This window comes from Lagenorhynchus albirostris, chromosome X (assembly GCF_949774975.1).
Source record: "Lagenorhynchus albirostris chromosome X, mLagAlb1.1, whole genome shotgun sequence".
Classification (NCBI taxonomy): Eukaryota; Metazoa; Chordata; class Mammalia; order Artiodactyla; family Delphinidae; genus Lagenorhynchus; species Lagenorhynchus albirostris.
In genome coordinates, this window is record NC_083116.1 from 31,888,796 (window position 1) to 32,032,974 (window position 144,179).

The following is a 144,179-nucleotide window of genomic DNA, read 5'->3' on the forward strand; positions in this document are numbered from 1 at the left end:
TATGTGTGTGTGTGTGTATTACTGAATCACTTGCTGTATACCTGAATCATTGTAAATCAACTATACTTCAATTTTTAAATATTAAATTATTAAAAATTTATGCCAGATATAAGGATTAAAAAAAGTGAGAATATTAAAAGCAGCAATGGAAAAGCAACAAATAACATAAAAGGGAACTCCCATAAGGCTGTCAGCTGATTTTTCAGCAGGAACTCAGCAGGCCAGAAGGGAGTGTCATGATATACTTAAAGTGATGAAAGGGAAAAACCTACGACCAAGAATACTCATCCAGCAAGGCTCTCATTCAGATTTGATGAAGAAATCAAAAGCTTTACAGATAAGCAAAAGCTAAAAGAATTCAGCACCACCAAACCAGCTTTACAGTAAATGTTAAAGGAATTGTCTAGGTGAAAAAGAAAAGGCCATAACTAGAAACAAGAAAATTACAAAATGGAAAAGTTCACTGGTAAAGGCAAACATACAGTAAAGGCAGGAAATCATGCACACAAAAACCTAGTATGGAGGATAAAAGACAAAAGTAGTAAAATCATCTGTATCCACAATAAGCAGTTAAGGGATACACAAAACAATTAGATGTATGATTGTATTGTATTTTACATACAATTAGGTGTCTGTAAAATATGATGTCAAAAACAGTCATCATGAGGGGAGGAGAGTACAAATGCAGGGTATCTAAAATGCATTTGAAATCAAGAGCTCAGCAGCTTAAAACAATAATATTAATATGTATTTATAGACTGCTATAGAAAAACCTCATGGTAATTGTAAACCAAAAATCTATAATAGACGTACATGCAAAAAAGAAAAATGAATCCAAACGTAATACTAAAGATAGTTATCAGATCACCAGAGAACAAAAGAAGAAAGGGGGAAAAAAGACCTATAAAGACAAATCCAAAATAATTAACAAAATGGCAATAGGAACATACATATTGATAATTACCTTACATGTAAACGCCGACCAAAGACTGGCTGACTGGATATTAAAAACAAGACCCGTATATATGCTGCCTATAAGAGACTCACTTATCTAGAGACACAGATCTCACTTATCTAGACTCACAGATCTAGAGACACATACATTCTGAAAATGAGGGGATAGAAAAAGTTATTCCACGCAAATGGAAACCAATTAAGTAAGTACTTGCAAGTATACATTTTGTGTGTACCTAAACCCGGCTGGGGTATTAGTCAGAGGTTATCTGGTGCTCCTTTTACTTCTGTTTGGGAGACTCTAGTATAGTACTCAATTTAAAGTTGTTCTTTTGCATGGATAAAATCACTGTTGAAAACTGTGTGATGGGTAGATGGGCTGTTGGTAAGATTAACTCTTCTAGGTGTCACCCCGGAGTCGTTTCAGCTCTTTCACATGTCTCAGTTTCTCTCCCCAGCAGCCTAAAACCACCATGGGCACTCAGTGTCTTCCAATTGAGCAAAATCTTCCCAGTGTCTTTCAACTGGAGAATCCCTAAGTATCTTTCAACTGAGCAAAATTTTAGTATCTTTCAACTGATAAATCTGGTTCCTTTTTAATGCACCACCAAATAAAACTCAGGATCATCAACCAAGATGGGTGATCCAAAACCAAGAGAGAGTCACCCAAATTTGTGTGGACTTGCTGGGGAGGAGGACGGGCACGAGGTGCCCTTGCTGGTACCAAGGCTCCAGATCCTCCTAGAATTCAGGCAAAGGAGAGATGTCTGCTCTGGGTTCTCTCGTGGTCACCAAAACTGTCAACTGACATAAAAAATGCAGAACATGAAAGCTGTGAGTTTCAATTTTATTCAGGGATTTACTGAGGACTAGAGCCCAGGAGACAGCCTTTCAGATAGCTCTTAGGAACTGCTGTGAAGTGGTAGGGGGGCCACCAGGATATATATGAATTTCGGGTGCTGGGGAATACATGTAGTCAAGTATATATCTTGGTAAAAGATTACCACTAATCACAAAAACAGATCTCTCAAGTTAATGATTTTGGTGCTAATCTATGTATGGAAAGATGCAAGAATCTGGGGTCATTAAAATTCTTCCTGAGATATGCGTCTTAACTATCTAGGGGCCCATATATCCAAAACACAGATACTTCATCCTGTTTTTCATCCTGAATTCCTTTCAGGGTATGCTGAATGTCAGGGTCTGCAGCAGCTAATGACTTGATCCTTGTAGAATTGGATGTGGGGAAACATTCTTTGTTTTACAATACATACACATACATACACAATACATAGACATACATACACATACAGACAGATGCAAGCAGAGATCTTAGAGCTTTTGTTTAAAAATGTTTAGCCATGAGAAATGTATGATCATGTAAAATTCACTAGTTCATGAAAGAACAGTTGGATTGAAATTGTGTTTCCCGCAGATGGAATAAGTTAAGTTTACCTGCTCAGATGGCTAAAGCTTTTTACTAGTACTCAATATTTGTGAAGAAGACTTTTTTAAAAAATAAATTTTATTTATTTATTTATTGGCTGCACCGGGTCTTCGTTGCGGTGCTTGGGCTTCTCGTTGTGGGGGCTTCTCTTGTTGCGGAGCACGGGCTCTAGTAGTTATAGCATGTGGGCTCAGTAGTCGTGGCTCGCAGGCTCTAGAGCGCAGGCTCAGTAGCTGTGGCACACGGGCTTCGTTGCTCCATGGCATGAGGGATCTTCTCGGACCAGGGCTCTAACCCGTGTCCCCTGCATTAGCAGGCGGATTCTTAACCATTGTGCCACCAGGGAAATCCCTCAAGTACACTTCTTAAATGAATGATCTTGTCTAATTGGAATGTACCACACAGTGACCACTGTGATTCTAGATGGTCTTAGTAAGATTTTGCCATTTTTGTAGATATTGACAGCTTCTGGGACCACAGTTCTTAGACACAGAATTAGCAGGTGTGCCACAAGGTGGTGTGCTTAATTCTTTGAAACTTGAGGATCCCATTTCTTTAGCTAAGTCTTGGGTATCTCAGAGCGAAATTAATACCTAAGAGGAATGTGCCAGTGGGTTGGGGATTTTGTGGTGTTTTACAGCATGCCTGTTTGCATAGAACGCTTCTTTGTTTTTTTTTGTTTTTTTGCGGTACGTGGGCCTCTCACTGTTGTGGCCTCTCCCCTTGCAGAGCACAGGCTCCGGACGCGCAGGCTCAGCGGCCATGGCTCACGGGCCCAGCCGCTCCGTGGCATGTGGGGTCTTCCCGGACCAGGGCACGAACCCATGTCCCCTGCATCGGCAGGCGGACTCTCAACCACTGCGCCGCCAGGGAAGCCCTAGAACTCTTCTTGATGTTGGCGGGTAAGGTTAGTTAGGTGGCAAGCACTCTAACGGCTTTTAAGTGCTTGACCTGTACCCACCAATTTTGTGGCTGTGGCTTCTGAGATTCCTGTTAGCAATAGATCTATTATTCCTTTCATGAGAAGATTTCTTTACAGTGGCAGACATCCTAATGGTTTTTAATAGTCTGACTTGTGCCTACTTAGATTTTGATGTGCCATTGGTCAAAACAGTCGAATTTCTTGTCTTAATTTGTTCCCCCAAGTCCCACTCTGGCTTATGCTGTGGACTTACCTTGAGGCTTTGTGACTCCCCTAACAGCTGCCATCTTGCTTTCTTAGGTTGAAGAGTACCCATTATTTTCCCCTGTCGAAATAATCCTCCCTAATTCAATGAGACTTACTGTTTCTGGCTGCCTGTGCCCAGTTCTTGAGACCTATAAGGACTTCCTGAAGGCAGCTTACCTTGTAGATGAAGCTGGCAACAAACTCAAATGTTGTGGTGCAGTAAGTCTCACCCAGAACAATCTGGAGTTTTTCACATCCTAATTTTCCACTCAGAAGGATGAGGACAAACAAACTTAAAGAGCTCAGAACACAAAATAAGCAGGGATAAACCCAAGAGAAGCTTACCAGAGATCCCGGAGAGTGGCTGAAGAGGCTGCAAACTAAAAGGGCTCTGTGGGTAACTTCACCTGTGTTTTGAAGCGGTTCACGGGATCTTCAGTAGCTGTCTTCAGGTCCCAACTCATTGCCAAAACCGTCAGTTGACAAAACAAAACAACTTAGTAATGAGCTTGATGTCCTTTATTTCCGGGAAAACAGTCCACGGATTGGGGGAGTACAATGCCTCACAAGTAGTGAAGCGCTCTTCCTGAGGGATTTTGGCAAGAGCGAGTTTTATAGAGTTGAAAGAGGCAGTGCCAAAACAGGGCATGATTGGCTACGAGGTCGGGGATTTCCTTATAAGGCTAGCAAGTCCTGTTTTCTAAGGTAAATTGCTAAAGCTGAGCTGGAGGATAGTGATTGGTGTATGATAAAATTCCTTGACAGGTGTTTCCTATAAGTGCTGGCTGATTTAGGTTTAGGTTTGTGATGTGGGCCTGGCCACCGGGGTGGGCTTCACTATATGGGTCCTGATATCTGAATCACCTTTATCAATAGGTACAGCAATAGTGTTTGCTGTAGCATAACTTCCCCTTTGGCTGGTTAAGAGGGAATCAAGGACTGCATGATTGTCCATAACAATCCTAACTAATGGGTTTAGACTAGTTTGTCTTTCGAAGCTGAACTTGTGTTACTTATGATTTTTGTTAGGGTCTAAGGCAAGTTTTGGGCCGTGTTTGTCAGTGATATTATCCCTAATGGGGGAATTGCCAGTTACATAGTATGCATGAAAACAGAGTTACTTATACCTTCTGGGAGTTTTGTTTTGTTTTGTATTTTGTTTGGTTTTTTTGCAGTACTCGAGCCTCTCACTGTTGTGGCCTCTCCCGTTGCGGAGCACAGGCTCCGGACGCACAGGCTCAGTGGCCATGGCTCACGGGCCCAGCCGCTCCGCGGCATGTGGGATCTTCCCGGATCTGGGCACGAACCTGTGTCCCCTGCATCGGCAGGCGGACTCTCAACCACTGTGCCACCAGGGAAGCCCCCTGTTTTGTTTTTTAATAAGCTTGGGTGCACTGCATTTTGAAGGTTTCTGGGTCGTATTTTTTCCAGAGAAACAGGATCCACAGGAGGGATGGTACCTCTAAATATGTAAAAGTGTCTCACAATTATCCTGAATACACAGGATAAATCAGTGTGTGGCAGATCGGTGTAAGCCTATCCACATAAAATGGAGTACTCTAGTTGGAAGTAAACTGTACTGGACGTATAAGTATCATTTATCACAACAGGGGTAAGCCAGTTTGGTGTCCTTCAAGGCAGACAAATTTTTGAGTGGAACTACATAGTTCAGCAAAGCAGGGTGTTTTCTGAAGAGGATGAACTGACTGTCGTGGTCAAGAAAGCCTCAACAATGTTGCCTACTCCTGATTGGCAGGTCTCGCTGATGGTATTATAATAACCTTAGCAAAAGCCTTCTGATAATGTGAGGTCAAGGTCCATTTTTATAAGGCTGAAGGTTGGGATTAATGATATGAGGGAAGCTTAAGTGCCAGAAGGGGCCTATAAAAGGGAATCTGTCTTCCGAGATGTTTAAAGGAAGTGATATTATATTAGTGTCAGCAGGGTCTGGTGGAGGATACTAGATCCAGCAATCAGTTAAATTCAGAGCAGCACCTATGACTGGGAAAAACATATAGGAGAGTTTTCTTTTCCCTGAAGTGGCAGAAGAGGGCAATAGGGGTTCAAAAATAGGATGAAGATAAGGGAGATCACATAGCGTTCTGGAGGGTGTAAAAGTGTCTTAATAGGTAATATTAGTAGAAGGGCAAAGGGACAGAAAAAGAATGTTGAAAAATGAGAAAATTAATCTCACTCTGTCATCTTGGGTGGAACCTATCCCCTTCCGAAGACAGCAGCTTTTGTTGTCTCAGGGAGAAGTTGCCCACTTCCGCTGTTAGCGGCTTCTGGAAGATTCCTAACAATCCTTAGTCTAAGGTCTTCTGATGAAATAGATGTCCAGTAGTGTGGGAGGAAGTGATGTATATCTTTTAAGTTAAACATTTTATATACTGAAAAAAAATCTAAGTATCAATACCTTGGAGTTTTACTGATATATCAGTTGTTAATAGTACCAACAAGAAAGTTTTCACTAAGGGTCAATGGAAGTTTTATTTCTGTTGCCTGTTTCAGAAGACCAAACCTCCAGGTGGCAGATCACACAGAGGATGTGGTCATAAAGTTGGAGATATTTTATGAATCTCCTGGAATATTCAGTCACATTAGCTTGTAATAGAGTAGAACCTGGGATTGGAAGTGAAATTCCCAAATGCATGAGGCAGTTTTTTATTAACATATAAGGAGGAAACTTGTGGGTCCTTGAGTGGTTTATCATCATCGGGCTAATGGCAGTACTTTGGGCCTGGGAAGTCTGAGGGTTTTTGAGAGCTTTAATAATTAAAATTTTAGAATTCTCTTAATTTTCTTTCTTTTTTTCTGAGTTTGAATATGGTATGTACAGAGGAATTTCTGAGTAAAATGTAATATTTTAAAGGATTTTAAAATGGCAATACCAGCAAAATGTGTGTCCCTGTTACTGGAGAGATACCTTGGGATTTCCCATATCAGAAGTGGGAAACCATTTCACTCAGCTCTCCAGCAAGCAGAGGCCTCAACCCACCCTAAGAATACACAACAATAACCAGAACACACTCATTGCCCATTTGGAGATGTTTAAGGGGACCTCGAGGCTCTGGTTCCTATTTCCTACCTTTACAGACTTTCAGGATTTGTGAGATTACAGGTAGGACATGTCTCAGCAATACCTCTTACCATTTCCCCACTACTGTTGGTTCAGTGCTGTGGCCAAACCATCTCTGCTATTAAGGGTGATACCATGAAGTGTTTTTGCTAAAATCTGTTTTTATCGTGGTTATCTTAGATAATGGCAAAGCATCTCGAGGTCTTTTAAGTCACCATTTATTTTATAGAGGTTCCTAGAGAGGTCAGGAAATCTTCTTCTAAACCATGAGGACATCATGGAATTAACCTAAAATCACGTATTTACTATCAGTATGAAATATCCTCCTTTATATTTTGTCAGTTAGTCTGAGCAAGGGCAATTAAGTTAGCTATCAGAACTGATTTAATTTCTATGAGAAGCTTATATTTCAAGGGGACATTTAAGTCCGTAATATCATACCCTATTTAGCAATTTTTTAGTTTTACTTTTCCTGTTTGAACCATTAACAAATACAACTAAATCATAGTTATTTAAGAGTCTCTAGAAGGTCTGTCCAGGGCATAGATAATCTCCTAAAAGGCATAAGCAACCATGGGGGTTTTCTGTTTCAGGTGAAGGAAGGAGCGTGACTTACAGCTTGCAAAGTGGATATGTTTTGGTTATTGGATCTAAGCAATAGGACTTTCATGAGTCCTATGTAACTGAGTCAGTACCTCAAGTGCCTGTCCAAAAATATTTTGAACAAAAAAGAAAAATGGTTTGTGAATCCAGAATCCTGGAAAAATGTTTGGAAGAGAGTCATTGCATCAAGCTGCAATACATTGAAATGTATTCAATCATTGAAAGATATAATTACCATATTTAATTATGCATAACTAACATAGGAAGATAAACTCTTAATTTGTTAAGTTTATCACTATTATTTTTACAGTTTGAACTTAATTAAAAGGTAGAAAAATTTATTCTTATTGTTCTTTCTTGTATAGAATTGAGAAGCAAATCTTCATATTCCTTAGTGGCCATTTCAGGAAATCCAAAGATAGTTTAGGCATAAAAGACATTTTAATAATTTTATTATTCTGAATTTGGAGCCTAGACTTGGGAGAGGCGAAATCAAGGCTACCTGTCAGAGGAGATAAGGTGTAAGTCATAAGTATCTAAAGACAAATATTTATAATCAACACTGTAAAACTACACTAGATTATACCAAGGCTAAAGCTGTATTGGGGGAAAAAAGACAGCAGCAGGGCCTCATATAAGCCAGTAGAGGAGGATGTTTGTTCATTTCTGAGATTTGGATGACATTCATATTTTGTCTGTGTTCAGACATGATTACACAGTGGTCTTGGTTTTGTCTCACTTCGTTACCATCATAGAGGGGCCTTGTCAGACGTTGGTGTGTGAATTTCTCTATGCTCACAGGAGAACAGGCTGAGCCTCGAGTGCTAGGCCAGCTTCCATATGCCAGGGGCTGTTTTCCTCTTTCTCATCAGCGACATAAGACTCTGAGAGGACTGTCTTATCTATATGTTAAGTGTCAGCTGTCAAGCCTTACAAGGAGCCCCTTCCGTGAAATCTGAGTGTAGCAGTTTTGAAATAAGATTTTGAAACCCGGGAGTAAGTATGGGTCAAATCTGGACCTCAAGAAGAAGCCTGCAGGGTCTTTAAAAACTCATCTGGGCCCCTTTATCTCCAGTCAAATTTGTAAGAAATAAATCAGCAGCTAAAGCATCACTTTGCATTGGGGATTTTGCTGACCACCACGACCCCAACCCACACACATTTTGTTTACTCCCATCCAAATTTACCACTTTGGACTTTGTGCTCCTGATACAAACTTTCATAGACATTTTACTTAGTGATAAGTGTTTACGTCCCAGATCCGCAACTATACAGCTCAAGCAAAACAACGTCTCTCATTCATCTTATTCAGGCCTTGGACAAAAGCCTGAAATTAAGCAGGTGCTCAATATTGTTTAATCGATTAGTGAATTATTAATGAAAAACATTTAAACAGAAGACTCAACATAAAATGTAACTTTGAAAACTTCTCTATCCACAGGAAGTATGTTGAGTAAAAAGCAACAAAAGAGGAAGACTGAAGTCCGAAGTTCTTCCCTGGGGACATTTCACAAAGTGGACAAAATCTGATCAATTCCTCAGGAGTTGCTGCCAAGTTCCTTTACCTGGTTTTTAATTTTTTTAAAAAAATTATTCATTTATTTTTGGCTGCACTGTGTCTTCGTTGCTGCGCGCGGGCTCTCTCCAGTTGTGGCGAGCGGGGTCTACTCTTCGTTGCCATGCATGGGCTTCTCATTGCAGGTGGCTTGTCTTGCTGCGGAGCACAGGCTCCAGGCGCGCAGGCTTCAGTAATTGTGGCTCGCGGGCTCAAGAGCGCAGGCTCAGTAGTTGTGGCGCACGGGCCTAGTTGCTCCATGGCATGTGGGATCCTCCCGGACCAGGGATAGAACCTGTGTCCCCTGCACTGGCAGGCGGACTCTCAGCCACTGCGCCAGCAGGGAAGCCCCAATGGTTTTGTTTAAAAACCTTTCACCAATACTATTTGTTTCCCAGCAAGTCGTTGTCATCTCCCATCTTGTTGATCCTTAAAATACACCTTCCCATGAAGTGTTTCTGGGAAGGTATATGAAGGACAGAGGACCACTTCCCATTAAATTCGAAATGATTTGTTTTTATCTTTAAGAACATTTAACAGGGGATCTACCCTCTTAACAAATTTTTGAAGATGACACGATTGTATATGTAGAAAATCCCAAAGAACTTACCCAAAAACTCAAAATAGAATGAAATACTTACATATAAACTTCAAAAACTGTACAGATTTTGTATACAAAGAAATTTAAAATGCTGATTAAAGAAATCAGAGAAGACCTAAATAAATAAAGAGATACACTATACTCATGGATTGTAAGAGTTATAATAAAGATGTCAGTTCTCCCCCAAATTGATCTATAGATTTCACACAATTCCCAGCAAAATTCCAGCAAAAAAAATTTTTGGTAGACATAGAAAAGCTTATTCTAAAATGTGTGTGGAGGGATTTCCCTGGCGATCCAGTGGCTAAGACCCTGCACTCCCAATGCAGGGGGCCTGGGTTCAATCTCCAGTCAGGGAACTATATCTCACATGCTGCAACTAAGAGTTTGCATGCCACAACTAAAGATCCCGTGTGCTGCAACTAGGACCCGGCATAGCCAAATAAATAGAGATTTAAAAAAATAAATAAAATGTGTGTAGAAAAGCAAAGGACCTAGGATGGCTAAAACAATTTTGAAAAAGAAAAATAAAAAATCACTAGACTTGATGTTAAGGCTTATTATGCAGCTATAGTCATAAAGACGATGTGGTATTTATTGGCAAAGGGCTATATACATAGATCAGTGGAAATTAATAGAGAACCCCCAGATAGACCCCAGGGTTAAGGATGAAGGCTGGTGGGTGTGGCTATTAAAGGGGTAGCACTAAGGAGCATTGATTGTGGTGGTTGTTCCATGACTCTACAAGATACAATTGCAGAGTTATATATATATACACATACACATACAAATGAGTGCATGTAAAACTAGTGAAATATGAATAAGCTCTATGGATTGTATCAATGCCAATTTCTTGGGTTTTTTTTTTTTTTACTCTTTTCCAGTTCCTGTTTTTTATTCTTTAAATTGCAGTAATAACTGACATATAACATTGTGTTTGTTTTAGGTGTACAGCCTAATGATTCAGCATTCGTATATATTACAAAATAATCACCACAATAAATCTAATTAACATTTGTCACCACACGTAGTTACAAATCTTTTTCTTGTGATGAGAACTTTTAGGATTTACTCTCTCAGCAATTTTCAAATATACAATACAGTGTTATTAACTGTAGTCACTGTGCTGTACATTACATCCCCAGGACATGTTTATTTTGTAACTGGAAGTTTGTACCTTTTGACCCCCTTTACCCATTTCATCCACCTGGTGTTTGATATTGTACTATATACACATACACCTCATTTTATTGCAATTCGCAGATAGTGCATTTTTTACAAATTGAGGGTTTGTGGCAACCCTGCATCAAGCAAGTCTATCAGCACCATTTGTCCAACAGCATTTACTCACTTCAGGTCTCTGTGTCACATTTTGGTAGTTCTCATAATATTTCAAACTGTTTCATTATTATTATATTTGTTATGATATCTGATCAATGATGTCACTACCGTGACTTGCTGAAGGCTCAGATGATGGTTAGCATTTTTTGGCAATAAAGTATTTTTTAATTAAGGTATGTACAGTTTTTTTTAGACATAATGCTGCTGCAAACTTAACTGACTACAGTATAGTGTAAACATAACTTTTATACATACTGGGAAACCAAAAAGTTCACTTTATTGCAGTGGTCTGGAACTGAACCCACAATCTCTCCAAGGTATGGCTTTATTGCTATATAGGACATTATTACTGGTGAAACTGGATGAAGGGTGCATGGGACCACTTGTTCACTTTTTGACACTTCCTCTTAACTTATAATCATTTCAAAATAAAAATTTTAAGTGACCCCTCCCCCAAAAAAGCCATGTCACTTATTCAACTGTACCCACCTAAAACAAATGCTACAAACTCATCATAAGCTCATTTATACCAGGTTTTGTAAATATTATTTTGTCTAAATGGCAAATAATTTTTTTTCCTTCTTTTCACAATCAAATTCAGATGTGGGTCATCCTACTACAAAACTGGTCTAAACTCTTAACAAATGTCAATGGCACAAAAGACGAAAAGAGCAACAGATTGTTCCTGTGTCTTACATTTTAAAGGCAGAACAGGGACTTGACAATCAAATGTAATGTGTAAATTTTTATTGTATCCTGGATTAAAAAGAACATCTTTAAAGATACTTTTGCATATAACAAACCCACAGGTATCATCATTCTCAGTGGTCAAAAGCTGAAAGCATTCCCTCTAAGGAACAAGGCAAGGATTCCATTGTCACCACTTTTATTCAACATAGCTTTGGAAGTCCTAGCCACGGCAATCAGAGAAGAAAAAGAAATAAAGGGAATCCAAATTGGAAAAGAAGAAGTAAAACTGTCACTGTTTGCAGATGACATGATACTATACAAAAGAAAATCCTAAAGATGCTACCAGAAAACTACTAGAGCTCATCAATTAATTCGGTAAAGTTGCAGGATACAAAATTAATACACAGAAATCTCTTGCATTCCTATACACTAACAATGAAAGATCAGAAAGAGAAATTAAGGAAACAATCCCATTTACCATCATATCAAAAAGAATAAAATACCTAGGAATAAACCTACCTAAGGTGGCAAAAGACCTGTAGTCTGAACAATATAAGATGCTGACGAAAGAAACCGAAGACCACACAAACAGATGGAAAGATATACTGTGTTCTTGGACTGGAAGAATCAATATTGTTAAAATGACTATACTACCCAAGGCAGTCTATAGATTCAATGCAATCCCTATGAAATTACCAACAGCATTTTTCACAGAACTGGAACATAAAATTTTTAAAATTTTGTATGGAAACAATAAAGATCTTGAGTAGCCAAAACAATCTTGAGAAAGAAGAACAGAGCTGGAGGATTCACACTCCCTGACTTCAGACTATACTACAAAGCTACAGTAATCAAAACAGTATGGTACTGGCACAAAAGCAGAAATATAGATTAACAGAACAGGACAGAAAGCCCAGAAATAAACTCACGCTATGAACCTAAAATTGCTCTAAAAATAAAGTCTACAGGAATTCCCTGGCTGTCCAGTAGTTAGGACTCCATGCTCTCACTGCTGAGGGCATGGGTTCAATCCCTGGTCAGGGAACTAAAATCCCACAAGCTGTATGGTGTGGCAAAAAAAAAAAAAAAAAAAAAAAAAGAAAGTCTACTAAAAAAGGCAATTCTTTGTTGGTTTCATTACTTTTTGAGAATCAGCATTTGCTTTTTATGTTCATTGGTTAATTATAGGTTTTAAGTTGGATATTTACCTCCTTTGCCCATTTTTCTAAAGGAACTTTCTCTTTCATAGATTTGTTAGTGCTTTGAATATATTAGTGATTTTAGCCCTTTATTTGGAGGAAAGAAGAAATGGTGTGTTCAGGCCAATTGCTTTATGTGAACACTTAACAGACCAAAGGTGCATTCCTACAGACTGTGGGCCTTGTACAGTGAACCACCCAAGAAACCAGCTCTTTTTTTGAATAAAGGACAAGATGGAGTAAGCCTTTTCTCTTGCTTCAAAGGCATTTCAAGGCATTTGGGACATAGTTACTTACAGAGAAGAACTTTTGTACTTGGAAGGAAACAATGTAGATAAGCATTGGAAATAAGGTAGAAGATAGGTCGTAAGATACAGTCATCCCATCTCATCAGTTACCCTGGCATATGTTTGCAGAAGACTTGTCTTTTATTTATTCGTAAAAGGTGTCCTTATATTAAGAAAATCCATGATATGGGCACCATAGACCAAATGTTTGGGTCTCCTCCAAAATTCATATATTGAAACCTAATCTCCCAGTGTATTAGGAGGTGGGGCCTTAAATTATAAGGGTGGAGTCATGAATGGGATTAGTGCCCTTATTAAAGAGCCTCCAGAGAGCTTCCTTGCCCCGCCACCATGTGAGGCTACAGCTAAAAGACAGCCATCTACGAACTAGGAAGTGGGCCTTCAGCAGACAGTGAATCTGCCAGTGCCTTGATCTTGGACTTCCAGACTGCCTAACTGTGAGAAATAAATTTCTGTTATTTATGTCACCCAGTCTATGAATGGACTAACATATGGGACTAAACTTTTTTCCTTGGTCATCTATATTTTACTTTATTATATTTATTTATTTATTGCAAAAGCAGAATTGTCACATTTATCATTCTTTCATTTTATGTCTCTGGGGTTTGTATCATACTAAGAGAGGTCTTTCTTATTCTTAAGACTATAAATACAAAATATTTTATAGTATCATCACCATGCACTTCCTCAAAGGACTACATTTCATATTACTCATTCACACAAAACCTTGAAATGGTACCATGAACAACAGGTTGTCAACTAGGGATGATTTTGCTCCCACCATGGAACATTTGGCCAGGTCTGGAGACATATTTTATCTACACACTGGGGGTGTGCTACTGACATCTGTGGGTAGAGGCCAGGGATAGAGCTAAACCCCTGCAATGCACAGGACAGCTCCCTCCCACCTCCAACAAAGAATTATCCAGCTCAAAATGTCCATATGGTGATGAGGTTGAGAAAACCTAACGTAAACCATCTCTCTTCCCTGGTTGTTCTGATACCCACTGTTTCGATCTTCTGTATAAAATCAAACATTGAAAAGAGTGAATGAGATGGAAAAGAAAGAAAAAGGGAGAAATTGGATAAGGAAATTTTGGTAATCTTACCCCACTGATCGTATCCTTAACTCAGTCAGCCCCTGTAATTCAGCTCCAAAAGCTTAAATTTAACAAACATCATTTTATAAAGTACACCAGAAAAAGAGTTAGAATATTGGAGGAAAAAACCTGGCAAACATTACTGGCATACTACTAAGGGACAGAAGCATGAAGAGACTAATTATTATGTAAATGCCTTTATTTGAACTAATACATTGCTACCAGATTACATCACTTTTCAGAGTTAGAGTAACATTGTGATCTTGAAAACTATAGCAAACAGCTTGACAAAGCAAGAGTACATTAAGTCCTACATATATGTTTATTTTTTAGTGACCACATCTCCTTGTCTTAGGTGTAAAATTAGAAAATTTATTATACACTTAGCATACTTGGCCTACCGTATCCTGCCTAAATTCTGAGCCCACTCTCTCCTCAAAAGTGTCATATTCAACAGCACTTTAAATCTAAAGAGAGAGTTTGATGATACAGGTTTTAAAACAAATAAGCATATATTGAACCAAGTGTTTTAAGACAAAATATGTCAATTGTTTACAGCTTCGGTGTGAGAGGGAAGATGGAAATTCAAGGTACATTTTTCTTCTACCTATAATGTATGTTTTTTACTTACTTGAAGACCCCTTAAAAAAGTAGCAAAATCAGCAGTCTTATTTAATGTAATCAAAATATTCTTAAATGTACAAAAAAGGATCATGTAGAAAGAATACTGTAAAAAGATACTGATTTTTAAGAATAAACGAATATGAAAAGCTTCTATTACATTCTACACAGCCAGTTACTTCTGTAAATTTTCAGTACTAGAGAGATAAGCGAAGGATACTCATATCCAAATACCCTCTGACCACAGTTCTTGAATAAGAACTAGCATACTGGATGAAAAGCAGAATTATTGTCTAATAATATTCATATCCAATCATCTAAGCAAGTCCCAGGAGGTGGACATTCTAAGAGGGAAACAGAAACAGAGAGAAATACGTACAGCAATGGGAAACGTCAAGGGCAGCGATCTAGGAGGAGCGAGTAAATGATTTGGCTATGAGCACATTTCAGGTGGGCATGACAAATCCACCTTGACTACAGGAAAGAGGAGTTGTTATTAAAACTCTTTCCCCTGAGGGCTCCCATGATGAGCTTAGTCTTGTTAAAAGTCCTTTAAATAACCAATGGTTCCTTAAGCCATGAGCACTTCACCTGGAAATTGCTGACCTGCTAATCATGCACTTGGGAGCAAGGTTGTTTTTATTCAAATTGGTTATTTTACACTCTCTTCATTCCCCTGCCCATCAAGCATGCAAACACAGTCATGACCATCTTGGGCTTTACTTCCACAAGGTCTTCCGGGAGAGCGTACACCCTGGCTCCAATTCTTCTAGCCATTGACACTGCGTACCTATTTTTGGAGGAAACAATAATTAAGGTGAAATTCTGGTCAGTCAAGGGCACAACATGAGACATGTATTTCCTCTTATATAATCATTTGTCTGGGACGCAAAACTTCTATAGTGAAAGTTCAAATCGGAATGATTTCATTTTTCGTTATTTTGTTTTCTGTTTTATTTTGTTTGCGAGGTCACTTATAAGTGACACCAGATTTTTAAGCTCTACTATTTTGGGCTGATAATATTTATTCACTCTTTTTCTACAATATAAAATGAGAAATAATTTTGGAGCACTGATTTGATATGAAAAAAATAGTTTTCTAGAATATATAATTACCCAGATTGATATTCTTGTTGAGCATGTAATAAGATAATAGTAACTCTCATGAGATCTTAGAGATTTGGGGTGGAAAAAATTATGCCAGACGCAAAATACAAGTTGGTAGATGCAGTGAATACTTCCAAATATTCAAGGGAGGGGAGAGAGCCTACATGGTACATGGCCAGAGTGGCCGAAGCAAGGAATGCAAAGTGTAGAGAAAGGAAGGGAGAAAAGAACATGACATGTCCAGCTGGGGAAATCTGCAAGAGCTTCCCTCAATTAATACACAAGGCATTTCTAGGTGTTCTGTAACAGGAATCTTTAAAGATGATCAAGCATCTGGAAAAAGAAGCCTCAGGAGTTCTCTATAAATTATGGATATTAAATCTTTATCATATTACGCTACAAATATTTTTTTGAGGGCAGAAATGACGTGCTTAACCACGAAGTTTTGCAGTAATGTTTCTTAGCTATCCTGTGAAGCCCAGCTGGGGGCTGATTTTCAGTGTGTACTGGGAAAGTTTTCATGGGTTACCCATGAAACCAGATCACAGTCTAGGTCTTTGGAGAAGGGAAGACAGGTGGAAAAGACCTCAATACTGTTGAAACACAGGAAACTTTCAAGGCACAGTTCCACCGGAGGGTTTAGCATCCTACCCACTTAAGGGACCAAGATAATAAACTCAACATACATAGTAAATTGGTCTATGCACAGTAAGAGAGACATCACTAGATAATGTGCGTTAAAAGAGTGCGACAGAAGAATACTCTTATCAAAGGCATGGTTATTCTTAGCTCATCTTTCACTTGTGAGTTTGCAGCTAAGTTGCATTAAAACATACATTATTTCTGTAATCTACTAAAGCAACGACTGACTGAGCACCTACCTACTAGGTCAGGTGCAACGCTAGGCTCTTACAGATTTTATACATTTCAAAATCTCCAAGGTAAGTATTATTATTATTATTATTTTTTGCGGTACGCGGGCCTCTCACTGTTGTGGCCTCTCCTGTTGCGGAGCACAGGCTCCAGATGCGCAGGCTCAGCATCCATGGCTCACGGGCCCAGCCGCTCCGCGGCATGTGGGATCTTCCCGGACTGGGGCACGAACTCATGTCCCCTGCATCGGCAGGCGGACTCTCAACCACTGCGCCACCAGGGAAGCCCTCCAAGGTAAGTATGATTGATCCCATTTTACTGATGAGGAATCTGAGGCTAGAAGAGGTTTCCCCCAGGTGACATCATTCTCAAGTGGCAGAACCTGAATGAGAATGCAGGTCTGCCTGACTATAACGCCTGTGCTCTTGCCAGGATATTATGCAGCATCCCTTACTTGGCATTATTGTGCTTGTCATCTTCCGTTAGATTGCCGCTCTTAACAAGGTCATAGTTTATGCAGCCTGGCTGGATGGCATCAATTAAATCCACAACTGCCAAACTGGAGCTGATCGTCTTGTCCTAGTGTAAAAGGACAATACATCTGAGAATTTCAATGTGTACAGATTAACGTGGATTACCTATATAAAGCTGCCAGAAACAAAGACCAGTGAATTAAAAAAGAATCACGCTTTGGCCCAACAATGATTCTCACTCACAAAGAAACCAAAAGCTAGCCTTCCAAATTATAGATACTTTCTAGAGCAAACAGTGTTTAATAGTCAAACATGGAATTCTTACCTTAAAACTCTGAATGGAAGTTGATTTTCCAGCTTCACTCAATGTTCTGTTCACCCAGCTTACAATGATGTCATCATTAGCTTTCTGACCGTCTCCAAGATCTTCCAGGACATTGAGGGTATATCTAAAAGAAGCAGAAGAAAAGGTCCTGATCTACTTCATGAGAAAAAATTCAATTAGAAAGATGCTTTATCTTTAATTTCTTCTCTTTAGGTTTAGATTTCATGGAAAGAGAGTTGCACTGTATGAAAAAAAAACAACCAACATTTCAAGTCGTAGTGGCTTGCCATTGAGCTGCCTTTTGCACTGGTGGGGGGAAGATTCTCAGTGCTTTAATGAGTAAGCCCAACAGTCTACTGCAGTCTCATTTTGTACTAGTCCAACCATAGTAAGGACTTAAAATAAGCTGTGCTTTGGCTGGTACCCAGTTATAATGAATGCTTTTCAGCATTACAGTTAAGAGATCTTTCTCAAATGTATACATGGGGTATTCATAATTTTTGCTATTTTTATTCACCGACACTAAATGAGGCTCAAGTCTGTCTGTCAGGCTTCCTATGCAAAAAGGGAAATAGTCACAGTTCTGCTGCCTCACTTTCAAGAAGCCAGCTCTCATTGGCCATCCAACATATATTCATTACTTAAACTCACTTCAGAGTCTAAACACAGAAATTTCAAAGATGTAGTCATCGATACATTTGCTTAAAAATAAGGACTAGATCACAGACTTGTATTATAGTGAAGCTTAAACAGCTAAAATTGTGTACCATACCTTCTCATCAGCTGCCAGACTAGAGCTAAAGTCAGGGTTTGGTTCCCATCATTCAGGTCTTGCCCTCCAATGCCAACCAGGGAGAATTTGGCAGGATGCTTCCCTAATTCAACAGCATAGTTGCAGTTTTCTAGCTGCAAACACACAAAAGCAAATGCTTAAAAGATTTTTCACTTGTTTAATCTGTATATGGACGTGTGCACAAAACTAAGACACAGTTCCTTTCCTGAAGAAGCTCAGAGCCAACGAGTTTCCCAAACAAAAGAAACAAATTGTGAATTAAAAGTCTGTAAGAAATACGTGCAGCAACCTAATTATCTACCTTTTTCATGTTGGCTCCAAGTTTCGGGTATGGAGGTTTATTCACCTTACTCCAGTCAACAGGAACTTTAATTCGTTCGTATAACTGTAAGATTACCAGGGCGTCTTGCAGGTCACTAATGATTTAAAAAGAATTTGATCAATGCTTTCAGACAGCTGGGCCTATGTTTCCTTAAAAACAATAACACTACACTGTCAAACAAGATATATAAAACCATAGATAATATCCAAGACTCCTATTTTTTTAATCAATCTGTGCTGAAAGTAGAGCTAACACCATCCAATTCTCTTAAAAATATTTATTGAGAGCTTATCGTTTGAAAAGTACTGTTCTAGAAGCTGGGCACATAGGACAAAAATCCCTGGCCTTTAAATCAGAGAGAGAGAGAGAGAGAGACAGAGAGAGAGAGAGACAGAGAGAGGGAAGAAACAAGTATATGGATAATATGATTTGGGGTGTATTTAATTGCTATGAAAAAAAAAAAAGAACGAGGTTAGGGGTTAGGTAGTGGTAGGTGGTGGTCAAGATCTGAATCAGTGGCTTGAATATAGCAAGGGAATAACGCATTAGATGTGGAAAAGAACATTCCGGGCTGACAGAACAGTGAGTACAAAGGCTTCAAGGCATCATGGATGGTCTGCTTAAGGCACCCTCTGGTCTCTGTTTCAAAATACAAATATCTGTTCCCTACGGTGTTAGAAAGACATTTATACATTCTTTCACTTAATGTTAATGATCATGTAAAGAAATAATCTGGGCTTTTGTGTATTTGGAAATGAAAATGGGAGTCACCACTCAACATTTTCCAATATAAGTAATATGCTACAAACTAACATTTAGGAAAGGTTTAGAGCTGTAATTATTTGTGCAGCGTCCATTCATGATGTTCATAACTGTTTACAATAGCAGTAGGAAGGCTTACGCATAGAGATGGTTTACATGGGGATTAACACCAAGAGAGTTCATCCAGTTACGGAAGGTTCTTTCTTCACGAGTTTCTCCTATTAAAAATATTCACAATGTTTATATATTCATTAAATACCTTGTATATGTGCATATAACATCAACCCACATATAAGATTATTTTATTTCTTCTTTACAGATCTAGAGCTTTTTCTCCATTGTGAGTCTCTAAGCAGCCTCTCTAAATACATTCTCTCTAGATACATGCTTCTTTTTTAAACTGGATGAATTTATTTTAAAAGTAAAGAATACAACCTTATTAATAACCAGTTAAGCAATTTAGAGGTGTATGAAGTTTTTAAAATCTCCTCCTCTGTCTAATCCTTCTCCAGTATCTCCCCAAATCCCCATACCTCTAAAGTAACTGATGTTATCAGTTTAGTTTTTATTTTAAAAATTTGCTAGGGTCATATCATATAAACCTCTATACTCATATTAATCTACATCTTCCCTCTACCCATTTAACAAATACTAAACTACATATATGTACTCCTTTTACATGCCTATATTAGAGCAACAAATTATTTGAAACTTCAAAAGCATAAAATTTAAAGATTTTATAGTAATGATAGTAGACATGCAATGAACTACTATTTACATTTGTTAATTTTTAAGTACTATACTTCATGCATATATAATCTGGCAAAGGTAAACTCTGCCTTTCCTGAACTTAAACGAATAATTACCATGCATTATTATTATTTTTTGAGTAGGTTAAGTGTGAAAGGAACTGGGGCCAGTTTCAGTTAGTCTGACTGGAAGAATGAAACATAAATATTGTAAATTTATAAATTTTGTGCAAATGTGTGTAAATTTTATGCATATAGGCATTTTTCTGGTGAGAGGTTTAAAAAGTGACCTAATTCTAAAATATTAAAATAAAACATTGGTTTACTAAGTGGCCTTAAACTAAGTGACCCTAGGCTAGCTTATTTTAAAAGTTCCCTTGTATCATTCCTTTCTATCAGCTGACACTTTTTACTCAGCCCTTGGGACTACTTCTAGCAGACGGTTGCTAAAGGGGATAAGGAAACTTATTAAAGTCAAGATTATGAATTTCTATGTATTTCTACTCTGTAGTAGCCTATGTAGCCTATGTATTTCCACTCTGTAGTCCCAAACATAATTTAAGAAACCTTTAGTTACCTTCTAATAGAGTCCAGTCAATATCCTGGTTCTCTGGCTTAGTTAGTGCCGGGTATTTATTAAACAGGTTAGCCACAAAGGCTAAGTTCAGTTTGGGGTTTCCACTGACGACATCAGCAGGGGTAACAAACTGTCTGCAACCTAATTTGTCTGCTTGTTGAAGCATGCTCTCGGCTCTCTTCAAATCATCTGTTTCCTGTTGAAGTAAAATAAGAAGACATTTTTTAAAAGACCATACTAAAAATGTAGAAATGTTTTCCTACAATGGTAGGCTGGGTATACAATTCTGTTTTCTCTTAGCCAATATATGGTACTTATTGTTTTGAATGCAAAAAAAAAACCCCAAAAAGTTGGCTGTGCTGGATATGCAGTACCTTGAAAATACCCTAGATGGCACCAGATCGTATATCTAAGGACAGAATACATTTAACTCAATAGAGATTACATCTCTCATGGCAAAATTCATCAAGAAAAAAGCAAAACCTGTTCAGATTTTTAAATTAAGCCCTAAAGAAGGTGTAAGGCTGAAAAAGATGATGGAATTATGAGAAAATATTTTAAAAATAATAATCAGGGATACCAGGTTCCGATAATTTTATTTCAAGTTTAAATTGCATATTTTAAATCGTTGTTTTTCTCTTCAACTATTTTTTGTTTGTTTTATTTTACTTTTCCACCCGGGAAGCAAAGTTGTCCATTTCTATAAAAAAAAATACTTACTTTCAACTAATTCCTAGGACTCCTAACTTTTCTTCTTCTCCATTTTGCCTTTTTTTTCTTCTGGAAAGATGCATGCTGATCTCTTGACTAACGTATGGTTTGGTGAAGATTTTTAAGTTATAGATCTGATGATTTCAGACCAATGTAAAAATAGTTTCCCAGGTGCTCACCATTCCCACCTCCCACCAATAAAACTTCCTCCTCCTGGAGCTGCAGGAGAAACAGTTGCTTTTGGATTATTCCTTTCTAGTGACCTGCCCTCCAGACTGTTCTTGGCAGCTACAACAGACATCTCCACCCCAGTCTACCCCAGGGCAAAAGTAGCTCTTCTGGAAAACAGTGTCATGTGAAAGGAAAAGGGATTTTATAACTAGGAGGAAAAAAGAGAGAAAGGGAACTTGAGGAATGTTACTTCTAAACCAACACGGTGCATGCAGATTGTATAGTTTGAGAGTCTTAACTCTGTCTTTAATGGGTGGTGGTATCTTTAGTTTTTTAATCTCCAGTGAGGTGCCGTGACTGTCTGGGACTCCAGAACAATGTGTATTTATTGTGTTACCCTTCTCTGTTACCATCTGCAGAGCAATCAGTAACCACGAGCAGATGGGCAATTGAGTGGGATTCAGCCTTTCTTCAGGACTCTCTGTGAGCCTAGTGACTTCCTCTCACAGAGCCTATTTTATTTCTTGTAACCTATCAGTTGTTACTTTAATGCCTCTGGTTTATGCTATTTACCATCTTTATTTTAAAATCCCTTATTCATTGATCATCTTGGCATTCCTAAACAAAAAGCATTGATAATATTGGAATAGAAGGAAGCTTTAAAATAGCCCAAAAATTTTAAAAATTCAAATAGTTAAATACATTGTAGAATAGTGAAACAAAAAATAATCAAATAAAAAATATACATATGCAAAAAAGAACTTCAGCCCATACCTCACATCATATTCAAAATTAACCCCAAACACACACACACACACACACACACACACACACACACACACACAAATGTATAAACCCAACACATACATCTAAAACCCAAATGTAAAACTAAATGTAAAACCCCGAACTATAAAACCTCTAGGAGAAAACATAAGGAGAAATGCTTGTGACCTTGTGTTAGGCTAAAAGTTTTTAGATACAACACCAAAAGCATGATTCGTAAGAGAAAAAAAAAACTAAATCTGACTTTGTCAAAATTAACAACGTCTGTTCTTTGAAAAACACCGGGACTAAATATCTGCAAATCACATATCCAATAAAGGACTTGTATTCAAAATATATAAAACACTCAAAACTTGACAAGAAGAAAACAAACAATGCAATTAAAATGGGTAAAGTGTTTAAACAAAGATATATGGATGGCAAATAACTATGTGAAAAGATGTTCAACATCACTTGTCATTAGGGAAATGCAAATTAAAATCACAATGAGACACCTCTACACCTGTTAAAATGATTCATGTTTAACCACACTAAGGTGTCAGTGAGCATGTGGACGTACTGGTACTTTCACGTCCTGCTGGCGGCAATGTGCGAAGGTACAACTACTTTGGAAAACAACTTGGCAGCTCCTTAAAAAAGTTAAACACACACATACCATACTACCCAGCCATTCTACTCCTAGGTATTTACCCAAGATAAATGAATGCGTATATGCATACAAAGACTTGTATATGAATGTTCAGAGCAGCTGTATTTGTAATAGCCCCAAACTGGAAACAATTCAAATGTTCATCAACAGGTGAATGGGTAACAAATTATAGTATATCCATTCACTGGACTATTATTCAGCAATAAAATAGGAATGAATTTATGATACATGCAACAACATGGATGAATCTCAAAATAATTATGCTGAGTGAAAGAAGCTAGATAAAAAATAAGAATACATACTGTATGATTCCATAAAATTCTCAAAAATTCAAACTAAACTTAAAGAAAGTAAATCAGTGGTTGCCTGGGATGGAGGAGTATGGGAGTATGGGGGCAGGGAGGAATTACAAAGGATCATGAGGAAACTTGATGTGGTGATGGATGGATATATATATATATATATATATATATATACACAGCTAAAGAAGATATAAGACTGAAAAAGATGAAGGACACTGAGAAACAAGGGGAAAAGCAAGAGGAAAGGCTCAGAGGTAAAATGAGTGTGTGTGTGGTGGGTACAGAGTAGTGGGAAATTGCACTGGTATAGCAGGGCCTTACATGATCAGCAGAACATTTCGGATTGAACTCTAGAGTCAACGGGGAAACCTTGAAGGATTCTGAGGAGGTAAGAGACAATGAAGGGAGTGCTTTAAGATCAACTAGGGAGGAGTGATAGAGACAGCTCCCTTAGTGCACAAGAGGGCCCCTTGTTCGTGCCAAGAGTGACCTGAACTGAAGAATTTCACAGTTAAAAACAGACAGAAATATAAGCACTACAAAGTCAGTTACAAATTCAGTTCTGATAAGGGCAGCATAAATGGTTTAGCCAGTGTAATCCACTCAATCCTACTGTGAAATATGCTAGAAATGTGGATTTTTAAAAACCAGTAGAATACATTCCACATCTAATGAGTACTAGCAACAACAGGATCCTAGAAAGTTGGGACTAAATAGTCTAGGCCAACTCTTTACTTCATGTATGAACAAAGTGAAATCCAATTTCGGGAAGGAACTTGTCCAAGGTCATTGAACAAATAAGTGATGTAATCAGGGAACATGTTCTGTGACAGTAATTCCCCAAACTGGATTTCAGGGAGCAGCAGTTTGTAAACATATTCACATTACTCTCAACACAGGAATATTACAGATGCATATATGAATATGTAGTCATTAAATCTATCACTGTGATTGTAATCCAAATACTTGGAAAACGTTAGTCTCTAGTGCTTATTTCCCCACACTTGCTTTGAATATTTTATGCCATCCATATGAACCAATGCCACCATAATTACAGAACTCACGAATAAACTGTTAACATAAATCAAAGCATCTTTCTGCCTCTGAATTACACCTACAGTAATAAATTTTAAAATAATGCTTAAAATTGTCAACACCACAACATGCAATTATAAAAATTCTTGTTATTTATAAGAAATTGACAACAACTTTGTAAGCTTGTAGAATTCAAAAGAACACCTATACTTACATTGAAACCTGACATGTTAATATCTATCCGTGGTTCACCTTCCTTTTGTCCTTTTGGTGCAATTTGATTGAGAAGATGAAAATAGGCTTTGGAATCCTACAAATGAATTGAAAATGTCAGTGAGATCACATTTATAAAGAATGAATGTATCCTATTGTCCCATGTTTGGAAGGATACTTGCATCGGATTTTGTGAGAATGTACGACACAAATCTCTATCTTCTAATTTAACAGCTCCTTTCCCCAGAAAAGTCCACTTTTCTGGCCTTAGGTCTGCCTTGAATATGGATGAACTGGATTTTGTCATGACTTTACAATTTATTGAAGTCATCAATACAATAATGCTAGTAAACACGTAACTAGTTCTGTACCTTCACTGAGTTACTGAAGTCAATAAGCTTGATAGATAAAACAAGCAAGAGAAAAAAGTAGGACAGGAGAAATCCAGGAAGCATAGGGAAAGAAAAAATAAACAGGTTACATCATTACAAAGCACAATATGTATATACCATAAGGTATGGAGAAGAGATTAGCTGTGTTAAAGATGTATTTAAATGACAAAAATTTTAAAACGAGTTAACACTTGAGGTGGTGAAATAACATTAAACCCTTAATTATCTGAATATATTTAACCAAACAAGCTTCTCTTTGTTTTAAGCCCCTGAACTCTTTCATCACTTGAACACTTTCACTTGGAATCCCAATACCTAAAACAAAATGGCATTGCTCATACGGGGTGTGCACTGGGTGCATGCAGGCTGTGTGGACACTGCACAGAACAAAACGTGAAAACCACTGTACCAAGCGCAAACACTTAGGAGGGTCTTCAACACACATGTCAAATTGTACCAGAGGACAGGAACTGGAGTGAAGATTCCTTAATCATGTTATATTTGAAGATCACCTTCCCAGCTATGACAGTTTTCTATTACTAGGCCTTGACAGTCCAGACAGATTATAAAGGAATGTTTCTTGTGGTAAACCCTACGGATTATGTGCATCCTAATCCCCTGGAGAAGTTGTTCAATATGGAGATTGCTGGATCCAACCTCAGACCTACCAAGCACAGATCTCTGGGAGCTGCCCGGAGAGCTGCATCTTAAATGAGCCACCCCAATAAGTTTGATACACTCGCCAGAAACGATTCTAAGATCGGGGAGAATCAGGTGAGTGAAAGCCACTTCAGAGCAATTCATGGAATGCAAACCCAGATCATACCATTAGTGGGCATAGGGGTTATCTCCTTCCAAGGAGTAGTGCATTACAGTTGCACTGCTTTCGCTTACAATTACCTACTAAAGGTGCAGAAACAATTCGTAATCTAACCCTATGTACTTGAGAAAGACAGGTAAAGAGCAGACCCCACAGAGTCTGTACTTACTACCCTGAAAAGGGGCTGTACAGGTGAAAATCTGAACTTGAACATACATTACCTAACAATCCTCTGCTTTTTAAAAATATTCAAAGCAGAATATTTTTTAAAAAATATTCATTTGTATATAAGATTCCCTTTTATACATTTAAATTATGTGCTCCGAACATAAAATACATTTATGAATGGTTTTTGGGAACATATCTAATGTGTAAAGCAAAATATAGCTGGCTAAGCATGTTGCATAAATTAAAAGAAGAGGTGGGGTCAGTTGGTTTTATAATTTTGGGGCCATCCTTAATTTTCACTGATGAAATCAGTAATGCAAATATATCCCATTACTTTCTCTCACCACTGAATAAACTGATGTGGTCGCAGACTATTTTCACAGCCCTATTGGCCAGTGACATCTGGTGAAGATCCTTGAGTTTGTTCCCTGTGTTCCAACATCCGGATTTTGGAGAGTCGAGTTGGTTAATGAGAATGCCAAGATATCTGCCCTGGTGATTTTGGCCCTGTCTCCCCGAGATGCCAGAGGCAACGTGTGGTAAATGAATGCTACCGATGTCTCCCGCCCTTGCGAGTTTTCCCTAGTGCTCGTGGTGAGCAGTGAGTGCCAAAATTCAACTCAACGCAAGAAATCTTTGTGGGTCTTTTATGTGCCAGGTGTTGTGTTAGAGGTGGGCTTTAGTAGGAGGGCGGTAATGCAAGGGCGGACGCTGAGGTAGGAGACACAGACATAAATAAAAGTATGTAACTACCCTCAAGAACTCAGTGCCTGAAGGAGGGAGCACATGACAGAAGGAGACAGGGAATCCTGAGGCCCTCTCTCTTCCAGGTCTTTACTAAAAGGTACACTGAGGCCTGGAAAAGGCAGTTAGCAACAGAAGAGTCATGACTGCCTGTCCTTTCGTACTCCATGTTGAACAGTAGGTAGAATAGAAAATGTTAGGACTATAATATAATACTTTTTACCCCTTTCCGCAAAATGAAAGCTAGACTTGGCGCTAGTGCTCCTTACTTGGCTCCATCTCTCTACTGAAATCTACCGTCAGGGCCAAGAGGCAACAAGGCTGGGTGATAAACTCATAGGAATGACCCCCTCCTTTAAGCTGGCATGAAATCTCCCGAGTCATTATATTCCCCCAAAGTGTCGATAACTGCACAGTTACCTTGATGTCAGCACTAAAATTGTTGATTTTCTGCCAGCCTGAGTTTTCCAAATGAAAGTTTGCCCATCTAAGCAGAAGCTCTTCTGGAGATAATTTCATAAGCTCCTCCAAGGTCTCACCGTCTCGAAGTAAAGCAGCCAAGGCTATAAGGAAAAAACCCACAACCAATATATTCCATGTAACAGTTATTACAAGTTTATTGAGTCTTTTGACACTCTATTAAGTAAGTAAGAGAGGTACTAAAAGTACTGTGACCTAGTGCCTGGTTTTCAGGTACTCACAGTCTAATAACAAAGATAAATAAAAGTAGATAATTATGATACAGATAGAAACATTGTATTATGAGAATACACAGCAAATATATATTATAACATATTCTTTATTATTCTTCACATTCCAAATACCAAATGTTCTAGCTTTTAAGTTGAACATTTTCACATTATGTCATATATTTACATAAATTGTTCTTAAATAATATTAAAATCAGAGACTTGGGGGAGTATGTTTAAAATTTTGGAGCCCTTTACTTAACCTTTTGATTAAACGAGTATACAAACCCTAAGGTATTTATATTTAAGTATAACTAATTAACTCTTGAAGTGTTAAACCTACTTTTAAAGGAATAGAATTCAATTTTACATTTTCTATAGCATCTAACATGTAAAGGCTGCTCAACAATTTTTTGTTGTTGAATTGAATGCCTAGAAGAAGCCAAGGGTTTTTTGATAAATATTCCCAGAGGTAAGAGGTAGAAGCTTGGGTGTCTGTACAGAGCACTGTCTAAATTCAAGCACTGTTTTATGAAGAAGTTGTGTAGTCCTTATGCAATAACTACCTCCCATAAGATAAAAGGAGATTTACATTGAACAAGACGGAAACTGCCTGACTTCCAAAGAGGTCTAAGCGATACCTCTAACAGGCAAATTTCATCTTTCATGGACTCTGCTTCATGCCATGTCACTCTGGCACTGAGGGATTTAAGCAAGGGCAGAGGTAACATTCCTACTTGTGCAGAAGCCTCTGCTCAGAAGAGGCCAGCAATTAGAAAAATTTTATTTGTTTAAATATAGGCCCCTTTGAGTGGATTGAAAGTGTAAGTGTAATAAAGTTTTGGATAAATGTGCAAAATAAGACTGTTGACAGGCATTGTGAGACCCTGAAATACTGAGAACCCCCAGTATATATTCTTCCCCCAAAGTAACTGAGGATTGATATGGTGATTTCCAGAAGAAAATGTGAATATTTGGAGTGATGCTTAATATTTTAAACTTCAAAAGGAGAAGATAATGTAGTACTTCCGAGCACCCCAGGACAATTGTATTGCATATGCTTATATATCCTAGAAGTCTATGATGTGATATCAAAACCTATCCTATAAGAATGATGCTTCTGCTAATTCAGGAAACATGAGACCACCAGGGGCAATTTAGAATAGTTTTGAAGAGGCCTAAATCTATGATAGAATAGAAAAGGTATGGAAAATAATAGGAGATGGTGTGCAGCAGTGGAGCTGAGGGTGGTGATGGGGTGGGGACTGTGTGGTCAGAGCAGAAAAGAATACATATTAAGTTTGGGGACTTTGGGCAAGTTCCTTAAACTCTCTGTGCTTTCGTGCCTTTATTGTACAATGAATTCTAAAGTGCCAGACAAATGTTAATTACTACTAAAGAAGAAAGTTATAATTAGGCTATTTTCCTGAATAACACTATAACATTACCTTATGTTTAATTCTAGTTATCATCTAATCACCTCAATTAAGTGAAAGCATGACAGTCTGCATGACTAGAAAAAAATAACCAATAAACGACTTTCAAAATTAGGACTGTGTTCCATTACCTTCATTCCTGCTTAATTCAATGTCAGCAAACAAACCGATCTTAATGATCTGCCAAAGCAGTCCCAAAACCAGATGAGGTTTCCCAGCCCGCAAATCTTCTGCACCAATATTCACAACGTGACACCCAATGGCAGAAGCAGAGTTCAGTGCCAAGTTCAAGTTTTCCTGCAAGACAGCCAATTTACAACACTTGCTTCTTAACCTTTCTGCGTTTTTGCAGTCTATTTCTCCCTTCACTGAAAATAACACTCAGCAAGGAAATTATGTCTTAATTTTACCCATACGTGATCCACAGAAAGCAATATCCAGGCTTTGGTGTTAAAAGCATAGCTAGGGTCTTCCCTGGTGGTCCAGTGGGTAAGACTCTGCGCTCCCAATGTAGGGGACCCGGGTTTGATCCCTGGTTGGGGAACTAGATCCCACATGCATGCCACAACTATGAGTCTGCATGCCACAACTAAGAAACCCACGTGCCACAACTAAACACGCCTCAATGAAGTTCCTACGTGCCGCAACTAAGACCTGGTGCCGCCTAAATAAATAAATATTAAAAAAAAAAGCATAGCTAAAACAAATCTAGCCTCATTGTTATTGTCTTTTTCAGATTTACAAGGGAAGTTAACTCGGTATTTTTATTTGGTCCCTTCTTAAGGACACTGACAGTAAAGGGAAAGGCTGAGTTACTAGAGTAAGGATATCCATATGGGTTAAGTGTCGTATTTCTAAAAATGCCTAAATGAGAGGTCTATTGAATACACCTGAGAGTTCTAGAAGTTCTCAATCTCCACATCCCGAGATGCTCTTGCCTGAGGGAATTTTGCTATCTAACAGTCTAATACTCACTAAATGGAAAATAAAAGCCCTTTGTTCTTTAAGCATGCTAATTAATTAAGAGCTTATTTCTGTATGTTTGAACACAAAATGCAATGAAAAGAACACAGAACTGCTTCGCAGTTAGACCTGGATTTGAACTTTACTTCCAGCAGCAACGTCAGTACAGCTCAGAAGCCTTTCTGAGTCTCAGTTTCTCTTTTCTATGAAATCTGGAAAACAAGCCTCAACTCAGACTTGTTATAAGAATTAAATGAGACGATGAAAAGTGCAGAGCCTATGGTCTGTAGAACAGGTCCTCAAACAGTAGTTTCATGGAAGGAGGGGAGAATGGTGCATACCTGAATGATGAAGGGTGTAAGTTTCTTCTTGTTGATTGCTCTCTCATCAATTGTATCAGGAACTGAAAGGTTGATCATTTTACTGAAACAAATTTTGAAATGAGTTGACTTATTTTAAAATAATCTTTAATATACACAAATACTGTAAGGCTTATTATAACATGTCTCTCATATAATCTGAAAAAAAATGCAACATATGACTTTTAACATGTTGATCTCAAAAAAACTATACATATAAAAATGCAAATAAAAAAGACCAAAGTATTTACAGTAGTTGAGTATTTCTAAGTTGGGCATTAGGGTATACTGTCTTATTTAATTTTTTGTAACTTCCACATTCTTTTAGAAGAATGAATTACTCGGATATTAAAAAAAACTTTATTGAATAAATATTAAAAACAGATAATATCGCACATTGAAACTGAATCTCTCTTCTAGATTACACAATGCACAATTAAAACGACCATTTATCTACAAAGAGGTAAAATTAGTTGAGCATGAGATTCTTTCATTCACCAAATACTTATTGAGTGCCTAGATGATGTACCAGGTACTATATTTGGTGCTGGAAATACAGTGATAATACAGAGAGAAAGAAAAGTTATCTTAATTAGGTTAGAATCTGACTTAGGAAGAATCTCATTTGGTAAAATTTGGAGTTAGACTCTAACATCTTAGATGTTTATAATACTGCCCTAAAACAAGTTATTCTGCATAGGGAAAACCATGCTTCTTTCCATGCAAAATTTAAATATTAAATAAATAGTACCATATGAGTCTCTATATTAAAACATATCAGGAATATCTCTTTACAGCCGATAAGTGGCAAGTAAGGGGATATTTCACATTTTTAAAATCAGCTTTTCAAACAACCAAAATGACCTTACTGAAAGAAAAAAGAATTTTATATATTGTACACTGTCATCAGAAATATACCCATTGCACTGTTCTAAGTGCTCTATATATAGCCACTTAAAGCTCACAACAGCCCTGTGAGGCAAGTACAATAATATGGGGACCATAATGGATGGATCCTGAAATGCAAAGTGATCAAGTACCTTTTATTTATTAAAAAAATTCTTCCCTATTATGGTTTATTACAGGATATTAAATATAGTTCCCTGTGCTATATGGTAGGACCTTATTGTTTATCTATTTTATATATAGTGTGTATCTGCTAATGCAAAACTCCTAATTTATCTCTTTCTCCCCCTTTCCCCTTTGGTAACCATAAGTTTATTTTCTATGTCTGTGAGTCTGTTTCTATTTTGTACATAAGTTCATTTGTATCATTTTTTTTAAGATTCCACATATAAGTGATATCATGTGGTATTTTACTTTCTCTGTCTGACTTACTTCACTCAGTATGACAATCTCTAGGTCCATCCATGTTGCTGCAAATGGCATAATTTCATTCTTTTTTATGGCTGAGTAGTACTCCATTGTGTATATGTACCACATCTTCTGTATCCATTCCTCTGTCGATGGACATTTAGGTTGCTTCCATGTCTTGGCTATTGTAAATAGTGCTGCTGTGAACATTGGGGTGCATGTATCTTTTTGACTTACTGTTTTCTCCAGACATATGCCCAGGAGTGGGACTGCTGGATCATATGGCAACTCTATTTTTAGTTTTTTAAGGAACCTCCATAGTATTTTCCATAGTGGATGCACCAATTTACATTCCCACCAACAGTGTAAGAAGGTTCAAAGGGGTCAGTATCTTGATTGCAGCTATTGATAAATAGCTACTGAGTGGCAGAGCCTGAATAGGAACCGGGCAGACTGATTATGGAGCATGCTCTTAACCACTGTACGCCACTGCCTCAAAAAAGAGTTGCGTTCACTGACAAACTGTTGATAATCTTATATCATTTCTGCCAAGACACTGTTGGGTCTGGGGCAGCAGGAGTGACAAATGCATTTTTCAGAAATAAGTAATTGGAGGGTGAAAAGTGACGAGTGGCCTGTTTTTCTCTTTTGGAACCTATGGTACTTGAGAATAAAGAGATGCTGACATAAAAAGTTCAACTAAGTTGTATTGTTTAGCTTACTCAGTGGTGAGAAGAAATTGGAAGCTGAGAGCTTCTCTAGGAAGAGGTCTCTGGTCTAAATGAGTGAGTTTTAGATTCACCTTTGGTGGTACTTTCACGGACAGGCCTAGAGATGAAATGGGCAGAACCTAGACAAATTTCAATTCTGGCTATTCCCCGAGATGAATCCGTCAAGCATCCAGAAACAACTATGTCAATTACATCGAAGACTATTTTTGGAAATCTCACCAAAGCACAATTCCATCACCAACAGCTTTGAACAGGTCATCGGTATTTGGGTTCATTGGTATGACATGTCGGCAATCTGGATCATTTTCCAAAGCTTTGTTTATCCAGTTAACGAAAGCATATTTTTCTTCCTCTAAAATTATGTGGAATAAGAAGACATTAGTTCATACTCTAGGTTAACTATTTGACTCTAAAGCCAGAAATAGTTGTTCAGGAGAGCTGTACGTTAATGTATCACAAGCCTGTTGTTATCCTCTTTGGAAACCCAGACAAGTGAATGCAACACAGTGGCTATTAGGAGCTATAAAATAAACAAAAAGAATAGAGCAGGGTTAACTGATCCTTAGAAGTTAGTTACAAAATTCTTTAGAAATTCTATTTATATTACTGTAGGGCTCTGCTGTAATAAAGCCTATCTGTGCACGTATTGTATCATGGCTCTTACAAGCTAACGAAGCCGTACAATAAATACCTGTAATGCCTTTATGGGAAGTATTAGTCCCAAGTCCAAATACAGGTCACAACGACTTCGACTGTATTCTTAATTAGGAGGCAATGTATTTCTAGAGCCCCTCCTTGACATTATAGCAGGCAACCTACTTAGTTCACTGTGTTCACCTAACACATGTGAAACTATTTACCTGAGTAAGAATGCTGTGTTCCTTCACTGGACAGCTCTGAAGTTCCTCCCAGAGCACAGATCCCTTCTTTCCTATTGATTGCTTTGCGGAAGGTTTTGGCAATATCGCTGCTTTTTACCTCTTGGAAAATCTAGTAACGAAAATATGTTGTTGATTCACAATTTTCAATCAGGTACAACCATAAGCATATTTATCTTCTCTTATACTGTGGTAACCTACATTTTCCCCCATAGGTGATGAGTGTTAAAAGATAAGGAAAACTAGGCTTGAGTTTTAAGATGCTAAACAAGTACTTCAATACTGCTACCAAAAATGAAGTGCCAGAGGTCAACTGCACACACCTGTCAAAAACATCAAGTGCCACATGCGCTGAATCCGTTTTAAGCCAAAGACTAGTGTTGTTCAAAGGCACAGGTAAATCTGTTAATTTTCTAGAACAAGGAAGGCTTTGTTCCTTTCCTGAAGAGAAAAGACTGAAGGATTCCCCCTTCTTTAAGCACGATTCATAGTGCAAAGAAAGATGAAAATTTTGGGACTTCCCTGGTGGCGCAGTGGTTAAGAATCCGCCTGCCAGTGCAGGGGACACGGGCTTGAGCCCTGCTCTGGGAAGATCCCACATGCCGCAGAGCAACTAAGCCCGTGTGCCACAACGACTGAGCCTGCGCCCTAGAGCCCACAAGCCACAACTACTGAGCCCGAGAGCCACAACTACTGAAGCCTGTGTGCCCAGAGCCCATGCTCCGCAACGAGAGAAGCCACTGCAATGAGAAGCCTGCGTACTGCAACGAAGAGTAGCCCCTGCTCGCTGCATCTAGAGAAAGCCTGTGCGCAGCAACTAAGACCCAATGCAGACAAAAAAAAAAAAAAAAAAGAATAAACCCAGAAAAGAGGCTTTTCAGTGATCAAGCTTCTCTTCACAATAAGGCACATGGCTAATGAAATTAACCTGCACATTCTAATTGTACAAAAGCAGGCTGTAACGAAACAAATTTCATACCCTACTCTAACCGCTTGACTGAATGACCGGACATTCCAAAGGTCTGCCTATACATGTCTGAAATACTGGAACTTACCTAATCTCCAATTTGTTCCTGAGCTACCAATGTGCATGGCTAAATTAGCCACTGCCAGAAAAACAAGAGCAAGATGTAGCATTTTCATAAAAACTTCTTTAAAACATGTTTAGAACACAATAGACTTATCGAAAGAAACTTACGGCCCTAATGGAAAAGTTGCTGAGCAAACAGAAGATAACCCAAAGGCCTTTAACATTACTGACAAGTACATACTCACAAACACACCTCAGGAGGGGTAGCCTATGTTTGAAGGTCATAGAACAGGGTCACCGTATTTAGCAGTTCAGGCTGTGTCTATGAGAGCAGGCATGAGTAGAAGCTGAAATCCAGCCCATGCTCCCCTAAGCAGGCCTGGTGTCTAGTGCAAGACTGTGGCAGGCAGAAAGAGGAGTGCCTTTTTACATTTAGTCTCTCCAGGAGAGCATCTTTTTGTAATTAATCAACTGAGACAGACTCTTTCTAACTGGTAGGAAAGTTGCTGTAGCCCCATCACAAAGTCATCTTTTCCTGTTACCGTCCTGAAATCCTGGCCTTCCTTGGACTTATAAACCCAATTTTATTTAGGAAAATAGTTAGTAAGCAGTAAGTTTTACAAAATCAAGCTTACTCAATTTCCATAGCTGTGATTTTGTGCTATACCTGTAATTTCAGAGGTAGACTCAGAATGTGTGCGTGCGCGTCTATGTCTGTATATGTATATAGACACACACACACTGACTACTCTAAATATTACACACAGCCAATGAAATCACTCTTCCTCCTCTCTGGCCATTATACTGACTCCTGTTAAGTATCCATAATGTGGAACTGACTCATGTACTCTGGGTAATTTCAAATTATTAAAATTATTTTTACTCACACTGATTCCACCTGTAATTTCATTTAATTTACCTTACCTTCCAAGCCAAGATTAGACAACAAAATGGTTACTTGGGAATGTAGCAATCTTAACTGTGATGCATTCTGTTCCCACAGCTCCCTCTTTGATAACTATACGTGTCTGCTCAGTGGAAAAACAATATTTACTATTCTACCTCATTCTGAACTTTACTTCATTTAGTATAACACTGTGTAGTAAATTAAAATATAAAATGTGTGCTTCTCCTGACTGAGATACCATAAATCACTGGAACGACAAAAATCTCCAAAATGTGATTGCCTCGAAGCTACTACCCTCAGAATGACATATGAAAAGTTACTTTTCTTATCACGACTACTTTTGCCTTAAGGATCATTAGCTTCTAAAAATTAGGTTGTTTCCATGATCCCTATTTCAGCTGAAAAACTTTGTAAACATCATGGAAAAGAGGAACAACACAAATAATAATAACTTTTAAAGAAGAATGTCTACTGTACAATATTCTAACGCAATTACTTACATAGCTCTACTTAAACTCTTGATGCTTGGGAATAACATGTTGAATACAAAGTTGCAATTAAATGAGTTAATTTTCAATTGTCTTACAAAAGTTACATGACCTTCCTTCTCTAAATATTTTAAAATAGATTCTTCTAGCCAGGCTCAAATTTTCAGTTTCATAGTATTTTCCTCTGTTCTTTAGGTTTAAAAAAATGTTAAAAGATAAGTGATAGTTGAAGATTTATGTATCTGTTAAATTGATTCACTACGTGAGAATTTGCATTTTATTTTCTACTTTAGTAAAGGAATCAGTCGAGTGGATGATAAAGCAATTTGAGTATAAGCCTTGGCTTTACAAGAATCTCTGAAATCAGAGACAGCACCAGGCCAACTACTGTGCTGGAGAGTTGTCAATGAATCTTTTCAAAGCTGCCCGTGGTGATACTAATGAGCTCACTGTTTCATGCTGTTTTCCCTCCATGAGGAGGGACTTGCTTTATCATGTGTGAACAAACTCCTGGTGTACACTGCTCACTCTGGTTCTATATATCTTTTCCAGTCTCTTTTATGAAACGTATATGTTTCTTATTCCTTTCAAAAGTGTCATCACCTTCCTAGATCAGCGCTAGTGGCCAAACCAAAGCAATGCAGAGGCACAGGACTTAAGAAGGAAAGATTTTAGAATGAATTGCAAAAAAATACTGACTGGCTTCCAGTGTTTGAGGCTTGTTTCCAACGCAGCAGGTTTGAATTTTTACTTTTCGGGGAATCTGTTGTAGGCCTAAACTTAGTAATAATAGGAAAAGAACACTGTCTTTTTAATAAATAGAAATAACTACCAACAACTAACACCTGTATAGCATTTGCTATATACCGGGTATGGTTCTAAGCACTTTACATATATGAAGCTACTTAATCCTATAAGGTCGGTAATATTAGTAAAAGTTCTAGAACAGGTCAATAACTTATTACCATTATGTAAGAGCAAGGTTCTCACTGTGAAAATAAGAGTTCAATGCAGATTTCTCTGCTGAAAGAACTTATCGCCATACCAGTCTTTTTACAGATGAAGTAAAAAACCCCACTATTGGGATTCCCTGGTGGCGCAGTGGTTGGGAGTCCACCTGCCGATGCGGGGGACGTGGGTTCGTGCCCCGGTCCGGGAGGATCCCATGAGCCATGGCCGCTGAGCCTGCGCGTCCGGAGCCTGTGCTCCGCAAGGGGAGAGGCCGCAACAGTGAGAGGCCCGCGTACCGCAAAAAACAAAACAAAACAAACAAAAACCCCACTATTACCTCGGAAGTATAAAAATCCAGTAATTTAGTTTTGAAATACTTAGAAGAAATAAGATCAGTTAATATATTTAATTTTAACACGTGAAGTTTATATATGATTTGGGGGCTCTTTTCTGCCATATATATATATTCTTCTCCAAAATTAATATAAACATGTTGTTTGTAGCCTGGTTTGCAATTAACACCTCTTAGGTAGCAATTTAAAATAAAAACCAAAAATCTAACATGCAAGAACATGTTTACTTCTACTTCCTATGTTAATCCCTGACAGGAATAATGTGCTTCCTCTTGCTCAGGTAACTAGGATCTACCCATACTTTGTCTGACAATTTGTAAGATGTTTCATTGATGACAAGGCAGATGGGAGTGGACAGACATTTGGTTGGTTACATACCCATCTTTCTTTCAGTACAGTCACGGTGGTATCATTCTGAAACTTCATGTGGGTTATTTTACTGTCCTTCAGATTTCAAATTTCTTGAATAGAAGGGAGGTAACTGGAAAAAGCCACTAGTCCCCTGTGTAATGTTGGGCAAGTCACTTCCTTTTTCAGGAACCCAGGTTTTTTTAATTTGAAAAATGAAGGCGTATAAACATATTGATTTCTTCCAATTCTAAAATATACATTTTAACCAACAAGGTCCTCATTAGTATTTTATTTTTTAAAAAAATCCCTGGTGATGCCCAAATTATTATGCCTGTTATTCACTTTTTAAGAAAATACTAGGGTAATCACAGCCTTCACTTAAGAGCCACAAACAGCTGTGTGGAATCAGCAACGTTTCAAAATATACAAAATTAAATATTTCCCTAAGATGATTTTTCTCAAAGACAATTTCATAACTGTGTCCTTCAAAATACTGGCACACTGCAAATCTTGAGTATTTAAGTCTGTTCTTTTTAGTAGATTAAAAAATTCTGAGCAGAAAATTATATCAAAAATAAGTGATCATAGTTATCTACTGCTCTAAGCTGCTTTAAACTCACAATTAAACATGCAGTTACAAGGGAGGCAAGTTATACATCAGAGGACATGCAAGCGCTCATATTGCAAGTCAATTGCAACTTACTATTGAACATAGGATTCGAAACAAAAGGCTTTGGCAATAACTGGAGACAAAAAATGGTGGGGAGGAGATGAGTATTTCAAAAGGAGATGGCAAGAACTATAGCATTGTAGTTATGAAATATGTCTGCATTTTTAAAAAAAGGAACACTCCCCTCCTCCCAGCCACGCCCTGCCCTGCCCCACCCCCAGGCAAATGCTATCAGTTGAGTAGACACCACTACTTAGTCAATTTGCTTCTGGAACTCTCAAGGTGTTCTAAAGGGGTTAATTCTAGTTGGAAAAAACATATCAGAATTTCACCTCCTTTACTGAGCTATGGTTACTGATGGGAGTATATGCTATCATTTCAGGTGTCTTGGGGCAAAAACAAACGTGGAAAAGGATAGGAGTGCTAGAAAGTTTGTGATAAGTATTAGGCACTAATTACCTATCTGCAATATATATAAGGAATGCCAAATTCGATCTAGTCAAACTCAGCCTTAAATGAATAATAAATAAAAACAATAAAATCTTAAGTGTCCTTAACTGAGGGGAGAGGCAACAGCTATTCTTTAATGTATATCTCAAATACCTTGTTAATGAATATGGATGGAAAATGCCATATGTCTAGAAAAACCTTGACCCTGCTAGTTAGCAGCTAAAAGCATTAGGCTTCAATAGTGAGTACCACACATACATTCTCTACGCACTGAGTATGGAACACTAGGTGCTTGGGGGTAGAGGAATTAAGAAATCAGCCCCTAACCTTGAAGAGTATTTGATGATACTAGAGAAGAAAACAAGAATTTTAAGTGCCTCTTCCAATGGACCGAAAAGATGTGCTTCTAACTTTTAATTATCAAAATCATCATCCTAGGGAAAATGGTACAGTTAAATACTACTACCACAAGAGTAGCAAACATCTTTTTAATCAGAAAGTTCAACTCAGGAAGCATCCAAGACTGTGAGTCAGGGTGTATCGTTAAAATTTGGGAGTACACTGTTCCCGATAGAAAAAGCACTTGGAGGATGTCATTTCACACCTTGAAAAATGCCCTTTAATGATGCCCCCAAAGGAGACTGTTCACCTTACACAGTGAGCAGAGCATTATATCTTTGATTCTGTAAGTGTTCTTTTCTTGATTCTTTTGTTAAGGTATTCTAATGGCTAAAAGAATGAACTAAATGTAGTGGGTGGGATGAGAGAAATTTTATTAGTTATAACAGTACTACTATGATATATTTAGGAACTTAATAGGACTTACTACTAAAAGACCCCACAAGACAAAGGAGCAATCATCACTTCTAATAATGGTAGGTTTTCACATACTTACATAAACAAATTCGTCAAAACTTATCTTCCCATCTTTATTCCTGTCACCATCCAGCATGAGTTTTTGAATAATTTCTCTCACTTTATATCCCGGTAATGGCATATTAGCTTCCTTGAAAAGCTCATGAAGTTCATAGTCACAGATGAATCCATTGCTGTTGAGATCTTTGTAAAAAGGGAGACCAAGCAAAAAACGGAAACAAATTAACCTATTAGAGTATTTTTCTTCATTTTAGGCTCAGTTCATAAGCTCGCCTAAATACAATGTTTTTCTTTCTTATTGTTTGGTACCAAAGGCTGTTTGAAAGGGAAATGCAAATTTTAACTGAAAGGGCATGGTTTACATCATGTTTTTAATGTTTTAAACAGTGTATAAGTAGCTTTACTTAAAAATAGCATCCCTAATTTTAAGAAAGCATAGCTGCTGAATAAAATTATTATTAAATCATAAAGCTGACAGGACTTTAAAAATTAAACAATTAATATATTATACACCAATAAAACACTGCCATGGTACAAAACAATTTCTACTGTAGCTATTTAGAAGATTTATGCCCCTTATTCTCCCCTTAGTCTAATAGAACAGTTTATGAATTAATGCTGATTATATTACATAGTACGTCTGAAATTACAATACCATCTTCAGTGCCAATTTTTCAAGAGTTAATGTAAATAAACGTTTAGCCAAAACAAATATAGAGTTCATAAAAATAAATGCAGTCATGAGTAATCCAAATGTATAAATAACTTTTAAATTTTTGTGCTTTCATAACTTAACACTGTATCTAAGTGCTAATGAGCTTTATTCTGAAACTGTTAAAAATGGGGGAAAAAAACTGATCAATGACAAAAAGTTAATTTATCGGAAAAGAGGGCTAATGTCCTGAGGGTTATAATCACTTGGGTGTATTTTTTTAGTAAAGACAGTTGGACTTTCAACAGCAATTTCAAATACTTATTGTTCAAAAATGCTTTTTATTCCTTAGGTCCTCCACTGATTTTCATATATAAATTTAATTATAATAAAGGGAAGCAATCTGAATAGAGAAATGACTCAAGATGAACACAACACCATTCAAGAAAATGTACTATGAAGTTAATCTATTTGATATATTACTGCTTAAAAACTGTACCAGATACTGTTCCTGGGATCGGGGATACTGCAATCAATGAAAGAAAGTCTTGCTGTACAAAAGCTCACATTCTAATGACAACTAATAAGCAAATAACATATAACATAAGGGATGATTATAAACATAATGTAATATGGCGTAAGTGCCATGAAGAAAAATAAAGAGGGGTTAGGGGTTAGACTAGGGGCTATTTTGCCCCCCAGGGAATATTCAGAAATGTCTGGAGACATTTTTGATTAGCACACACAGCTGGGGGTGAGGAAGATGCTCCCCGCATCCAGTACATAGATGCCAGGGATGCTGCTAAATATCCTACAATGCATATGACCCTCCTTCCACAGAACTGTGTGGCCCAATATGTCAACGTTGAAGTTGAGGAACCCAGCGTTATAGTGACAGGTGGGGATGTGGGTGGTGGTGGGGGTGCTATTTAGATAGAAGGTTCAAGGACAGCCACTTTGATGAGGTTATATTTGAACGAAGACTTATGTGAGGAAAGAAAGCACATCATATGGCTATGGGGGGGGAATTTTAGATAGAGGAAATAGCAAATGCCAAGTCTCTGATGTGGAAGAGTGTCTGGTGTGTTTTGGGGACAGCAAAGATCCAGTATGACTTCAGCAGAGTGAGCAAAGGAGAAAATGAGAGATGAGGTCAGGGAACTGATCATAAAAGCTCTTATTAAAATATTAAATCCCCTGTATGAAACCAATACATTGAAAGCTGATGATATTGTTATGTTTACTTTTAATGAAGTATATGATTTTAGAGTCAAATATTCTTAAACACAGATTACCATATTTTTAATCTATCAATTAAAATATCTATACTTTTAAAGCATCATCACCAAACTACCCAACACTTCTGAAAACCACTAATATTTCCTTTGAGGTAAAGCACTTGATTCCCCTAGGGCACATCTTCAAGTTTTTTTGCTTTGAACTTATAAAAGGCCATACATCAAACACTTGATTAGTAAAGTGTTTATATGCAGAAATCAATCCAGCAACAACATCTGCAGCTGCTAAAAAGAACAAAGTAATCCACGTGGCACTGTGGCAGGATTTTAGCAATTTTTGATGAGTGAAATTCGTGGGTTTCAATACACCTTCTCCTATGCATATACCAGTCTATTTCTCCCATTTTCTTTAAAAAGTTAAAAGAGAGCTCAGTACTAGAGAGTTAAGTGTGACAAAGTGAAAGAAACACAGCATAGATGAAGGGACACAACAAGAGAGAGTAATAGGACACCAGATCTAATTTCATCTTGGCTACTAATTTGCCCAAGTCATCTCTCCAGATCTTAGTTTTCTCATCTGTAAAAGGAGGACTTTAGATCAAATGATCTCTAACGTCCCCTTTTAGCTCAAAAAACTGGAGATAGGGCTTCCCTGGTGGCGCAGTGGTTGAGAGTTCGTGCCCTGGTCTGGGAAGATCCCACATGCTGCAGAGCGGCTGGGCCCGTGAGCCATGGCCGCTGAGCCTGCGTGTCCGGAGCCTGTGCTCCGCAATGGGAGAGGCCACAACAGTGAGAGGCCCACGTATGGCCAAAAAAAAAAAAAAAAAAAAACTCTTTCCAAGAGACCTTCAAGATGGCAGAAGAGTAAGCCATGGAGATCACCTTCCTCCCCACAAATATATCAGAAATACACCTACATGTGGAACAACGCCTACAGAACACCTACTGGACGCTGGAAGAAGCCCTCACACCTCCCAAAAGCAAGAAACTCCCCACGTACCTGGGTAGGGCAAAAGAAAAAAGAAAAAACAGAGACAAAAGAATAGGGATGGGACCTGTACCAGTGGGAGGGAGCTGTGAAGGAGGAAAGGTTTCCACACACTAGGAAGGCCCTTCGCGGGCGGAGACTGCAGGTGGCGGAGGGGGGAAGCTTCGGAGCCACGGAGGAGAGCACAGCAACAGGGGGGCGGAGGGCAAAGCGGAGAGATTCCCGCACAGAAGATCGGTGCCCACCAGCACTCACCAGCCCGAGAGGCTTGTCTGCTCACCCGCCGGGGCGGGCGGGGCTGTGAGCTGAGGTTCGGGTTTTGGAGGTCAGATCCCAGGGAGCAGACTAGGGTTGGCTGCGTGAACACAGCCTGAAGGGTGCTAGTGCGCCACAGCTAGCCGGGAGGGAGTCCAGGAAAAAGTCTGGAGCTGCCTAAGAGGCAAGAGACCACTGTTTTGGGGTGCGCGAGGAGAGGGGATTCATAGCGCCACCAAAATCAGCTGCAGAGATGGGTGCGAGCCACGGCTATCAGCTTGGACCCCAGAGGCAGGCATGAGATGCTAAGGCTGCTGCTGCCGCCACCAAGAAGCCTGTGTGCGAGTACAGGTCACTGTCCCAACATCCACTCCGGGGAGCCTGTGCAGCCTGCCACTGCCAGGGTCCCGGGATCCAGGGACAACTTCCCCGGGAGAACAAACCGCATGCTTCAGGCTGTTGCAATGTCACGCTGGCCTCTGCCCCCGCAGGCTCTCCCCGCATTCCGTACACCTCCCTTCCCTAGGCCTGAGTGAGCCAGAGCCCCCTAATCAGCTGCTACTTTAACCCCGTCCTGTCTGAATGGAGAACAGATGCCCTCAGGCGACCTACATGCAGAGGCAGGGCCAAATCCAAAGCTGAATCTCAGGAGCAACAAAGAAGAGAAAGGGAGATCTCTCCCAGCAGCCTCAGGAGCAGTGGATTAAATCTCCACAATCAACTTGAGGTACCCTGCATCTGTGGCATACCTGAATAGACAACGAATCATCCCAAAATTGAGGCGGTATACTTTGGGAACAATGAAATATATATATTTCTTTCTGATTTGGTTGCTCTCTTCCTTTACATATATATATATGTGTATATTTATATTTTCTCTTTTTGTGAGTGTGTATGTGTATGCTTCTTTGTGTGACTTTGTCTGTATAGCTTCGCTTTTACCATTTGTCCTAGGGTTCTGTATGTCCGTTTTGTTTTTTATTTAAGTATAGTTTTTAGCACTTGTTATCATTGGTGGATTTGTTTTTTGGTTTGGTTGCTCTCTTCTTTCTTTCGTTTTATTCCTTTTTTTATTCCTTTTAAATTTCTTAATAATTTTTTTTTATTTTAATAACTTTATTTTTCTCTTTCTTTCTTTCTTTTTTTCTGAGCCGTGTGGCTGACAGGGTCTTGGTACTCCAACCAGGTGTCAGGCCTGTGCCTCTGAGGTGGGAGAGCCGAGTTCAGGCCATGGGTCCACGAGAGACCTCCTGGCTCCACGTAATACGAATCAGCAAAACTTCTCCCAGGGATCTCCATCTCAATGCTAAGACCAAGCTCCACTCGACAACCAGTAAGCTACAGTGCTGGACACCCTATGCCAAACAACTAACAAGACAGGAACACAACCTCACCCATTAGCAGAGAGGCTGCCTAAAATCATAATAAGGTCACAGACACCCCAAAACACACCAGCAAACGCGGTCCTGCCCACCAGAAACACAAGGTCCAGCCTCATCCACCAGAACACAGGCACTAGTCCCCTCCACCAGGAAGCCTACACCACAACCCACTGAACCAACCTTAGCCACTGGGGACAGACACCAAAAACAATGGGAACTACAAACCTGCAGTCTGCGAAAAGGAGACCCCAAACAGTAAGTTAAGCAAAATGAGAAGACAGAGAAACACACAGCAGATGAAGAAGCAAGGAGCAAGGTAAAAACCCACCAGATCAAACTAATGAAGAGGAAATAGGCAGTCTACCTGAAAAATAATTCAGAGTAATGATAGTAAAGATGATCCAAAATCCTGGAAATAGAATAGACAAAATATAAGAAACATTTAACAAGGAACTAGAAGAACTAAAGAGGAAACAAGCAAAGATGAACAACACAATAAATGAAATTAAAAATACTCTAGAAGGGATTAATAGCAGAATAACTGAGGCAGAAGAATGGGTAAGTGACCTGGAAGATAAAATAGTGGAAATAACTACTGCAGAGCAGAATAAAGCAAAAAAAAATGAAAAGAACTGAGGACAGTCTCAGAGACCTCTGGGACAACATTAAACGCACCAACATTCGAATTATAGGGGTCCCAGAAGAAGAAGAGAAAAAGAAAGGGACTGAGAAAATATTTGAAGAGATTATATTGAAAATTTCCCTAATATGGGAAAGAAATAGTTAATCAAGTCCAGGAAGAGCAGAGAGTCCCATACAGGATAAATCCAAGGAAAAACACGCCAAGACACATATTAATTAAACTACAAAAAATTCAATACAAAGAAAAAATATTCAAAGTAGCAAGGGAAAAACAACGAATAACATACAAGGGGATCCCCATAAGGTTAACAGCTGATCTTTCAGCAGAAACTCTGCAAGCCAGAAAGGAGTGGCAGGACATATTTAAAGTGATGAACGGGAAAAACCTACAACCAAGATTACTCTACCCAGAAAGGATCTCATTCAGATTCGATGGAGAAATTAAAACCTTTACAGACAAGCAAAAACTAAGAGAATTCAGCACCACCAAACCAGCTTTACAACAAATGCTAAAGGAATTTCTCTAGGCAGGAAACACAAGAGAAGGAAAAGACCTACAGTAACAAACCCAAAACAATTAAGAAAATGGTAATAGGAACATATGTATTGATAATTACCTTAAATGTAAATGGATTAAATGCTCCAACCAAAAGACATAGACTGGCTGAATGGATACAAAAACAAGACCCATATATATGCTGTCTACAAGAGACCCACTTCAAACCTAGGGACACATACAGACTGAAAGTGAGGGAATGGAAAAAGATATTCCATGCAAATGGAAATCAAAAGGAAGCTGGAGTAGCGATTTTCATATCAGACAAAATAGACTTTAAAATAAAGACTATTACAAGAGACAAAGAAGGACATTACATAATGATCAAGGGATGCATCCAAGAAGAAGATATAACGATTGTAAATATTTATGCACCCAACATGGGAGTACCTCGATACATAAGGCAAATACTAACAGCCATAAAAGGGGAAATCGACAGTAACACAATCATAGTGGGGGACTTTTAACACCCCACTTTCACCCATGGACAGATCATCCAAAATGAAAATAAAGAAGGAAACACAAGCTTTAAATGGTACATTAAACAAGATGGACTTAACTGTTATTTATAGGACATTCCATCCAAAAACAACAGAATACACTTTCTTCTCAAGTGCTCAGGAAACATTCGCCAGGATAGATCATACCTTGGGTCACAAATCAAGTCTTGGTAAATTTAAGAAAACGAAATCGTATCAAGCATCATTTCCAACCACAATGCTATGAGGCTAGATATCAATTGCAGGAAAAAATCTGTAAAAAATACAAACACATGGAAGCTAAACAATACACCTCTTAATAACCAAGAGATCACTGAAGAAATCAAGGAGGAAATCAAGAAACACCTAGAAACAAAAGACAATGAAAACACGACAGCCCAAAACCTATGGGATGCAGCAAAAACAATTCTAAGAGGGAAGGTTATAGCAATACAATGCTACTTCGAAACAAAAAACATCTCAAATAAACAACCTAACCTTACAACTAAAGCAATTAGAGAAAGAAGAACAAAAAAATACGAAAGTTAGCAGAAGGAAAGAAATCATAAAGATCAGATCAGATAAATGAAAAAGAAATGAAGGAAACAATAGCAAAGATCAATAAACTAAAAGCCAGTTCTTTGAGAAGATAAACAAAACTGATAAACCATTAGCCAGACTCATCAAGAAAAAAAGGGAGAAGACTCAAATCAACAGAATTAGAAATGAAAAAGGAGAAGTAACAACTGACACTGCAGAAATACAAAGAATCATGAGAGATTACTAAAAGCAACTCTGCCAATAAAATGGACAACCTGGAAGAAATGGACAAATTCTTAGAAAAGCACAACCTTCTGAGACTGAATCAGAAAGAAATAGAAAATATGAACAGACCAATCACAAGCACTGAAATTGAGACTGTGATTAAAAATCTTCCAAAAGGGCTTCCCTGGTGGTGCAGTGATTGAGAGTCTGCCTGCAGATGCAGGGGACATGGGTTCATGCCCCAGTCCGGGAGGATCCCACATGCCGTGGAGTGGCTGGGCCCGTGAGCAATGGCTGCTGAGCCTGCACGTCCGGAGCCTGTGCTCAGCAGCGGGAGAGGCCACAACAGTGAGAGGCCTGCGTACCGCAAAAAAAAAAAAAAAAAATCTTCCAAACAAAAGCCCAGGACCAGACGGCTTCACAGGCGAATTCTATCAAACATTTAGAGAAGAGCTAACACCTATCCTTCTCAAACTCGGCCAAAATATAGCAGAGGGAGGAACACTCCCAAACTCATTCTACGAGGCCACCATCAGTCTGATACCAAAACCAGACAAAGATGTCACAAAGAAAGAAAACTACAGGCCAATATCACTGTTGAACACAGATGCAAAAATCCTCAACAAAATACTAGCAAACAGAATCCAACAGCACATTAAAAGGATCATACACCATGATCAAGTGGGGTTTATCCCAGGAATGCAAGGATTCTTCAATATACACAAATCAATCAATGTGATACGCCATCTTAATAAATTGAAGGATAAAAAGCTATGATCATCTCAATAGATGCAGAAAAAGCTTTTGACAAAATTCAACACCCATTTATGATAAAAACCCTCCAGAAAGTAGGCATAGAGGAACTTTCCTCAACATAATAAAGGGCATATATGACAAACCCACAGCCAACATCATTCTCAATGGTGAAAAACTGAAACCATTTCCACTGAGATCAGGAAGAAGACAAGGTTGCCCACTCTCACCACTATTATTCAACATAGTTTTGGAAGTTTTAGCCACAGCAATCAGAGAAGAAGAAGAAATAAAGGGAATCCAAATCAGAAAAGAAGAAGTAAAGCTGTCACTGTTTGCAGATAACATGATAGTATACATAGAGAATCCTAAAGATGCTACCAGAAAACTACTAGAGCAAATCAATGAATTTGGTAAAGTAGCAGGATACAAAATTAAGGCAGAGAAATCTCTTGCATTCCTATACCCTAACGATGAAAAATCTGAAAGAGAAATTAAGGAAACACTGCCATTTACCACTGCAACAAAAAGAATAAAATACCTAGGAATAAACCTACCTAAGGAGACAAAAGACCTGTATGCAGAAAACTATAAGACACTGATGAAAGAAATTAAAGATGATACAAACAGATGGAGAGATACACCATGTTCTTGGATTGGAAGAATCAACATTGTGAAAATGACTATACTACCCAAAGCATCTACAGATTCTATGCAATCCCTATCAAACTACCAATGGCATTTTTCACAGAACTAGAAGAAAAAAATCACACAATTTGTATGGAAACACAAAAGAGCCCAAATAGACAAAGCAATCTTGAGAAAGAAAAACGGAGCTGGAGGAATCAGGCTTCCGGACTTCAGACTATACTACAAAGCTACAGTAATCAAGACAGTATGGTACTGGCACAAAAACAGAAATGTAGATCAATGGAACAGGGTAGAAAGCCCAGAGATAAACCCATGCACAGATGGTCATCTTATCTTTGATAAAGGAGGCAAGAATATACAATGGAGAGAAGACAGCCTCTTCAATAAGTGGTGCTGGGAAAACTGGACAGCTACTTGTAAAAGAATGAAATTAGAACACTCCCTAACACCACACACAAAAATAAACTCAAAATGGATTAAAGACCTAAATGTAAGGCCAGACACTATCAAACTCTCAGAGGAAAATATAGGCAGAACACTCTATGACGTAAATCACAGCAAGATCCTTTTTGACCCACCTCCTCGAGAAATGGAAATAAAAACAAAAATAAACCAACGAGACCTAATGAAACTTCAAAGCTTTTGCACAGCAAAGGAAACCATAAACAAGACCAAAAGACAACCCTCAGAATGGGAGAAAATATTTGTAAATGAAGCAACTGACAAAGGATTAATCTCCAAAATTTACAAGCAGCTCATGCAGCTCAGTAACAAAAAAACAAACAACCCAATCCAAAAATGGGCAGAAGACCTAAATAGACATTTCTCCAAAGAAGATATACAGATTGCCAACAAACACATGAAAAAATGGTCAACATCATTAATCATTAGAGAAATGCAAATCAAAACTACAATGCGATATCATCTCACAGCAGTCAGAACGGCCATCATCAAAAAATTTAGAAACAATAAATGCTGGAGAGGGTGTGGAGAAAAGGGAACACTCTTGCACTGCTGGTGGGAATGTGAATTGGTACAGCCACTATGGAGAACAGTATGGAGGTTCCTTAAAAAACTACAAATAGAGCTACCATATGACCCAGCAATCCCACTACTGGGCATATACCCTGAGAAAACCATAATTCAAAAAGAGTCATGTACCAAAATGTTCATTGCAGCTCTATTTACAATAGCCAGGAGATGGAAACAACCTAAGTGTCCATCGACAGGTGAATGGATAAAGAAGATGTGGCATATATATACAATGGAATATTACTCAGCCATAAAAAGAAACGAAATTGAGTTATTTGCAGTGAGGTGGATGGACGTAGAGACTGTCATACTGAGTGAAGTACGTCAGAAAGAGAAAAACAAGTACTATATGCTAACACATATAATATGGAATCTAAAAAAAAAAAAAAGGTTCTGAAGAACCTAGGGGCAGGACAGGAATAAAGACGCAGACATAGAGAATGGACTTGAGGACACGGGGAGGGCGAATGGTAATCCGGGATGAAGTTAGAGAGTGGCACGGACTTATATATAGTACCAAATGTAAAACAGATAGCTAGTGGGAAGCAGCCGCATAGCACAGGGAGATCAGCTCGGTGCTTTGCGACCATCTAGAGGGGTGGCATCGGGAGGGGGGAGGGAAATGCAAGAAGTAGGAGATATGGGGATATATGTATATGTATAGCTGATTCACTTTGTTATAAAGCAGAAACAACGCACCATTTGTAAAGCAATTATACTCCAATAAAGATGTTAAAAAAATGAGTTACCAAGAAGAAAATTAAATATAAAAAAAACTGTTTCCACGCCAGCAATTTCTGATAGAACGATATTTTTAAATGTATTCTACTTTTCTCTGACTTCTGAAATGACATATCTGAGCAAAATTTAAGCATGTTATTTAATCCAGTTTAGAGCTAGAGTGTTGTTCTTTTTGTGTTCTTAGGGATACAACAGAAGTGGAAGGTAGAGATGTTTAAAAATAAATACTGGAGAACTATAATGAATTCAGGGCTACATGAAACTGACAAAGGCCCTGAGAGTCTAGTCTATCTGGCAGTTTCTTCGCTTTAGGTAAAAGAAAGGTGCAGGCAATGGGGAAACTACTACTTGTGCGCACCCTCTCTGAAATAACCTCTCTTGAGCATTAATTAGAAGCTCACTGATGTGATTAAAAGATGCCAGGAAGTAGCCACCCTAAAATATAACTAACATAAAATAGCCACATGTGGAAATACCATTTTGAAGTAAGTGTAGTAGTAACAGATGCTTTTAGTAATGGACAGGAACGTTTTAAAGGGCGGTTGGAGGAATAAGAATTTGTCATTACCTGACAATCTTATAAGACTGTAAATCTCTTGATGAAGATTCTTCTAAACCTTTTTATCTCCCACCCCAATATGTAGCACAGTACCTTGCATAGAATAAGCAGAGGGAAAAGTAATTTTTGTAGAATCATTGATCCTCAAGTATTTTTTAGTTAATTTTTATTGGAGTACAGTTGCTTTACAATGTTGTTAGTTTCTGCTGTACAGCAAAGTGAATCAGTTATACATATACATATATCCACCCTTTTATAGATTCTGTTCCCATGTAGGTCCCAGTACTCATTACAGAGTATTGAGAAGAGTTCCCTGTGCCATACAGTAGGTTCTTATTAGGATCCTCAAGTATTAAACCAGGAAAAGAATGCTCTAATCTAATGAGCATTTAAAAAACAGAACTAAGCAAACAACAATGACCAAAAAATGCAGAAATAGCACTGAAAAACTGAATGGCAATTCATCAGGAAACCCTGAGGACAGAAATATCCCTTAAATAACATTCAATCTCATTCCCTTTGTTCTAATTCTGTCCCCACCCAGCAGCCTTCAGATCTGTAATTTGGTTTTCTAACTGAACACACCCACCAAGGAGTCTCCAAGTAGACTACCAGTGATGGCTGTCAGGTCAGGACGTCTCTCTCATTCTAAATGTAGAAACCTGCTTTGACTTTATTAAGAAATACCTGTGCATTTGTATAGCAGGAGTCAACCTCCAGAGCAAACTGAGTACCTACTCTGTGGCAGGCACAGCGCTAGACACCAAAGATACAGAATTAATCAGACAGAATCTGTGGCTCTTTCTTGAAGCTGTGGCTTCAAAATACTTATAAAAATTTGGAGTCACTTTGAATCTCTTTCCTGTATCCTTCCTGATATGGGAAAAGAATCACTGACCATGTGTCATCTACTTTTACATATTTGTAAAGTTTTATCTACTCTGTTTCTCCATATTTTAACAGCAGATCTGGCTTGTACTACCTCCCGAGATCAAAGGCATCTTAGTGTTAGTACTAGTAAATTACTGCAAGGTTTTCTTAGAGTCCCCAAATCATACCTTTTGAAGAAAACAATTTTAATTTCAATAAGGCAGAGGGAGCCTAAAAAGGCAGCTTGCAATTAATTTTGGAAAATCTCCCAGCTGCTAAAGTACTTGAAAGACAAAACAGGGTGCAATTATTTTAAAAGAGTTTTATGCTAATTTTATTTCCAATCCCCAGCCAAAACACACATACACACACACACACACACCCTTAAACAATATCAGAGATCTAATGTGCTGCGCTTTGGAAGGCTAGAATATGGGACAGCACAAAGGCATTTTAGAGAGCTTCTCCCTCTTCAGTGACGTTATTAACCAGGAGCTCGAGACTATGTTTGATGGTGAACTTTTCGTATTCTGAGTTTTGACATAAACATGAGAATTTAATAACAAATGGACCCCAAAACACAGCTCTAGACTGAAAGCAGTTTTAACAACTGGAAATCACAACCTCCTGGCAGGATGGCAGTCCTTTATTTACTCATTAAAGCTGCCAATATTCTGAAGGCCCTTTCTGGCTCATTTGCCCCTTCCTCATTAACTACAGATTGGTGTGGGGTGGAACAGCTTCTGCATTTCGAAGACTCTTCCGTTCCAGCATCATATTTTCGACCACTCGATAAAGTAGATATTATCATACAGCCTGTGTTATCTGCAGTGTTCTCAATGTTTCTGCAAACACAGGTCTCAACTGTTCAGTTCAGAAAATATGGCCAGTGTGGGCAGACACTGACGGGCTGCAGGAAAAAAGAAGAAACTCCACCTACTCAATGAACAAAGTTCCCGCATGGAGTCCAGAGCTGAACTTCAAGAAATGGATCAAGTGTTCTATTTTTAAAGAAAGATCGCTAGACTTGAAAAAAAAAATCACTAAGACACTCCCAGTGCTGTACCAGAGAGGCCAGTGTCTCAGTATCTTTCAAACTGGCTGCTGAATTCATCAGAGAGGAACCAAATGTTTTTAACAATAGATCCTCTCTGTCTGTCTGTCTGTCTCTATGATGACACGTGTAGATTCACATCTGCATTGTTTTGAAAGAAACCTCATTATGCTCTCTTACCAAGTATTATTTTAGATGCCAGTTAACTCTCCCAAAACCCTCCCCCCAAGTAACCTTAAAGTAAATAAACTTATTATACAGCCATGTTCCTGCAGAAGTTTGAATCACACCAAGAATGCATATCCTTAAAAGGAAATGTTTTCCCTCCCCTTGCATCCTGTTATTTAAGCTATTTTAAGTACTTGTCTGGCGAAAGCTGAGCCAGAATTCAAGTAGTTTTGATTTTACCTCTGTTTTACACTGCCCATGTCCAGGTGGTATGTGGTACAATCTATCACTTCAAATGCATCTTTTGGGGTGCTACTTTGTCTTATAAATCTGACAGTGAGAGAACGGGATTTCCCTTGACCCCTGGGTTTTGTGTGTATCTGTGTGTTGCTTTATTCATCCTTGAATCTGTTAAATCTAGTGTCTTTCTTTATAAACAGGTCACGTATGTGTGTCCTCATCTGCAATACATATGCAACCTCTTTACAAACCCACTACGGACAGTACTCATTAGGACTTAAAGAAGAAAACCAATCAAGTGCAGATGCACATCCTTTCAGAAAAGCTGTGTTTAAAAGTTCCATTTAGTTTAACCAATATATTCCACAAATTTTTTGCACTAAAAAAATGACAAAAGGAATCTATATATCTAACAATAATGGATTTAAACACACACACACACGATCCTGATTGCCTATGAAAGCACACAAAATATTAATTTAAAAGACTCAGCCAAAAGACTTGTGCAGAAGAATTTAGATTATATTCCACCCTCAGATCTAAGCAATAAAGTCGAGCTTTCATTAGGCATTAAAACTTTAGAAAAGGCAGCTGCTAAACATCTCCAGATGCTTAAACACGGGTTTTGCCTTTCACAGCTTATACCTTTTGAGGTAGCTCATTCCAGCGAATACATATAAGAGGCAGTTTAATGAGTCCCAGCTAAGGATAGAATAGAGGTCGCTACCAAAGAGTTCATCCTAATAGTGGATCCCCAAAGGTGGAGGTCAATTACAGCTGAAGGCTGGACAAGGTTAGAGGGCTGAGACCAGGCAATCAAAAATGCTGTCTATCAACTGTTTTCCAACTCAAAATTTCTAGCAGTTTGGCTATCATTTTCCACCTGCTGCCACTTTCCCACTTAAAAAATACACACACACACGAGCGCATTCTCGCACACCCCCTATCTGTGTTCCTATCTTCCACACAGTCAAAACATGGTTTTCAGACTATCCTGAGACCTTCATTTCTAATATTCCATCAATAATTAACCAGATGGCACAGTGAAAGAGCACTGGTTTATTTATTTATTTTGGTTGGGCTGTAGTTTTAATTTTTTAAGCCATAATTAAACAAATATGCACTGGTGTCATCTTATTGAATACTAAAAGTAAATTAAAAGAAACCACCATGCTTTTTGCGGCATCATCCTGATGTGGTTTTTATATACTAGAGAATATCAAGTAATTTGAAATAACTCAACTTCCTGAGATGAGAAAATCTGGTACAGCTACAATCACCATAACCAAAAATTGTTGTCTTAGTTTGGCGGGCAGCCTCAAAGGAATAAACCCACATTCTTCCTAGTCATTTATGAAACCCCATTATTTTATTTCAGAAGTGTTGAATTCCTGTTTGGAAAAAAAACCTGAGCGGCTATTGCTTAGGAGAGAAAAAAGCGTTTGCAGGATTAAAGCCAATCTGAGAAGATCTACAATACATGAATTTATCTTTATGACAAGGCATCATTCAAATGACCTTTAGCTTCTATAACAAGATTAAAGTCCCAGAGTGTAAAAGACATTTTCTCCTTGGTAAAATATTTACTTCCTATGTGTTCTGAAAAGTTTTATTTATTCTTCTTTAGAATGAACTTATACAGCATTGCAGCATTTTAAATTAAAACAGAAACATTATGAAGTAGGAAAAAATGAGAGCCAAGGATTCTGCTATCCCAGTGGAAAATACTAGAAACAAATGTTGAGAAAACGAAAATAATTAAATGAAAAGATACTGCTTGGAACTTAACACTAAGCAGGTGCAGAAAGTGAGTGAAAGGAGAATGTAAATCTTAATACTCGATTTTTATTGCTAGTAAAGAGAGTTTCAAAGCACTATTAATTGATTGAACAAAACCCATGATTAGTGGTAATTACAGAGATTTTCTCCACACACTATTATTTTGCTGAATTTCTAAAGAGATAATCAAGGCTATTATTTTTAATAGACGGGAAAAATCATATAATGATTTCCATATTGTGTCACAATTGAACTGAGACAAAGTAGTCTTCCCTCCCCTCCCCTCCCCATAAGAAAGAATTGTCAGGAAAATAGGTTATAGAGCTTGTTTTTAAAATCAAGTTTCCCTGAATGAAAAAAAAAAGGATTTCCATAACACCTTTGACAGTTGCCTAAGGGCTCTACAAATAAGAATAACTAAAAACTACAAATATTTTAAGGGAAAATCAAAAGATTCAGCTGGGTCTTTAAACACTTTTCTAAAGGACAGACTATACACAAGCATATTAAAAATATGCTGAAAAATATAAATTTTATGTGTTACATTGTAACGGACAAAGCCTTCAGAATAAATTCCGCCATGATGAAAATCTTCATAACAAAGACCGCTTGTGATAATGACAAAGTCCCAGTACATGAAAAGACTACCTATAATTCCTTGGAATTCAATCAATTAACTATTTATGTATTGAAAACCTAACATGTGCCAACAGTGAGCTAGATACTGAGGGGGAATAGAAAATAATAATATGTGGAACAGGCAGAAATTTTGGACTCCAGAATTCCTATTTACATACAGCATATAGAGTAATAAGAGTCTACATATCATAGAAGTACATGCCTGGTAGGGCTTCAATAAGACACACGGCTCAATCTCCCGCCTTTGGGAAGGTGTTTGCCTACCCTAAACCCTCCAAGATGTATGATTTAAAGTAAGGCAGTAGTTCCACAATGACCCTTTCTTGCAGTCCAAGCTCTAATTGATCTCTCAGACCAATTTAGCCCTGTTTCCTCCTTGGAGATAACTGGTCAACCCTCTTTATATCATTAAGCTTTAAAAGAGCAATTAAGCTCTTTTACTGATAAAAGTATCCCAGTGCCATCAGGTAAACCATATTCAAATTAGCTTTAATTTTTAAAAAATATTGCACACAAATATTTCCAAGATGCTGCACATGAGAACAAGGCTTGTATTCAACAATAAACATTGATTTGAGGAGGTGAGGCCTTGAAGATTAAGCAATAGCAATAAGGTCCCCACCCCCAAATCCTATTCGTAAAAAAAACAAATCAGGCTGTCCCAAACACTGAAAGATGAATATAAATAAAACAGAAGGTTTGAAGGAAACAATTATGATAAGAACAATTTCTACAGAATAATGCGATTTTAAAAGTCTTGCAGCCAAGAATTCACCTGCTGTTTTTCATAATCAATCTATATTAAACTGAGTAGTACACTTCTTCCAGTAAGTGGTATCTATGGCAAGTTAATTGACTGCCTCTTTTTCATACACACACACACACAAAAGTGTTAGATCCAGGACTTATTTTTTCCTAGTTAGAATTCTGATGGGATTATGAATAGTCACGCTGGCTGGGGGAGTCATTATTTTTCCCAAGGCATGTTGTTATTACTAAATGACTTCATAGAAAATGTTGCTCATAAATGTATGGGAATAGGGATGTGTATTTCCTCACTTTTCACTGATGGGGTTCCCAACACAGGTCAAAGAGTAGATTCTGATTTAAATAACAAATCATTTTGATTTAACTTCATACCCTTTAATCAAGGAGATACCAAATAGTATTAGTCTTCCTCGCAAAGCACATGTTGACTCATGTGAGCACACACATCAATAATCAGGTCTTACCCTGTTTTCTCATTATCTCCACTGACTTGACCTGAGCACTGAAATTTGGAATGTAAATACTATAAATTGCTTCCAATTCAGCTGCTGAATTCGAAGACATGTTATATGATGTTTAAGGATAAACCAAGTGGCAGGCTAATCCTTCCCATCTTATACTGATGCTAATTCAATTTAAGAAGGTCGAACAGTGTGCATTCTCCAAAGGCACATAAGATCCATGAAAAAGGCAGGAAAGCCACGCTGATTAGGGAAAGGTAAAACATCATCTAATGGTTCTTAACATCTTCAGGGGTCACCTGGCCCTTTAAGAATATGGTGAAAGCTCCAAATCCTCTCCTCAGAAAAATATGATAAAATACGATAACAACACAAAATTTGTCTAAAAATTTCAGGAGCCACAGCAGCCCCCAGTTAAAGACTGGGATCCTGGACTAAAAACCTTTGACCATATTAGACACTAGATATAATTAGCAATAACACAGTTTAAAGTGTAGCTTCTAAAACTTTATTCCATTGGTTCTAACCATCTTGCCCTAAGTTTCATGATTAACCATTCATATAATTTTTCAGAGAAATAACTTTGATTAGTACCAAATAAAGTTTGCTTTACTATAGTTACTCTACAAAAAACACTTACCGACTTTTGCAAAGGCCTCTTTGAGTTCATCAAGCTCATCTTTGGAAATCTGAGTGGTAGCCATCTCATCCATTTAAAGATCTAAAGAGAAACCAGAAGGGTTTAAGACTTTAAACAGAAACAGAGTCATAGATACAGAGAACAAACAGGTAGTTGCCAGAGGGGAGGGTGGAGGGGGAGGAAAGAAATGTGAGGGAGCTTAAGAGGTACAAACTTCCAATTATAAATTGGAAAATAAATAAGTCACAGGTATGAAATGTACAGTGTGGGGAACACAGTTAATAACTATGTAATATCTTTGTGTGGTGACACATAACAACTAGACTTATCATGGTGATCAGTTTGAAATGTACAGAAATATCGAATCACTATGTTGAGTAACAGGAACTAACAGTGTTGTGGGTCAATTATACTTCAAAAACAAACTCACAGAAAAAGAGATCAGATTTGCAGTTACCAGAGGCAGAGGTAAGGGGAGGGGGAATTGGATGAAGGTGATCAAAAGGTACAAACTTCCAGCGATAAGATAAATAAGCACTAGGGATGTAATGTACAACACGATAAATATAATTAAAACTGCTGTGTGTTATATATGAAAGTTGTTAAGAGAGGAAATCCTGAGTTCTCATCACAAGGAAAACAATTTTTTTCTATTTCTTTTATTTTGTATCTATATGAGATAATGCATGCTTACTAAATTTATTATGATAATTATTTCATGATGTATAGAAATCAAATCACTTTGCTGTTCACCTTAAACTTATACAGTGCTGTATGTCAATTATATCTCAATGAAACCAGAAGAAAAAAATTTTTTAAGACTTAAAAAAATTTTGTGATGATTATAAGCGCTCCTGCAAACTCTCATTTTAGGGATAATTTAGACTTTCTAGAAATGCAAACTACTAAAACCATCTGAATAGGTCCTCATATTTCTAGCTACAGCCATAATAAAGAAAACAAACAAATGAGAAGTTATCATTTACCAAAAGTTATTCAGAAAAAAATACTTGTGAATCTTCCTTTCAAGGACAAAATCTTACGTTACGTTCAAAGAATGTAAGGAAGGGGAAGGTACCAAGTAATGACAGAAATTCTTGGTTACATGTGCCAAAACTAAGTCAAAATTATGTGACCAAAGATTCGTGTAAAATATAACTTTTTTGGGACTTCCCTGGCGGTCCAGTAGTTAGGACTCCAAGCTTCCACTTCAGGGGGCACGGGTTCGATCCCTGACTGGGGAACTAATATCCCGAATGCCATGTGGCATGGCCAATAAATAAATAAATGAATGAATAAGTGTTAAAAAAAATAACGTTTTCATTTAGCATTTACATATCTATCTATCTTACTGGCTATTTCCATTTTTCCCATCTTTATTGAGATATGTGACATATGATACTGTGTGAGTTTAAGGTGTATATCACAATGATTTGATACACATATATATTGCAAAATGATTACCACAATAAAAGTTAACACATCTATCACCTCACATAGTTATCACCATTTTTTCCATTTATATATCACCATTTCCATATATCACCATTTTTTTTCCATTAAGCCATTTAAAAATCTTTCACTGTGAAAAAACTGATTTTCAGGTAGTATAAAAACAGCTATCAATCATTCCCATTAAAGGAGGAGTCAACTGGGCTTCCCTGGTGGCGCAGTGGTTGAGCGTCTGCCTGCCGATGCAGGGGACACGAGTTCGTGCCCCGGTCTGGGAGGATCCCGCATGCCGCGGAGCGGCTGGGCCCGTGGGCTATGGCCGCTGAGCCTGCGCGTCCGGAGCCTGTGCTCCGCAACGGGAGAGGCCACAACAGTGAGAGGACTGCGTACCGCAAAAAAAAAAAAAAAAAGGAGAAGTCAACTAAAACAAATTATTTTTGGCTTTGATACAGAAACACACACAAGAGCAGGCTAATTAACACATCTTTGTGTACACAACTTATTAATATACTCTTTCTGATTTGGCCCTATTTTACCTATTTAACCAATAGTCAGGGCTTAGCAAACTATGGCCTGTGGGCCAAATCTGGCCCACTGCTTATTTCTGTATGGTCCCCAAGCTAAGTATGGTTTTTACAGATAAACATTTGCTGTCAAATGTTTGAACCTCAGTTAAGTGAAATGTTACCCCAGGGGGCGAAAAAAATTCCATTCTTCTCATCAGTTGAGTTGTATTACCAAAAAAGGTACTCAAATATTTATTATATTTTGACTTTTGTCAGTAAAAATCTGTGGAAATAATATTTAAACCCTTGATATTAATAATATAATATTCTTATTTTGCCTCTTGGCGTACAATATACATGATGTGGACCTTTACAGAAAAACTTGACTGAGCCCTGCAACAGAGAAAGGAGGTCTGTACCACAATGGAAAATTCCCACATACCAACTTATTAACAATTTTTAGACAGAAGGAAATGAAAATGATTATGTGTTGTCCTTTTTTGTTTTGGCTTTGTTGTTTTCTGTCTTTTTAATCTTTTTAAAGAACTTTACTCTTTAGAACAGTTCATGGCAAAATTGAGCAAAAAGCACAGAGAATTCAGTTCCCATATACCCCTGCCCTCACACTCGCACAACCTCCCTCATTATGAACATCTTCCATCAGAGGGGTACATTTGTTACAAATGATGAACCTTCTTTGATACAGCATTGTCACCTAAAGTCCATAGTTTACATTAGGCTCACTCTTGGCATTGTAATACATATTACGCATTTTGACACCATTATAGTATCATACAGAATAGCTTCACTGTTCTAAATGTGTTGCCTTTTCAAAAAAGTAGTCTATGTGTAAAATTTCACAAACTGTGAAATGCAAATTTGAGATCTTATATTTACCCCTTTTAGACATTTCAAAAATAATTTTTGAATAGCCTTTCATATGTATTTGTGGGATTTATTTATTTACTTATGGCCGCACCGAGGCATGTGGGATCTTAGTTTCCAGACCAAGAATTGAACCCATGCCCCCTGCAGTGGAAGCATGGAGCCCTAACCACTGGACCACCAAGGAATTCCCCCTTTTAGACATCTTTATTAAAAGTTAAAAAATTACTCGCCAACTCATCTTTTTTGCCATGATGACTAATACTTAGTACAGAGACGCTCAAGAGAGAGCTGGGCCACATCTGTCTTTTGCACACCCATAGCTGTCACTTCTAGAACTTATCACAGTCCCAGGCAGGTAGTAAGGCACTCAATAAAATCGTATTTTCATAAATTCATCCATTCAACAACTTGCGTCAAGGCCTACATTAGACAAATTCATATTCCTACTAATTCCCTGAATGCTCATAACAGCCTTTTGAGGTAAATATTCCTACTCCCTTTTTTCTTATTAGAGATAACCTAGGCTCAGAGAGACCATGGACCTGGAATTCAAACTCAGGTTTCTCAAATCCCTGGGAAGTTTTAGCTAAGTTTCCACCATAATGTAACACATTTATAATGACTCATATTTTTAAAAAATTAAATAAAAACAGACTTTTTAAAAACATAAAACCGAACTTGCCGGTTCATAAACTTTTCTTACCTATGGTGTTAAAATGTCACTAAAGAGGGACAACTTCTCAGTAGAAAGTTGGGTAAATACACCTTTCAGAGCAGTCTCGGGATCTATAAGGTGAAGACCTTCAGTTGGACACGAAGGCAGACATTTTAAAGATGAAGAGTAAGAAGTGATTTTGCATAAGTTAAGCTGCAAAGTGATAACAGTACTTTTAAAAAGTATTGTAGGGACTTCCCTGGAGGTCCAGTGGTTAAGACTCTGCGCTTCCACGGCAGGGGTTGCAGGTTTGATCCCTGGTTGGGGAACTAAGATCCCACATGCCCCGTGGCGTGGCCCCCAAAAAATATTCTATATTTTATTCACATGGTGTTCAACACCTCTCATTACAAAAATACTATATAGGATTTACTCCAATTTTCTTCATGTATATTTTAAGTAATGATGTTTTCAATATAAAATTATTGCCCATCTCAGAACAATGGCACAGAAAGTTTGAAAGTGAGACTGTCTCAGAAAATCCAAAACATGTGGCCTCTCCTTTACTTCTTTTCTTTAAAAAATAAATTTATTTATTTATTTATTTTTGGCTGCGTTGGGTCTTCGTTGCTGTGTGCGGACTTCCTCTCATTGCGGAGATCGGGGGCCACTCTTTGTTGTAGTGCACGGGCTTCTCATTGCGGTAACTTCTCTTATTGCAGTGGCTTCTCTTGTTGCAGAGCACGGGCTCTAGGCTCGCGGGCTTCAGTAGCTGTGGCTCGAAGGCTCTAGAGTGCAGGCTCAGTAGTTGTGGCGCACGGCTTTGGTTGCTCCGTGGCATATGGGATCTTCCCAGACCAGGTCTCGAACCCATGTCTCCTACATTAGCAGGCAGATTCTTAACCACTACACCACCAGGGAAGCCCCTTTCCTTTACTTCTAAAGGTTCTTTCTAGTTTGGGCAATTCGTGAGTCAATAATAATCTAAAGTAGTTAGTCTTTTTTTTTTTTAAAGATGATTTTATTCTCATACTACTATATCACTTCTATAAAAGAGAAAATTAGACAAAGATGGTTCTGGACATACCCCCCACCCCACCGCACCCTTTATCCCTGCTGAACAGTGGGTTCTGACTCAATCCTTCCCTCCCACTTCTGCCCTTTGCAAGCAGCGGGTCTGAACAGGGTAGAAATCTCTTCCCTCTTTTCATACACCTCCCCCAACACACACCTCTACCCTCACACAATTTACCAAGGCGTCTGTTATATGCCTAGTTCCTGCCCTCAAGGAATCTACAATCTGGGGAAGACAAAAAAATGTAGATAATTATAATTTGACACAAAGTGAATTAGTGGTTGTAATAAAAGGTAGAGAAGGAGAAAGACTCTGGAGACCTTAAGGATTATTAATTCCATCTCAGGCAGGCCAAGAAAGTAGTACTTTTGTTCTTTGTGCAAAATTAGGAAATACATAGATCTCATAGAAATGATTTCAAGGCACTTGTTTACTTAAAAAAATATTAACACAATGCAGCATTTAAAAAACCCAAAATATACTTTCTGTTCTTTCTTTCTTTCTTTATATGGCTGCACTGGGTCTTAGTTGTGGCACACGGGCTCTAGTTCCCCGACCAGGGATCAAACCTGGGCCCCCTGCATTGGGAGCGTGGAGTCTTAACCACTGGACCACTAGGGAAGTCCCCAAAATATATTTTAAAGTTTTCTAATTTCTTATTCCTGTCTAATTATCATAATGAAAGCTTAAAGTGTCCCTTTTTACACCTATAACTCAGATTTTTCATCTACAGAAGACATGAAGAGGCACAACTGAGTAAGAGTAAAAAGAACTGCAATACACATATATTCCCAAAACAACATTTGTTTGATCCAGGATAACAAAATAGCTTAATTTAGGAGTCTCTCACTTGAATAAATTCAATTTCATTTATTTACAATTATTTGAAAGTAAATAAATAAATGCTACCCTGAGGCACCTGAGCTAAAACTAAGAAATCCAACATAAAGTTTAAAAGGCTTACAATATACACTTCAGTTGACAAAAATCACAATATTTAAATTAGCTACTTAATGCAGACTTTTTTTTCCCACTATGAATAAAAAAAGTTTGTCCTTAAGACTACTCAAAGGTACTTGATGGAATCTTCAAGGAAATCAAGCAATGAAATACTATCTTGGGAGAAAATATCACATTTAAATAATTTAGGGAAGACAGGAACATCAGATTTTTAGAAAACCTTGCGAATTTACTGAAAGCTCTATCCCTCTTCATCGGGCATTCATTGAATTTTTTCTCTCAAAGCAAGTAAAACATCCCAGACTGGGGTTTAGGAAGCAAAATAGATGATGATATCATTATTGCCCTATAGACACGTTGATTCAATCCTGAACACTTGCGCCAAACTGTTGTTCCCCACCCAAGAATGCAGTATGTTATGATAGGAAGATTGTGAGATGTGGAATCAGAAGACATCAATTAATGCCCCGGCTCTGCTACTTCCTAGCAGTGTGTCTATGAGCGAGTTTATTTAATCCTGCTAAGGCTCAGTTTCCTCTTTTGAAAACAGCGATAATAACTACTTCCCCAGGGTCCTTGTGAAGATTAAAGATGGCATGTGAAAGCACACTGTAAACTATAAAGTATTATACAGCAACTTCAAATCCTTAATGAAAGAAAACGGTGAACAAATCAATGCCTAAGTAATTGTAAGAGGCTATATAAATATAAGGCATGAGTTCTACTAAGAACCTTTTAAATGGAATGTACGAAAAGTTATGTCATTTGCCCTATAATTATTGACTACAGAGTATAATAGATCTCCTTCATATATAAAAATTATAAGCCTTTAAGTCGAAGTAATTTAAGAAGGATGGGACTAACAAAAATCTGTCAGCCATTTTTTACCCATGACTCAGTTTGGCTCCTGCATAAGACCAGTTTCTAAACACAACTTGAAGAACGGCCAGGAGATTTTTTTTTAAATACAATTTTTACTTTATATCAGGACCACTTAAAAAAATAGCTAACAGCTTGTCAATATTGTCACATTCCTCCCACATTGCACATTTTTTTCATAAGCAATGCAAAATAAAAGGTGAAGAGGTAAAAAGTAAATATTATTGCTGAATAAAAGTTTAACCTCAATTTCACAGTATGTGATTGGTAAGTAAAAAGAAAGTCTGACTTTTGAAATATGTTGAAATGTGTCCTTTTCCGCAGTCTGTCTTCCCACAAAAGTGAACTTTATTTACATGGAGAGAGCAGGCGCTGATATGAAAGAAAGAAAGAAAGAAAGAAAGAAAGAAAGAAAGAAAGAAAGAAAGAAAGAAAGAAAGAAAGAAAGAAAAGAAATATATTTTCCCTCCATTTAAATTTAGCCAAATGAAATACCATCAAAAGTAAAAGCTTCCAGGGTCTCTGCATTTTTCTGAATTCTCTCATCTGCAGAGCACTTTGATCTGTCCCCAATTCTGTTTCCTCCCTAGCTCCTATGCCTGCCTTCGCTATAAAGGGAAAGCATCAGGAGAAAAGTAAACCCTCTCCCTAAACATCTGAGACACAGGAAAACAGATTTTCAAATAAGGGAATGAAAGGAAAGCAAACAAAACCTTGTTTGTTTGTTTTGTCATAAAAGGATATGGTGTACAACTGGGTCTGAATTCAGGGCGTCACCCATAGAGGAATCTTATGCCTATGAAGTCATCCCTAATTACAGAGTTTGACTAACAATACAGCAATTATGAAACCACTCCACTGGCTCCTTTAACTATACTTAAACCCTCAACACAAATCTTTGCTGAGAAAGGTGTACCTACAACTACCTACCTGAAACTATTACTCAAATTCTAAAAGGTATTTGATGGAGATGAGGAAAGGGGGGGTGGTGCCTGTTTTCATCCCCTAAGGTGACTCACGTTAGGAATGCTGCTGACTAAATAATCTACTTACTAATCTGTGTCATTCAGAACCACTCGGGTCAGGAAGCAGGGCACACAATGGGAAACTTAACCATAGATAATCAAGAGTTGATTACGAATTTTATATTTTTTTCTTGAAGTTGAGAGGAACTAAAAGATAAAAGCAGGGCATATTCACCATAGACATTATCCAGCCACTTGTATGCCAGGTAAACAGAATTGGTAAAGTGAGGCTGATGACTTAAAATCAGAGATTTGGCCACACACACTTAAGCTGGTAAGCTCGAATCATGAAGAAGAGAGGGTGGACAAAACATGGAAGAATACATTATTTGTAGTTGTGTATTTGTCACCTTCCTCTGTCCAAAACAGGCAGCACTTTGGAGCAGTCACACTTCACATACCTACCTGTACCAACAGAAACCGCCACCCTGCCTCCTCACTAGTAGGTAAGTCAACAGCACTAGTCTCCAGGTCAGATGGGCGTGCAACACTCTCAGCTAAAGCTCACCCACTCTCACTATGATTACTCAAGCTCTAGTGCCGCGTTTCCAAATGACTTGAGAAGATTTCAACTTGAATGTCTATCATATTCACCCACTTATTCATTTATATTCAAGCCTTAATTGAAGGCTTAATATGTACCAGGCACTGTGTTGGGTGCTGCAGATGTAGAGATTTAGGACCCAAAGCCTCCTCTCAAAGACCTTACTGTCCAGCGGGGAGAAAGATGGAAAAACAAAGACATAATATTAATGCCATCATCCTATTCACTGAGTGGTGGGGTGACAGTGGTGGGCTTCAGGAAAAGTTTTCCAGAGAAGGTGACTTTTGAACTTTATCTTAAAACATAAGTAGGGCTTCCTCAGACAGATATCACTGGTAAAGGCATTCCAGGCAGAGAGAAGATGATATTCTAGAGCTGTAGAAAGATAGTGTGGTTGGAGCACTGTGCCTAGGGTTTGAGAGAGACACAATTGGAGCAGAAGGTCAGGGTCTAATTTAGAAAGGCCACACTTAAAATCTGGACTTGACCCTCTGGTCAAGGGAGAAGCAAGGTCAGTGAGGAAAATTCCAGTCAGGAGAGTCTAAGTGTCTACATTTGAACTTACTGCCACATTATTTCTCCCCTTTTCAAATATCTCTCCTGTCAAATCAGGTCTCCTTTTCAACTTCCCTACTTTCCTCAGTCTCCAGGTTTACAAATTTGAGAAGTTTGGCCACAAGAAACCACTGGAGATTGAAGTAAATCACTAAGCTCTCTGGATTCTTCCATCATACCCCTTTATCACCTCATGTCTGGCCTTTTCCAAAGGCCTTTTAGCTGATCTATCTATGGTCCTTTCTCCCTCCAATGTAATCTCTACGCTGCTAACTTCCTGAAGAGCAGATCTAAGGTATGTTTCCTACAAAAGCAAGTCCTAACTTTTTTTTTTTTTCTTTTTGCGGTATGTGGGCCTCTCACTGTTGTGGCCTCTCCCGTTGCAGAGCACAGGCTCCGGACGCGCAGGCTCAGCGGCCATGGCTCACAGGCCCAGCCGCTCCGCGGCATGTGGGATCTTCCCGGACCGGGGCACGAACCCGTGTCCCCTGCATCGGCGGACTCTCAACCACTGCGCCACCAGGGAAGCCCAAGTCCCAACTTTTAAGCACAACATCCTAAGCCCTACACTCTTCTGTATTGATACCTGTCTATCTTTCCAATGTTTCTTCCGATTACACACACTGCACACCCTGGAATCACACTCTCTTCACACCCTATTCCCCAAACAGGCCATGTATTTTCCCACCTCTGTTCCTTCTCCTCTGTGCTTCTCTCTAGTGGAATGCTGTTCACCTGTCTCCTATGTACTTTTCAAAAGCATCTTTGAGAAAGTCTCTTTGGAGTGTCCCCACCTGAGAGAAAAATTCTCTGTTCCCAGGACTCTCACAGAACTGCATGCTTTCTTCTGTTACAGCCAGTACTGGATCCTTCCAGACAGCTCCAATTTTAAATATCTTACTGTCAGACCATATGTACTAATTTTTGAATGGGAAAATATAGTCACCACAAGGATAGCATTTAATACTACTACACATAAGCTCTCTGATGGGATGGAAGGGACCGTTTCCCATTCATCTTCACATTCCCAGCCCCTCTCACTGTGCCTACAGAGTAGGTAATATAAATAATTAATATAATAACATATCATTGTAAGTTTATACTATAGCAGCTAACATTCTTGGAGGACTAATTGTTTATATGGACTGTGTTAAATGCTTTATATATATTATGTAAGTTATTTCTCAGCAAAACTCTATGAACCACGTAATATTGTTATTTCCATTTTACAGGAAAGCAAACAGGATTAGAGAAGTTGAGTAACTTGCCCAAAGTCACATGGCTAGAGAGAGGCAGAGCCAGGTCTCAAACCCAACTCCACCCGACACCAAAGTCAGCATTCTCAATCATTATGCTGTACTGCATAGCTTCCTCAACCACGGCTTAGTGAATGAATTTATCTCCCCACAGACTATAAACTTATTAAAGTAGAAACACAGCTTACTCATCTCTGTATTCACCACAGCACTCTACGCAGAGACACAATGCATTATCAGTAAATATCTTGAATCAAAAACGGTCCACATCTAGTACCCACAACAATTTTGATCATGTCAGTCCCATTTCAGGAAGCTATAATTTCTTATGCCTAAACAGCTGGTCTAAACTTTGCCTGGTATTCCTGGTCCTCTAGTGTTCCTACGAGTCACATCTAACCAGTTTAACCTTTCAACAACACTCAAAATTAGCTTTTTGATCACAACCATCCTCCTGAACGATACCCGTCCTATTAACTCTTACATCAGCATCTTTTATCCTGCCGCCACTACCTCCTGCCCTCCCTGCTAGTAAGAACTCCCTCTCTCTGTATCTACCTTTCACACTTATAATGCCCTCCTCTTTATTCCTCTTACCTTCTTATCCAAATCCTACTCATCCTTCAAGTCTCGGCAGAAGCCTCATCCGCTCCCAAACCACATTTCCCAGTGACTCCACACCCCTGCTGACCTTTCTCTTCAACTCCCACAGGATCTAGAATCTTGCCACAAAATTTAGCAGTTTAATTATAGACTTCCTCCTATAGTTATATAAGTGGATGTGAGTACAGTCTGGCTGGGACATCCATCATCCTACTAGATTCAGTTCATCTGCCTCCTCCACACTGATCCTCAAACTTGGTCCAAGAGAATAGTCTTCCCCAATCAAAGACAACCATTCTTTCACCAAGAGCACACAAATACTTGTCTAATTACTTGCTCTGCAAGTCTTATTTCAAGATTGTTTGTTTCTCAAGAACAGAGTCTAAACTTCATCTTCCTCTCGGATACTCCCACAATGATAATCCACTGCTGGATGCTGGGTACAGAGGTATGGCTCAAAAACGATTCCAGTTGACTGCAATGTTTTGAGGGTGGTGCTAATCTGCAACATGCCCAATATTCAATGATTACTGAAATTATATTAGGGAAGAAACAAGAGCCTAGGGTAGTTGAGTGACTTTGCCCAAGACACAGAGCTGTGCAGCAAATGTAAAATTTAAAAAAAAAAGAGTATGTGAGAGAGAAGGTAATTAACTACTCGTACCATAAAAATAAAAACAAAGAGGCTACACACTGCTTTGTGGAAAGAAGGCTTATGCCTATTATACCCTATGGAAGATAATTTAAAAACTCCTAACCAGGAATTCCCTGGCAGTCCAGTGGTTAGGACTCTGTGCTTCCACTGCAGGGGGCACCGGTTGGATCCCTAATCAGGGAACTAAGATCCCCCATGCTGCATGGCACGGCCAAAAAACAAAACAAAAACAAAAAAAACCTCCTAACAAATGTGACCATCATATTGAGAAATATGAACAGTTGCCAGAAAATGCAGTTCCTTTCAGCTAATTCGTTTTTATTACTTGAAGGAGGGATTCACTTAATCCTTGAACTGAAATCACCAAAACTGTAACTGTGTAAAATATATAGAATATTGGCAACGGGTTCAGTAGATACTATATATTATAGAGTTCTAAAATTTCTTTCTTCAAAATACTGGTGTTAAGTGACAATAAAACAGGCCATACTTTTTAAAAAGGACATGAATGCTGACCTTCTCTTGTGGCACATTCATTCCTATATATGACATGTTTCTGCTTCCCTGTATTTAATATCCCTTAATTTCAGCCACTTACATGCTAACTACTGTAAACAACCATTCCCATTGTATCAGTGCTAATAACTTAGTACAAATGTAAGCAAACACTCAAGTAGCAATGTGACGATTTGATTTTGAGTTTAGGATTTCTTTTTTCATACATAAGCCATCACAGTGGTACTCCTAGTTTTTTTAGTGATTAGTTTTTTACCTTACAGCTGACTTTTCTCCAGGGGCAAGCGGCTTGGAGTTTTGTTTGCTTACTTTTAGAAAACTTTAATGGAATCTTGGTAAAGGAGCAACTGTAATAATTTAAGAGGTTATATGCCTCTTTCTCAATTTAATGATCTGTTGCTCTGAAAGTCACAAGTGAGTCAAACTCTAACTGGTCTCACCTGTGTCACAGGTTTCTAGTCCTGAAACTTTAGGAAAGGTAAAAGCAGACAGAAGAAGTGGTGAAGGATTTTACTGTTTATTATTCCAGCACCTCAGCATTATTAAAAATTGTTCGTTATAGTCAACGTGGAGAGCAGACTTCTGTGATGAAAGCAACATTCAACATGTAGAACATACTTTACTTAACGAGGTTGTTTTTCAGGCCTAGACCCTCTGGTAATTCTACTTGACATTTCAGCCGCAAATTGGTAAAACTACACAGAGGACATTGATAGATAACCCCCAATAGAACAGACAGTATTTTCCCATGAGGCACTGTTATATATGCTGTTAGGCTGTACAGGATTCGGGACTAGAGAATAAAGCAGCTGGCTGATGGAACACACATCAGGATACATTTAGCAACTATGCTTCTACAATTCATTTAGATTAAAATAATAGGAACACAAAAACATATCATTTTGGTAACATAGCACACCATTTCAGGGACATTTGTGAAATGACCTAAAAAACCTTACTTACTATTTACATGACAAAATACGTTTCAAATTCCTAATCAATTGAGCAATGAACTCTGGAAGGTTCTATCAGGGACTGAAGGCTAACTCTCCCTTTTATCCAACCTCAAGTAGCTGCCTGCCTATAAGTGCAATTTTGCTTTGGATGTACCCAAAAACATTAAGGAGACTGAAACATTAGCTCACTATATTTAATGTGAAGAAGGGATTGCTATCTCCTGCGTGTATGCTGCTCCAACAATGCCCATGGATGCATGAGAGAGGGTGAAGGTTTATTAAGAAGGGCAAGGGAGCAGAGGCGGCTGTTATTTGCCAAGTAATGCGCACAGAGTTAAACTAGCCCTCTTCCTACTTCCCTAATACCTACAACCAATTAAGCCACCTCAAATGTTCTGTCTGTGTTGTTTTAAAGGAGATGCAGCATAGGGTTCTGGTTGCTAACCAGTGACATCCCTTCCCCAATTCCAGGAGCTCTCCACCCCCCAGCGTGTCCCACCATCTACTTCTCTATCTCCTCAGCTAGGCTGTGAGCTCCCTGAAAGCAGGGCTGGTACCTCATTTGACTTTGTATCTTGGCTCACAATAAGCCCCTACTAAATGTTTGTTGAATGAACTGATGTTCGAAAGTAGGGAAAGTGAACAGACTTAAACATACTGCAGGCTAAGTAGTTGTCACGCGTGGTTTTCAACATGCATACTCTATAGAGAAAGCTGGGAACAAAATAGTCAAGACATAATAATGTTCCCACATTCTTCACAGGCACTTGGCCTGTTAGCATGCTTTAACTATCTACTGGTCTTTAATACTTCAAGATACTACAAAACTCTTCAAGATGTTTGCAACCTGTTCTTTGAATTTAGCTGAAAGTCAAACAAAGGTTTTTTTTTTTCTTTCAAAAACAGTTTTTACTTAGCGACAATTTTGGCAATCAAGCAGCACATTTCACCTTTACAATAATATACATCACACACACATCATGTTTTGACAAACCTGCAATTTATAGATAAATGTATCATTTAGAAATAAATGTAAATTGCTGCAAACTAAAGCTGTACTTAAAAATTTTATTATGAAAATTTTCAATGTATACAAAAGAGAAAATGTACAGCAAACACCCATAATCCCATCATCCAGATTCTACATTTATCAGATTTATCAGGATTTCCACAGATTCTCTCTTCCTGTCCTCTTCTTTTCCCCTGCTTCCTCCCTCCCTCCCTCCCTTCTCGACCCCCTTTCCCTATCTCCCCCTACCCCACCCCCTCTCTCCCCCCCACCTCCTGAATTACTGTAAAGCAAACCCCAGACATCCCATGAGTGATTTCACCCTACTTAGCTATTAAATGAGTTCATTTCCTGGAAACACCTCTATTCTGTTCTAGGATCTAGCATAAGCTAGATTCTAATTGATCTTTTTTTCAAGTACCAATATCTGTGAGTCACTTAAACCCCAAAGGGTGCCCAATCCTGTGTCATTTCCTGGAGGAATATCAACTACTTCCATTTTAAGTAAAAGTTTACTTTCCTCTTTTTGTCTTAATAAAGATAAGATCTTTAAGCAATGGCTATTTTAAAATAAGTTAATAATTTTTCCCATAGAAACATTCACATCAATTAAGTCAGATTGAAGACATTCTTTAAATTCTTGCTAGACAAGAGTTTTGTAGATATTTAATATACATCTTAACCGTATTCTAAAAGCCCCCTTTCCTATTATGAAGAATACTATATCAAACCCAAAGACACAACAAAGTTATACCTCTACTTCCCCATCTTTACAAAGCTAAGAAGTATTAACTCCTTGGATTGAAATAGCACATTGTTCTTTTAAAAGGTCCAATCCCTTTATTTCCTAAGTAAAGTCTGACATTTTCCAAAAATATCTGAATAATTTATGAAAAAACTATATCTGCTGCTAATGAAATTAATTAACCATCACACTTGAGGAGTAGTTCCATTCTCCTTTCCTGTGAAAAATAACACGGAAGCCAAGGGCAACCTTCAGGTATATATCTCTCACAAGGCAAGATCAGACCAGTTAACTCAAGACAAAATATTATGATGTACAACTCAGAAATCACTAGAGATAAAATTTCAGCTTAGACTTTGAGCTAAGCTGGAAGTTTATCTATTAGTCACTAAAATGGCCTCCTGCAGTGTAACATACCCTGCTTATATGTTCTCAAATATGGTACTTGTTAATTGAGAAAACTAGACTCTTTTGTTTCATACTTCACTTTTTACCTCATACGGGTGTAGTTAAGTACAACTAATTTGAGAGGTTACCCTTGATTCGGAGTCGAGATTTATACAACCAGCTATATTGAAATAGGAGAAATAAAACATATGATCACTATGTGATAGAAAACTCTGGTGAGTTTGTGAGCATCAGAAATCACTATCACTACCATATTATAGTAACACCACCAAAATCTCATCATCAATAATTTTCATGTATTTTGGCAAGTATGAATAAACACCAGTACAACTGTTTGTCATAAGTTATTTTGTAAGAGTAGAATATCAATCTGTTTGCCATATTCTGTCATGACAGCTACCCTCAACTTCTATTTCACAGAATTTTGAAAAACCATTTAACAGTGATCAAAAGTATTTGAAATTCCATTCCCCTTCGCCCCACCCCCGAGATATAAAGTAAGAGTTTCTGTCATTTAAACCTTTGGCATCTGACTTGATAGATACAGCTATATAATTAGGATTACAAAACCAATTTTTAAAAAGTACAAAGTCCCTAAAATATTCCCCAAATAAAGAAAAGACAATATATATAGAGAGAACAAGTCAGATTCTAAACTTCAAATTTTTCTCTTAAAACAAATTTGCTTCTACTTGAATACATAAGATTTAGAAAGCGTCTCCAAATGTGTAACTACCCAAACACATAATAAGGATTTCGAGATGTTGAAAGTAAATTTCTGCTTAAATATTCCATAATATAAAAGTTAGAGCCTAACGAAATAATATTAAAATTGTTACCCTTCCGGGATGAGAGCAAACCTGTTGTTTCTTTCTCGCAGCACTAAACAGAAGGAACCTCCCACGCCCAGAACGCCAATCTGGAAACCCAACATTCTTCTCACAATTGCAACTTTAGAGAGCAAGTCATAACACTTCCTGCTAGAGAGAGAGAGCACCCTGACAAAGCTATGATACAATACTTACGAATCCCCTTCCTGTCAGCCTCACAGTATTTTGCCAAGTATTAACAAATTCGAACTTCACAACATTTAGAGAAAAGTGAATTTTTTCATTGCAGCTCCACTGAAATCATGCAAGAACACAAGGGAATTTAAAGTTGGTTCAGGTCGAATAGCTACAACCCACATACCTATTTAAAGTTTGAACATTAGCCAAGTAACCTGCTTATTTTAGAACACATGGAACCAGCTTCTCCCCAGAGGCCAAGTCACTCGTCCATAGGAAAGTGCATTACTTAGAAAGGCAAATGAACTGTCCCAGACCACTTACGTTCTATTATTCATCTCGATCCATACTTACGTCTTTATACAACACTTACACTCCATATGCTAGGTGTCAGAGCATTAACTGCGAGTATCTATATCTTGTTTTCTGTTGAATACATAAGCTGTTAAGTGTAGGAACTATATTTTCTACCAGCCTAGCATACAGGAACGAAACCAATACTTGACGAACTGAATTTTCTATTGAGAGGCAGTACTGCTGAGTAGTTTAGAGTTCTGCAGCCAGACTGGGTTCAGATCCTGTCTCCACAATTTTCCAGGTTGTCTTTGGACAAACTGCTTAAGCTCTTATGCCTGTTTTCTCATCCAGGGATGATAATAGTAACTACATCACATAATGATAACTATTTTGTACATTGTTGTGATGCTCAAATGATTTAATGTGCGTTCAAATTTTAGATCATAGCCTGGTAAATTGTAAGCACTAGGTATGTGATAACTGCTATATTCTTATTATTGCAATTAGTTTTTTTAACTGGTCTAGCAATTCTAATCAGTTAATTGCTAAATGAAGCAACTGGTTAGCTATGAGTTCTCACCCTTTATGGGAGAGAACAATAAATCAATAGGAGTACTGTGCTAGGTTCAGGAGACCATTTCTAATACTGACATAGGGCAAGTCAATCATTTGAAAGGAAATGGAGTGCAATGGGAGCATCAGGGCCTTAGGAATCAGACTGACTTCAACTCTGTGTGACCATGAACACATCACTTAGCTTCTCTGAGCCCCAGGTTCCTATCTATAAAAATGGAACTAATTCCATGAACTTCAGAGGGTTGCGATGATGATTAAGTGAGATAAATGCATAAGGGGGTCTGGCTCCAGCAAGGTGCTCAGTAAGTGGCGGCCATCGTTATAATCTGTCTGGGATATAATATGCATGATACCATCTGCTCTACCTACCTAATCTGCTCTACCTACCTAATAAGTATGCAAGTGAGATAATAGATCCTTCAGTCCTTTATAAATAATATAAAACAAAGTGAAGCGTTTTATGCTAACATTGAAATCTCAGAATAAGGAGGCGACTCACATTGCAGTCACTTGTAAAAAGCATCAGGACAGCCCACATCAGGAGGCAGAGTGTTCTCCTGTCCTCATCACTAACCACCATTAGCAGACACTGGATTACATTTTGTCTCCTTAATGGAAGCACTTTATTTCATCAATCACAAAAACTGCATGAACTATCAAAAGGCAACGCAATCCCGAACAGAAGGAATAGAGCGTCAGGAGTCAGAGGACGTGTTTTTCCACCTGTTTTCATTGCTGACTCACTATATGAAGTCTCTTCAACTTTCCTGAGTCTCAGTTTCACCATCTTTGAAACAAGCATAGCACTAGCTGCCTGTAGCCAGTCAGGGAATATGTGGGGTAGTAAGGAATGCTCAAGCACCTTGAGCTAACTGGAAGAAAGGGTATACGTGTATGTATTATCATGCATTTCCAGGGAAAACTGGGGCACAGGCAATTGCCTCCGGTAAGAAGACAGTATCAGTGACAGGCCAGCAATGTTGGGTTTCCCCAGCCTTACTTTTCTTTAGCCACACTTGTCACTTCACAACACTTATATGGGTCTGTCCCAAGTGCTATTAAATTAACTTCCTCGGGCTTCCCTGGTGGCGCAGTGGTTAAGAATCCACCTGCCAATGCAGGGGACACGGGTTTGAGCCCTGCTCCGGGAAGTTCTCACATGCCATGGAGCAACTAAGCCCGTGTGCCACAACTATGAGCCTGCACTCTAGAGCCCACGAGCCACAACTACTGAGCCCGCGTGCCACAACTACTGAAGCCTGCGTGCCTAGAGCCTGTGCTCCGCAACAAGAGAAGCCACGGCAATGAGAAGCCCATACACCGCAACAAAGGGTAGCCCCCGCTCGCCGCAATGAAGACCCAATGCAGCCAAAAATTAAAAAAAAATAACTTCCTCAATGATCACGCTACCCAGAAACAGCTTCCTTGTCTTTCCCTTTCTTGGTCATCTGGAATGTATATGCTTTCTAGCTTTCTGAACTCTAAGGCTAATCTTTGATCACAGTGAAATCTGTCAACACCCAGTTGTTGATTTTAAAGTCTATTCACCATAACATGATAGAATTCACTTCAACTGCAAAATATTGTGGTGAAAGTTCTAGGAATGGATACTCCCTTTAAAAATGGACATCTTCTACTTAGTAAATACCAGGACATTTCCTGAAAGACTGCTGTATCACATCAGTAGTTCAGCCAGTTTTGGCCTGCAGCCCATGCTGTAACCTTCTAAATGTCTCATCATATGACGTATGTGCAGGTGTGCGGGGCCAAGGGGGGGTATTGGCGTTTGTGTATGTGTGTGAGTATGTGTGTGAACAGCATCTCTGTTTTTATTATGGGTAATGAAAATTGCTTTGGGAACAGAAGATGGTGGCAAGGGTTATGTAATCCATTGCACATTTTTATAAGCAGGCCACAGAATGAAAACAACTTTTACATTTCCAAATTCATCATGATGAATGCTGGGGAAAGTCAACAGAAACCAACCTATGTTTTATCTGTACATGTAAAGTGCACAAGCTCTCACTCTCTCTCAAATGTTACAAACAAATCCATAAAGTTAAAAGTTCACACACGCACCTATGGACACATACACCCTTCAGGGTGGAAAGGAAGGAAAGAGGCACACCCAAAGCTGCATGAGCATTTCATAGACGTATCAGTGTAATCTGCAGTTAGGACACAAGACCTAGACACAGTATTTTTAAAGTCTCTTCCAACTTTAATTCAAACATCATCCTCTCCCCACCACACCCAGTACGGGTTATATTCTTTCCATGTGTGACACGTACAATGGAGGCCTCTCCCACTGTGCTTAATGCCACACCTCAGTAACAGTGATCTATCGTCCTTTAATGGAACAGGATTTTACCCATCTTCATGACTTATAAAGTAAACAAACAAATAACACTCACAGTGAGTGAAACATCAAAGCAAAAGGATCTAACGTAAAACAGGTACCAAATTAACACGGAGGATATTGCTACTGTAATTTTGGGCTATATTGGAAAGTTTAGGAAATTTATGCCAGGAACAGTATTAGGTACACAAACTTCCTGTTGCGTGGCTGTGTCAGTTTTAACAATCAGGTAGATCTGGTTTACGTGATGATTGGGCGGGGGTTAAATAAGCCACAAGAACATCTTAATTTCAATATTCCAAGGGCTGTCTCCCCAACAGTAAATATTTGTGAGCTCTGTTTTTGCATAACAAAGTAATCAACCTTTTAAAACAGGATGTCTTATTATATATTAAATTATATACCTTGCCCTAATGCCCTAAAACAAAAGGCTGAAATAGGGCTTCCCTGGTGGCGCAATGGTTGAGAGTCCGCCTGCCGATGCAGGGGACGCGGGTTCGTGCTCCGGTCCAGGAAGATCCCACATGCCGCGGAGCGGCTGGGCCCGTGGGCCATGGCCGCTGAGCCTGCGCGTCCGGAGCCTGTGCTCCGCAACGGGAGAGGCCACAACAGTGAGAGGCCCGCGTACCGCAAAAAAAAAGGCTGAAATAAATAGAAGGATTTAAAGCATGGGTCCTCCAAAAATTATCAGTTGAACTATACATGGGATAAGGCAGTGATTTGGAAGATATCTGTGGTGACTATATACAGTTAACAACACTGAACTGCATATTTCAAAGTTGCTAAGAGAGTAAATCTTAAAAGTTCTCATCACAAGAATAAAAAAGTAACTGTGGGGTGGTGGATGTTAACTAGACTCATTATAGTAATCATTTCACAATATATACATATATTAAATCATTTCGTTGTACACCTTAAACTAATACAATGTTATATGTCAATTATATTTCAATGAAACTGGGGGGGACATTGTGTTCTGTTCATAGCTAATAAAATCATACAAAGAAATAACTCATATGCTCTACACCTTCCTATCCTGAGAGTCTCTCATTCAAAAAAAGGATAGGGAAGGAAAAGAAACAAAAAAACCCAACTAACCGAGCAGCTCCTAAACTTTTTGGCCTCAGGACCTGAGGACCCCAAAGAGCTTTTTGATATATGGGTTAGATCAGTGTCTTTATCATATTAGAAGTTACAACTAAGAAAGTTTAAAGATATTTATTTAAAAAAAATTAAACCCACCGCATGCTAATATAAATAACATTTTAAAATGAAAACTATATTTTTAAAAAATGTAGTAGGAAGAGGCAGGGCATGCCTCGCTCCTGCGGATGTCTCTTGCTTCAACACTGTTTGAATGGAACAGACCCAGGGACGCCCCCTTTTCCAGTCACACCCTTAGGAACCAACCACTATGCCGTCCTCTGCCTCCGGAACCAGCCAGCACCGTTTTTTTTGGAGCTTAGCTCCTTACTGCTGATCAACCATGAGCTCCCAGATTTGTCAGAATTATTCCACCCAGGTGGAAGCAGCCGTCAACCACAGGGGTCAACCTGCATCTGGGTCCTCCTACGCCTACCTCTCTCTGGGCTTCTATTTCTACCGCGATGATGTGGCTCTGGAGGACGTGGGCCAGTTCTTTGCTGAGTCCACCATTGAGAAGGGCAAGGGCGCCCAGCATCTCTTGAAGATGCAAAACCAGCACAGTGGCTGTGCCCTCTTCCAGGAGCGCAGAAGCCGTCCCAAAATGAATGGGGTAAAACTCTGGACAATAAGGAAGCTGCCACAGCCCTGGAGAAGAACCTGAGCCAGGCCCTTGTGGACCTGCACCCCTGGGCTCTGGCCGCGCAGACACCCACCCGTGACTTCCTGGAGAGCCGCTTCCTGGAGGAGCAGCTGAAACTCATCAAGCAGATGGCGACCACCTGACTAACCTCACCTCCCACTAGCGCAGGCTGCCCCCGGGGTTGGAGTGCGGGGCGGGGGGGGGGCTGCTGAGCCAGTAGCCCTTCCAAAGGCTCACCCTCAAGTACGACAGGGGCCTCTGCAGCCCAACGGTCTTTGAGGGGCCCCTCTGCATCCCTCTGGTGTCAGGGCTTCTGCCTAAGCCCCTCTCTGCAGCCCTAGGCAGCTTTTTGACCACCCTGGGGCCCTCACCTAAGCCGTGGGCCAAATGGAAACAAAGGTTTTTGCAGGAAAATAAAATAGAAGAGTATATTGTTTACATCTTTGTTTAACTAAATACAGTGACAGCTGGATTTTCATATCTGCTTCTGCATTGTCTGTTGCAATATGTTGTTTTGATTCAAGTATATGAAGAAAACAGGGCCTCCCACAGATACGTTGTTTGGAAAAAGGAAGTATTTTAGGAGCCTTTTCGGATAATTATGGATATTCTTCTTTATAATACCACGCCAAAACTGGGTAAGTGCTAGTTTCTTAAATAGTTGTTGCAGTGTGGAATCTGATATCAGATCAATGACGTTATCATACTCTGTTAACGTTAAAATCCATTGGTCTATCTTGCACTTTATTTTTTTGTACTTTTTTTTTTTTTTTGCGGTACGCGGGCCTCTCACTGTTGTGGCCTCTCCGTTGCGGAGCACAGGCTCCGGACGCGCAGGCTCAGCGGCCATGGCTCATGGGCCCAGCTGCTCTGCGGCATGTGGGATCTTCCTGGAACGGGGCACGAACCCGTGCCCCTATCTTGCACTTTAAATGGACCTTTTACCCATGCTTGATTTCAGAACATCATGCACTGATCATATGGAACAATACTGTTTGACTAGTACAGATGTGTTGTCACACTTCATTTTACAATATCTAACAAATCACTTCCATTAAAAACACCACCAACCTCATTAGAAAAGTCTAAGTATTGATGTATGGTGGCTGACGCAAGTTTTCAAGAATTTGAATTTTTGCTTGAAATCTCTAACTTTATCATTGGCAACAAATACTCCCAGCCGTTTTCCTTGCAGTGACTAGCACACTTGATTCACTTTTGATAACATATCTGCCAAATATTCAGGTCTGAATTATCAGTTAATGCGTCATTCGCTCTTTCGAGTAAAAATGGTTTTCTGTTTTCTAAAAGTGCAGCTAGTTTAGCTTGCAAATCAAAAAACTGCACAAGTGCTTTTCCTCAAGACAATCATTGTAAATCCATATGCAGCAGAAATGTTTTTATGTACTTCCCATTTCATCACACAGAATATTGAAAAGATGTATACCCAAGAGTTGAGATTTAATAAAATTAATTTTTCCTGCTTAATCAAGGACATTCATTAATGAACTGCATGTTATAGGTATGTTTCTAACAGGAAGGGTATGGTGTTGAATACAAAGACTACTCATACAGTGTGGGGCTAAGGCACTAGCAGTTTTACCCACCATTGCTTCTGTCAGTATAGTGAAAAAGCAAAGAACATCTTAGTGTTATTATACAAGTAATTTTGATCTCCAAGGGACTCTGTGGCATACTTTTCTATTGAGAACTGGTGCTTTATTTGGTAATATTTATGATGGAGTCATCTAATTTTAGAGACAAAAAACATAAGGTCCATAGGTTTTTAACAAGAAATTTCAAAACTGAGAATGCAATTACCAGAATAGGTTTTAACGCGAGTTCTGTTCTGTTGAACTGTGAAAAGAAGAATTCATTGATTAATATCAATTCTGAGGGGACCAATCTATAGCTTATTTACTCCAAAGAATATTTTGCAGAATCAGGTTCATGTCCATGAGATGGGAATTTATCACGATAGTGTAGTTTTTAGAAACTTTTAATACATTTTTTAAAAGATTAAGAAAGACAATATGTTATAAAACTACTTAAAAATATCCAGTTCATATGTAGCAAATCAGATTTTTCTTCTGATAATCAGTAACAGTTTCTTTCTCTGATACTAGAAAAGAAAGGCTTTGAAAGTTAGACTCTGTATGAAATGCAGAATTATAACTTTTAAAATATTAAAAATGAAGTGAACTATAGTATTTATGTGTAAAATAATATGCAGGTTATTTGAAAGCAAATCCCAAACAACAAAAAAGGGGAGAGAAAAGATGAAATATAAGAACATCAAATATTGATAAACTGTTGAAACTGTGGGGGGGGTTCCTTATGCTATTTTACTTTGTATGTTTGAAATTTTCCATAAAAGTAAGCTTTTAAAAATTCCATGAGCTTATAAAAAAGTATTTTGTATTTTGGAAAGCAAAAATAAAATTCCTGACTCATATTCATTCGTTACCACGAACACTGAATGAACATCCACTCTGTAAAAGGCACTGTACTTAGATGGCATCAGGAAATAGAAAGATTTATGAAATATGCCTTTTACATTCAAGGAGCTCAGAGTGTCTGTGTCCATATATGTAATTGATTCCCTAAAATGGGTATAATGCCTCCACTATGACCATTCTAAGGGGTACTTATACTATTACAAAGCACAGCTTGAGCCAACTGAACTGCAAATCAGGATAATGCAATTTTAAGGGAAAAAAAAAGGAAACTGGCATGAAAAGAAAATACAAAAAGGAAACTTAAAAAATAAGAAATGAGACTCTCTTTGGTTTTCCTCTATAAAAGGAAACCAACAAGAGATGTGAGCAAATATGGGCATGACCACATCATTTTTCCACCACAACCCCATCATCTTATTTTACTTCAGGACAGGAACCATCATGTCATCTCCTTTGAGTCAGCTCTTGTACTACTCACATAGGCAAAAATAACTGAGCAATACATTCACTTCCCATGGTGAACATTAAATACATTAAGTATTCTATAATTCTTCCAATGAAAGAAGACAGCAGTTACAGATTCCATATTTTAATTTTCAGGGCTACTATGTCCATTCACACCGCCCGCCCCCCCCCCATATAAATTAAGACCATCCTAAAGAATAAATCCACAAGTTAAATCAATAACATTCCTCAGTTACTCAAGGGGTCTAATTTTAACACTGATAAATGAAAAATAAAAGTGAGAATCAAAAAAATCAAACATTTACTTTAACTATCATCTTCCAGCTTATTGCCATATATTCCAAACAAATTATCAATTTTTCCCTATTCAAACTTCAGGTAAAATGTGCAAGAGTTCTCAAAACTCATTCAATGTAGGTCTTTAAAAGCTGAGTGATAGATTAAAGGATTTAAAATTGCTCCACTGTTTTCATCTTTAATATTTATTAAGCTCTATGAGGGCAGTGATTTGTCTTTTCACCAATCTATCTCAAGCATCTAGAACAGTGCCTGGCACACAGTAGGCACGCAATAAGTATCTGTTAAGGAGGGTGGGGGTGGGGGGATTGGATGAAAGCAATCAAAAGGTACAAACTTCCAGCTGTAAGATAAATAAGTACTAGGGATGTAATGTACAATATGAGAAATTAACACTGCTGTATGTTATATATGAAAGTTAAGAGAGCAAATCCTAAGAGTCCTCATCACAAGGAAGAAAAATTTTTTCTTTCTCTTTTATTTTGTATCTATATGAGATGATAGATATTCACTAAACTTACTGTGATAATCATTTCATGATGTATGTAAGTCAAATCATTATACTGTACACCTTAAGGCTGTACGTCAATTATGTCTCAACAAAATGAAGAAAAAAATTCAGGAACAAATATTTACTTTCAAATGAAAAAAAGTATCTGTTAAATAAATTTGTGATAATAACATTGCATGCTAAAGGAATTAAACTCACTGTCATGTGCTATAGTGGTGTATTACATAATAAAGAATAAACTTTTAGCACTTTTAATGCAAATCACATAAATAAACATAAAAGACATCTACTCTTGTCCCATTGGGTAACCCTACAAAACAGGGTGATTCCTAAGAAGTAATCCAGCCAAAGAAACGGTAGGTTACATCTTTCTAGTGGCACCGAATCCATGATCATATTTGGCAGCTGAATGATTTTCTAATTCTCCACTTTTCGAAAATAAAGGCATTTCAGAGAAAAGTGGAATGGAAGGTATAAAGAACTCTGAATTTTATCAAGTTTTCCTTCAAAATTGCCACACACACAAAAAAGAAAAATCGCACTTAAGCTGTCAAGATCTCAATGCTTTAGCTTTCTTAACTTTAAAACGACTATTTTTTGACCTCACAAGGAATCACAAAACCTTCAAAAGAAACAGCCGCTTCAGCATTTCCTGCCTGTCTGCCCTAGTCCAAGATTAACCTTGTCAGTTTTTAGGAAGACTTATAAAACTCCTTTAAATGACTAATTCAGATGAAGTGGTAACATGAAACCACAGTTTATAAGACGCTGGTTTCTACTTGTTACCAGATGTTGCCATCACTTCAAAGTGTTAAATGCATTCATGAAGAGGTTCAGATATATTTGCATGTGGAATATTTTCTGACTTCTGCTATTATTGTGAAGACAGAGGAAAACTGTTGCCTTGTTGTCTAATAAAACATCTTTAAGGTTGCCAATATTCACATCAAGAATCACCAAGTACTCTGTCGGTCTAATTCCTCCGTGTAATTCTTGCAAGCACATATATATATAAACACTTTAAAAACACACCACAGGGACTTCCCTGGTGGCGCAGTGGTTAAGAATCTGCCTGCCAATGCAGGGGACACGGGTTCGAGCCCTGGTCCGGGAAGATCCCACCTGCCACAGAGCAACTAAGCCCGTGCGCCACAACTACTGAGCCCTCGCTCTAGAGCCCGCGAGCCACAACTACTGAGCCTGCCAGCCACAACTACTGAAGCCCACACGCCTACAGCCCATGCTCCCCAACAAGAGAAGCCACCACAATGAGAAGCCCGTGCACCACGACAAAGAGTAGCCCCCGCTCGCCGCAACTAGAGAAAGCCCATGTGCAGCAACGAAGACCCAACGCAGCCAAAAATAAATAAATAAATTAAACAAAACAAAAACACACCACAAATTAATTCCATTTCTTTGGGAGCTTGTCATGAAACAGCCCGCTTAAAGATCTAGCTGAAAAATCCAAATGTGTGTGTGTTTGTGTGTATGTGTATACTTTTGGAGTTGCTTTTTTAGACAAAACAGTAAACAGTCACTAGCTTCACATAGTTCAGGGTTCCTTTGCCAGGATAACTCAACAATTGCACTAGGTTTTCTGCTTCTACACATTCTTCTCTGGTTATGTTAATTTCTTTGGTTATGTTGCCATTGGGGTTTTATTAGGTTAATTAAAAATGTTTTTTAATCTCCAGAGAGAGTTTAAGGCAACAACAATGGTTGCTATTTTCTACACATAATGGTCATTGTTAAGTTTTGGCCCAACACAGCATCCTGAATACAATGTAGATTTATCCTTAAGATTGGCTGCAAAAATACTGTGGTCTCACACAGTGTTATGTGCCCTTTCTATTCAAATGTCTGGGAGATACCCCATAACTCTTATTTTATTTTTGCTGATACCCCGACTGCATTTCTTTGAGGATGGAGTTGAATCCATAAACATAACACTAATGCTGGCTCAGATTTCTAGACACTGAATTATAACTGACCAGTTTTGCTTGCTCAGTATTTTATTTGGCAATCTGTTAACCTGGTACAGCTAAAAAGTCTCATAATTAATTCTGCCACAAATCAAACAACTTTTGTGGCCTTTGCTTGCTAAAAATCATATTGTTAGCAAAAAGTCATCCATGCAAGAGCAACTTCTTCCTTCTCCCAGTTTATCCCTCTCCCTGGTACTCTTACCTCAGAAATTGGCTAAGCCATTAGCAGGGTTCTTTTGATGGGGTAGACTATGGTAGGCTCGCTGGCTCTGAGAATTCACTGCTTTAGAGAATGAGCTTTTAAAGGTCTCTCTTCTCATTAGACCAAATACAAAAATGCAGATAAGCGATATGTGAAGAAAGAAGTTGGAATATCTGTTTGATGAGTACCATTATACTGCATTCTTCCTTAAATTACACTTTTTTTCCATCACAGGATAGGTTTTGCTGTAGCTGTGACTATTAACCTAAACAAAGTTAGGAGTAGATGGGGAAGAAACAAATCACTGATATTAGTGGTAGTAATTTTTTTTTCAGTATTAATTCTGTATTTAAATGGATTCAATGATCATCATACATCCTTTTACCAAGACTCCTCTATTCTTAAAATCTTAATTTTGAATTTATAAGCAGCTCATGCAGCTTAATAACAAAAAAACAAACAACCCAATCCAAAAATGGGCAGAAGACCTAAACAGACATTTCTCCAAAGAAGATATACAGAGTGCCAACAAACACATGAAAGAATGCTCAACATCACTAATCATGAGAGAAATGCAAATCAAAACTACAATGAGATATCATCTCACACCAGTCAGAATGGCCATCATCAAAAAATCTAGAAACAATAAATGCTGGAGAGGGTGTGGAGAAAAGGGAACCCTCTTACACTGTTGGTGGGAATGTAAATTGATACAGCCACTGTGGAGAACAGTATGGAGGTTCCTTAAAAAGCTACAAATAGAACTACCATATGACCCAGCAATCCCACTACTGGGCATATACCCTGAGAAAACCATAATTCAAAAAGAGTCATGTACCAAAATGTTCATTGCAGCTCTATTTACAATAGCCCGGAGATGGAAACAACCTAAGTGTCCATCATCGGATGAATGGATAAAGAAGATGTGGCACATATATACAATGGAATATTACTCAGCCATAAAAAGAGACGAAATTGAGCTATTTGTAATGAGGTGGATAGACCTAGAGTCTGTCATACAGAGTGAAGTAAGTCAGAAAGAGAGAGACAAATACCGTATGCTAACACATATATATGGAATTTTAAAAAAAAATGTCATGAAAAACCTAGGGGTGAAACAGGAATAAAGACACAGACTTACTAGAGAATGGACTTGAGGTTATGGGGAGGGGGAAGGGTAAACGGTGACAAAGCGATAAAGAGGCATGGACATATATACACTACCAAACGTAAGGTAAATAGCTAGTGGGAAGCAGCCGCATAGCACAGGGAGATCAGCTCGGTGCTTTGTGACCGCCTGGAGGGGTGGGATAGGGAGGGTGGGAGGGAGGGAGACGCAAGCGGGAAGAGATATGGGAATATATGTATGTATATAACTGATTCATTTTGTTGTGAAGCTGAAGCTAACATACCATTGTAAAGCAATTATACTCCAATAAAGATGTTAAAAAAAATCTTAATTTTGCCCTATTTTTTAATTGGCTGAATTTCACTTTCGAGTATTTCTCTTTTCTACAAGTTCTTTTATATTCATGGGAACTGCCTAGTACCTTTATTTTTGAATGACATCTTGGCTTACTATTCTTGGATCGCATTTTTGTCCTTTCAGAACTCTGTACACAATGCTTAGTGGTAGTAAATTTCACTGTAATAATTATACTAAAACTATATGAGCCACATGCTATAACTTAGGTAAGTTTTCCTTATTGAGAAGTAATTCTGTTAATTGTGTTTAAGGTAGTATATCTGGACTGTGATTTTCAAATTCCTGCTTTCTGAGTATAACCACTTAATGCCATATTCATAATGTTATAGGCTGCCAGTGACATATTTATTAAAACAATAAAAGCCAATTTAAAACAGGATGGGAAAGAGAGCCAAGTTTTTTTGGTGCTTCCACCCTGAATCATGAAGCAGAAAGAAGGGTGGAAAAGCTTTATCTTGAGAAAGCAAGACAGAAATGAAAGCATGATCTCATTCACTTTTCCCGCACCCAAACAAGGTGACATTTTCTGTTCCTTTCTTCTTCAGCCCTAATCAGTTTAACAGTCCTCTTTTTTTAATCCCTAATAGTAAGATTCCAAGTGCCCTTTTTTTTTGTTTGTTTTTTTGCGGTACACGGGCCTCTCACTGTTGTGGCCTCTCCCCTTGTGGAGCACAGGCTCCGGACGCGCAGGCTCAGTGACCATGGCTCACGGGCCCAGCCGCTCCGCGGCATGTGGGATCTTCCTGGACCGGGGCACGAACCCGTGTCCCCTGCATCTGCAGGCGGACTCTCAACCACTGCGCCACCAGGGAAGCCCTCTTTTTGTAATTTTTAAGATTTTATTTTTCAGAATCAAAGATCAAAGCATGAGTATGCACAAAAGTTTTCATTTAAAATGTTTTGATTTACTATTCACGACTAACAAACACATCCTAAACTCCAATACCCTAAATCCCAATGATTTAGTGGCATATTCTGTTTTGCTATGTGGTTAATGCATTTGTTTGAAACAAAAGAAGAGGTAAACCATACTTAAGGCAGTAGGTTTAGGAGTCTTGCAAAGAGAAATCTAAGGTGGGGGCAGGAGTCTTTAAAAATTCTGGAAAGAACTCTTCAAATAATTTTAAAATTCAAAAACATATCAGTGATTTAGAACTTGAAAGTTATATACCTAAATCAAGAATGTGTCATTCCTTTGAAAAAGTTTCAATATTGGCAATTAAAAAAAAAGATATCCAAGTTATATCTGAAGAGAAATGACCAATTAATATTTGTTCAGTGATTTAAAAATCATAAAAGTAGGCACCACTTTAGAAAATAAGACCTAGCATGAGACTATAGAAGAAATTAAATTGTCTTCCTTAATGGAATTACCATTTTTAACTTAATTAACATTACATATGCAATCTCAAAATTCTAATTTATTAATGTAACTCCTATTGACAGCACAGTTTTTTGTGGTCATAGACCAGCTTATTCTAAAAATTTATGTGGAAAAGAAACAGGTCTTAGAACAGGTAAACTTTATTGAAAAATAGACTGGGTGGACTCACTCTGCCTGGTGTTAAGTCATTCCTTGTAGCTACAGCAATCAAGATAGTGTGGTTACAGAGCAACACATGCAGAACAATGGAACAGGCCAGAGAACTCTGAAATAGACCTACACGAATAAGCTCAACTGATTTTTGACAAGGGTGCAAAAGCTCATCAGTGGAGGAATGGTGCTACAGCAACTGGACAACCATAGGGGAAAAAAATAAGAACTCTGACCTAGACCTCATTTTGTGTAATATTGTGTAAAGATTTGCACCAAAATTAACTCAAAATGGGCCACAGACTTAAATGTGAAACATAACACCATAAAACTTTAGAAAAAATTTTTTGAAAAATTCATCAGGAACCATGTTTGGTGAAGAGGGCTTGGACATAACATCAAAAAGACAATCCATAAAAGGAAACATTGATCAACTTGGCCTTGTCAAAATAATACTTTTGTTCTGTGAAAGACCTTGCTTGGAGGATGGAAAGACAAGCTACAGACTAGGAGAAAGTAGCTGTATACCACATATCTGACAAAGGATTGTTATCTAGAATATATAAAGACCTCTCAAAACTCAACATTAAAAAACAATCCAATTGGAAAATAGGCAAAAGACACGAACAGATATTTCACCAAAGAGGATATACAGATGGGAAACAAACACATAAAAAGATGCTCAGCATCATTAACCACTGGGAAATGCAAAATGAAACAAAAATGGGATATCACTACACACCTATCAGAATAGCTAAAATAAAAATGTGACAATACTAAGTGCTAGCAAGGATGTAGAAAAACTGGGTCACTCATACATTGCTGGTAGGAGATTAAATGGTACAAGTCACTACAGAAAAACATTTTGATAGTTTCTTATAAAATTAAACATGCAGCTCTCATATGACCCAGAGATTGCATTCTTTGGGAATTAATCCCAGAGAAATGAAAATTTACAATCACAGAAAAGCCTGTACACAAATATTTGTAGCAGCCAATACTAGAAATGGCCCAGATGTCCTTCAATGTGTGAATGGTTAAAAACACTATGGTACATTTACACCATGGAATACTACTCAGCAACAAAAAGGAGGAAGGTATTGATATACACAACTTGGATGAATCTCTAGAGAATTATGCTGAATGAAAAAAGCCAAAAGATTGCATACTCTGATTTCATTTACATAATATTTTTGAAATGACAAAATTATAGAAATGGGAAACAGATTAGTGGTTTTCAGGGGTAGAGATGGGGCAGGTGCAGGGGAGGGTGGAAGGAAGTGCATGCTGTTACAAAAGGGTAACAAAAGGGATTCTAGTGGTGACGGAACTGTTCGGCATCTTGACTGTATTAATGTCAACATCTTGGCTTGGGTATATTGTACTATGGTCTTGAAGAGGTTACTACTGGGGGAAACTGAGTAAAGGGCACACAGGATCTCTTTGTTATTTCTTACAAGTACATGTCTACAATTTCTGCAAAGTAAAAAGTTCAATTAAAAAATCCAACTCAGAATTAAACACAGAATATAGTATATATTATATATATATATATATATATATACTATATACACAGTATATAGTATATAGTGGATAGGAAAAGGGAAGAAAACTTATATGCAATAATTTCATATCCTATTTTAAACATTATTGCCACGAATTTTTCCAAAATACTATAGACATAACTACTGACACTATAGTCTTAGCATATATGGTCAATTCATGACTCCACTAGAGTATTTGATCTGGGTAAACGATATTTTTTCTGTTCAATACCAAAATAACAAGCTGATATAAAGGAGAATTTCAGGGCAAGAACCCACCAATGCATGACAATTTTGGTATCTGTTATTAGAAATATTTACTTAAGTGACACTTCTCCCCAGATAGTCACTCCTTGATCTCCTTCATGTCTTGCATCAAATATCTTCCTTTCAGTGAGGCCTCCTGTGACCACATGATTTGAAATGGCAATGCACTCTTCCCACTCCCTATACCCTCAACTTTAATTTTCTCCATAATACATTACCATCGAATATACTATATCGTTGTTCATTTTGTATCTTCCCCTAGTAGGATGTAAGCTTCATAAGGATGGTAATTTTCATTTGTTTCAGTCACAGGTATAATCCCCAGTGCCTAGAAAATAACTTGACCTATAGAGGCACTCAGTAAATATCTGAATAAGTGAATGAATCAATGAATAAAATGGAATTTTTTTTCTTGGTGAGGAGTGTACAAAAGGGGAAATGCTCTCTGAGAGAGAAAATCCAGTTTGGAAGAAACCAAGAGTGATAAATCCAGGAATTCTCTGGAGGTCCAGTGGTTAGGACTCTGCACTTCCATTGCAGGGGGCACGGGTTCAATCCCTGGTCGGGGAACTAAGATCCTGCAAGCCACGCAGTATGGCAAAAAAAAAGAGTGATAAATCCTACAATGTATATCCAATATATTGGCATTAGAGTTTTCAAAATCCTTTGGATGGGGGCTTCCCTGGTGGCGCAGTGGTTGGGTGTCCGCCTGCCATGCAGGGGACGCGGGTTCGTGCCCTTGTCCGGGAAGATCCCACATGCCGCGGAGCGGCTGGGCCCGTGAGACATGGCCGCTCAGCCTGCGCGTCCGGAGCCTGTGCTCCATAATGGGAGAGGCCACAACAGTGAGAGGCCCGCGTACTGAAAAAAAAAAAATCCTTTGGATGCAATACAATGTAGGAAACTCTTTAAGATCAATGATTAGGACTGCAGCTTTGTAAGCATAAGAGTACTTTGGTTGAAGATACAACCTAGAAAATAATTTACCACTTCAAAGCTATTACTAATGAATTTTCATTAGCTATGGAAGAGTTGGTCGAGTTAAATAATGTTGCTTAAGTTATAGGTGAAGTGAGTTTCAGAGAGTTTATGTCAACTTTAAAGACATGGCATTTGCCATTTTGTTAACATCTGAAAGAAAACTCCAGATTGTATAAACTGATTCAGGGTGGAAGAGGCATTCCTAGTGAACCACACTGGACTCTGGATGTGGTATTTAAATTTATGGCAAGAATAGTGATGGATTAGGTATCAGGAGACCCCATGCCCCACCACTGTCCAACACTGCATTAGACCTCTGTCGCCTCATCTGCAAAAATCAGTGGCTGGATTAGACTCTGAGCTCTTCAAACGATGGCACATTATGTTATTTATCTTAGTGATAACAGTGTCTAGCACACTGTTGATGATTAATAAAGGCCTGTTAAATGAATTAAGTAATTAAATAGGAAGTTCTAAATGGGTCTCCGGGAAATTGTATCTTTTCTTGACTGAACTGCAGCCCTCCTCTCTCAGGGAGGCCTATCCTTTCCTAGTTGGCCTGCCCAGAATAAGGCAACTAGGTCCAGAAACTTCTCCGTGGGTTGAATACAGAAGACAATGGCAGAGATCGGTTCTAGGTGTCATTAGCTATATTGACCTGAAGGGTTCTTGAAAGAAAAACTCTGATCTGTAACTGATTCTTGTTACCATCCTCGGATTCCCTCCTTCTCATGTTCATTCCTGAAGAGTCAAAAGGTAAAGACTCCCTCAAACTTACTGCTGAACTTTCTAAATGTAAAACACCAAGCTCTTCTGAAAATGTCAAGTGTCAAATGTACTCAATATTATTTCTGGATGGATAGACAAGCAACTAGTACTAATGGTCACATCCTGGGAAGGGAAATGGGGGATCGGAGTCAGGGGCAGGAGGTTTATTTTCTTTATGTCCCTTTATAGCTTTTGAATTTTTTTCTGTGTATGTATTTCATATTTGAAGCGTAAATTTTTGTTTGTTTGTTTGTTTTTGCGGTACGCGGGCCTCCCACTGTTGTGGCCTCTCCCGTTGCGGAGCACAGGCTCCGGACGCGCAGGCTCAGTGGCCATGGCTCACGGGCCCAGCCGCTCCATGGCATGTGGGATCTTCCTGGACCAGGGCATGAACCCACGTCCCCTGCATCGGCAGGCGGACTCTCAACCACTGCGCCACCAGGGAAGGCCCTTGAAGCGTAAATTTAAAAATTAAATATTAGATGTGCTCAATAATGCTTTAGGTTGACTGAAAACCATTGTGTTTCAAAGCATTTGTCATTTACTTCTGCAATACTTAATACTGCTTACTTTTGTTCCGTATACTAGGTATTCAATAAATGTGTATAAACAAGGAATTTTGTATAAATCTGTTATACAAGTTTTTAAAAAGGTGATTATAGAACTTTTACAGGCTTTCCATTATTCAAGCAGAAATATTACTAAGGAATAAGGTAGTGTTGGGAACAAGTTGATGATAATAAGCTACTGAGCATCAAGAAACAGGAAACGGGGCTTCCCTGGTGGTGCAGTTGTTAAGAATCCGCCTGCCAATGCAGGGGACACAGGTTCGAGCCCTGGTCCGGGAAGATCCCACATGCCACGGAGCAACTAAGCCCGTGAGCCACAACTACTGAGCCCGCATGCTGCAACTACTGAAGCCCGCATGCCCAGAGCCTGTGGTCCACAACAAGAGAAGCCACCGCAATGAGAAGCCTGTGCACCGTAATAATGAGTAGCCCCTGCTCGCCGCAACTAGAGAAAGCCCACGCACAGCAACGGAGACCCAACACAGCCAAAAATAAATAATAATAATAATAAGTGAAATTTTAAAAAATAAATTAATTAAAAAAGAAAGAATCAGGAAAAAATTAGCTACACTTAGATGTAGAAATCAATATTGTTCAGAGTCAAAGCAAGTATCTACATTAACAGCAGACCAGTGATAAATGAAATGTTATCTTGTCAGTACCATTTCTAACTCATTAGCTGACCCATGGTTAGACATTTAATATTAACATATCCCATTATTCATAACAGCCAAAATGTGGAAACAACCCAAATGTCTATCAATGGATGAATGGATAAACAAAATGTGGCATATCCATACAATGGACTATTATTCAGCCATAAAAAGGAATGAAGTACTGATACATGCTATAATGTGAATGAACCTTGAAAACAATATGCTTAAGTGAAAGAAGTCAGTTACAAAAGACCGTATGTTCCATTTATACATAAAAGTCCAGAACTGGGAAATCTATAGAGACAGAAAGTAGATTAGTGATTGCTTAGGGATGGGGAGGTGGTGGGCTGGGGAGAGACATAGCTTAAAACTCTGGAGTTTTAAGCCTCCTTCATCCTTCCAAGGCGATGAAAATATTCAAAACTTGCTGATGGTTGTGCGTATCTGTGAATATACTAAAATCCGTTGAACTGTACAATTTACATGGTTGGTACACAATGTGAATTCTCTCTCAATAACACTGCTTTAAAAAGTGAAAAAATATTAATATGTCCCAATATCCTCGTTGATTCTAAAGTTAAGCAGTTCTCACAATGAAAGTGCCATCCATGTGTAACATTCACTCCTGACCATTCACTTAAGACAAGTAAAGGAGGAAGAAAACCAAGCAAGCCATTTGCTTAGTTTTCTGACAGGTTCACATCAATATGTATTTTATTCAATATGATTCATAAGTTACCCACTTGCTGATTAGGTTTTCACAATTTAATCTTTATCAGCAAGGGCCATCCATGGCCATTTATACGCTCTTTCAAATGTATTATATTTATGGAGACCTGCTGTGTGCCAGGTGTACTGTGAAAGAACCAGGAGAATGGGTTTATTTTCTTTTCTCCCTAGAAGAACAGTGTTTTCCATGGTACATGGCAGGAATTTAGTACCGTCTTTGAAGAAAACCATGTACAGCAGACAGTACATCCAGATATACTGCATTCATTTGATCCCCTCCCACCAAATGAAATGATGACCAGATTTGGAATCCTGGGTTTTCCAGCTCATTTTAAAGTCTGGGACCATCAAGAAGTTCAAGGCAGAAAATTAAGGTGTCAGCTATACCTGTAGTTACTCGCTATTATCCTTGAGTCAGATAAAACTTAACAGAATGCTGTACTACAGAAAGTATGAGAGCTGCATGTGCAAGTAATGGCGAATCAATGTTTTTTAGGGCTTCTACATGCATGGATATTTCCACAGCTGCAGAACCAACTACTGCAGAAGTACACGCTGTGCACAACATCTACAATTTAGTAAAGCTGGAAAGAATTTTATTTTTGTAAAAACTAAATGGGGTGTGGCTCATTTTCTTGCCAAAGGGCTATTTTATTCCAAGACACTGGTGTCTTGCTGACCTTCATTTATAGGCTGAGCAATGTTCTATTTAAGTAAAATTAACTCATGGTCGGCACTTTTTTTAGGATGCAATAATTATTGCAAAGAAATAACAATGTTTAAATTTGATTTGTTCTTAGTTTAGATTTGATTATATTGGGTTATACATGAATGTCTTTGTTCACACAAGGTTTAAATTTAGAAATTATTTTATGTTGAGAAAAAGGGCCATATTTAAGTTCCTTTTCTACATGTAAGAATATTTTTAGGTTTCATGAAATCCAATATTACGTTTTTTTCTTCCAGACTGCAGGAGTATCTTACCATCTTTGTAGCCCTAGCATCTAACAGTCTTCACTAAACTTACTTTAGTTGAATGATGAAGCCATTCCACAAATAGACTAATTAAGGCATTGTCTATGTTACTATCTTTGGCTATTACTCCATCTATAGTTTGTACTATCTCAATATATACTTGAGAACTCTGGGCACATTTTAAAGTTTTCCTGAGGGTTACATCTCTTTATAAATGCCTTATAGGCCGCCTTTTATATAATCTTTACACATTTCAAGGTACTTGACACAGCAATCAATCCTCCCTTCATCTTTACACAAACCTTCTCTGGTTAGGGAAGTTTGCCACCTTCTGCTTGCACCTATCAATATATTCTAGTTTGCTTTTATTTTTCGCGGGGCTGGGGGCCCAACTAATGCTGGAAAACTTTGATTTAGGATAAGATACCAAATGTATGGGTTGGCTTATACCTTTAAACATGTAAATCTATCAGTATTACTTTTTGGTTATCTATACTGCATGGTAATTTGGCTATATTTGTTTTTTAATTATCATAAGTGGTTATGAATAATTAAAATTTTATATTTTGTCTTATGATATTATTCATAACCACTTGCAAAACTGATTCAACTGCAGCTTTAAACTGGAGACCCACAAACTGCTCAAAATATTTGTTGAATGTGTCAATGTCCTTCATCATTTCCTGATTTTTGCTTTTGAAAACTTCCACTAGAGGAAATAATGGGCATCGTAAATTTTAAATTAATGTTTTGGATTCACCCATGTCTAAAGGCTACATGTCATCTTGGAAAGATACTGATTTAATTTATAACTCTGCCTTCCCCAGCATTTTAAGTTTTCACTAACTTATTTTCTCTTTTCTCCTATTTTTTCAAAGGTAAACTTCTAAACATTCATGTTTATACTATTTCTACTATTGTAGAAACACTGAAGAACTTGAAGCTTTTTTTCCCTCCCCCCAAAAACAGGCATCAACATTACCTATTACCTTTCACCCTGCTCTAAGCTAAATTTGTTAGTGGCAGTGACTTTATAATGGTGTCCGTAATGTATTAAAAGAGTCACGTTTCCAATTTTCCTTTGAGGGTGAATTTAGACTGTTGGATGGCATATCCTCATAAAAGGATAAATTAATGGTAAAGGGGTTTCTTAGATAAGCCAAGAGGCTTCTTCAACCTGGAACATTGTTAAAATCCTCCACATTTGTAATGAAAAGCATTGGAAAGTCATATTTTCACAATACCATTAAATAAAACAGAAAAAGTAAACTATCTTATTTATCTTCAATGGTGATACTTAAGGAAAAAAACGTTTAAATTAGAGGAAAATGAAGAGGTAGCTACAGAGACCTGATAAAGATCACCTAAGGCAACATTAATTGACCTGTAAATGGGAACACTGATTGAGCACCTAATATATGCCAGTTTCTTTATAAATGTTCTCCTTTAATTTTAAAGACAAGACTGAAAACAAGTGATATTATCCCCATTTTATAGATAGTGAAATTGAGGTTTAGAGGAATTAAGGAACTTCCCCAATGTCACAGAGATATAAAATAGCAAAACCATGGGAACCCATATTTTATGCTAAAATCCATTCTGACTATGAAATATAGCATGTACATGATCCCTCTGAGAACAAAAAAAGGAGGTGGTAAGAACGAGTTGTCCAGTCAGACAAAACTTTCCACATCACTTCCGGGTCATCATGGGATGCCCGGACCAACATGGTCCTTAGTGCCACCAGTGAACTGGGGTAAGGAGACAGACATCCAGGAAGGGTCTGTGAAGCAGCATGGGATAAGTTTAGGGAGAGATATGCAGTGTACAATGAGCCATTTAAATACACAAAATATTTGTTAAGTCAAGTGTTGTAATTTGGGGATTCACCATATACTGAAACTAGGCACAAATTAACTGGTGGCGCCAGTTTTACCACTATTGGATCTCCGTTTAGTTATTTAAGCAACCCGAATGAAACATAAAACTTTGAGTTTATTGAGCATTGTCAACGTATAGGTACACATCATTTTATTGCACTTTCCAGATATTGCACTTTCTACAAATTGAAGGTTCGTGCTAACGCTGCATCAAGTGAATCTATTGGCACCATTCTCCAATAGCATTTTCTCACTTTGTTTCTGTGTCACATTCTGGTAATTCTCACCACATTTGAAACTTTTTCATTATCATTATATTTGTTATAATGATTGGTGATCAGTGATCTTCGACGTTACTAGGACACACTGAAGCCTCAGATGAAAACTGGCATTTTTTAAACAATAAAGTATTTAAAATTATGTACATTTTTTTAGCTGTAATGCTATCACACACTTAATAGACTACAGTATAGTGTAAACATAACTTTTATATGCACTGGGAAGCCAAAAAAATTGATGTGACTCTATTGCAATAGTCTCGAACCAACTGAAGTATCTCTGAGGAGTGGCTGTACTTCAAGAGGCTGACAGCCTGAGATAAAGAAGCCTATCAACAAACACAGCCATTTCTATGTCTGTGAGTCTATTTCTGTTTTGTAAATAAATTCATTCGTATCATTTTTTTAGATTGCACATATAAGTGATATATGATATTTGTCTTTGTCTGACTTACTTCACTCAGTATGATAACCTCTAAGTCCATCCATATTGCTGCAAATGGCATTATTTCATTCCTTTTTATGGCTGAGTAATATTCCCTTGTGTATATGTACCACATCTTCTTTATCCATTCATCTGTCGATGGACATTTAGGTAGCTTCCATGCCTTGGCTATTGTATATAGAGCTGCTATGAACATTGGGGTGCATGTATCTTTTCAAATTAGGGTTTTCGTCTTTTCCGGATATATGCCCAGGAGTGGGATTGCTGGGTAATATGGTAACTCCACAGATACAGAAAACAAACTTATGGTTACCAAAGGGGAAGGGGGGGTTAAATTAGAAGCTTGGGATTAACATATATACACTCTATATATAAAATAGATAACCAACAAGGACCTACTGTATAGCACAGGGAACTACACTCAATATCTTGTAATAACCTATAATGGCAAAGAAGCTGAAAAAGAATATATAAATATATATCTTTATATATATACAGCCATTTAACCAACTTCAGGATTAAAAGTCTCTTCATGATACTGAAAGTTTATGGTCACAAGTAAGCTTTCTGTACTTGAACTGAGTTTTACAGCAATCTGAAATCTAAAGGCTAATTAAATACAAACCTGTCTCCCTTCCCCATTTAACAGTTCTGTTTCAAAAAATAGAACTTCCTATGATTGTACACCCCACAGGGTTCTACTTCATCCTCCTTTGCACCTGCTAACTAGATCAGAGGAAACCAAAATATTTCCAAGACATATACTTTACCTAAACCAGCTCCATACGAAACACTATATAAAGAATGGCTTTTTTTTTTCGAGAGCCGCTGTTTGAAATCAAGGCTCTTTTTGCTTACACCAATGTTTAAATTTCAGAGATTGTCAAAGGAATTCATCTTTAAAACAAAAATCTTTGCAATTTCTCTTTATCTCAAAGAGATAAAGAGATATTTATCTCTTTATATATTCTTGAGAATATATATTCTCGAGAATATATATATATATATATATATTCTCGAGAATATATATTCTCAAGAATATATATATATATTCTTGAGATATTTATCTCAAAGAAATAATCAGTCATGAAATGGTTTTTGCCCCAGGGTGTTCACTGAAGCATTATCTATAAGATAGGGAAAGAACAAAAACTTCCAACAACCTGGAATTAGCGAAATAAATTATGAAATATCCATTATATAGAATATCATGCAGTAATTTTAAATATTTTCAAAAATATCTGATTACATGAAAACATGTTTATAATATAAGTTAAAAGAATTGGATACAAACAGTATATACAGTATGATCCCAATTTTTAAAATATCTAACGTTCTACACAGGAAACAGATGAAAAATATGAACAGGTGGTACAATTATGAGTAATTTTTATTTTTCTTCTTTATAAACCCTTTTGTTTTCTTCTCATATATTTTTTTTGAAAAGTTAAAAGTTCCTTAATTTTTTATTCCTGGTACCACTACCACAATTTACAGGGCAATATACCTGATGTAATAAAAAGAAAAAGACAAAGCTACAACAGATAAAAGACCTCAGGAATGTACATGTAATTGACACTACATTGCATTAATCAATAGCTGCACTTTTTGCAAACTGTGGCTATGACAGTCCTGAACAAGAAGGGTTTCCTGTTTAAGCTGCAGTAACTTTTCTGACTAAGGATCATCGTTCCTTCTGTGGCAGATTTTTACAGTTCCTCTAATGCATTTGGGACGACTGTCTCAAAGTAACCTGCAGCTTTCCTGACAACTCCTCGCTCTCTCCCCTGCTAAGAACTGTAGCCCTTTTCTTCTGAGTTTTTAGAACCTTCTGCTACCATATCCACCACTTCCACCACCAGATCCACAACCACCACCATAGGGACTTCCCGAGCTTCTTCCACCAAAACTGCCCCCCTTCATGGGTCCATAATTTGATTGCTGTTGTCCACTATAATTTCCAAAATCATTATAGCTCCCACCACCCCCATAGTTACCTCCAAAATTTCCTCCTTCATTGTAACCATCATATCCTCTACCACCGCCACCATATCCACCACCTTGGTTTCCATATCCTGGTCCACCACCACCATAGCCTCCTCTACTACTGTAACCAGGACCACCGCCATAGTTACCACCGTTGCCTCCAAATCCATTATATCCACCATCACCTCCTCCATAACTACCTCTGCTGCCACCACCTCCACCACCATAGCCTCCTCTTCCACCAAAGTTTCCACCACGGCCCAAGTTACCTCCACCACCTCCAAAGTTTCCTCCACGACCCATAAAGTTGCCAGATACACCTCCATGACCTCTTTGTGATCCAGCAGATTGCATTTCTTGTTTAGAAAGGGCCTTTTTCACTTTACAATTATGCCCATTAAGAGTGTGGTATTTTTGAACAACAATTTTATCAACTGTATCATGATCATCAAAAGTTACAAAAGCAAATCCTCTCTTTTTTCTACTCTGCCTGTCTTCCATAACCTCTATGGTTTCAATCTTGCCATACTTTTCAAAGTAGTCTCTCAAATTATATTCTTCTGTATCTTCTCTAATACCACCAACAAAAATTTTCTTCACTGTTAGATGGGCACCAGGCTTTACAGAATCCTCTTTGGAAACAGCTGTCTTTGGTTCCACTACATGCCCATCAACCTTGTGTGGTCGAGCACACATTGCTGCATCCACCTCTTCAACACAAGAGTAAGTAACAAAACCAAAGCCCCTGGAACGTTTTGTTTGGGGGTCTCTCATCACCACACAAACTGTAAGTGTGCCCCATTTCTCAAAATGTTCTCTTAAGCTATCATCTGTAGTTTCAAAGCTCAGACCACCAAGAAACAGTTTTCTCAACTGTTCTGATTCCTTTGGATAATGGCTCTCCTCCCCACGGCGGCGGCGACGGCTGGAGTCTTCTCATATTTTTAAAGTGGTCTTGTATTTTTTTAATCCAAAGTAAACTGATTAAAAAATATCCTAAGTACACACTACTTAAGACACTTTTCCAGCAGATTAATTAAATATACCTATTGACTATTATAGCAATAGGATATACCCTAGGAATCATTTTCACATCTGAGAAAACAATCTTAAATGGTAATTCTCCCCCACCTGATATACAAGCACCAAGATGTCAAAAACAACAATAAGAAATGGCAAAAATGGGAATATGCAAGCAAGTAAAGAAATACAGGAAAAAAAGCTTAAAAATTACATTCGTCTATAAAGGACAATGTATTATTCAGTGTCAATAGCAGAATGTCAATCTGAGAGCAACACTATGTAATTAGAGCATATAATGTAGAATGCAATAATATGAATATTCAAAGCTATTATGCTGCCCTCTCAAATTCTATTTTATAGAAAGTAAAAATTTTATATATATACTTTTTATGTAAACAAGTATTTTGTATACATATAAATTTAAAACAGCTTAAGAGAATCAGAGTTGTATTTTCAATATATGGGTTACAAGATTACAAAAAAATGATTTCCTATTTAATCTTTTAAAACAGATGGTAGAAATAAGAGGTCAGATTTTATAAAAGAAAATGATTTCTTTTAACAAAGAGAAACTTCTCTTCAGAACTAGTCATAGGATATCAGGTTATTTCAAAAGTCCTTTAACTCAAGGCTTTCTGCTTATTCCATTTTCATGAAGTGCTATCACTTCACAAGTGCTATTTTAACAAATGTTAGCAAACATAATTTTAACAAAATAAAAATGCATAATAACACAAAGAATGGCAGAGTTAAAGAACTATCATGTAATCGGCAAGATGACAATACACAGTGAAAATTAATTTCAAGTTAATAGTTTTGAGGGTGGGGGTTGAAAATAACCCCTAAGGGGCTTCCCTGGTGGCACAGTGGTTAAGAATCCGCCTGCCAATGCAGGGGACACAGGTTCGAGCCCTGGTCCGGGAAGATCCCACATGCCACGGAGCAACTGAGCCCGTGTGCCACAACTACTGAGCCTGCGTGCCACAACTACTGAAGCCTGAACTGCAACAAAGAGTAACCCCTGCTCGCCACAACTGGAGAAAGTCCACGCACAGCAACAAAGACCCGATGCAGCCAAAAAAAAAAAGAAAGAAAAGAAAATGACCCCTCACAAGTCATCTAGCCCAACATGTTTGTTTTTCAAATGAAGACCTGCATTAACTTCTCACCTTTTCTGTGTTAATGATGGCACACCACTTAAACATAAGTTCATCTCCTCCATTATGCACTTTTCCATACCTGCATGTGCAACTTAGAGTGCAATTATAAGGAGAAACATTTGATTTTTCATGCGTAATTTTACACAAAACCTCCTATTACGGGCAATCACAAAACTAAGAATGAAGTATGATAAGCCAAAGTATTTTGTAACCATTACCAATGAACGCCAAAATACTGCTCAGTAGTTACTTGGGAAAGGTTAAAAAAAAAACACCACCACATTAATGGCTTTTACAGGCTACTTGGCACAATATTTGAGGGAAAAAAATTATAAGAAAGTATTACACATATAGGTTTTTATTCTCTTGTTATCAACCATTTCTCTTATTTTTCATTACATTATGTCTGGCTTTATTTCTTCTTAGCTTGTAAAAGTGGATGGCTGGAGAACATTTACAGACAAGTAAAAATGTGGCAAGGCTTAAGTGATGAGAATTCTACCATTTCTGTAAACTCTTATTAAAGCTTTAGTGTTTCTATGATATACTACTACAGTACTTTGAATTTATATAGCACCTGTCTGCTGAAGAACCAAGGCTTACATAGCTCATTTATCCTTTCAGCATGCCTGTGAAATACACAGATTGAAAACAGATGGCTTACAAATAAAGTAAAATCCAGATATGAAAACAGAGAACTTCCATGATTTACTGAAGATGGCCTGTCTGTGCAAACTGTAGTAGCCTAAAAGATCCTGGAGTCCACACTCAATGCCTTTTCCAATAAACAACACTACCTCCTTATCATCAAACAAATTTCTAGACCGTTAAGAGAAATTAAGCTTTGTCATAATATAAAATCAGTAAGTTTAATGTGCCAAAAATCCTTGATAAGGAATGATATAAATGGTACCTCTATATTTTAAAGAAATAACATTAGTCACGGAATAAGCCACTGGTGACCGGAGAGTCACCAATTTGCCTACAAGGTATTTAGCTTGGTTCAATATAGTTGCATTAAAATTGGAAAAAAATCAACTGATAAATATGACTGAAATAAGCCAGACTATATCTATATGAAAGATATATCTTATAAAAGAAAAAAAAATCCCAGCAAACCAAAATCCTTGAGCCATGCCCTCATTTTATAATTGAGAAAATGCGTGGTGTCTGGCACACGTATGTACTCAATGTTAATTATCAATATAATAATCTTAAGTGACTTTCTCAAGGTCAAACTATGAGTCAGTGGCAGAGCCATGTCTAGAATCTAGTTCTTCTGAAGCAAGTCCAACATACGTCCCCCTTAGCATTGTAATTTTCATTTAACAGCAATGCTTTTTCATCCCTAAAACAGTTTATACTCACCAATATTTATCTTTCAAGTGCTAAGAATAGAGCAAATTCAATGTTATTAAGCATATTGAATTTTTGGAAACTGTCTCACCTCCATAACTACCATTGGCCCAAGTATTATCAGATCTTCTCCTGAGACTGACATTTCATGATCAGACAGTTTTTTATATTTCTAGGCCATAATTTTAACCAAAGCTCTCATCACTAAAAACAGCTAGTCATGACCACTGGTATCTAAAAGACCTTCCAACAGTATAATGTATCCAAAAAACTTTTGAAACCTCCAACACAATGAACATACATCATATGGTGTGTCACTCTCTAGAATAATTACAGACTCAAAACATGATCTAGCTGTTTTCTTCTAAACTGAGTTTTATTATTTTCACAGATTAAACTTTCCCCCTCTGGATTACTTTTCACCAAAAGAGCATGAGCAAGTACAAAATGATTCCAAAAACAGTTACCCAAGTTTTCATGTATTGATAGATGTTCGTTTTCAATTTTATACCAGCTACTTTTGGAATCTGTACTAAACAGCAAAAACAAACAGTTTGGCATATTCATTCCACCTAGATTATAGCAATAGCAAATTCATGAATTTATCTTATGTGCTAAGAATATTATGTCAGTAAATTTCTTGGAAAGGCAAGTAAAAATGCTTAAAACAGAATATGGAAAAATGGCAAGTGAATTTTCTTCCTTTCGTCATCAGTTTCACCATACAGAATCTCCTTAGTGCTCAGGCACCACCACCAAGTTACTACCCCCTTCTTTTCTGTAACAGTCACGCTGTTTGCCTAGGAGCAAAATTTCATGGGGTTCCTAATAGTGCCCTGGATATTGACATTCTGCCAGTATAAACAGTCACAGTCAAGTCTAATGTGCTTGTAACCATTGGTAGAAGAGACTTAATCTCAACCCAAATATTACTCACTAGTTATAATTAATCCTTCTACCCAAAATGCATTGAGCCTAGACATTTTTAGCAATTGACTCTAAATGATGGCATCAGACTAGACTAGAGACCTTGGACCTCAGTGTTGATTGTCTGTGTTAAATCAAGGCAGAGCATAATTTATTTGGCTCTCCCACCCCAGGTAAAGAGTCTGATAACTTTCTAGATCTAATTGTAGAAACTAAGAATTAGACTCATAATCCTCTAATTTTAATGAAAGCCTGGGTTCATTAGATCATATGACTAAAAAATGAAGTCAGTAGTTGTAAATGAGTGGACACACCGAGACAATGAAAGACTGGTTGGAGAGCCTAGAGAGGATCCTGTTTTGACATGAGTTAATACTATTTTAAAAAGAACTTATCTCCCTACCACTTTAACCTAGTTGGATAGTTGTGCTCTTCTTTTTTTAAGGTTAAATATTTGTTAGGAGTTCCATCTAAAATTATATTATCACCTCTCTTCCACTAGGGGGGTCTATCTCCCAGTGTAGTTAACTCTAATTAACTCAGGTGCAGTTTGAGTCCACTTCCAGCTAATCTGTGCCGCAAGGCTAGCCTTGTGGTCAGAACTATGTGCTTTAAAGTTGTTCTAGTTTTTAGGCTCAGAAACCCATGCACAGCATGAAAATGTAGTGCTCAAGTCATTCAGAGGTTGCTGCAGTAAGGAGACAAGGATTTTTGGCTGAAGCATACAAAGCCAAAATCTCTTAAATATTCCCAGTTTCATTTTTAGCTGCCCTAGTTGTTTTCAGACTGAATACGTATCAACTGGATCCATTTTTGTAAATAAGTAAAGCTTTTAAACTCTCAACCTCAGAGATTCCTCTGCCCATTTCTACACTCTGCAATATATAATCTGAATAGCAAAAACTGCCATGTTTTTCCAACAGCAACCTTAACTTGGGCCACTTGGGTGGGTATTGGTCATTATGGGAGTTGTTTCTGTGGCCTCTCATTATTCTACTAAAGTACTGACAGGTAAAAACCCAACTAGCTCGATTTCTTAAATTTAGTGTCCACTGTTTCCCTGCCTGATTTCTGATCCAATTAATTCCAAACCACAATAACTGATGGTTAATTTTAGCCAAGAGATTATCCACCACCTTCAAGCAGATGCCTAATATAGAGAACAGTTCAACTGGAATATAGGCCAGACCCAGGGACATGGACAAAGCCTAATTTTTTAAAAAACACTATCTTATGGGATATGGCTTCAAATCTATCATTTAGGAATGAAATAGGGCATGAATAAATGGACGATTTTTCTAGAAAATAATTAGTAAGATATTTTTAAAATTTAGAAAAGCCATAACTAGATTGAAGGGCCACAGGGGAGATATATATCCCAGCACAAACATATTTCAAGCACTTATTTTAAAAACAGCTTCCGTTTTTTATTTTGGATAAAATCTGAGCATCCAATTTCCCTTTCTGTTCCCCTCATCCAAATCCAAGTAGAACTCCCTTGAGTAGAGGCTAGTTCACACCGCCCCCTCCCCTTTTTTGTCACGGTAGTTTTGGGAAAATGAACTTCAGCCATTACATTCCAGTTTTAAAGTCAAAAGAAGTCATGTGACCATTACCCTAGGGGCATCAGAGACTTGGGGCACGTGATGCCAATTGACATATGTGGGGCTTCGGCCACTACGTTGGAATTCACTGTAAATTGGATCTTCAGGATCAAGTTTAAGCTCCCAAATACACTGTGACATCCTGTAAAGTGGAGTGTGCGCTTACGTCTCAGTAGTTTTTAATTTCACCTAGGTTTTCTACCTACTGTGCAGTCAGCCAGGCTCTCTTCCCCACCCCCCATCCCTGGTAACAGGTCGGGCACCCCGAGCATCCCGTCTATCTGATCCTAAACGGCGAGGCTCTCCAACCCAGTTAGTTCTAAACTCAACCTTGAGTACCACCCGGCATGTTGTGCAGATAGGGTGTGGAGCAAGAATTTGCGTCGCGTACAGGAAACGTCAGAAAGCATTAAGCCCACTCCACCTCCCAGGTTGGGATCTTCTGCCCTGGAGCCTGGCCGTCGGAGCCGCCAGCACATTAGAGCAAGTAGCAGCAGCGGCGGCGGCAACTCTGGGACTGGCGAGAAGCCCGGGCGGGGGTGGTCGGCGTCCCCGGCCTCTCATTAGACCGCTAAGTACTGCGAGTCGGGAAATGTAAACACCGGCAAGTGCAGCTCTGTGGGAGGAGGGGATGTTGCCCTCGCCCCCCGCCCCTTCGGCTCTGCCTCCGGAGGAGCCCCGGGAGGTGCCGGGCGGCCGCTGCCCCGACCACGCGCTCGAGGCTGCAGAGCCAAAGGAGCTGAAAAGGGAGCAGACGGGCGGCTCGGGATCTGAGGAGAGGAGAACGGAAAGGTACTGCCCTAATGGCCCGGAGATGTCCTGCTACAGAAAGGAAAAAAGTGCTTACTCATAGGGAGACGCGGTGCGATAGCGATTCGCTCGCTAATGGTAAGGGAAGCAGGCGGCAGGCAGGCAACCGGAGCCTCGTTCCTTCCCTGGGCCACCGCACCCCGTGGAGCCCGGGGGCCGGGGTAAGCCCGTGAGGTCACCCGAGGAGGGCGAGCGGGGGCTGGAGGCGTCGCCGGCGACCGGCTCCGGGATTTCCTGAGTCCGGAGCCGGCGGAGGAGGGGGGGAGGAGGGTGGCAGTAGCTGAAGAAGGACGACAGAGGGAAGTTAGGCGCTTGGTTTCCACTTCGGGGCCGCCGCCACGGAAGGGGAGAAGGGCAAGGGCTGGCGTCAAGGACTCCAGCCCAAGTTTGGCAACAAGTTAAGAGCAACTAGTGAGAAAGCACCATCTCTCCAGTGAAAAGCAGAAAACGTGTTTGCGGCGGGCGGTGGTCGTGGGGAACACTCGGTCACTCCCACCCGTTCTTGATGCGAACGACCGCTTTGGCGCCCAAGGTCTAGGACAGAAATTTCTGCAGCCTCCCTCTCAGTCCCCCGCCTCCCGTGCCAGGCACGTTCCTGCCGAGGTTCCCGGAGATGCTCTCTCCTGGACCCACTCATGCCCACGCCCAGGGATCCCGCTCCCCTAGTGCCCTCCCGCGCCTGCAGAACACTTACATAAAGTCGCAGAGTACCGGATCTGGCCAGACAGCCTCCAACCGACGCACTCAGACAACTTCTGCCGCTCGGAATTTTTGCGGCTGTGGTTCTAAAGCCAGCGCTCCCTCCCCTCCTGCCAGCCCCCTCCGCCCCTCGGCCGCCGCCATTGGCTCCGGTGGTGCTAGCAGTCAGCTGGGAACCAGGAAGGGGATTGGGCCACGAGCCTGTCACATCAACTGGGTGGGGAGTTGGGAGAATAGGCACCGGGATGGGCGCCCTGGAGGGATGGGGACTAACTCTGCGGCTGGGAGCGGAGATTGGTCCTCCGCTCTTGTTACTTCCCCTCCCTGGCTATGAAGAGATTAGAAGTCCTCAGAGCCTGGCTCGGGGACCACGTTCCAAAAAATCGTATGGAATAAACGAAGAGATGAGAATGTTGGAGCGAGAGTTTGAACGTCACCAAGCCCCTATTTAAGTCTCTGGAGAGTACAGTTTCAACACAGAATCGTAAAGAGAATCTCGGCATGGGAAGGGACTAGTAATACTAGTACTTAGTTTCTTCTGCTCCAATCAGCCTGCGTGCGGAACAACGCAGAGGGAAAACCTCAGCAATCTTCCCTTTCCAGCGAGGTCTAGGGAGCAGATATATGGACAGGACGAGGCTCTCATGTTTTTGGCTTCGTGCCCAAGTAAATTGTTGACCCAAATCACCTGTCTGGTCTGTTTGTCCATGCGGAAAGGAATGAGAGGTGGAGGTGGGAAGGGAAGGTGGAAATAACGTGGTTCCCACTCGTTTGACTGGAAATGGATGTCAATTTTCATCAGTCTCCTTTCACCAGAGAAAACTTGGAGACATGCTCCTGGTTCCCAGAGGACCCTTTCTTCTTCTTGGCCTCTGTGTCATAATTGACCTCTTTCATTAATACACGTGGAGGTTTCCCCTCCTTATTGTGCATTCCAATCCTTTGGCTCACTCCAGGTCCAAAATCAGCTCCAAGGACCAGAGTTTGACGGATTCTCCAGGGTCAGGTCAAGAGCTTGTGGCACAGCTGTAGAAGCCCTTTCCTGTTTCAGTCACAACCATTTTGTTCAGGAAATGTGTGCTTGGAAAGTTTTTTAAGAATTAAAAATTGGTTCACTTACTTCTCATTTTATATTCACTACGAAAATTGCTAAATTAAGAGTGGCCTGGGACTTCCCTGGCAGTCCAGTGGTTAAGACTTCCAATGCAGGAGGTATGTGTTCCATTCCTGGTCAGGGAACTAAGATCCCGCATGCCTCAGGGCGCGGCCAAAAAAAAAGAGTGGCCTGAAAATCGAATGATCTTGTCAAGGAACCCTCACTTCATCTGCTATTATGAATTTCCTTAGAGAAATTAACCTATAGTGAGTGCTGGCGCTTCTTGAATGGGCAGAAGAGGGGAGTTCATATAACTGCCTAAAGGCTACACTAGCAGAGAAGGAATTGGCACTGGGAAAAAGGCTCATTAAATATTAATTAATGATTAACCAACTGGAAGAACATATGAAAGGCACAGAAAGGTGAAAAAGAAATGAGAGAGCAATCTGGCTATCGGAAATATTAAATTTCTGGTATGAGAGATTTTGTATTGGGTCAGGTTTGGGTCAGCACAAAAATACTGATTTCAACATGTTCGTGTTGTGTGGACTGTGAAGTGTACCGCCACACACATTTACGAGAGGATCCACAGTGAGATTTCTGGCTTTCAGTAATTGGCCCAAGGTTTGGTATGGTTTCTGGAATTCCTTACACAAAATTTCTAGATACACTAATACAGTACTTCAGTTTTCTACATTTTATGGCGTCTGTTAAGTCACCACTGAAGAGCTTCCACCTGCTTTAAAACTTAAATTTACAGACTTAGAATGTCTGTATGAAGGGACTGTGCAAGCTAAATTTTTGAGTATGGATATATTTGTCTCAATTACTTAACTTAGTATTCTATTTTAGTTTATTTTTCAAGTGTTAGAATTTAGAATAAGTCAAAATAGTAAGAATCCTATGCATATGCTATTTACACTTTCCTGTTTTTTCTTTTCAAAAAAGCTTACATAGAAGCTTTACTTTATTTACTAACACTGATGTCAGAATTCAGTAAGAGTTTGTGGTCAAGAAATGTCACTTTAATGGAAGTACAGTGGTCACAGTTTCAAAGCCACAGGGTGCCCAGGTAATGGCACTGTGTCTCAGTGCCTCGGTAGTTTCCAACAGATAAAACTTGCCCTATTTGGATGCTGGTTGAGATTCCTGTTTAACAAGCGCAACAAAGTAGAACTCCATTTTAATGAATACTGCTATGATAGCCATCTTGATGTAACTAAGCTACTTTCGTGTTACGCAAAATCTAAAAGTCCTTTTCAGAGGCTAACATTTTGCTCTAAGAAAGGAGCCTCAGACTCAAAGCTCTATTCAAACTGCATTTCTTTCTGATCTATCACACCATCAATTTAAGCCATATAGGATCATTCACAAAGTAACCCAAAGTTGGTAGTTTTCCTATCTATATAAAGAGGCTTGCAGGGACTTCCCTGGTGGTCCAGTGGGTAGGACTCTGTGCTCCCAACGCAGGGGACCCGGTTTGATCCCTGGTAGGGGAACTGGATCCTGCATGTATGCCACAGCTAGGAGTTTACATGCCGCAACTAAGAAGGCTGCATGCAGCAACTAAAAGATCCTGTATGCCAGAACTAAAAGATCCCGCGTGCCTCAACTAAGACCCGGCGCAGCTAAAATAAATAAATAAATATTTTAAGAAAAGAGGCTTGCACATCTGGTCTTCAGGGTTCCTTTCAGAAGCTCAAAGGCAGATCGTAGGGCCTAATTCATCTTTTAAAAACTGAGTTATAATTAACATACAATATTATATTAGTTTCACGTGTACATGTTGATTTGATACTTTTATATGAGATGATCATCACAATAAGTCCACTTACCATCAATCACTATACAAGTTGTTATAATATTATTGACTATATTCCGTACGTGTACATTACATTCCTGTGACATTTATTTTATAGCTGGAAGTTTGTACCTTTTATTCCCCTTCACCTATTTCACTCATTCCCCCATGCCTCCTCCATTCTGGCAACTACCAGTTTGTTCTCTGTATCTCTGAGTCTGTTTCTGTTTTGTTTTGTTTGTTCGTTTGTTCTCCTTTTTAGATTCCACATATAAGTGAAGTCATACGGTATTTGTTTTTCTCTATCTGGCTTATTTCTCTTAGCATAATACCCTCCAGGTCCATCCATGTTGCCACAGATGGCAAGATTTCACTCTTTTTTATGGCTGAGTAATATTCCACTCTATGTATGTACATCACATCTTCTTTATCCATCCCTCCATTAATGGGTACTTGGGTTGCTTCCATATCTTGGCTATTGTAAATAATGCTGCAGTAAACATAGGAATGCATATATCTTTTCAAATTAGTGTTTTTGTTTTCTTTGGATAAATACCCAGAAGTGGAATTGCTGGATTGTATGTTAGTTCTATTTTTAGCTTTTTGAGGCACCTCCATATTGTTTTCCATAGTGGCTGTATCAATTTACATTCCCACCAACAGTGCAAGAGGGTTCCCTTTTCTCCACACCCTCTCCAGCATTTATTGTTTCTAGATTTTTTGATGATGGCCATTCTGACTGGTGTGACGTGATACCTCACTGTAGTTTTGATTTGCATTTCTCTAATGATTAGTGATGTTGAGCATTCTTTCATGTGTTTGTTGGCAATCTGTATATCTTCTTTGGAGAAATGTCTATTTAGGTCCTCTGCTCATTTTTGGATTGGGTTGTTTTTTTGATATTGAGCTGCATGAGCTGCTTGTATATTTTGGAGATTAATCCTTTGCCAGTTGCTTCATTTGCAAATATTTTCTCCCATTCTGAGGGTTGTTCTTTCATCTCTTTTATGGTTTCCTTTGCTATGCAAGAGCTTTTAAGTTTCATTAGGTCCCATTTGTTTATTTTTATTTCCATTTCTCTAGGAGGTGGGTCAAAAAGGATCTTGCTGTGATTTATGTCATAGAGTGCTCTGCCTAGGTTTTCCTCTAAGAGTTTTATAGTGTCTGGCCTTACATTTAGGTCTTTAATCTATTTTGAGTTTATTTTTGTGTATGGTGTTAGGGAGTGTTCTAATCTCATACTTTTACATGTAGCTGTCCAGTTTTCCCAACACCACTTATTGAAGAGGCTGTCTTTTCTCCATTGTATATTCTTGCCTCCTTTATCAAAGATAAGGTGACCATATGTGTGTGGGTTTATCTCTGGGCTTTCTACCCTGTTCCATTGATCTATATTTCTGTTTTTGTGCCAGTACCATATTGTTTTGATTACTGGAGCTTTGTAGTATAGTCTGAAGTCCAGGAGCCTGATTACTCCAGCTCCGTTTTTCTTTCTCAAGATTGTTTTGGCTATTTGGGGTCTTTTATGTTTCCATACAAACTGTGCAATTTTTTGTTCTAGTTCTGTGAAAAATGCCAGTGGTAGTTTGATAGGGATTGCATTGAATCTGTAGATTGCTTTGGGTAGTATAGCTAGTCATTTTCACAATGTTGATTCTTCCCATCCAAGAACATGGTATATCTCTCCATCTGTTTGTATCATCTTTAATTTCTTTCATCAGTGTCTTATAGTTTTCTGCATACACGTCTTTTGTCTCCTTAGGTAGGTTTATTCCTAGGTATTTTATTCTTTAATTGCAATGGTAAATGGGAGTGTTTCCTTAATTTCTCTTTCAGATTTTTTATCATTAGTGTATAGGAATGCAAGAGATTTCTGTGCATTAATTTTGTGTCCTGCTACTCTACCAAATTCATTGATTAGCTCTAGAAGTTTTCTGGTAGCATCTTTAGAATTCTCTATGTATAGTATCATGTCATCTGCAAACGGTGACAGTTTTACTTCTTCTTTTCTGATTTGGATTCCTTTTATTTCTTTTTCTTCTCTGATTGCTGTGGCTAAAACTTCCAAAACTATGTTGAATAATAGTTAGCCTATTATTCTTGATTGTTTGATTCTCAAATATGTTAGGCCAGATTTTAGTGAATTTAAAAGTGTCTGTATGCATAAGAGCATGTGTGTGTGTGTGTGTGTGTGTGTGTGTGTGTGTGTGTGTGTGAGAGAGAGAGAGAGAGAGAGAGAGGGAATATAATATGATTTTTAAATGCTATTAGTATTTGAAGGCAGATGGATGGATCAAGAGACTGAAAAAGGAGCTTTCACCACATAGGTCATTGGTTAAATACCATAAATATTTGCGTCTGTGTCTACTAAACAAACAAAATGTGACTTTAAAAAGAGATTGACAGAGTTATAACATAGATGAACTTTGAAAATATTATGCTAAGTGAAAGGAACCAGTTACAAAAGACCACATATTGTATGATTCTATTTATCTGAAATGTACAAAAAGGGAATATCCATAGAGACAGAAAGTAGATTCATTGTTGCTGGGAGCTGGGGTGGGGAGGGGTGGATGTGAAGGAAAATGGGGAGTTACTGCTGATGGGGTTCCCTTTTGGGGCCATGAAAATGTTCTAAAATAAACTGATGGTTGCACAACTCTGTAAATACACTAAAAACCATTGAATTGTACCATTTAAGCAGGTGAATTGTATGGTGTTGTGAATTATATCTCAATAAAGCTGGTATTAAAAAAGAGATTGACACAATTAGGCTGCTTAAGCACAGGAAAACCACACTAGTGAAGATATGGCATGTGACGGCAGGAAACAAGTATAGAAAGGATCTGTATTGCAAGAGACAAACTAAACTCAGAAATCAAAAGGGCCTTGGGAGATAAAGTCATCTACCTCTTGTTCAGCATGATCCCTTGTTTGCCACTGTCATTGCAAGAAGGACAAAGTGCTTCAATTTACCACAAAAGAGATTTCAACACTGCAAAAACATTTGATTTCAACAAATCAAATAAGCCAGAAACAGAAGCTGGATAGCAAAAAAAAAAAAAAAAAAAAGATATATTTCTTCTCTGATACTTTTAGAAAGGTTTAAGTAATCATGTGACTATACTGGTTTAGGGATTATATCATGCCAATGTTTTCATAACTAATTGCAGTCAGAAAGATAATTGGACATTTGGTCTAAATAACCAAGAGTTTCCTTATAAAATGTCACAGAAGGGCTGAGGACAAGAAATTTCATTTTGAACCAGCAAACATCTCTTTGATAATTCAGAACCAAGAATGCATCCACTGGTTTGTTTCTTCGTCAATGTCATAGGGTCACCTGAACAAGGGTGTAAATAGAGTGTAAACCTGTCCATTCAGAGAGGATTCCCTTTCACACACTGGCACCATTATAGTAAGATACAGCTCATCTAGTGGATGGAATGGAGTAGGCCTAGAAGTAACTAAGCTTAAGTAAACTTTAAATTTTTTTTAAATATTTGGGAGTCTTCAGGAAAGTACACCATGTGAAATGAGATCAGACTCGTAGGAATATTCTAAGTCAGGAGTCAAAAACATTGTCTACAAAGGGCCAGATAGTAAATATCTTTGGCACACAGGCCATATAGTCTCTGGTACAACTACTCAACTTGGCTGTCAAGAGTACAGAAGCAGCCACAGACAATAAGTAAACAAATGGCCTTGGTGATGTGCCAATAAAGCTTTATTTACAAAAACAAGCAGCAACAGGTTGGGCCTGGAGCAGCTTAGTTTGCTGACTCCATCTGGGTTCCTGTGCTTGCCCCAATTTGGACTTGGTATCCGGGTGGAGTTGTGTTCTTAAAGGGGTATATTTACGTTAGAATTGGTTCATGACTGAAGATATGAAACAGATTAAGATAGAAATTAGCTCCTTTGCACATTACAATCTTAGGTCTTTACAATCTTTAATACCAAGCAACTGATGGATAGCTGTATTCTACTCTCATTTCTTTATCACTATTCAAATTTGAATGTAATCACAATTGCGGAATTCCACGGGGGTGGGGGGAATGACAACTACAGCTACCTCTTATTGAGCTCCTGCTATGTGGCAGGACTTGTACTAGGAACTTTATGTATATTATCTCATTTAAGGCTAATAACTATTCCATGAATGGAAGTGTTATTATCCCCATATTCAAATGAGAAAATAAGGCTTATAGAATTAATTAGTAACTTTTGCCCAAGATCATTTGGCTTGTAATGTAGAAGCTGGAAGGTACAGGAGTGGGGAGGAGATATTCCATCTCATATCTGACTCTACAGCCTGTGAATAGAACCATAGGATATTACAGGAAACGTTCACTGTACTTTATCCCAAAAAATAAAGCATGGGGCTTCCCTGGTGGTGCAGTGGTTGAGCGTCCGCCTGCCGATGCAGGGGATGCGGGTTCTTGCCCTGGTCTGGGAAGATCCCACATGCCGCGGAGTGGCTAGGCCCGTGAGCCATGGCCGCTGAGCCTGGGCGTCCGGAGCCTGTGCTCCGCAACGGGAGAGGCCACAACAGTGAGAGACCCACGTACCGCAAATAAATAAATAAATAAATAAATAAATAAAGCATGGGAATGCAGCTGATGATTTTACCTTTCTTCTCAATTCCATGGAAAATTGGTTAGCCCACTAGTGGTAAATCTCATTGATAAGCAGGCATGTTTATTACACTTATGCCTAATCTAATGTTGATGGTGTATAGTAGCATGTATTTATTTTTATAATTCTACACATCGTGCTTTCTTTCCACCAGATGACACTGTCACCTTTGAAGAGTAAGTCAGTGGATCCGTGAAATAGAAATTCATGCCAATGGCAGCAGGAAAAATATAATTCTGTCTTCCTCTGAAGCAATATTTTAGGTGATGTCCAGGATTAATAACATAGATATTTTAGGACTCTGAAGACTGGAAATAAAGAGAGTTTATTTTCAGGCTATATTCTACAGGATATTAAAATATAGGATAGCTTAGTCAAACCAGTTATTTGTTACAAACAGAAAACAACAGATATTCAGTTTATCCTCTAGGCAGGATATAGACAGAGGCCTAATTTATCAAATTTTCCAGAAAATATACTATTATAGCCCAACTTGTCCTACCTGATGAACCCTGAATTACGAGTCACATAAATCGTGTGTCGGAGGGAGGTAGTTTTAAACAAATGAAATATATTTCAACATAAATGTGTTGATAACAAAACACCCATAGCATATGGCCGACATTTTCTTTAATTTGTTTAATATAGGGTCTCCTGAAGCATCACATTTAAAAACTAAAATAGAGATTGGGATTGACATATATACACTAATATGTATAAAATGGATAACTAATAAGAACTTGCTGTATAAAAAAATAAATAAAATTCAAAAAATAAAATAATTTGAGAATGAAAATCATAGAATTTTTGTGTTAGAAGGAACATTATAGACCATCTCCCTCACTTTACTGATTAGTAAAACAGAGGCCCACAGGAGCAAAATGACTTGCCGTAATCTTTTGGTTCTTTCAAAGTCCTTTTATAGTTACCTTACCAGATGGCATTTTCAGGATTATAATCTTCTTTCTATGTAATTCAATTTTAAGTGTGGATTTGCAAATATGCTAGATAATGATGTATTCCAGTGACCCTGCCTTAACTCAGGCCATGTAGCAGGATAGAGTCCCTTCCAGCTGTCAGTTTCCTGGAGAAGGGAAGTCAACAATAAGGTACTACCTGAGTGTACCCAAATAGCAGGTAGGGTGTAAGTGGGTCTCCAAAACCTTGCACTTACAGAGCAAAAGTAGGGCCGGGACTGACCAAGATCAGGAACCCTGTCAACCAAAAGAAATGCAAAATCCAAGTTTTAAGGACCCAGTCCAAGATGAGGGCTTGACAAGGAGGCAAGGGGAGGCAAGTGAAGACAAGGAAAACCTGAATAGCAGCTCAGCATAGAGATGATTTGCTGGTTTTGAGACAGTGCCCCCTACAGGTCACACGATGCAAAGATCCCTTGTTCCGACTACTTTTTTAAGTCGGCTCTCTAATTAATTAGTCTGATTCTAAGAGGCATGAAAGTCAGTACATTATTCCTGGGGAAGCTGGAGTAAATTATTCACAACAGGAGGAACAATTAAATGTCTGCAAAGAGGTCACTTGACAGGTCATTCTGCGCCACAATGGAAAGACTTCACCTAGTTTGCCTCTTTAATTCTCATTTCCCCCTTTCCTTATTGTTGAGTATACAAAAGTCCTTCTCTTCTGTTAAAGGAGGGCAAGCCCTTTCTCTTCAAATCTGAGAAACAGATTCTAGGCTTATTTATCCTTTCCAGTTTCTTTGTTACCTTGTCTGAAGCAGGTACTTCTCAGTCAAGTACATGACTTAATCATTCTGGATCAGTGTAAATTTCAAGAGCAGAAAACCCACCAAGGAGAGAGGCATAGGTTAACAGATTGCAAAGGGTTGGCAGTACTTCCTTTAAACCCAGATATGAATACCAGCCTCTCCTACCTCCCAGTGACATATGATTATGCGTTAGAGCTCCCCAGATGCACAGAACGGATGGATGTGCCAGACTAGAAGCAGTCGTTCGGGAGTCTTTCGTCTTTAAAATTTAACTTGAAATATTTAAAATAGTAATAGATATCATTCTTTTTACCAGAAATGATTCAGAACATTAAGGTCTTTTCTCAATCTTACTTTCCGTTTTGAAGTAAATATAAATTTCTCAAAAATGAACCAATACTTCCATTAGTATTTTTTTTTTTTTTTTTTGTGGAGGAAAGAAAATCCTCTGAAGGTTTGGAACAGCTCAGCCTCCAAAGTTCAGGCCAGAAAAGTGGACTAATTGAATGCTTATCGGTAGTAGTATAATTTTTTCCAAATGTCTCATAGAGTTTTGGGGGTTTTTTTAAATATATTTATTTATTTATTTGTGTCTGCATTGGGTCTTTGTTGCTGTGTGCGGGCTTCCTCTAGTTGTGGCGAAAGGGGCTACTCTTTGTTGCAGTGTGTGGGCTTCTCATTGCGGTGGCTTCTCTTGTTGCGGACCACAGGCTCTAGGCGTGCGGGTTTCCGTAGTTGTGGCACGCGGGCTCAGTAGTTGTGGCTTGCGGGCTTAGTTGCTCCGTGGCATGTGGGATCTTCCGGACTTTCCGGACCAGGAATCAGACCCGTGTCCCCTGTATTGGCAGGCAGATTCTTAACCACTGTGCCACCAGGGAAGTCTCTCATAGAGCTTTATAAATAATTAGAAGTACGGTGCTTCGTGACCACCTAGAGGGGTGGGATAGGGAGGGTGGGAGGGAGGCTCAAGAGGGAGGGGATATGAGGATATATGTATACATATAGCTGATTCACTTTGTTATACAGCAGAAACTAACATAACATTGTAAAGCAATTATACTCCAATAAAGATGTTTAAAAAATTCTGTTTCTAAAAGGGAAATTGATATATAAATTACAAAACTGTGTATGAAAGGATAAAGTATTATCGAAATCCAAAAAATGCATAACCATTAGTAGGGTTTTTTTCAATTACTTAAAATTTTAAAATGAAAGTGCCATGCTCAGAGCTAATTTCTGTGTTTTCAGTTATTCCTATTAAAAGCCATTAAATTAATTATAATGCTTTGATGCTTCATGGAAGCTAAATATTTGCTTAAACATTAACATCTACAATCTTAAAACCGACATCTTAAATCTCAGTACAGGGGACAATTCTTTCCCATGATCACTAAGATAGGTCATTTCAATTACTGCCCTGAAGGCTTAATAGAAATCCTATGAAACTGGTGGCTTGCACCACACAACAACTTAATCTTTATTGCAAAACACTTTCTTTTGTAACACTTCTTAATACATTTATAGATCATTTAATGAGATTTAATTTTATAAGTAATGAATTTTCAAGGTGTATGCACAATTTGGCAATAGTTTTTGGAAAATGAAAACATGAGATTATATAAATACAATATAGTTATGATGCAACATGAAGGTTGTGGTTTTTATTTGGTATCCTCATATTTGCTTCAGACAGCTGTTCCCTGCTCCTCGGTTGGGTTCGGGCATATTGTCTGGAAAGCTGGGTGATAAATATTCATGGTGTTTTAACGTAATTGTAAGTAAAAAATGGTTGCATTGAGAATCAATTTTAATTCTTTCTTGGTTTGTTTTCCTCTCAACATTGCGGGGTCATAAGTTTCTAAAAACTTTAAAAAGTTATTATTATACCTGTTCCAGGATCTTCTTGAAAAGGCACAAAAAGGAATTATTTCTCCTTTTCTAAAATTGAATGCAAATGATCAGATATATAAACCTTAACATGCAAATTAGTGAAACATTCCACAGATTGTCTGCTGCCACTTCTCACCCCACCCACGCATTCCCTCATATTCTAGCTAAACCAACTATTTCATCATTTCCCAAATATGCCTGTATACCTATATAATCCACTTTTGACAGTGGAATAGAAAACGTGTATTTAAGGAGAGTCAGAACTTGGTTTGAATCTGTCCCTTGCTATCTGTGTGGCTTTGAGAAAGTTATTTAGTCTCTGTCTGCCATGGTATACTCATAAGAAAATTCAGAGGATTAACACTTGAGCACAGTGCCAGGTATATAGCATGTGCTCAATTAGTTGTTATTGAATGAAGGATCAAATATAACATAAATAAAGTATCGGTACGTAGTACATCTATCATTTACCCTCTGTTCCTCTGTGAGGTCTGCTTTCTTGTTCCTTTTTAACCTAGCAGGTCCCTAACCATCCTTCAAGTCCTGTATCAAATGACATCTTTGGAGATGACTTCTCCAGCCCCTCCAAGGCAGAGCTAATGGTTCTATCTCTGCACTCTCACAACATCTCATACTTAGCTCCCAGAGCATGGTGCTGTCATTGTTGTCTATGTCTCCGACCAGGTATAGGGAGCTCTTTGAGGGCAGTGATTCCACCTTATTGGGCTTTGTGTCCCTAGTTTCTAAGTCCCAGGTACATAATAGAGCAAATAAATGTTTGATGAAAGATGAAGAAGAGGCTGAGTTGTCTGCCAAAGCTTTTTACTAGAATGTAAGATTGGACTAAACTTCTGAATTCACATATTCCCCACATCCCCAGTAGACCATGAAATCTAAGGGAAGGCCCCTTGCTTTGTATTTGCAGTGCTGACACAGTATCTGGCTCAATAAATGTCTGTTGAATTAATGTAGGCAAAATCCATCTTTAGAGCTCTTTCACCCATTCTTTTCCATTATTTGAGTAACTCTCTTCCCCCACTTCATAGGATCCCTACAATATCTGCCTTTGCTTGTGTGCTCTCAGTCTCTGATTTCTTTCCCTAAGTACCAATGGATAGGTTTGAATTAGATAAACTCATCACTGTTAATGTGTTATTAGCTAACTCCTTGCCATCCCTCCCAATCAGTAAATGTCCTGGCGAATGGTAGTATATCAGGACAGCCAGTTTCAAGGGGTTAGGGGAGGGGAGATTTGGATGCATAATCCTTAAAATATCTTTCAAATTACACTGTATACAGTGACTACTCAGTGTGTTAATTGGCATGTCTAGCCCTGGACAGAGGTTCGATAAATTAGATATCGAACTGAAATCCCTCAGTTCTGAACCTATCCTTTTAAACATGAAGAATTAAACTCCCTTTTAAACATGGAGAATTAAACTCACCAAGTCTAATTCCCCACTTTGAGTTTGGGAATGCTCAAGTAGTGACCTCCTGTGGAGCTGGGAGAAAAATCTTGGCTCTAACTCCCTTCCAGATTACCTGAAGTGACCCCCACTTAGTTTTCATTTGCCCAGTAACCAAGAAGGGACCATTTTCCATGCTGATTTTAATATGAAGAAATTTGGGCTCTGGGTGGGTATTCAGCTAGCAAGTAGTGTACCAGAATTATCTCTGTCCCATCAGTCTATCAAGCATGATACAAACAAAATTAATATGGATGCCTAAGATTCTTTGGTATTTTCTCCTGCAAAGTTGGTCTTTGATGGGTCGGGTCAAGTATCCCAGCCTGTGTCATCTTCCTTTTCAGTCTTTTACTTACCAAAACTAACCCCTGTCCAACCATTCAACTGTCAAGGAAGGAATACGACATTTCTCTTATGATTACAATTTAAATATCTTGAAGGAAAGTCTTTTCTGTTAAAAAAAAAAAAGAACAACAAAAAACTCAGAAGTGTTAATGGTGTTACGTTGGTCAATTCGGGTACCGGATTGTACAAGGAGAAGTGTTTTGGTCTAAGACTCCTAAATTAGAATATAGTTAGACAAGGATTGTTAGTAAAAATTTCCTTTTGCTTTATCCTGATAATTGTTTTATTTTCCTTCAGACATCTGTTCCCAGAGACTGTTGCCTTGAGTCCATATCCCCCTCTTTCAATTAAGGAGACAGATAAGCAGTTGTCTTCAGAATATAAGGTCACTGGCATTCCATAAATGGATTCCAGTGCCTGCTATAGAAACAAGTGGTGAATGTTCTCTGTCACTTGCAAACTATAAATTAATTAAGTTGACAACTTTTCCTTCTTTATGTTATGCTTTCAGAGGGACTTTTGAAATACCATTTGTTGCATTTTCTGATTATAAAAGTAATGTATGGTCATTGTAGAGAACTGATAGTACAGAAAAGTACTAAGAGGAGAATAAAAATCTCAACACCCAGATATAACAGCTGTTAGCATTTTGATGTAGTTATTTACAGCTTTTTAATGTGCATATAAAATATTTTAAAAGAAAATTGGGATCATATTATATATACAATGCTATATCTTGGCTTTTCAAAGTGTCCTTACATCTGAAACATTTTCAAGAACCATTAAGTATTTGAAAACACCAGTTTAAATTGTTATATAACATTTTGTCATATGAATATACCACGGGCTGTTTATTAAAAATAACATGCTTTTATGGTTGGACATTCAGTGTGAGTCCAATTTTTCTATCTTAAAAATAATTCTGTAATCTTTGAATTTCTGATTGTTTCATTAGAGTGGAATCCTACAAAGGAACTTACTGGGTCTAAGTGTGTGATTTTTTTTCAAAAAGCATTCACGATAAGAATTTTAAAAGTATCTTTAAAAAGTTTGTACCAATTTACCCAGCCACCAGCAGTGTTTGAGCATGCCTGTCCTTTTCACTGAACTCTCGCAAATAATCATTTAAAAGTTCTTAATTTGATTGACAAAAGTGGTATTTTAAAATATTGAGCATCTAAAAAAATATATCCATTAGGTTCTTGAACTTGCCTCATGTGTATTTATCTCTTTTCTTGTGCTTTACCCATTTTCCATTTTGATTTTTGTGAGCTTTTTAGTATTTTAAATCGATCATCCCTTTTTAATGTTCGTTGCAAATATTTTTCCCAGTTTGTGGCTTGTCTTCTAAGTTTTCTTATTTAGTAATGGCTTTTGAGCTTCAAGTTTTTCCATTTTTGTGTAGTCCAAATGTATTGGTTTTTCCATTTGCAGTTTCTTCCATTGCTTATGTGCTTAAAAATTCCATTCTTATTGAGTAGAGTTTTTGGTTAGTTTTAATTAGTCAGATTTATAATTTTGAAGGCAATGGATTTGTTCTACACGACTGCAAATATAGCTATAGCTGCACTTTGTTCATCTTAAATATTTTATAGACAGATTTGGAAGTGTTAGTTACAAAAGTAGGAGCAGCTGTAATTCCTTTTAAACAGGACCGTGTATAGAGAGAGTGATTCTTAAGAAGTCTTTTGAAGAAAAGACTTGAAATGTTGACATTTTACTGCGGTGAACAACTGTGTTGATTGAATGTTCCATATTATTCACTTCACATTGTGTAAGAGCTCTGTAACTCAAGGCAACACAACACTCAAACTGAAGAATCCCCCAGCAGTTTTCACTTTGAGGATTATCTGATTGTAGCCTTATTTCAGAATAGTTAAAACAGCATTTCTCAAAGGGTGGTCTTTGGACTCCCTTCCATCATAATCACTTAGAGTAATTGTTAAAATGGAGATTCCTGCATCCTCCCTTCAAACATACTAAATCACATCCCTTGGGGTTGAGGCCTCAGAAGCCACATTCTAACAAGCATCCCGGATGATTCTGGTCCACTGTAAAGTTTGAGAATCTCTGGGCTAGAGAGGAAAATGAGAAGTGGACCCCCAGAGGCAAAAAACAAAAAGCAAGCATTTGCGAACTTGAAGTCAAAAATAGATCTGAAATCAGTATACCGGCCAATGGGCAGAAAGGATAGTCAGAATGCAACAGGGCAGAGATGAAAGAGCACTGGCCAGGAAATCAGAAAAAGGAGCTCTGCTACCTAACATCCTTGTGTCCCAGGGCGAGTCAAAACTCTTCAGGCTTCTTATCCTTAAAATGAAGGTAAGAAATGCACGTACCCAAGCATACAGGATTGTGAGGACCGGGTGAAATAAACAAATGTAACAATGCTTTGTAAAGTTCATAGGTTTTATTGTTTATGATAGACTCAAAAAGGAAGTGCTGGTGGTGGTCAGCATCTGGAAGATGTGGCACTGGGTACCAGTGATTCATTAGAGTCATTAGAGTTCAAGGTCAAGAAATCCAGTCCCTGGAAGGACTTGAAGTTGGGGGCAGGGATGTGAGGGGAGAGAGAAGGCAGGACAACATTTGAAGGGCTATAGTAGGAGTGCAAGTTATTGGCAGACCTACATCAGAGAAGGAACAAAGCCTTCAGTGGCTCTTTCAGTGGTCATAGTCTCATCGAGTGATGTGAATAATAGCCACCAAGTTCTTTTATCAGGCTTCACACCACCCCGCAACCCCATTTAGAATCAGGATTGGGCCAGGGTATGAGGTGAGGGCACCCCTGTAAGAGGTGACTAAGTTAAACTGTTCCGTAAATTAGAGGATTGAGGGCTACATTGGTTGAGGGGAGGTGAAAGGAGCCCAAGTATGAACTTTTTCTGTTGTTGCAACCTCAGGAAATGGGACATTTGCTTTCTGAACAATCTAATTTCCCTTTTGACTTCTCTCCTCTGAAGGACTTTATTTACTGCAAAATTAAATATATTCCAGTGTTATTAAAATCTCAGGGGGTAACAAATAGACTATATAGCAGTCAATATAGATATACATAGTGATTTGAACCCTCCCGATGCAAACTCTATTCATTAAGTATAGTGGAAAGAGCATGGGCTTCTGCCTTTCAGGAATCACCTGAGTTACCCCTGAGGTTTCCGGAATTCCCTCTCAATTTCTTACTATCTGTGAGATCTTGAATATGATTGTATATGAGCTACCGTTTTTTAAATCTGGAAAATGGAGATTAAAATGTCTACTTGAATAGTTATTTGAGGATTAAATCAGATATCCTGGCAAAAGAAACTGGTACAATGACTGGTACATAGTAAGTACCTGGTATCCTTGTTTAACTGATTAATCAACTTTCAACAATTCTTATCTGATTTTCTAATAGAGTACCTAAACTCATTCCTTTAGCCCTGATCCTATGGGATCCACAATTCTTCCTCCCCAGTTTTAGCTCGGTCCATCTCTACTCTTTCTCTTTTATGTTTTCTCCCTCCCTCCCACGTTTATTTCTAAGGAATCCAAGTTCTTGTGTTCTGGAATCTAGGACCACTTCTCTCTAGATGAAAAATTCTCTCCTTAGCCTCCTGAATATTGAATATATTTCCCTGATTTTCTACTCAGAGAAAACCAGCCGCCCACTTTTTTCGTGGCCACTTTCTTATTTTGCGTGATTTATCCTGCTATTGTATCAAAGACTTAAAAAAAAAACTCCCCTCCCCTTATGCCAGAATAACTTTTCTAGCCCTTCAGTGTTTTTCATCCTCTTCTGGCCACATTCAAGTCTTCCTACAGATATGCAAAAACATGCTGACCTAAAACCCAACTAATTATGGATGAGATCCCGACCAGGCTGGAGTTTTCACCGCTTAGCTTTCAGAGGATAAGAGGCCTGTTTTAAGACTCTAGACTACACTGTACTCACAGTCAATACTAACTTCAGCTAAACCTCTCTACTTACCCACAGGGGCCCAGGAGTCTAGTTGCTGAGCGTTACTTACATTTTAGACTGTCAGTGAGAAAAATGCCAAAATCTTTCTCCTCTTTCTTTCTGCATCCAAGTAGTTTCGGATAACAGAACTGCAAAGTCTTTTATTTTGAGTTAATAAAAGGGAAGAAACTCCTTTCTGAGATGTTTGCCTGGAAGTCCCACACATCTGGGTATGATCATTCTATAGCTGTAGTTAGTACAAAATAAAAACAGTCCACACATTCATTCATTCAACAAATATTTTTCAAGAATTTACAATATGCAATGTAAAGTTCTGGATGAGGGCATTAAGATGAGTAAACATGGGCCCTGCTGAGATCTCACAGTTTATCGTTGAATAGGGGAAATAAGCCACAAAAAACTACAATACACTGCATAAAGGGATAAACACTGTACAAATGAAAGAGAATGTATCTTCAGAGAAGGCAGAGGTTCTTACAGGCTGAAAACCTCATGTGATTAGCTTCCCTCAGTGACTGACCAAATGATATGACAGTCTCATGAAACCAGATTCAGCAAGACTTAAAATATTTCAACTTGGGTTTCCCTGGTGGCGCAGTGGTTGAGAGTCCGCCTGCCGATGCAGGGGACACGGGTTCGCGCCCTGGTCCGGGAAGATCCCACATGCCGCGGAGCGGCTGGGCCCGTGAGCCATGGCCGCTCAGCCTGCGCGTCTGGAGCCTGTGCTCCGCAACGGGAGAGGCCACAACAGTGAGAGGCCCGCGTACCACAAAAAAAAAAAAAAATTTCAACTTAATATAAGGAAACAAATGAAATTCAATTGTCTCAACAATGAGCATAGTGTCATTGACACTATGAGGACACCCTGTGGGCACCAGAAGACCCTGACAATTGCGGTGCTCCATCTGTAAAGCTGTCTTTCTTTTCCTCAGGTTGTGGAAATAAGATAAAACAGTCTTCAAAAAGAGCAAAGTGGAGAATTTCCAGTTTTGTCCTTTAATAAATGGTTTGTTGGCACTGAATAGAATGAAAATAATGATAGGTCTTTTGCCACCAAAGCATAATGACCCTTGTGGCCTTTCTCCTCACTCTGTACCCTGTACTTTAGATGGTAAACAGCAATTTGAGTGGCGATATCGAAAAAGATTTTAACCCTCTGTTGCTCAGCAAGCATGAAGCAGACACAGAGGCCACATTGTACGCACTGAGCCAGGACTAATAGCAAAGGGGTGTTCCTGGGTTTTCCCCCTTCCCCCAGCTCATTGAAACAGAAAGGGCGGTATTGATACAGGGTCCTGACTGAGAAGGCAGAGGATCCATGGATGGTCAGAAAACTTATAAACCTAAAACTTACTCTTACATTGATGTTGACACTGCGTAGGAACTTAGAGTCTAAATTCTGTAGATGAAATTATTACCATCCTAAACCTTTAGAAAAGTAATGGAACAGTCAGATTTCACAGTTTTTTTTTTTACAGTTAAGGAAAAAACACTTTTTTCCCCCACATAGCAGTGTAAGAACTCTTTGACTGTTCCTTTTTTTTTTTTCAGTCATTTAGCAAATATTTATTGAATACCATTGACTGGGGTATTAAACCAAGCTTCTCCAAAACTACAATGTCCTATGAAAATGCAGAGAATTATCAAAAGCACTGAATAAATAGTTGATATTCTGTACAGTCATTATCAACTCAAGTATGCTGAGGAATAACTTTTTTGGATGACATTTTTATTGAGATAGAATTGACATAGAATATCATATTTGTTTCAGGTGTACAACGTAATGATTTGATATTTTGATTGTTCTTTAAAGAATGCTAAATTAGAAAACCTGACTGAATTTTAAATGCCACAGATGTGATAAGTAGCACCTTAATAGGGTTACCAGATTTAGCAAATAAAATTATAGGGTGCCCAGTTAAATTTGAATCTGAGGTAACAAAATAATTCTTTAGTATAACTATGACCCACACAATACCTGGCAACTCTAACCTTAGAGGCGTTGCTTGATTATATAATATTCCAGTGGGCTGGTTAATTTTTAGGAGGCCTGTTTGCTTTTAGTCTCCGGCTTTTCAACTTTCCCCATTCCTGCATGTCTCCACAGCATACAAGATGAATGACTGGAAAAATCTTCAGTGAAGAAGACTATTCATTTCATAAATGAATTATTTTAAAGCCCTGCATCCCTCTGCAAAAAAAAGTGAACAGAAAGCCCCCTTTTGGTTCCCTTTTTGTGCTGTCCCAGTTGCTCTTCACGGTTGATCTGGGTTGAACCATCCAGATATATGTCTCAACTTTAAGTGCCTTAACTCTACTCTTTTTGGTATGAAGTCTCAACCAGAATGAGGTGGGGATGGGGCGGGGAAGGGAGAGGCTAGGAGCCAAGTCAAAAAAGTAGAAATATTTTAAATGAGAATTTGGAGAGCGCCCGAAATGCATATGTAGTGAGCCAGAATGTAGACCTCATTTGGAATTTTTCTTTAATTAAAGCATCTCACCTCCCCGACTAAAACTCAGATGGTTTACCTGTTCTGATCATTTCAATGAACATTCAATTCACACTTCTATCGGAAGGTTAAAAAATGTCTGAAAAGTTGATGATTCCGCATTTAGTTCTTAACAAATTACAAGGAAAAATACACTCTCTTCACATTTGAATACCTTGATGTCAGCTTCCAGGATTACTTACTTACTCCTTATCTCAAAAAAAAGATTGGTTCCCTCCACCTCAGGCTATTTCTGAAGACAGATTCTAAGTATGACAAATAGTACAAATGAATCTTAGTAACATGGGCTGTTCCCTAAGTTTATAACAATCTTGAGAGGGGCATCAAATTATGCAAACAAAAACTTGTAAGAAAGAAATATTACAGATTTTCAGTTGTTAATTTACTGTATCATAAGAAAACCTTCTTATGAAACCCTGAGACAGCTTATCAAAGTTTTAACTATATTATGACAGATAACCTTCATGATGAAATAACCTTAAACATCACATTCAAATTTTTTAATTATTGCTTTTCAAACATTTCTTATAAATCTTTAATCTTTTAATTTTAAAATGGGATAGGGCTTCCCTGGTGGCGCAGTGGTTGAGAGTCCGCCTGCCGATGCTAGGGGACGCGGGTTCGTGCCCCGGTCCAGGAAGATCCCACATGCCGTGGAGCGGCTGGGCCTGTGAGCCATGGCCACTGGGCCTGCGCGTCTGGAGCCTGTGCTCCGCAACGGGAGAGGCCACAACAGTGAGAGGCCCGCGTACCGCAAAAAAAAAAAAAAAAAAAAAAAAAAAGTGATTTACATACTCCTGTCTTTTGTTTATATGTTTTGTTAAAACATACAGTATGTTTGTATGTATACTATACTTGCTTGAAACCTCATGAATTATTGAGTTATGTAGGTAATATTACTTTATTTTACTGATGAAAAATCTTGAGATTTAGAGAGGTTAAGTGTTTTGCAGAAGGACACACAGCGATAAGTACCTGAGCTGCCTCTAGAAACGAGTTAGAACTCTATTTAGGCAATTTTACATATACTGTCTGCCCTCGTCAGGAATCTTTTAATGGAAAAATGTTGGTGTGCTTCTGTTTATGATGATTATTAAATCTTTTGTTCAGCCCCCAAAACACTCCACAGGCTTAAAAAGGTATCATGTCCTCAAGATGCAAAAGCACAACTTCAGATCAAGCTTCAAGGTTGATTAAAATATATTTTTCTGTATGTGACTTTATACCATATACATTATACAGTATGTCTTTTGTCCAAGGGAGCTTCACTTATAATAACTAAATTTAAATAGATGCCTACATGCAGATAAAAAGATATTTTAAGGGTAATTTTAAAATTTCCCACACTATGAAATATATATATATTTGACAATAATACTGGCATTTAAATAAGTATGTACTATAAAACTACAGTAACTAAGATTCTAATAACATAAAATACATGATAAATTAGTTATAGGCTAGCCCTAAGTATATAGTTCCACTATCATTTAAAAAAATGTGCCAAGCAAATTAAATCAGGTCCACAATCCTTAACACAGGTACTCTGAGAACTTTTCAAGCAGGTACACACACACACATATATACATAGATTATATATTAATATGCTGATTGTAAAACATTCTTTTTAATAAAGAATGTTTTGACAGAGCCTTGCAATGAAAAGCTTATTAGCTTAGTTTAACTTAATGTACATTCTTAAACATAAAAACCTCATATTTTAACATACTGGAAGTTCTAACCAGAACAATTGGGCAACAAAAGGAAATAAAAGGCATCTAAGTTAGAAAGAAAGAAGTAAAGACAACATCATTAATCATTAGAGAAATGCAAATCAAAACTACAATGAGATATCATCTCACAACAGTCAGAATGGCCATCATCAAAAAATCTAGAAACAATAAATGCTGGAGAGGGTGTGGAGAAAAGGGAACACTCATGCACTGCTGGTGGGAATGTGAATTGGTACAGCCACTGTGGAGAACAGTATGGAGGTTCCTTAAAAAACTACAAATAGAGCTACCATATGACCCAGCAATCCCACTACTGGGTATATACCCTGAGAAAACCATAATTCAAAAAGAGTCATGGACCACAATGTTCATTGCAGCTCTATTTACAATAGCCTGGAGATGGAAACAACCTAAGTGCCCATCATCAGATGAATGGATAAAGAAGATGTGGCACATACATACAATGGAATGTTACTCAGCCATAGAAACGAAATTGAGCTATTTGTAATGAGGTGGATGGACCTAGAGTCTGTCATACAGAGTGAAATAAGTCAGAAAGAGAAAGACAAATACTGTATGCTAACACATATATATGGAATTTAAGAAAAAAATGTCATGAAGAACCTAGGGGTAACACAGGAATAAAGACACAGACCTACTAGAGAACGGACTTGAGGATATGGGGGGGGGGAAGGGTGAGCTGTGACAAAGCGAGAGAGAGGCATGGACATATATACACTACCAAATGTAAGGTAGATAGCTAGTGGGAAGCAGCCGCATAGCACAGGGAGATCAGCTCGGTGCTTTGTGACCGCCTGGAGGAGTGGGATAGGGAGGGTGGGAGGGAGGGAGACGCAAGAGGGAAGAGATATGGGAACATATGGCTATGTATAACTGATTCACTTTGTTATAAAGCAGAAACTAACACACCATTGTAAAGCAATTATACCCCAATAAAGATGTTAAAAAAAAGGAGTAAAGATATCTCTGTTTGCAGATGAAGTGATCATATATGTAGAAAATCCTGAAAGAATCCACAAAAAATTACAGCTAATAAATGAATTCAGCAAACTTACAGGATATAAGATCAACATGCCAAAATTAGTTGTATTTCTATACACTAGCAATAAACAATCCAAAAAGGAAATTAAGAAAACAATTCCATTTATAATAGCATCAAAATGAATAAAATACTTAGGAATAAATTTAACCAAGGAGGTGAAAGACTTCTACATAGAAAACTACAAAACATTTCTGAAAGACATTGAAGAAGCTCTAAATAAGTGAAAAGACAGCCTATGTTCATAGTTTGGAACACAATATTGTTAAGATGGCAGTTCTCTCCAAAATGATCTACAGATTCCATGCAATCCCTACCAAAATCCCAATGGCCTTTTTCCGGATATGTAAAAACCAATTTTCAAATTCATATGAATTTGCAAGAGGTTCTAAATAGCCAAAACAATCTTGAAAAAGAACAATGTTGAAGGACTCACACTTCCAGATTTTAAAACTTATTACAAAGGTACATTAATCAAAAGACATAAGGGTAGACATATAGATCAATGGCAGAGAATACAGGGTCCAGAAATAAAACCTCACATTTATGATCAATTTATTTTTCCCCAAGAACATTCAATGGAGAAAGAATAGTCCTTTGAACAAATGGTGCTGGGGCAACTAGATATCCACATGTAAGAGAATGAAATTGGACACTTACCTCACATATATTAAAAAATCAACTAAAAATGGATCAAAGATCTATACATAAAAGATAAAATTAAGGACTTTTAGAAGAAAACAAATAAGCCACATCTTCATGATTTTGGATTTGGCAATGCCTTCTTAAATATGACACCAAAAGCACAAGAAACAAAAGAAAAAGTATATAAATTGGACTTCATCAAAGCTAAAATCTTTCATGCATCAAAGAGCATTATTAAGAGAGTGAAAAGACAAGCCACAGAATGGGAGGAAATATTTGCAATCACATTTCTGATAAGGGTCCAGTATTCAGAAATTTCAAAGACCTCTTACAACTCAACAACAAAAAGGTTCATTTCTTGTAAAACTCTCAAAATACTAGAAATAGAAACCTTTCTCAATTTGAAAACGTTCTCATCTATGAAAACTCTGCAGATAACATCACACTTAATGGTAAAGAACTGAATGCTTTACTCTTAAGATCAGGAACAAGAGGAGGAGGTTTGCTCTTTCCACTTCTATTCAGCATTGTACTGGATGTTCTAGTAAGTGTAATAAGGCAAGAAATAAAAGGCATTTGGTTTGGGAGGAAAGAAGTAAGACTGTCTTTATTCACGCACCACGTGATCATCTATATAGAGGATCTTAAATCTACAAAAAAGCTACTAGATATAAAAAAATGAGTTAACAAGGTTTCAGGATACAATATAAAAATAGAAACATTGATGTTTTTTCTATATACTAGAAACTGGCAATTGGAAATTGTATTTAAATAAAACGATACCATTGACAAGAGCATAAAAAGACATGAAATACATAGGTGTAAATCTAAAAACAGCTGTAAAAGACTAGTATACTGAAAACTACAAAACACTACTGAGAGAAGTTAAAGAAATTATAAATAGAGGGCTTCCGTGGTGGCTCAGTGGTTAAGAATCCGCCTACCAATGCAGGGGACATGGGTTCGAACCCTGGTCCGGGAAGATCCCGCATGCCACGGAGCAACTAAGCCATGCGCCACAACTACTGAGCCTGCACTCTAGAGCCCACGTGCCACAACTACTGAAGCCTGTGCACCTAGAGCCCGTGCTCTGCAACAAGAGAAGCCACCACAATGAGAAGCCTGTGCACGGCAATGAAGAGTAGCCCCCGCTCCCTGCAACTAAAAGAAAGCCCGCGTGCAGCAACGGGGACCCAACACAGCCAAAATAAATAAATAAATAAATTTATTTTAAAAAATTATAAATAGAGAGATATATGGTATTCATTGATCAGAAGACTCATTTTTGTCATTTTGTCAATTTTCTCCAAATTGTTGTATAGATCCATATATACTCAAATTCATCTGGAAATACAAAGGATCTAGACTAGCTAAAACAACTTTGAAAAAAAAGTACAAAGTTGGAGGAGTAAGAGTATCTGTTTCCAAAACTCACTATAAATCTACAGTAATCAAAACGTTATGGTACTAGTGTCTTTACACTAGTTTATCTTTATAAACATGTAGATCAGTGGAACAGAATAGAGTTCAGAAATAAGCCCCCACATACATAGACTGCTGATTTTCAACAATGGCTCAAATGCAATTCAATGGAGAAAGAATAGTCTTTTCCACCAATTTTGCTGGAACAAACATCTATACACAAAAGCATTAATGCAGGTCCACACCTTCGTTATAAAAGAAAATTTACCCACAGTGGGTCATAGACCTAAATGTAGAACCTCAATATATAAAACCTCTAGAAGAAAATATAAGAGAAAATTTTTGCATCCTTGGATTAGGCAAAGATTTCTTAGATATGACACCAGAAGTACAATCCATAAAAGCCAAAAGTTGATAAAATGGGCTTCATCAAAATTTTTAAATTCTGCTCTTTGAAAGACACTGTTAAAAGAACGTAAAGACAAGCCACTGACTGGGTGAACATTTTGTACGTAGGTGATAAAGACTTGCATGCAGAATAACAAACAACCCAATTTAAATGTGGGTAAGATTTGAGTAGACACTTCACCAAAGAAAATATGTGAATGGCAAATAGACACATGAAAATATACTCATCATTAGTCATCGAAGAAATGAAAATTAAAAGCAAAATAAGGTACCACCACACATTGATGGGCATACCTCACTTTATTGTGCTTCATTTTATTGCACTTTGTAGATATTGCTCTTTTTACAAATTGAAGGTTTGCGGTAACCCTGCATCTAGCAAGTCTACTGACGCCATTTTTTCCAATAGTATTTGCTCATGTCATGTCTCTGTGTCTCATTTAGGTAAGTCTTAAAATATTTCAAACTTGCTTATTATTATTATATTTGCTATGGTGATCTGTGATCAGTGATCTTTGATGTTATTACTGTAATTTTTGGGGGGTGCCACAAACAGTGCCCATATAAGATGGTGAACTTAATCGATAAAGGTTTTGTGTGTTCTAACTGCTCCACCGACCAAATGTTCCCCCATCTCTCTCTCTCTTCTTGGGCCTCCTCATTCCCTCAAACACAACAGTATTGAAACTAGGCCAATGAACAGCCCTACAGTGACCTCTAAGCATTCAAGTGAAAGAGTCAATCAAAACAACAAGGTCCTACTGTATAGCACAGAGAACTATATTCAGTATCCTATGATAAACCATAATGGAAAAGAATATTAAAAAAAGAATGTATATATATGTATAACAGAATCACTTTGCTATACAGCAGAAACACATTGTAAATCAACTGTACTTCAATAAAGAGTCAATTCAGCAAACTTCATTTAATCCTTTTTTTTATAAAGAAATTTCCACAGCCACCCCAGTCTTCAGCAGCTACCATCCTGATCAGTCGGCAGCCATCAACGTGAGGCAAGACCCTCCCCCAGCAAAAATATTAGGACTCACTGAAGGTTCAGATGATGGTTAGCATTTTTTTGCAATAAAGTATTTTGAGTTTTGTATATATACATATTTTAAGACATAATGCTGTTAAAGACTTAGTAAACTATAGTATAGAGTAAACATAACTTTTATATGCACTGGGAAACCAAAAAATTCATGTGACTTATTATGATATTCACTTTATTGATGTAGTCTGGAACTGAACCCTCAATATCTCTGAGGTATGCCTGTATTAGAATGACTAAAATGAAAATGACTGACCATACTAAGTGTTGGCGAGGATGTGGAGGAACCAGAACACTCATATACTGCTTGTAGGAATGTAAAATGTACAGCCACTTTGGAAACCAGTTTGGCAGCTTCTTAAAATGTTAAACATATACTTAACATATGATATACCTATTCAACTCCTAAGCAATTATTTAAGAAAAATTAAAACATATGTCCATGCAAATTCTTTTACACAAATGTTCATAGTATTTTTATTTGTAGAACAGCCCCAAACAGGAAACATCCCAAATATCCTTCAACAAGTGAAGGGATAAACAAAGTGATATATCTATACAGTGGAATACTACTCAGTACTAAAAAGAAATTAACTTTTGATACATGCAAAAACTTGAATGAAACTCAAAATAATTATGCTGAGTGAAATGAGCTAGCTAAAAAAAGAGTTCAGACTGTATGATTCCATGTTTATATAAAATATTAGAACATGCAAATGAGTCTGCAGTGAACAAAAGCAGATCAGTGGTTGCCTGGGAACGTGGAAGGTAGGGATTGAGTGTGAAGAAAGGATTACAAAGGGGCGCCAAGGGAACTTTTCGGGGGTGGTATATTTGTCCACTATGTTGATTATGGTGATGAGTTCATGTGTATACGCACGTGTCAGAACTTACCAATTGTACAATTTAATTATATTCAGTTTATGGAATGTAAAATTATATCCTAATAAAGCTGTTAAAAATTAAATATTAGCTTATAATACTTTTTTCCTGAAAAGCTTTCATAGTGAATGTCATATAAGCGTCTTGCTGGCATTTCTATGTTAACTTAGAGCCAAATGACAGGCCTCCTCTGAATGAACGCATTGTACTTTCCTGAATTATCATCTCATCTTAAAAATGAGAGCAGAATGGCCTAGCAACTGTTCCGAAAAACTGGAATAATTGAGGCCAAGAAAACAGTGTTATCAGATAGAAGTGATTTTACTTAGCTGGCAAAAGAAGTTAAATATTGTCTGAAGTGAAAGATGGAGAGATATACCGTGTTCATTGTTCGGAAGACACAGTATCGTCAATGACGTCAATTCTTCCAAATAATATAAGGTGGCTAACACAGAGAGGGGGCATCTACCAGGTGGTCAGTGAATCGTTACTCTTGTTATCACTTTAAAATAAGAAAGTTCTATAAAACAGAAATCATTATAGACTTTTGGTGGTAACCAATTAAAACTTGAGACAGTCTCTTGAAGTCACAAGTACACTACAATGGAAAACTGGAGACCTAGTTGTATTCCCACTGTGCCAGCATTTACTTTTGTAATATCAGGCACATCGTTTCACCTCTCTAGGCTTGAGTTCCTCTCTTATGAAATCAGGTGGTTAATATATATACATTCTTGGGCTACCCTGGTGGCGCAGTGGTTGAGAGTCCGCCTGCTGATGCAGGGGACACGGGTTCGTGCCCCGGTCCGGGAAGATCCCACATGCCGTGGAGTGGCTGGGCCCGTGAGCCATGGCCGCTGAGCCTGCGCGTCCGGAGCCTGTGCTCCGCAACGGGAGAGGCCACAACAGTGAGAGGCCCGTGTACCACACACACACACACACACACACACACACACACACACACACACAAAATATATATATATATATATACATACATTCTTTTTAAAAAATACTCTTTTCCATTATGGTTTATCATAGGATATTGAATATAGTTCTCTGTGCTATGCAGTAGGACCTTGTTGTCTATCCATTCCATATATAATAGCTTATATCTGCTAACCTCAACCTCCCACTCCATCTCTCCCCCAAACCTCTTCCCCTTGGCAACCACCAGTCTGTTCTCTGTGTCCATGATTCTGTTTCTGTTTCATAGATAGGTTCATTTGTGTCATATTTTAGGTTCCACATATAAGTGATATCATATGCTATTTGTCTTTCTCTGTCTGGCTTACTTAGTATGATAATCTCTAGATTCACCCATGTTGCTGCAAATGGCATTATTTCATTTTTTATGGCTGAGTAATATTCCATTATATATACATCTTCTTCATTCATCTGTTGATGGACATTTACGTTGTTTCCATGTCTTGGCTATTGTGAATAGTGCTGCTATGAACAAAGGGGTGCGTGTATCTTTCTGAATTATAGTTTTGTGTGGATACATGCCCAGGAGTGGGATTGTTGGATCATATGGTAATTCTATTTTTAGTTTTCTGAGGAACCTCCATACTGTTTTCCACAGTGGCTGCACCAACTTACATCTCCAATCAGGTGATTAGTAGATGCTTACTCCTGTCCCGCTTCTAATACTTATTATCTAAGACATAGTGAGTTTAACATCAAATTTATTACCATCAACAATTTTAAGACACCGCCTCACTGCTGCACCTTGAGCATTGACGAGCAGAGAAAAATGCTTTATAAATGCAGGTGAGAGCGAGCTTTTTGCCTGGCTCATTTCAGATAATTGATTACTTATCAATTGGCATTAAAGATCCATCCACAGTGTGCTAGTAATATAAAAAAAAATCAAATCAAATCCCCAGAATTTTGTACTTTCCCAAATCAGATGATTAGGAACAAGCAAACAACAAGGTTTTTTTATGGTCTTATGATTTAGACTTTCAAGGCATTCACAGGGCAGACTACAAATAATTACAAAGCCCTTAACGTAACATTTTTTTAAAAAGTACCAGCAGTTTTGTTCTTACGCTATATATTTGGGCCCCGTTTGGAGGACACATAAAGCTTTATACTCAACCAAGTAGATAGCCAAGTTGTCAGGTTACACGCCTTACCAACAATGTTATTTTTATTTCCCTGCTATGTTTTCTTTAACACATTCAGATGTTATAGTCACTTTCTTTGAATATATTGTTTTCAAAAGAACTAAAAGTGATGTATGCATCATTCTATATAGAATATGAACCTTAGAATTGGTGATGTGCTACACAATTGTCTTTTTTTTCTTTCTTTAGAATCAGCCTCTTTTCTTACTCGCTGATACCAGTTCATTTGTTCCATTCACCTACTCATATCCAGTAGTAAAGTTTGGTTTATATTTACTAGATTGCTAAGTGATTTCATATTCATAGACATCTATAGATAGGGAGATTGTCTGAGATTTCAAAGCCTTTTGAACAGTTCAAATTTCAAGAAATATGAAATGTCTTGCTTCATTTGCATGTTTTTCATGATTTGAATATTTCACTAAAGTTGAAAGCCTTGGTCTCTGCAGAGTTTTTCAATGGGTAACAAACTTCATTTTATATAGTATATATTTTTTCTTCTTTACAGTTTCTACAGTGGCACATTTAAATTATGAGCCAAGGTTGTTTCTGCATTCCAATTTGATAATGAGCCTTCACCGTGTATCATTTCATTCCATTAAAAGAGAAAAAAAATACTTACTTGCAAAGCAAATGGCTCATAAAGTAATCTGAGTGATGGAGAAAGAACAGCTTCCAGCATGAAATGAAAATATCTTTCACCAAGAATGAAGTAGAATTCTAGAAGTCCTCCAGCTGTAGCTGCTTTCGACAGTTGATGATCTTAGATAAAATTCTCCTTGGGTCCCTTGTACTGTCTTTGACTACTAATGTTTTAGAGCCTGAAACATGATTAATTTACCTTCAACCTCATAAAATTCTTTACAAATTTACCTTATAAACTTTTAGATATTTTTTTCAAATAAAAAATTTTCTAAATATACCATTTGTTTTGTGATGTCAATATTGTGGGATTGTTGGATCATATGGTAATTCTATTTTTAGCATGAAATAAGGAGCCAGACTTTGGTTCTAATAGCAGCTTCATTGCACAATTACCATGTAGTATTGGAAAAGTCCATTCACCTTTCTCATCAGAGTTATTGTGACGGTTAAGGGCAAATATATGCGAAAGACCCTTTAAACTATAAAGCACTATACAAATATGAAGTGTTTTCTCCGAAAAGCCACCCAAATTAACGTTCCCAACAACTTATCTCCATTCAAATTGGTTTTTCAAATTACATCTATATTTCCACCTTTCCAATCTCCTCACTTCTCCATCTCTTCAAGCATGTTTTAACATGATGAGTTCTGACTTTTGCATCCTAGGAAAGGGAGCCAAAAGTCTTTATAGCTTGTTCCCTGAAGACAGCTGCCCAAATGTTGCTTTGGCTAAAATAATCAGAAAAAAGTTGAATATCGTTAAGAAAAATAGGAGAAAAAAAACCAGTAAGTAGTCATCCTACTTTTTCATAAATCCTTGGGGTGTCTGCACCTGGGCCGTTTTTTTTTTTTTTTTTTTTTTTTGTAGTCCTGATTTGTGTACAAGACAGGAATAATTGTGTTGGAGTAGATGCAGAGAAAAGCAACTCAAATGATGAAGAGGATTACAGAAAGCAAGGCAGGTGGGGGGATAGGGATAAGGCTACATATATAGTCGGGTCCTCCGTATTCATGGGTTCTTCATCCTCAGATTCAACCAATCATGGATCAAAAATATGCAAAAAAAATGCCAGCAAGTTCCAAAAAGCAAAACTTGAATTTTCCAGACACATGCAACTACTTACAGAGAATGTACATTGTATTTACAGCTATATACATAGCACTGACATTATATTAGGTATTATAAATAATCTAGAGATGATTTAAAGTATACGGGAGGATGTGCCTAGTTTATATGCAAATACTATGCCATTTTATATAAGGAAATTCAGCATCCATGGATTTTGGTATCCGCGGGGGTTGTGGAACCAATCCCCCCTGGATACCAAGGGAAAACTGTATATAAAATGACAACTCTTCTTCTTTTTTTTTTTTTTTTTTGCGGTATGTGGGCCTCTCACTGTTGTGGCCTCTGCCGTTGCGGAGCACAGGCTCCGGATGCGCAGGCTCAGCGGCCATGGCTCACCGGCCCAGCCACTCTGCGGCATGTGGGATCTTCCCGGACTGGGGCACGAACCCGTGTCCCCTGCATCGGCAGGCGGACTCTCAACCACTGCACCACCAGGGAAGCACATGACAACTCTTCTTAATGAAACTGGGTAAGGGTAAGCATCATCAGAGAGCCATGTGGCTGGCAGTCTTTGTTACTGGTGTCTTGCCAGAGCATGTGAGCTAAACAGATTCTCCTCCAAATGGCCTCGGCCTTGGGGCTGAAGTTTTGCTCTTCCATTTTCTCTATGTTCTTTCAGTTGAAACTTCCTTAGTCCAATACATCCTCACTTAGAAGGAGCTTCTCATTACAGTATGGGGAATGTCAGGATGTCCTTATATTCTGCCAAAGGGCAGGTGAACAGTCTTATTTAATGAGTTTGAAAGCCGGTTCATAAAGGTTCTGGTTTGAATCCCCCTCCAGGCCAATTGACTTACTCTTTAGGTTCCATGTGTCTCAACCAAATTGTGTACATCGGAATCACCTAGGGGAACTGTGGTGCTATAAATCATTCAGCACTTGATTTACCTATTGTGTAAATTCGTAATGTCATATGTGTGTTTCTTCAATATAGAACATAACTAAACAATGAAAACGCATTGGTAAATAGAAAACTGCTTTTAGTTTTATGTTGTATTTGTTTCTCAAATAGAAAGGCATGCAACGTTGAACACGCTCAGAAGCCAAGGTTGGCTTTAGTTAGTTGCCAAGAGCAGAGGCAAATAATCACTTACATAAGCATCTCCATTAGGCCAGGCCAATCCTGTTCTCTACAATTCAGTTTCTATGGCTCTCTACAACATCTACCTTAGTTAGACCATTTTCACAGTAACCTTATCAGCCTGTCCTGAAGGAGGCTTGGGGTAGACAGAAGTTGAAGTACAATGTGGGCCCAGACAAGTTATATAATTTATAGACTATTAGCTTGCAATACCCTTGTAAGGCAACGTATCAATCCTACTTCTTCAGGTCTCTAACAAAGCACCTGGCTGAGCTAGAGGACTCTGCTACACAAAACTATCTCTTACTTAAAGAATAGCACCTCGGTGTCATTTTACTGTTTAATAAAAACTTACTTTCGGGCTTCCCTGGTGGCGCAGTGGTTGAGAATCTGCCTGCTAATGCAGGGGACACGGGTTCGAGCCCTGGTCTGGGAGGATCCCACATGCGGCGGAGCAACTAGGCCCGTGAGCCACAACTACTGAGCCTGCGCGTCTGGAGCCTGTGCTCGGCAATAAGAGAGGCCGCGATAGTGAGAGGCCCGCGCACCGCGATGAAGAGTGGCCCCCGCTTGCCGCAACTAGAGATAGCCCTCACACAGAAACGAAGACCCAACACAGCAATAATAAATAAATTTATTAATAAACTCCTACCCCCAACATCTTCTAAAAAAAAACCCAAAACTTATTTTCACCACTTTTAGCTATAATTCAAAGAAGGACGCTTCAATCCCTTCCTCATTTGGTCTTTTTATTTAGGGTATTTTATTTTTTGTTATTAAAAAATTTTTATTGGAGTATAGTTGATTTACAATGTTGTGTTAGTTTCATGTGTACAGCAAAGTGAATCAGTTATACGTACACCTCATTTGGTCTTAAAACTGGTCATATTGTTTCTCTCCTTTGTCCCTTTACATTCTATACACTACGCTGCAGCCAGAGTGACCCTTTTAATGAGTTATTCTTTTGCTCAAAAATCTCCAGCAGCTAATACTCACAGTAAAAGACCAGGTCCTTACATTATCCAATCAGGCCCCATAGGAAGGCTCTGCATCTCCCTCCCTTATTCCTCTCCTACTAGTTCCACTGGGCTTCAGCCACATTGACCTCCTTGCTTCTCCTAGACAAAGCTGGGCTTTTACATAGATGTTCTCTTTGCTGGAATACTTTTACACCAGATAGAAGCATGACCCTTTTCCTCGCCTATTTAAGGTCTCTGCTCAAATGTCACTGTCAGTGAGGCTTTCTCTGGGTACTCTAAGTTTCTCCCATCCACGTTTCCTATCTTCCTTCCTTGCTTCATTTTTCTCCATAGCACTGATCAAGTGATATGCTGTATGCTTTCCTTATTGATTTGTACACCCTGTGTATCCCTGTTCCCCAACTGAAATGTAAATTTCTTGGGGATAGGAGCTTTTCTCTGTACCTTGAATGGTGCCTCTTGAACAGAGTGTGGCACATATTAGGTGCTCAATAATTTTTGTTCAAATTAAGGAATTAAAACTTCTTTCTTAGCAGCCATCTGCCTAACTCTCAAATTTTTACCTTCCTGTGGAATCCTTCTGGCTACTCCTTATCAAATATTTCTTCTCAAAGACCTATCTGCCTGAATGTGTTTTCCTAAGTGGTAATCTCTTACTTCTGTTACTGCACAACTTTTGGGCACCTCTTGCAGCCCATTCCAGTAGCACCCAGTTAAATATTGCATGGAACATACTTATACTAAGTATTATTTGTTGTATTTCTGAAATTCTGATTTACTGAGGCATTATGTATTTTATCTGGCAACCCTACCTATGATGGACATAGATATTGTTGAAAGGGCATTTTCAACTTGATTATTTTCTAGAAAAACTGTATGTAAAAGGAATAGATTATCAGAGTCTACAAATAAGATATACCTGGACTATTTCACTGTATTCAAAAATACCAGAAATAGGGAGTACTCCCTTGAAATTTAAGGAAGTGATTTTGAATTTTAAAAAATTGAAATGCTTAATGCAGTAATAAACATATGGAAATTATTACCTCCAGGAAAAGATCCAGCCAGAACATTTTTGAAAAAAATGTTTTAAAAGTTCTAGAAATATTCATGTATAAAAATGTAAATCAAATAAAGATGATAAAACACCTTCTGTATTTTGGGCACTCATGATCCAGACTTGAGGACACTGTCCCAGTACTTAGAGTCTACTAGTAATACAGATATAGTCCAAAATAACAATATAGTGTTAGGAGAAAAACGGAAGTAAATAATAAAGTGCAGCTGTAGTAAGAAAGAAAGTGGCTGATTATCTCTAGTGGGGGGAAGATGAGAGTAAGGGCAAAGCTCTCTAATAGATGACCCTTGAATTTGACTTTTAAAATCCATTTTATTGGGGTATAGTTTACATACGATAAAAATTTAGCCATATATCCATTTAAAATCAATTTGATGAGTTTTAATTTATTTTATTTTTATAGATTTATTGAGGTAAAATTTACATAAACTTTAACCTTTTTAGGTGTACAGTTCTATGCATTTCGACAAACTTACTCAGTCGTGTAACTACCACCACAATCAAGATATAGAGTATTTGAAAGTGCTAAGAGAGTAGATCTTAAAAGTTCTCACCACAAAACAAAAGGTAACTATGTAAGGTGATGGATAAGTTAACTAACCTTATTGTGATAATCATCTCGCAATCTATACGTATTATCAAATCTCCATGTTGTACACTTGAAACTTACACGTTATATGTCAATTATATCTCAATAAAGCTGGAAAAAAAGTCTAAAACAAAAGATACGGTATTTCCTCTACCTAAAAGACTTCCTTCATGCCCTATTGTATTAGTTTTCTATTGCTGCCAAAACAAATTACGACAAACTTAGTGGTTTAAAACAACACCCACTTATCTCACAATTCTGTATCTCAGAAGTCCAGGCACAGTGTGTTGGGTTCTCTGCTCAAGGTCTCACAAGGCTGAAATCAAAGTGTTGCCCAGATCTCCTTTTGGAGATCTGAGTGAAAATCTGCTTTCAAGCTCATTCACGTGGTTGGTATAATTCAGTTCTGTGTGGCTGTAGGACTGAGGTTCCCCATTTTTTTGACATTTGGCCCCTCCATCCTCAAGCCAGCAACGGCCAAGTTGAATCCTTCTTGGGCCTCATACCTCTCTGCCTGCCTCTTCTGCTTCAAGAGCTCATGTGATTACATTGGGCCTACCTAGATAATCCAGGTTGATCTTGTCATTTTAAGGTTAACTGACTAATAACCTTAATTATATCTACAAAGTTCCTTTTGCCACGTAACATATTATAACATATTCATGGGCATAAAACCAGGGTTGAAGGTCACAGGGGTCAAAATTCTGCTACCCTTACCTTTTGTATCAATCCCTTTGCTCCATTCTAGCTTCTGGCAACCTCTGATCTGATTTCTGCCCCTATAGGTTGTTTTTTCCAGAGTGTCATATAAATAGGATTATACAGTATATAGTCTTTGAGTCTGGCTATCCACACATTGCATGGATAAATAGTTCCTTTCTATTGTGGGGTAGGTAGCATTTCATTGTATGGTTATATCATAGTTTGTTTCACCTGATGAGATGGTCCAGTCACAAATGTAATCTAAGAATATGAGTAGTGGTCACATTCAGTTTAAGGGAACAGGGAGAGGACAAAGGTTAGGAATCCCTTAGTGATCTAAAGTTACAGGTAGATTCACATATTCAGGGGATGACCTGGTTCTAGGAGATCATCTATATGCGCCATTTTTTCAAATAAGAAAAGAGAAGCTCCAAGGGTTTATCTAATTAGCTAAAATCACACCGCTGGTCAGTGCCTGAGTTAAGACTTAAACCTATATCTGTCTGACAAGAATTACATTGATGATTCCTAACTTTTGATATGATAAAAGTTATGGATCTTCTCTCCAGAAAAATTAATTATGCAAATACATACCAGCCCCAGTTTAAGAACCGCTGTGCCGTGGCGCTGTTCTTCAGCATGAGCTACAGCTCTGTGGGTAATTTGGGTTGATGATTTCTCCCCAGATACAAGACTAGATCTTCAGATTCCTTATGGTTCTAAAGGCTGGGGTGGGGGTGGGGTGGCAGGGAATTTCATTTACTAATGAAGGCATCTCCTGAACCTATAGGACATTTTGATGGGTCAGCAGGGGTTCCCTAACTTTTTTGTTAAAGGGCCAGAAAATAAATATTTTAGGCTTGCAGGAATATAGTCTCTGTGACAACTACTCATCTCTGCAGTTGTAGACTATATGTAAGTGAATGAATGAGCACAGCTGTGTTCCAATAACACTTCATCTACAAAACCAAATTAGAAGGTCATAATTTGCTGACCCCAGGTCAGAGTGGCCACAGTCTGTTGTAAAGATATAATGCTATAGAGTCGAATGTGTGCATTTGTATCCCTTTATACACTTATCCCTAATCCCCTAGGGCGAAATACATTACTCCTTGTGATAAAAATGCAGAATATTACTGCAGGTAGGGACAATTGGAGTAGGAAGACCCGGTTTCAAATTCTGTCATTTACTGTCTGTGTGACCTTGATCCTGTTACTTTGAGCATCAGTAAAACAGTATAAGACCAGGAAAATGAGTGTAATAATGCCAGCCTTGCACGGTTGTTGTGAAGCACACAGTGGGTATCCGGTGATGCCTGATAAACTGAACCGCTCAATGAATTTCACCTCCCTGTCCCTATTTCCTTTCTTCTGACCATCCCATCATAATAAAGAACCCCATCATCAACTTTAGTGGCGGTTACTCTAAAAGTCAGGTGCGACTGGTTAGTCACATCAGGAGGTTTGATAAGACATGAGCATCAAGAAACCTTCTGGGAGGGACTTCCCTGGAGGTTCGGTGGTTAAGACTCCGTGCTTCCACTGCAGGGAGCACGGGTTGGATCCCTGGCTTGGGGAATTAAGATCCCATATGCCCCACGGTGCATCCAAAAAAAGAAAAAAAAAAAGAAACCTCTTGGGAAATAAATCATCCAAAGTTAAAGGGTGACACATAACTTGATTCAAGGGTAGTTGGGCTCATGTTAGGAGCTTGGCTAGATTATGAGCCCAGCACAGTGTCTGTCACAGATACCATCTGGCCCAGCCCCCTTGAACCCGGGCCCGAATCTAACGTCAAAGGATCTCCAATAGAAGAACAAATGTAAAGGAAAAGAGCTTTACTGTAATATGTCAGCATCCTCAGTGCTAGCTTTTGTGGCACCCTGGGAGACTGTAGCACTGGCTTCTGCAGCGTTGGAAGATAGCACCTTCCTTATTGGGCACTGACAGCCTGGATATGGATACTCCTGGCCACCAGTCTTGCCCTTGGCAGGCACCAGTAGAGGTCTTGCTTTTGATGGCCATTGGCCAAGACAGTATATGTACCCAGAGCAAGTCCCAGAAGAAAAGAAGAGAAATGGGAGATACATGGTTGCCATGAGTACCAGTTCCCAGAGAACTTGTGAGATATTGTCTTGGTTTGACAGAGGTGGGGTTTTTTTTCCTTTTTTTTGGTGGGGAGGGGGTGGGGAGGGCGGTGGGGAAGGGTGAGAGAGAGGACATATGGGAATGTACGGGTACGGAATGGGGAGTGAAGCTCCTAGAGATTACATAGGAATGGAGCCAGAAAAACACTGACTTGTGATTTCCCCCTTTCTTGCAAACCTAGTGCGATCATGGAAACTCAGGTGCAAAGTAGTAATGTTTACTCTCCCTGAAGATTGTGTACTTCATAACCCTCTTTTTCTTTTTTTAAGTTATTTATTTATTTATTTTTGGCTGCATCGGGTCTTCGTTGCTGCGCGCGGGCTTTTCTCTAGTTGCGGGGAGCGGGGGCTACTCTTCGTTGCCGTGCACGGGCTTCTCATTGCGGTGGCTTCTCTTGTTGCAGAGTTCGTGCTCTAGGCGCGTGGGCTTCAGTAGTTGTGGCTCGCGGGCTCTAGAGCGCAGGCTCAGTAGTTGTGGCGCACGGGCTTAGTTGCTCTGCGGCATGTGGGATCTTCTGGGACCAGGGCTCAAACCCGTGTCTCCTGCATTGGCAGGTGGATTCTTAACCACTGTGCCACCAGGAAAGCCCTTTTTCTTTCTTTACTTGAAGTACAGTTGATTTACAATGTTGTGTTAATTTCTGCTATATAGCAAAGTGATTCATAACCCTCTGCCCTTTGCATGTGGGTTTTTTCCTCTAGTACTATCTCTTCTCTTGTGGTTTTCCTCCCTGAAGCCTCCTCTTCATGTCTTTTGATCATCCCAAGGTTCACTTTTAGTCCAATTTTCTTCTAAGGTATAGTATGGTGGATTCAGGCACAGGCTATGCTTTACTAGGGAAGTCATTCTCAAACTTGCTCAAGTGTTAGAGTACTTGAAACTCATGGTGCTCTTTGTGGGACTTTAACAAATGATATTTTTTTCATTTGGTTCCATGAGAATGAAATAATAGCTGTATCACAGCACCTGTCATTGGCAGCACTTACTATGTACCAAGCACTCTGCAAACCTCTGTACGTGCATGACCTTATTTGCCTGTGACTATAACCATGTGCGCTGTGTGCCATGTGAAGATGTAGGCTCAAAGATATTCAGACACTTGCCCCGGGTCACACGACCAGGAAGTGACAACCAGGATTTGCACTCTGGACTTCAAAGTTTGTGATTGTAACTAATGCATCTACTGTCTCTCCTTATGAACAATTTTGCTAATAGAAAACATGCCTATGTGACAATATTAAATACAGCCTCTAGAATATGGATTTGAGCACAGAAAATAAGCTGATGAATACGTGCATTCCCCCGAATAGTCCATGAATATTCTTTTGCACACCATAGTAACATGGTCTTTTTTGTCCCTCGGGATGATTTATAGTAATTAGCTGCACTTCTTTCTCTCTCTGAGGTTCATTTAAAAGCATCAGTTGATGATATTCCCATCATAGAACTACTGTGAGAACTTATACACTATCAGCAGTGACATTGCAAAGACTCTCTAAGGTACTTCAGAGGCTTGGGGACATGTGAAGATAGGCCAGTCTGCCATCCAGTCTGCCATCCATACTACCATTTTAGTGATATCCGGAATGGATAGGACACATGGAGAACAGAGCATGAATGTCTCTAATCTTGCTTCAAAATCGATATTCTGAAATGCTTATACGAGAAAGTTAAAAACCTTTCCTTTCATCTTGCCACTGTGTCAATTCTGGTTTACCTCACATTTGTTTCTCTGGGATGACTTTTCTTCCCGCTTTAGTTCCTTACTAGATGTCTTAGAGCTTCAGCCTTCACCCGGCTCCAGGTTTAGCAGATCAAGTACTCGAAATTAGTATAGATCTTAGACGTCCACTAGGGAGGAATGCTGACACATTTTGGGATTAAGTGGTTTGTTTAACAGAAAAGGAGATTGCATAGAAAGTAGGCAGTAAAATTTTAAAATTTGGGGTCAACTATGACTATAAACCCCAATACTTTTGTGGGGAATCACTGAATACTTAAATGCCCTTAACACCACCCTAATACTGATTGCCCACCCCACTGTAAGCAATGAGTAAGAGGTAGCTATTACTTTTGTGATGATGAGGATGATGTTAATGATGGATAGATGGCCAATTGGAGTGTTCTCAAAGATTATTCAGATTTTTTAAGGTACATAAAAAAAATCAAAAGGGGAAAGTCAAACTGGAAAAATGTTTGTATCTGTTTACTCTGGATACATAAAATGAGTGATATCTGTGATTTCTATTTGTCCCTCAATATTCATTCTTCCCCTCTTTCTATTAGTAACAGAACTACCTGAGTTTGACTCAGCCAAAGACTACGTATCCCAATCTGCTTTGCAGCTAGGTTTGGCCATGCCA

General features: G+C 38.4%; 2 protein-coding genes and 1 pseudogene across 4 annotated transcripts; 1 reads left to right on the top strand and 2 right to left on the bottom strand.

Annotated features, from left to right (window-relative positions):
- Window positions 1–14,226: 14,226 nt before the first annotated feature.
- PLS3 (plastin 3) lies at window positions 14,227–104,799 on the bottom strand. 3 transcript variants are annotated; one of them, XM_060137119.1, is made up of 16 exons: window positions 104,697–104,799; window positions 56,394–56,474; window positions 39,101–39,264; window positions 32,988–33,117; window positions 32,347–32,479; window positions 30,065–30,146; window positions 28,892–29,057; window positions 27,056–27,198; window positions 24,513–24,608; window positions 20,648–20,843; window positions 19,461–19,539; window positions 18,539–18,653; window positions 18,217–18,350; window positions 17,445–17,568; window positions 17,101–17,225; window positions 14,227–15,456 (listed from the first exon to the last, which is right to left on the bottom strand). In XM_060137119.1, the coding sequence occupies exons 2-16, from the start codon at window positions 56,464–56,466 to the stop codon at window positions 15,324–15,326; spliced, it is 1,893 nt and encodes a 630-aa protein (XP_059993102.1). In that variant the 5' UTR covers window positions 56,467–56,474; window positions 104,697–104,799; the 3' UTR covers window positions 14,227–15,323. The 3 variants fall into 3 exon arrangements, with proteins under 3 accessions (XP_059993102.1, XP_059993103.1, XP_059993104.1); XM_060137120.1 differs by lacking the exon at window positions 104,697–104,799 and adding an exon at window positions 71,920–71,985; XM_060137121.1 differs by lacking the exon at window positions 104,697–104,799 and adding an exon at window positions 59,943–60,025.
- Window positions 76,806–77,268, top strand: LOC132513067 (ferritin light chain-like; annotated as a pseudogene).
- On the bottom strand, window positions 96,680–103,756 carry LOC132513068 (heterogeneous nuclear ribonucleoprotein A3-like). The gene is made up of 2 exons (XM_060137281.1): window positions 103,612–103,756; window positions 96,680–98,054 (listed from the first exon to the last, which is right to left on the bottom strand). The coding sequence occupies exons 1-2, from the start codon at window positions 103,754–103,756 to the stop codon at window positions 96,958–96,960; spliced, it is 1,242 nt and encodes a 413-aa protein (XP_059993264.1). The 3' UTR covers window positions 96,680–96,957.
- Window positions 104,800–144,179: the final 39,380 nt, after the last annotated feature.

What these genes read in the sequence shown, in the direction of transcription:
- PLS3 (XM_060137119.1), bottom strand. Translation starts at nt 56,466, where the DNA reads ATGGATGAGATGGCTACCACTCAGATTTCCAAAGATGAGCTTGATGAA. An exon ending in TTGGAGCCAACATGAAAAAG is followed by an intron (nt 18,351 to 18,538) that starts GTAGATAATTAG and finishes GTGTGTTTGCAG; the next exon opens with CTAGAAAACTGCAACTATGC. An exon ending in GACAAGCACAATAATGCCAA is followed by an intron (nt 15,457 to 17,100) that starts GTAAGGGATGCT and finishes CTCCAAAAATAG; the next exon opens with GTACGCAGTGTCAATGGCTA.
- LOC132513068 (XM_060137281.1), bottom strand. Translation starts at nt 103,756, where the DNA reads ATGAGAGGCCGGGGACGCCGACCACCCCCGCCCGGGCTTCTCGCCAGT. An exon ending in ATCCCAACCTGGGAGGTGGA is followed by an intron (nt 98,055 to 103,611) that starts GTGGGCTTAATG and finishes AAATATGAGAAG; the next exon opens with ACTCCAGCCGTCGCCGCCGC.